Source organism: Corvus moneduloides, chromosome 14 (assembly GCF_009650955.1).
Source record: "Corvus moneduloides isolate bCorMon1 chromosome 14, bCorMon1.pri, whole genome shotgun sequence".
In the NCBI taxonomy this organism is placed as follows: Eukaryota; Metazoa; Chordata; class Aves; order Passeriformes; family Corvidae; genus Corvus; species Corvus moneduloides.
The window spans coordinates 1,527,538-1,671,716 of NC_045489.1; the positions used below are offsets into that span (position 1 = coordinate 1,527,538).

General features: G+C 39.5%; 1 long non-coding RNA gene across 2 annotated transcripts; it reads right to left on the minus strand.

The window, feature by feature from the left end:
* Positions 1–8,672: 8,672 nt before the first annotated feature.
* Positions 8,673–89,214, minus strand: LOC116451189. 2 transcript variants are annotated; one of them, XR_004243118.1, is made up of 4 exons: positions 89,034–89,214; positions 26,973–27,052; positions 9,768–11,287; positions 8,673–8,792 (listed from the first exon to the last, which is right to left on the minus strand). It is a non-coding gene; the product is annotated as an uncharacterized LOC116451189 (long non-coding RNA). The 2 variants fall into 2 exon arrangements; XR_004243119.1 differs by lacking the exon at positions 89,034–89,214 and adding an exon at positions 33,372–36,019.
* Between the last annotated feature and the right edge of the window lie 54,965 nt (positions 89,215–144,179).

Below are 144,179 nucleotides of genomic sequence, written 5' to 3' on the forward strand. Positions count from 1 at the left end.
AAAAAAATTAATAAAATCATGTCTAAGTCTTCTAAATTCAATAGTTTGCAGTTTTAGACAGTCTTGAAGTCCTCCACAACTTGCTTAACCATGGCAAGTTATCGATGCAGGGTTAATTATAGGCAATAATATGAACTATATTTAAAATACTGGGTTATTTAACTGTACACTAATATTTAACATATAAAATAGATGTTGAAACATATTATGGCCAATAACTGTATCAAACTCAATAGAACCCAATGCCAAATTTGATTGGCATCAGTTAACAATCCCCTGCTTTCCAGACAGAAAATATCAACAAATGCAAATGCTTTATTTTATTTTCACCCCATAAACAGTCATTTTATAGCATCTATTAAGCATTAAAAGTAAACACAATCACAACTCTGGAATTTCCAGAAACATGTGGAACACATTTAGGCAGCTCCCGAGCAGAAAAAGTGCCATATTACTAAACAGTTTGCATTTTTATGTATTCCTTCGAGAATTTTCTGTACAGGCTTCTGTTATCAGAGTGGCAATTCCCATCTTTGTTTTGTCTCTAACAACCTGCCAGGATAATTAAACTCACAACTCAGCATGTCTCAGTGCCTGCGGAATCTTCTGGACAGACATCAGAAGACTGGCATGGAAGCAACTCATGTCTCTTTAACGAAGAGGAGAAAATCTCCAGCACCAGATGTCCAGTTAATCCAGCCTCAAAGGCAAGAACAAACGCCAGCCGCAAAAAGAACCAAACCAAAGCAGAAAAGAGCACGTCCCCCTACCCCAAAAAAGGAGAAGGTCTGCTGGGCAGATCCATCTATTCTATTTGACCTCACCCAGCACCAAGTGCAAATCCTCAACAAAAATGCAGAAGAAAGAAAGTCTTTGCAGCCTTCATTTCAAGCCCCTTGGTCCTCACAGAAGTGACCCCCAGCTCATGATGAAGGCGCCCACACAGCAACACAGCTGTTGCAGATCTCCACTGCTATTTCACCACATTCCCAGTGTCCCTCCCAGTGCACCACCTGTACAAATCACAGAAGTTTAGCCTGGGAATCACTTTAGACACTGGAATCTCCCAGCAGCAGTGTCAGGTAATCACCAAGCTCTACTGCTTGAGAAATCTCCCATTCTCTCATCTGGTCTATGCTCTAGTCTACTCCTAGGCACAAGGAAACTCTTAAACTATGAGTTCCTCCCTTGCAAGGCCCATTTTGTCAAATATTCTCATAAAATAAAAATTTGGCTGAAGAAATGGAGTTTTATATAGATTATCAGCACAAGAGCAGGGAAACATTTGGGAGCTGTTTGGCCAGCATGTGTGTCTGCCTGTTCGACAGCCCCTTGAAGACACTCAGCAAGGAGGGTATCTATTTTCACCACTTCTATCAGACTCATTTAAGGACGTGTTTTGACTCAGCTCTTTCACACTTAGGTCATTCTCCAGGAATAAACTGACTGGATTTTCAAGTTTTTCTTGAAGAGATTTGCTCAAACTGTTTTGTTCTGTAGAATTACCCACAGTAATCAGCTAAGAGTCTGCCCAGCTGACCCCTTGAGCTTTTCCTTGGCTCTTCAGAGTGCCCATTTTAGGTAGCTCCCACTCAGACTATTGGCTTTTGCAAATTAAACACATGGAACTCAACATTTACTTGATATTTTATAGAAATACTGTTTCTTAATCCACAACTAGGTATACTTCTAGCACTAACCAGTGGCACAACAATGAGGAACCAGGCAGATTTGTCATTCACTGAGTAAAAACAAGGACAATGCAACTCCCCCCACCTGAAGGGGAAATGTGCAGCTCAATTGTTGGGAGCGTGCTCTTCATCCAGTGCAAAAAGATGCTCAAGATACTTATGCTGAGGAGGTCCATTATAAGGGGAACAAACTTTAAAGTCAGAAAACTCAACCTTGTAGTAGAATCGGAACTAGATATTATGGAATTTAACAGAACACTAAGGAGCCTTTTTTGTGTATTTGGGTCTTCTATCCTTTTTTTTTTTTTTTTACTTTTTTTTTTTTTTTTTAACAGAAAAAAAGAGAAATTAAAGCCACTAAGAAGTTTGAGCAGCTGGATGTTGATCAAAACTGTCATCCATGGTGCTGAGAAAGTCTGGAAGATTATCCTTTCCCATATTACTGCTCAAAACTTAAAAATACTTAACAAACATGCTCAGTAAAACTCACAGAAGAACAGGTACTGCTGGAAATAAAAGGTCTATTTGGGATAATCTCCTACTCTGTGACATTGTCCAGGACAAAAAGCAGCCATAAATAAAGTTAATATAAGCTCCATTTGCATCTTCTCCATCCAAACAGCCCACTACAAACTACAGGATGTGACCGTGTGTCTATACAGAGCTGTTACATTTCACAGATTCTTTCCCAAAAGAGGCTTATGAGTTTGAACAGAACAGCAGAAACCATCTGTGGGGCCCAGACTGTTGTTTCCATGTGGCACTTTCTGTGCTGTGCACAGCATCCAGGCTGATGCAGGAATTAGAATACCTAGAACCAAGGTTGGTAATAAGTATCCTTAATTAGCTCCTAATGATTTTTTCTGTAATGGACAGGAGGAAGTTCCAATGACATCGTGAATGCTTTCCTCAAGAGGGAAAGAAAGGACTGCAGATTTTACACCTGGAAAATGGGATATAGCTCTTTTCTCTCAGCTGGTGTCATGTGCCAAGAGATACTTAGTAAAAAGTTTTAAAAGCCAACAGATTCCTTATTTCTGTATTTCCAGCAAGGCATCATTATTTCTACTGTTCTCCAGGGTAAAACTCACTTAAGCTTCACCCATTTAATATAACAGCCAGAAGAATAACCAGAAATCATTTAGAACTTTGTCTGTGACTTGCTCAACAGTGTTAAATAACAGCAAAAGTTTGAGTGCTTTGGTGGCAAATTGCCATCTGCCCTGAGCGTGTCCCAAAGGCTCTGGGAAGTAATAGCTGATTTTTCAGTGCTCTGAACTTCTCTTAAAAGTCTTTCATCCCTTATTTCACAAACAGTAGTAAGAGTCAGAAAAAGTGTATTGTAAACAGCTGTACAGTCAGATCCCCTGCTTGGGTCACACATTCCCAGCATCTCCTCAATAATATCAGGACAGAAAGGAAATAAAATAGCCTGGAACAAATCCTCACTCTCAAAACACTGAAAATTTAAGAACAGTGGAAGAGCAATTCTGATTTCAAGAACTACGTACTAGCTGCACGTAAAATAAAAGGTAAACTAAAGTTCTCTCACAGTGAGACACACCCACTAAAGCTGCATGGGTCAGCATTTGCAATTGTATTTTTTAAATATTTTAGGCAAAAGTAATAACAAATATTTTCTTTCTTTCAATCTTGAAGAAGTCTTTTTGAAGATCAAAGGATATGAAGTTAATTAATTTTGATAATAAGCTCTGTTTGGTATTTTGCCAATTTAAACAGCATATTTTCCAAAAGAAAAAAAAATATAGATTTTATATAGGCAAGTATAAGAAAAGCAACAAAAAATGGTGTTTTGGTTATGAAAAAGAGGGAAGGTATCAAAGGTTTGGAGTTTTTTGAGGGGCATTTCTTTCTAAGTATGACCTTAATTTCAGGGAAATAGTTGGTCTTGAACATGAAGATTCCCCTCATCTTTTAAAGCAGCCATAAGACATTTTCTGAACGCTTGTCAGAAATTCCTGCTGGTTGCCCATTTGTAATCCTGCAAGTTTCCACTGCACCCTTACACAGGGATTATTTTGAAGCTCTCTAATTAGAATAAAGAAGGCCTTGATTCAGTAGAGTGCTTAAGCCACCAAGTGATCATATTGTTAAGATTTAACCTTTCCCACGAGACCCATCTTCTGGCAACAAAATAGAAACTGTAACAACATTTGTTATGTTATATTCATTACTCAAACATATTGTACAACAGTTTATTTGATAAAACAGCAGTGGGGATAAAAAAAATCTTCAGTATCAGCCCCTTCATTAGTGCCCAGCTCTGTGCACTGCAACATCAAGGGACTAATGCCTTTCATTTGGATACAAAATCAAACAAAGGAACAACTTTCATACCAAAATATCACCCACGGGCTGAGGATGGTGGGCAGTCCACAATGTATAACTGCTACACACCAGGGTGCAAACCAGCACTCCAGGGGAAAAAAATAGAGTGAGGGCTTGCTGAACCCAGTCTCAAGCAAAGAATCACACTGCCTTACAAACATTTTTGCATTTCTGAATTATATAAACCAAGTGCATCCACCAAACCTATCCATGAGTGCATTCTCTTACTGTCACCTAACAGTTTAAGAATTTTCAGATGCACAGATTATTAATAGCAACCTTCATCTACAAAATATCATGTAACAAACTGCTTACTGAGTGAAGTCCACTGGTGATAAAAATAATGGGGAAATATGCCCTGGTTTGCATTCTAATATTGATTCATTCAGAAGAGCTCTGAAAATGCCACACATTGAAAAAAAAGAAGATAAAATAACTATAAATTCCAGTGAAAGATTAGTTCTGCTATCTGGTGCCAGAGCCTCTTGGCTTTGTCAGGATGTGTCATGTTTGCATTTGCTGCTCAGTGTTTCAGTCATCTTCTCCCATCAAACACTGCACAGTAACAGCATCCAAAGGGTTATTCTATGATGGAATCCACAGGAAGTATCCCAACCCGACTTTTTTGATGAAACCCATCTATTGACATTAAAAGCTCAGTACTAGATTAAACCAAAAGCACCAACCACATTCCAGGCCGATTGTTAACTTGTTCTCAGCTGGAGTCTCCATCCAGAGCTATTTGTCTGATAGAACTGGATGCCTTTCAAATGCATTCTTGCATCTTTTGAAACATGTGATGTTTGCCTGCACGCTTGTTCAGCGAGTGTAATGACCATGGAGCTGCCTCTTGTACACATTAAAGCCTGACTTTGCTTTCCAACACAATTTGTAACTTTTGTCTCTATTGAAAGTTTTTAGGAGAGGAACATTCCACTACATAAGATCAGCTATTATTAATTTTGTTCTTTTGCATTTAGTTATTTTAATTTTTATTATCTTCAAAAAACCAGATGATACAACTTCACACACATTCCCATTCGGAAATGTCCATTTTATTTTCTCCAGCAACGCTGCCTTCAGTTAACAAGTAAAGTGTAAATGAGATGAGCTCACAAACAATTGAGAAAAGTTACTGCTGTGCTCAAGATATTAAGAACTTTATAAAAGGCAATAAAGGTCCTGCCAAAGCAAAAATATGCAACTCTGATAAATTCCTTTGCAGTAAGTGAGAAACTGTCTCATACATACATATATATAGATATAATATATATATATAAATATGAACGAAGATCTTGCCTGAAGCTACTTATTTCCATTGTTAATTACAAAACTTACTGTGGAAAGCAAGGAATGACAATCTGACTCACAAAAATGCTTAGTAATTGTTAAGAATTAAGAAAAGAACTCATTTAATTTTAAGATGTATCTCTCAATTAGTGTTATTTTTGTGCATTATGTTTAGCGTGCAGAATTTTCTCCACAAGGAATCAGATCATATACATCAGTTATCATTTTGCTTTGCTACATATCTGTGACAGAGTTACACTATGAAGGAAAAAATAGACCCTTTCGGCTCCAGGGGAAAAGGAGAGCAATCAGTTAAAAAAAAAAAAATCAAGGACGACAACATTTATTCAAAGAAGTCAGTCTTCCTACTCCATTTTGACCTCATGCACAGGTATTTTGGTTTTGCTTTCAAAAGTCCCTAATTTCAATGCACCTCAAAACAAAATTAAAGTCAGGTACTTGCACTGTGTTTTTATTGTGGTCATTAATGGATGGATCAAGCCTCAGCAAAGCTTGAGGCTCCTGCAAGCAGATAATATGATCTGGTGTAAGAACAGAGTAATTATAAATTGTGGGATTTTAGCTACGTGCTCTTCAGCCACTTCTATGAATTTACACTGAAGATTTTCAGCTTTTATTAACAAGTAAAATTCCACAGCCATCTCACCACTCTTCAATGCCAGAGTAACATTTATATTCCCTTTTTGAAATCATAGCAGGTGAGCAACATAAAATAAAGTCAAAGTGAAGGCCAGTGAAAAATATTAACTGCCTGTGATTCAGGAAGCTAACTCACATTTGTAAGTAGATTAATCGAAAATAGCTCAAACATTATCATCCTCAGCTGCCTACACTGCCCCTCTCCAAGATTACTGCCAACCCATCAGCAACAACAAGGAATGTAAACTAGAGCAACTCAGTTGTTAATCTAACACATAATGATGAACTGAAGCTGGCATTAACATCCATAAGCTATACCCCAAATCCATTTTTTTTCAAAACAGTTCTTTAGAGAAGTTTTCAATAAGGAAACAAACATTGTGCAAACCCTCAAATGCCAAAGGACCACGCAAGCTGCAGGACAAAGCACCTGCAAACCCCCACAAACTCATCCAGGTACTCCCAGGACATAGCCCCTGTACCCCTCTCATCCCAGCTCCGAGGGCAAGGCTGAGAGGGGCAGAAGGGCAGGGTAAGGATGGGCTCCCAGAGGTGACCACACCGCAGAACCCCTCACACCGAGGGTGGCCACACAGCTGGAACCCCTCACACCGTACCTGCTCTGCAGAGGGAAGAGAGGGCAGCAGCTCCAGCAAGAGCCCAGATCCTCTGGCAAACCCGGCGGGATGAGGCAGAGCCAAGGCAGGAAGTGGAGATGGGTTTGGGAAATGGGCATAGAGTGCCATGGTTGGGTTGGGTTGGGTTGGGTTGGGTTGGGTTGGGCTGGGTTGGGTTGGGTTGGGTTGGGTTGGGTTGGGCTGGGCTGGGCTGGGCTGGGCTGGGAGGGCAATGCCCCAGCTGGGGCAGGTCAGGGCAATCAACACCTACCACCACATTCAAACCCCCACTGGGAGTCTTTATTTCCCAAAGGTAGGAGCACAGAAACACAAACCAATCTCCATTCCATTGCAGAGGGAAGCAGCAGCTAATGAATAGTGACTAAGCGGTCTCCTCGTGCCACACCATCACATAACTGGAAATCTGCTCCAGCTGAAGTTTTTCATTTGTTTCTATCTGCAGCCCACCCTGGGAAGGCTGAGATTACAGATCAAAATGCACAATCTTTTTCCAGAGCAGATAAAAGAAAAATAATATTCTGTGGTCATGTCACAACATTGAAAGCCAGGTAAAGATGAGCATTACTAAGAAATTACAAAATGAGTCAGAAAACAGAAGCTGGAAAAGGGAGAGATATTAGCCCTGGCTTTAAATTAATTGTCTCTTCCACCACCTACTAATAATATCCAGGTTGTACAGAATCAATTTACTGTCCTCCAAGGACCAATCTCAACCAAATTTCTTAATAATAAAATAAAGGGAAGAAGAAGAGGGAAACAAATAAAACCAAAATGAGGCTACTTAAAAACAAGCAGTATGATTTTTTTTCTTGACTAATTCAAAATTGGAGCTCCCTGTCTTAAAAATTAAGTTAAACCAAGAAATAAGGACAGTTCAAAAAAATAGTTAGACATTTCAAAGAATGAGACCATCTCCATAATTACATAATGTTTTTCCTTTATCTCAAAAAGGAGTGAAGATTGTATTACAAGGTATAGGTCAACAACTAATGAACAAGATGAAGGATAAATGTTTTTAGAGAGACTCAGGCAGCCATTTGCAAGGGGAGAAAAAAGGAAATGGCAAGCCTCTTAACCTTTGCTGTTTTAGCTCACAATTAATCTGGTAGGAGATAAGAGGCCCATAATCCTTTTATGGGTTTTATCAGAAATAATAAGCCAACAAATTTACAAAATGCATATGCAAACCAGTGCATCCTAAGCTTATTAAAGAGGAAGCAATCCCACAAAAGAAGGTCATAACTGAAACATCCTGTAACAGATGCTTAGAGAAAGGAGACGAGAAACAGGGCAAGCAGAGAACCACCCTTTCCTTGTTCATCCCTCCCAGGTACAATCCATAATTTTGGAATCCCTGTGCTACAGGTTGCTTTAGAAAATTATTTCCAGCTGCTCCCAGTGGACCAATCTTCCATAAGGGCTGCGTATAATCCTTTTTTGAACCCATTTATAATTTGGCCTCTGCAATGCCAAAGTGCAAAGTCTTCCATCATTTATTTACATGTTGTATGAAAAAAAATACTTGTGTTTTCTTAAACTTCCACATGACAAATTTATTGAGGTAGAGATTAGCTCTTAAAACAGAAGATAGTTTAAATGGCAAAAGTGCTAGGGACAAGAATACTTAGGAATAATCAATAGCACCTGTGCCAAAACAATAATTGAATTGCAGTAGTTTGCCTAAAGACAGAAAAATGACACAACATTATAGCAGTCATCAGGAAAATGAAAAGCTGTTGCAAAGGGGAATGGAATTATCTGTTCCTCATGGCCACAGTGAATAAGCAATAGGTTTAAAAGGCATAAGGAAGCTCAAAGCTGGACATTAGAGGAAAAATATCCTAATAGCACCACCATCCTAATAGCAAGGCTAATCCAAAGGACTGCTGTGATAGTTTCCCTAGTAGCAAACTGGACGAGAACCTTTCAGAAATGACACAGATCTGTTCAGCTTGTTGTAGCAAGGAGAGCTGCACTAAATGACCTCTTCATGTCCCTTCCAGTGCAGCACTACACAATCAGAAAGAAAGGAAGTCGATACACATCTGGTTCCGTGGTTTATTTCACTCGCTCTCAGAGTCGTGTTCAGTTGCTGACTTTATTTATATCACCAGTGAATACCCAATTTTTGGTGCTGTTCACAAATACCCAGCACTGTGAGTACCTGAAACACAACAGAGCAGCAGACAGTGAGGGTGCACAGAATTCATCACGGTGTTACACCGTCCTACAACCACAGCCAGGCTGCTTTTGCACTGGCAGTTCCCAGACACTGCAGCAGCACCTGCTGGAATCCAGTTTTCTGTACTCTCTAACTTCCTAACACACATTTGAGAGCAGTAATCTGGCTTTCTGACAGGTAGGACACTTTTCCCTTCTGGACAATATCACACCGGTCATGATAAAAACTGTAGTTCTCAGGGGAAAAAAAGTCATCTAAAACTAAAGATCCTGTGGCCATCTAAATCTAAATTCCACGTTTTCCTGCAAGGAATGGAAATTGCTGAAACCATGTCTGTTTAACACAACATGCAGTAAGAATGGAGCTTTGGGGCTTAGCCCTTCTAGTTACATATAGTGAAGAGAATCAGATAATTCTGTATAAAACAGGGTTCAGTTTAAATGGATTAATATAGGTAAAGCTGTTTGCTTGCAATAAAAGAGTATTTTTAATCCAAATACCTTGTTTTGCTTTTCATTCCTGACCATATTTCACATCAAGGTATCTCAGAGGCCAAAATTATTTACAGAGTTAGTTAACAGTAAATATCTTACCTCGTTGGTATAAATCAGGGATATAATGAAACATCAGCTGCTACTTAAAGTGCTTGGCAGGAGAGTTCATCTCATATTTATGTGCAAGCATAAACTTTGTGTATAATTGCAGTAACAATTCTATTGAATTTATCACTGCAAAGCCACAGATAGAAGTGTGCAGCAAATCTCATAATTCTCGTAGTAAATGTTTTATATGTTTTCCAAATTGTTAGTATTTTTCCAAATCTTCCACGCTTGGAAAATACATTCAAAAAAATTATTATAAGAATCTTGAAAGAATTGAAACACAAGTCAAAGAATTTACAATAATCTTATCCACAAACCTTTCAATATACTATATTCTGAGAACTGCTTTTCTTACCTTGCCACTGAGAAAGAGCAAACAGATGCTCAAAGGGCTGGAGCACCTCTCCTGTGAAGACAGGCTGAGAATGGAGGTTGTTCATCCTGGGGAAGAGAAAGCCCCAGGGAGAGCTCAGAGCCCCTTCCAGTGCCTAAAGGAGCTCCAGGAGAGCTGGGGAGGGACTTGTGCAAGAGCCTGGGGTGACAGGACACAGGGAATGGCTTCAGACTGAAAAGGGGCAGGGTTAGACAAGACTTTAGGAAGAAAATCTTCACTGCGAAGGTTGTGAGAAGCCCTGGGAGAGGCGGCCCAGAGCAGCTGGGGCTGTCTCACCCCTGGCAGTGCTCCAGGCCAAGGTGGATGGGGAGCACTGAGCAACCTGATCCTATGGAATGGGAGAAATCATCCTTCTCTACACACAGAAACCCAAACGCTGAACTTGAGCAAGGGCTCTGCAAAAGTAGGAGCTCTGAGGCACTGAATATCCCTTCACTTTTCCAATGTCCTTATTGTCTCCTTGTCTACCAGCTACGTGTTTATTCATTATACATTGCTTCATTTGTTATTTTCCTTTATTCCATTTCCTATTTCAGTCTCCTCATTAATTTTTATGCACTTTTATTTTCATTTGTATACTTTTCATCACTTCAATATCCTAATATTTCAGCAGTCCAATTAGCTACTTCCATATCTTAATCACACTGAGACTCCTTATTCAGCTATAAATATAATTTTATTACTGCTGTTTTAATGACTAAGTGTTATAATAACTATTCTATATAAAACAATTTCTCTTAAAACTTTCCCCATTTCCTTCACTTGTCTATAATTCATTTCATCTCTCATCATACTTTCCATTTTGTTCAGTAAATCCTATATCATCCCCAAATATTTCCTGCATCGAAAGCTAATTACCTGGGGAGATGGTAAACTTTCACTGTTTCACCATAAACATAAGGAGCAAATATTTTCTCCACATTTATCAGACTGTCCTAAACTTGTAAACAAACCCAAACCTGAAGACAGAGACCATTTCCACTTTAAGAGGCACAATTAATGTCTCTCAATTAACATGAAAGCACAGCCCAGATGGGCATTATGAATATAATACACAGCTCTGTTCTGAATATCAATATCATAAATAAAGAATGGATCCTAGGAATATATGAAACCATTACTTCTGAACTGAAAATCCAGCATTATTCTCATCTTTAATTTCAGAGGGAGCATATACTTGCAGTGAAATAGTTAATATTTATTATATTTATTAATTTAGTAACATTCAGTCTTCTACAATCCCCATTATTTAGGCAGATCATTAACTTCTGAGATGCTGATGCTTCTAACTATCAAATAAATGGCAATGAAAGTCTCCAAGTCAAAACTGATTGATCCAATTCCTTGCAAACCATAAAAATTTCTTCCATTCTAATTATCCCCATTCTGTGAGCTGGAAGATTTGTCTGTGGCACGAAGGTGCAGGAGCGAGCAAAGTCCTCTGCAGGAAACACGCACAGAAATGCTCATTCCATGTTATCCTGGGTATGGAAACAAAAAAGAAAGAGTATTTTAGGTCATTCTTATGCAACCCATTCAGCTTCAACAATCAGCCATATTCAGTGGTAATTCCTCTTCAGCTGCTATACTTTTTAACTTTAATTTGCTTTGATGAGGGAAGGATTAAAAGCCTTAAAGGAAGTACAAAGTTATGCAATTTTAACAGTCTGCATCTAAGTAGCCACATCTATTTATGAAGCCCCATCACACCGAACTCCTTCCCAGGGGGCAGCAGGACCTGCCTGCAATATTTTTTTTAAACCTGCTTCATTCCTTCCCCAGTCCACTGCTCCTGTGTGCTGAGGTGGCTGTGGTTGTTCAGTGCCACACTTTCAGCAGTTTACTCCCTGCAACCCAAGCCCAAGCTCTTGTGAGTGCTACAGCCTTCTGCACTGCTGCAACCTCCTGCAAAGTCGTCTCTGCTTATCAAACAAATCTTCCTGTGCAGATGCTTTCAGCTCCTCTTGATATTTTGTCATCTTTCATCAATATTTCATCAATAGAGGTCTGTGTTCCTAGGGGATAGTATCTTTATGATTTTAATTACCCAAATTGGAGACCTAAATCTGGTATTATATAATATATTGAATTATTTCAAGACAAGCCAGGTGGACATTAGACTTACTGATGCATTTTAGACTCAGAAGCATAAAATCTTGATAAACCAGATCTAATTGCATTAATATCACCCTCAATTTCTATCAGCTGAACATGTGATTGTGTTTTACAAAACCAAAACTCGGTTGCCATCCCCAAAGGATACCAGAAAAATGGTCTTGTCAAGTGTATGCTTCCTAAAATCAAATTCCGTAAATCCTACACAGATTTAAGATATAAATTGATAATGTAATTGATAATGTAATTGTCTATATCTGATAGCTTGTATAATAGATCACCTGCAGATCTAGCAGCCATGGAACAGTTACCTTTCAGAGGTAAATAAAGTAACTTTATCCACTGCTGAGACAGTATGATTTAATTTCACAGAAATACACAAGCTCATGCTTGTTTACACTATGTTAATTGACATATCTAATCACTACTGATGTCTACTTTTTAAATGCTTTTCTACTTTCTACTGAAGTGTACCACTGAATATCTTAATTTAAAAATTCTTGGCATACAGATTTTGGTCCTATTACAAAAAAATTTAGCACTGATACCAAGAGATGTTGCTCAAATCTGTTTCAATAATAATTTTTAAAATGGCTATTGTTAAAAAATGAGAGATGTGTTATTTTACAGATGTTTTTCTTCACTTCGGTGGTCTTCTCATCCATCAGAAAGGTGTCTCCCCCTCCAGCCTTGTTAGGAAACTTTAGTGTCTTAACCTAACTTATTATCAATACAATTACACTTGTCTTGATTTGATACCTTCCATTACTCTTGCACATTTGCATGGATCCGTTTTTTTAACAATACACAATCCATTTCCTTCTTACTATCATCACTCTTCCTGTATTCTCTACAGACTTTTCTCCTGTTTCAAATTCAAGTAGCTGGCAAGATGCTGTCAAAACCTGGATATTTCAGTATTGCCTCAAAACCTTTTGAGACATAAAAATATCATTTTTTCATGCTGTTTGGGACTGTGAAGTATTACAAGTCAAAATTTAAAATTTCTCGAGTGAAATGCTTGTTCTGTTCATCAGAGTTTCTCTGTTTCAGGACAGTCTTTTCAATCTCAGGGTACAAAAGGCAGAGCAGAGGTCAGCTGAGGAGGAGAGAAACCTCTAACAGGAGATCATCAAAACCATTCAGTAGGAGAATAAACAAACGTTTTAGGTCACCCACTTCCTCACCACCCAAGAATCACCCAAACCTGTGCTCCACTGAGCACATTTCCTTTCCACAGAGTGGAACCCAGACCTTCCACATGGCACTCCCAAGGCACAGCACTGACACTGGGAATTGCTCGTCCAGCCAGTCTGGGATGCCATCAGTGGACTGATCCCAGTGTGTCCATCTCAGTGTCCCTGAGCTGGGGGCTGCAGAAATTCCCTTGCTGCAGCTCCACCACAGCCCAGACACGCTGGGCTCCTCATAAAGGGCTGTGCAATGACTCTTTCTGTGCACCGCACCCAATTCTGTCAAGTTTCTGATGTTCTGAAGCTCACCAGGAAGAGTAGATTTTGCACTGGTTGGACATCACAAGAAACATTCTACATGCTAGGATAAAAGATTATGTCCAGAAAAATCTGAGTGATTGAAAGGCCTAGGTTGAAAAAATCCCCAAAAGAACAACTTCAGAAGAGCTAACTAAAATTTTGGAATTTTTAAAGTCTTTTCCTGGAAACTCTGCAAGTACTTATCCTTCAGATACAAAGAAATTTCAACAGACATTCTAACTGCACTCATCAAAACTTACTACTGCTTCCTGCTCTTCCCACAAGGAATGAGTGCCAGTGCATGCATTTTGTTTCTATTTCGTGATTATAACTGTGCAATAATTGGTTATACTTCCCATCATACAAAGATAGAAGAATTGTAATTACTTCATAGATGGAGTCAAAAGACACACTGCTCCACTGCTTACAGAGTACCTTGGTCTCTCTGTACACATTCCTCAGAGGATAATAAGGCTTAGGAGTTGAAAGCATGTTTGTATTCTTGGGTCAACAGAAGTACCATATGAAACTGAAAGAATGGAAATATATTAATCCTGATTTAGGGATGAAACCCTGACGGTGCTGAGATATTTACTGAGAAAGGCAATGAGGTGTTGGCAGGAATGAAAATAGATACAAGTTTGCTTCTCAACTTTCTCTGTTTCGAAAGACAGAGAACTTTACCTGTCCCCTAAATCTGCTACTCTACCAGACCCAAAGTACCTCATGCATTTAGAATAACAAAAGCAATGATAAAGACCAATCCCCTCACATTCTCTGTGGTTCTTGCCATGGATTCTCAAAGCAATATCCATTACTTTAGGATGTCACGTTTCATGGGGCACGTTCCAGGGCACGGAATTCTCTGCCATCAGACTCTGCTCTGTGGAGCCCTGGCGGAGCTTTGGGTTTGGTGCCAGGCTGCAGGAACGATGCCTCTTTGCAGGAAACAGTTGTCACCAACAATGACAACAGAAAATACCCACAACACCCTTGCTCTAGTAGTATCTTATTTCTGACTGCAAGGAGTCATTTCCTCCATGAGATTGTCTGGCAGTGTTTACAAGATAACAGACAATAACTGTTCCGTGCTGCTCAGGTGGAAAGAAAGGGGTTATAGAAATTTCAAGGCCAAGTCTAGGTAAATATGATCCTTGTATTTCCACTACAGACATCTAGTCACTTCCAGCTGTTGAAATTATTGCTAAATATATTTACAGTCTTTGTACAATAAAAAGCTTTATTACTTTTACTACAGGCAGAAGAAAAAAGCTTTAAATCTTTAGTTCTGAAGCAATATCTCCTGTCTTAAAAGCAATGAAGCCTTTCAAGGGGAAAAACCAGCACACTTTAAAAAAGGTGGTTTATGATGTTGTATCTTTGTTGCAATTTTGGTTCATATATTTTTATTAAGTGTAACCTTTATATGTAAATGAAATGATTATCCAACACGAAGTATGTTTTCATAAAGTAAGGATAGGTTTTATGTCCTCAAAGATAAAGCAGCATAAACCAGTCAGGCAGCCCAGCATGTACTTGATGGCTGTGAAATGAACTATTTGATTTCCTATTACGGCCTTAACACTCTGCACTGTACCACAGCTACCAAACCCACGCCATTAGACAGCCAGCCTTTCATCAGGGAGCCCAGGAATATAAATCAACCTCTGTATTTCTAATAGGCAAAAAACCTCATTTTAAAAGGCTTGGAAAGAAACCCTACATTGTGAAAGGTAGGGAGAGGGAAATGAAAATCATATTCTAAAAACCCAGGGAGAGATGAATGTCCTCAGCACAAACAAAAGGGTTCAGACCCACTGTGCTCAGTTTATATGTTTGAGGTTTTATTCTCTCCATTTTCAATTGCAGCAGGCCACCTCTAGGAATAGAAAGGAAACTTTACAGCTTCTCTCCCACATGACTGGACTGGGAGGCAGCACACAGGGCTCTGCTCCTTGGCTGGCAGACAGATCTGAGGACATTTCACATTTTATCATCACTCAGGACAGGGGTTTCTGCAGTGGCAACCTGTCACTGACCCAAAGAAGGGCTTTACAGGATCAAGGGAAATAGAGGGAGTCAAATTTCACATTTCAATTTTGTGTATGGCTCATATGCTATGAAAAAGACAACTAGAGCCATCAGTTCAATCAACAGCATAAAATTATTTTGAGTGAGAGAGTAGGGTGATTTTTAGGATTCGTTTTTCTAATACCATGACAAAAAGCATGGCAAGCTTGGCATAAGCCTTCCTCACTTCAGTTTGGATGCAGGATAAAGGCTGCCAAGGAATGCTGGATGTCCAGTCTCCTCTGGACAAGAACCTGACCACTGCTGGATTTACTGAGAGAAAATTATAAAATTACAAATCTAAAAATCATGCATGTCTTCACTGTTCTCTAAAACTCCTCTTTGGTTCCGAGGATAAAGTCTAATTCACTATGGGATCACCTGGCAAGCCCATGGATGCATCTCCTTCTAACAGGAGTGAAAGTGGCTAAAAGCCAAAGAATTCAGGGCACTCCAATCCCAGATGGCAAACTGAACCCATCACTGAACATCTTTTTGGGTAAGCAGCTGTCATAAAAGTCTTTATTAATAAATTGATGAATAAAATTGTTCTGCTCCTAAGCAAGGTAGCTTATTCCTGAACCAACAACTCCACAAAAGAGTTTATACAGAAATCCTGCTACTTGTTATATAAATCTGATCTTCACAGATTTGTTGTTACCTCTTTATTTTCTTGTTAAGCAGGTGTACAGTGCTGAGCACAATGACTCCTCATTAGATCCTGTAAATGCTACAAGAACAAAAAATAAAACTGCCACATGGTTTAAAAACAACTGACTGGGTCAGACCCTGTATTTTTTCTGATTTTACATTTTTGTGGTCTTGGGCACTCCTTTAATTTACCATCACAAGAGAATCTGTCAATAGAAAGAGTTATGAAAATAAGATAGGATTGGAGAAAAATAACATAGATTTTTTTACTTTGGGTGATTAAATTCTCACTGACATTAACATATGACAACCTGTTAGAATTATTTCTAAGTCTTTACAGTTTTATAAATAGCTTTATCTCTTCATTCCACACGAGGAAAAAGAGAAATATTATTTATTGTACCTTTCTACCACCACAGCATAGAATAGTTCAAAGACTTATTTTAAATTTTGTGGAAGTCCCTTGATATTAAAGGGCTGCAGATACAAGATGATGAAACCTCCTTTCTATCTGCTGGCCCCCCGCTGTACATGTGTTCCAGAGCGTTTTGTAAAAGAGCTCGCTCTAATCCACACAAAGGAGCACTTCCCTTTCATTGTCATGCAGTTGGAAAGCTGAAGCAAGCCATCATAATTTCATTAAATAGTGCTGAATTCCTTAGAAATGCTGAGGATGGCTTGTAATATGGAATGTTTGCTTTATGAATGGGCTGAATATTTATACTATTTGGTTTACACCATGGGTTTTTTTTCTCTTAAAGAATGAAATATTTGGTTTTGTTCTCTTAGTGGAGCACAAGGCAAATTATATTAATTAGTCTATTTACATGATTTCCTAACTTGGAGCGGTGAAAGTTGCCTTTAGCTAGCAAATAATTGAAATTACAATTGCTGGAGATATCACAAGTTTGTTTTTTTTAATTATATCAAGCCCCATCAAGCTCTGATAGGACATTAATAGCTACTTCCCTTCGCTGCTGTTGTTTTTTCTCCCCACTAAGCCATTCCAGCATACTCAACACCATAAAACAGAAATATATGACAAGAAACAGTAATCTTCCAATTTTATTCCCCAGACTTCAGGTTTACTAGTACATCCCTTTGGGAACATAATGACAGAGCTTTTCTTTCATAAAGACGCTGGAAATAGATTGTAGTCTAGAAGTTATCATAAGATTTTGGGTAAGCAACCAGTTTTGTTAGAAACAAAAGAGAAGCATGAAAAATACAGAAAAGCCAACACAGCACAAATATATTTCAGTACTGCGGGAAATTCTTGGGTATGGATATTGTTTTCTTCTTTGCTTTTGGGACTCCAAGGGGAGGAAGAAGCTCATTAATTCAACATTTCATTTCTAAAATAGAGGGAAAACACAGTCAAACACAACAGTTTCTATGATAAGAGAATTGTAGACCGTCTCTTATCAGGCAGATGCAATCTAAGTTTATATCAGGCTTGATTTTAATTAAGTAATAGGCATTGCATATTTTTAATAAAGCTGTGAATGACATTTCTTCCTCCCAGTCTAACGGGAAGTTACTCCAGGAACTTTAGACAAAAGGCTTGGGAGCACACTGCAGAGCTTTTGAGGGAGAACATGGAACTGGGTCCAAATGGCCATATGAAGAAAAGGGAATGCAGACATTCCTCTTCCAACAAAAACTCTCATGATAAAGATTCTCCCATGTCTACCTGCTTTCAGCATTTAGCCATTTATACAGCAGATAGCAAATGCATACAAAATTTAAGTGAAAATAGATCTCTTACCCCACCGGACAGAAAAGCAGGACAGGAAGGCAGAGGCACCGTCCTTTCACCACAGAATGCCATAGGCTAAACACTCGAATGATTTAACATTCACACATGTGGGCAGCTTTTAGGATTTTTTTGCCTGTTTCTCATTTTGTATTTTTTTCAGGCAATTCCAGCTCCTGAAATGACACTAATATGTAAGAATTTCAGTTTGGTTGGAGGTGTGATATGCTGAATTTTTTAGATTAAGTTTCTAGCCAACTCTAATATCTGGGACAAAAATAGTGAAACGTAAGAGTTAAACAGTAATGACCAAATACAAACAAGTGAAGTTATTTCTGTCTTTAGAACACCATAGTCATGATTCCTTTAAAGAATTGCAAATAGAAATGTCCCTTCCTAAAGTGTTATCTGCTAATGATGTTAATGCAGCTGCATCATCCCCAGTTCATAACCTTCAATGTTCACCATCTCCAATTTTATATTCCCACCATCTATATGCCTCATCACAACTTTATTTTCTCACTTCAAACTTCACACAAGGCCCTACCTTGACCCTGTGGTTTGCTCTGATCATAGATGAGGAGAGAGCACAGAAAAAACAACTGTGATGTTTTCGTTTTAAAAAGAGAGGCAGAGTTGTGGATTATTTTTTCATCAAAATATGTCTAGAAGCTTCAGAAAACAACATTCAGTGGGTGTCTATGAACAATCGTCTAAACTCACTAGATCATGATGAATGCAGAGAAATACACTTGTGCAGCTACTACTGAATGTTCAAAAGTTTTCTATTTCTCAGATGCTTGGCAGATGTTTAAAACTTCACATCGGGCTGAACTATTTCAGAAAATCCATGAAACATGAGAAAATCTGAGCAAAATTCCAATAAACATTTTAAAGACTTCTGTTTGGTGAACTGAAAATTCAGTTAACCTCTCAGGAGTTACTGTGCCAAATTTGGAGATTAAATTCAATTATAGAGTGAAATGGGCATTTTTATTTCTGTTTTGAGTGCAAGTTGCACCCCATTGTTGAAAATTAAGTTGCTTCCAAAGCCTCCGTTACAGTTTCAAGGAGAGAAATAATGGCTGAACTTTTCTGTACTTGTTGCCTATTAATTATGTGAGTGGCTCAGAAGGAGCTGACAGAACAGGGACTCAGATATGAGGCAGGTCACCAATGAAGATAAGACACAAACCCAGACATGTGAATGCACAGGAGCAAAACTCATTTTAGCCTTTCAAGCCTACAGTAAATCCATACCTGTCCATTCAGATACAATAAATCCCTTCCAAAGAGCAGAACTTTCATTTTCAACAATAGACTATACAAATTTGAATGTTCTAAATAGACACTGTTCATGACTTCTTTGCTGCAGTAATATCAATGTTCTTTTTTTATCTCTGTCCTTTGCCTTGTCTGTTCTGTGTCTCTGTCACTAACACCGGGCTAAGGAAAAGCTCTGCAGAGCAGCAGAGGAACTAAAAAGCAGTCTTGGAAGACAACTGACAACATAATCTTAAACTAGAAAACCACTGCTGAGTATGAGTGTAAATGCACATTTCAAGTTCCAGAAGGTCATTCAGTGGAGAGACTTTTAACTCCAGGCAGTTTGCTGTAGACACCAGACATTTCTTATCACTTTGAGTTAATCAGCAATTTCTCTGTTTTTAAGGATTACAGACACTGATTAGCACAAACCTCTGGTTTTTCTCCAGCAGTCTGCCTCCAGAGCCATGAAAGCACATTAGTGTGGAATACGCACAGCTTTTTACCGGCTAGGCTCGTAGTTCAACGCCTTAGAAAGCCTCGAGCAGCCCACAGAGGTAGCACGGGCAATCCAGCTGTGAAGCTGCAAAGCTGATACCACCAGCAGAAGCAAAGAGGGAGAAATATAGCCTTCGGTTTGGCTAATTCCTGCAATTAGAAGCTTTCAAACAGAAACACACAGATGTTCACAGAAGGATTGCAAAGCCAAAGAGGGTGGGCCCCGTCGCAGGCCCTTCCTTTATTGGGAGAAGGGGAAAGGGCCGGACTGGGGGTGGACCCGGGGTGACCGGCCAATCAGACACTGCTAAAGAGTTTGGGTAACATTTGGCTTTGCCCACGCTTGGAACAAAGGAGCTCAGAGCACATGGCTGGGACAAGTCCTGGCTTGTCTTGGGGAGGGGGAAGGGAAGATCAGAGCAGGCAGCAGCACATTAGCACAGGAGTATTTCTGTGAAACAGCATCGTCCCACAAGTGCAACCTCAGCAAGGCAGGAGCCCAAGGCATGTGCCCAGTTTTTCACAAGCATGGAAGCATTTAATGCAGGATATTCCAAAGGATGAGCAAAGGAAAATGAGGCCTGAGTTCCTTGTTTCCAGCTCAAAAGAGGATTATACACTCTGCTTATGTCTTAATCAGAGATACTTTTAAAAGATATTTTATATTATTGTATTATTTTGTATTCTTTCTGCTGGGAAATAAAAACTGAAAGTGATACACTTTTTCACTCATCTGCATGTTCCATCCTCATTAAGTGAACTCGGCTGTATTCTGTGCATTACTCTTGCGTAAATTAGAGTGTGAGGAGCTATGACCTTTGTTTCTCTTATCATTGGGAAGAAAATCAATGTGCCTTTTTGCCTTCATGCACACGTGCATACATGCAAAGGAGTTAAGCACTGGATATTCTGATGCAGTCATTCCACTGTGAGCTGAAAGACTTGAATCAAGAGACCATTAATTTTGATAAATAAAATTAAGTAAAGGAATAAAGAAAAACCGCATTCAGTAAGAATACACCGATTGTAGGATCCTAGTGATCGAAACTCACAAAAGTCAGCAAAACTCTCAGCATTCTTCTGAGTGTGACATTTCAGCTTGAAAATTTTACCCTGAACAAGCTGACTTAACAGCATGAAAAATTTAGAGAAATGTAGCAGTAAATGTTTTGGACTCATTTCAGTAAAAACACCATCAACAAAGTAGAGGCAGAACAGAGTCCCAGGTAAGGGAATAACCAAGAACTGTGTTTGTATGACACTGGCAAGAATGGGAAAGTGTTTCAGTAGGGCCAGCTGTAAAAAAGCCCAGTTTAGTAGCCAGGATATTGGCCAGGCTTTGGGAGGAAAAAATGCCTGAAACCTTCCCAATTTTACTAAAGAGTCTATAGCAACTTGAAGGCACCATGTTTCTCTGTGCCCCAAACCACACCTGGAAAACAAACACAGCACTTCCCTACCACAGGAGGTTGTTGGGAAGGGAACACGTATTGAATAAATGGTTCCAGCTTTAGGGAGACAGAAGAATAAGGAATGGACATGCCAAAAGAGGGAAAAAAACCCCCCAATTCTGACTAGAAGTCTTAAGTATTACAATTTATAGCATGAGTAGGCAATAAAACAGAGAGGGAAGGAATATATTAAATAGGGAGAGAAAGTTTATTTTGACTGGCATGTTCCTCTGCTGTAAGAAATAAATCTGGTTTTGTGAGAACTAATCCTGCTATACTGTATTTTTTGCCTCTGCTGCCAGTCTGCTGTTCCTTCACTGATATAATTAAAGAGGTGTCATAGGACCTACTTGCTTTCATACTGGGAATAAGGAATAACTGCTGATACAAGCTAACAGCTGGAAGCATGTAAAATAAACATAAGCTAAGCTACTGAAATCGCAGATCCTTTTAAAGAAAAATATCTGTCTGCCAATCACAATTTAAACTCACATGCCATACAGCCCTAAAATAACACTTAGGAGGAATAATCAGGACTATATGTTATTTTGGGAAGGTAATGGATTAGAAAGATGCATTGTTTTAAATCCGTCATCAGCTGAAGGAGTGGCAAATCTTTAATAATGCCAAGATTGGTTTTGTAAGTGAATAAACCAGCAAAAAGCTGGCTGGGTGCACTAGTAATCTTCAAAGCTTGATTGCTTTTTCTGATAGCTTTAGAAAATTAGTGGATGAAAGCATGTGTAATATATCTGGTCTGAGTAAAACACTTGATGTAGTGTCTTACAAAATCTCTACTTGCAAAATTAATTCAAATTGGCTTGGACATGGAGTACTGTCACTTGGATTTAAAAATGGCTGGCTGAGTGCAAATAAAGGGTAATGAAAAATGGCAATGTATCAAGTTGGTGGGAGGTGTCTGGTGGGGCTCTGCAGGGATCACTGTTTGGTCCTGTTTATTTAACATCTTCATTAACAATCTGGAAGAGGGAGTGAAACAGCATGTTAATTAAACTGACACATAATAATAAATCAGGAATTGCTCCTAATGCCAGCACTAATACTTCACAAAAACACAGCGTACTACCAAGGTTTCTGGAAAGGTTAAACGTGGCAATACAAAGACTTCGCTAAGCTGTTCTAATTGCATTCTACCTTTTAAAGAGAATAGTTTAAAATACACAGTAAGTGGGAGTCAGAAGCCTGCTAGCAATCCAGTAATTTAGAGCGTGATTGCAGTGTATACAAACTCAAGTAACTGGAAACTTCCATGGAAAGACACAGTTTCTTTTTTCCCCTGATGCTTGCAGTGCATTACATTCAATGTTAAAGATTAAGTCAGTTCAGTTCACTCATCCGATGGAAAACCAGTATTTGGGGGGAGGGTTGTTAAATCAGTTTTCAGTTTTTTCTACATTTCATGTTTTACATGACTGCTAAATAGAATGTAATAGAGGAAAGAGAGGGACAGGAGGAACTGGTGACAGGATTGCATCTTCTTGTATCAGTTAAATTGGGTGAGATAAAGCATAAACCAGCCCTTTAGGTATAGATTTACAGTTTCATAAGACAAAATTCAGCATTTTAAAGTAGTGTTTCCACAATGGCAAGACACAAGTCTACTGTTAAAACATACTGGATTTACTTTAATTATAAATACTGCTAAAAACCCCTTCAGATAAGTAAACATAAAGTTGTTCACTGAACAGTGATGAAAATTGATCAAAGACTACATAAGTCACAGGAAAGTGTTTTGAAAATAGGTTGGGATGTTAGTGCTCAGTCAGAGACACTTATTTCTGTTTTATAAACATGCATAATATAAAACGAGATCTTAAATAAGAGTGTTATTATCTCCCTGCTTTGAATGATTTATAGCAGCTTTTCTGGGCTGGCCCTTGGGCTGCTGCACTGCATTGAATCATAAATGTAGACTCATTTTTAAAGGACAGTTTGATGCTACTTCCTGAAAGGTAAGAAAAAGGAAGAGAACTTTTAAATCTCCTTTACCATACTGAGTTTAAATTGTTCTGGGAACTTGTGAAGTCCCCAGAAAACACAAGAGCAGTTTAGAGCTATGAGAGTCTCACAGCCATAAAGAGACTTCCTGCATTAGCAGGAAAGGATTGTAAAACAATAAAGGGAAGGAGAGGAAAGCTCTGCAGTCCCCACACTAAGTGCTTTGTCTCCTCAGCCTGTTGTTGCAGCAGAGCCCTGCAGTCAGGCAGGGACAGATGGAAGCCAACTTCACCTGTGTGGTAGAGCTCTGCTCCACAAGGGAGCTCTGGGAACTCCTCTTCTTCACTGACTTGAACCCGTCAGGCTTTTCCTTTAAACCAAGCACAAAGCTTTGAAGGCAACCAGAGCTGCTGCAGTGTTTTGATGCCATACTCATTAGGTGACTTTTGTCCATGAGCTAGACACTGACCCTTATTCATTCAGACGGGTAAAACCTGAACCAGCTGAAGTCAATAGCTACACCAGCATAAATGAGAACACAGAAACCCAAGTTAATTTGTCAATATATAATAAAATATAACAGACATACAAAGGCATTTAATGTGCTTTAGCTGCAGTATATGGAAATTCTCTTGGCAGCTGTTATACACCCCTACAACTCTCTTGCAAAAGTATAGTGAAAAGCCACAAAAACATTGAGGGTTGTTTAGGTGTCAGCTATTGTATTACACTTTTCTCAACTAATTTATTCTCCGTGGTCTTGACCTGATTGCCCCTATGCATTAATGGCACTAGTCTTTAGTTTTATTTTTAATCCTCTCTTTTAAACATCTCTTTTCTCTTGTTGTTTGGTTGGGTTTTGGTTGGGTGGGTTTTTTTTATTATTTCCTTACTTTTTTAACTCCAGTAATTTGTGAAGCAGCTGCATTGGTCATGAACTACTTGCATTTTATTACACCTACAATGATTTTTGAACAGAAAGAGTCTGCTCATGGGAACACTAATCCTTTCATTATAGAAATAATTAAGCTCTTTTATTTGCAAGATGAAAATCTTTAGGGAACATATGAAAACTAGCAAAGAGCAATTTTTTTCCTTTTTTTAAGAGAGAAAAATGATGATATAAACAGACCTGCTAGTGTCTGTTAAACTGTGGCATATGGAAAGGCACACAAACTCTTAGAGAAATCTTTCTTCCACTTGGCTCAGGAAAAAAAGGATAACCTATAGAACTTTCAGTATAAAACCACAATGGCACATTCTCATGAGATGTTTTCCAAGCCTTTTCAATAGTAATATGCTTCTGTTCTTTTATGGTAAATGTTAACCTAAATGTTGTTATTCTTACTTTTCTATAATTATCTTTAGACTGTTCTTGTTTGCAAAACATACTCTTCTTCAGTAAACAAAGCTACTTAGATTAGATTTTTACTTGCTTCCTGTAGGGTTTTTTGCAGTGGTGCATTTTACATGTGGCAACTTCTGTTCCTAAGCCTCCCATATGATTTGGTGCTGTGCACTGCACTAGATTCACACTTACAGGATCTAGCACATCACCACTCGAATATTTTTGCAAACTTGCTGACATAAAAGTGTTGTCCAGTCAGCAGATTTTGCCTCAGAAGAGAGAGGAATATGGGCCTATTCCTTTGCTGGTTGTGTCTGATGAGGATGCCGTAGGGGAGAGGGAACGGCCGAGGTCAGTGGGTTGTGAGGAGGAGTATTTAGAGAACAAAACCCAGAAAACCAAAAGAAACCAGACTCCACTTTTAGCTCCTGCTCCCCAGACCAGTTGCTTTCTGCACGTCTGGTGTGAGGCAGGTGGTGGTGTGCTGGTTTGATGTCACACCTGATGGAGTCCTGCTTTCCTGGGGATGGCTCAGCACCTGCCTGCCCATGGGAAGAGCTGAATTAATTCCTTGGCTCTTGCTTCACCTATTAAACTGCTTTATCTCACCCCACGAGTCTTCTCACATTTACCCCTCTGGTTCTCTCCCCCATCCCACTCTGGGGGAGTGAGTTGGTGCCTGTGTGGGGCTGAGCTGCTGCTGGGGTTGAACCACAACTGCAGGAAGGGAAGTGGAGGAAGAGCTGATCATTTACCATGGGATTATCTAAAAGGAGGCAAAAATTGAAACAAGTCCAGATAAGACGGACAGAGGAGAAGAGAAGATGTTGTGATTAACAACACCATGCCAAAGGGCTTTGGAAACATCCCTTGCTAAAGGTTTCTAGATAAATTCAGTTGTTTGGGGGTCTAGGTTAGCTTTTACGGTGGAGGATGGTTGTACTGGATCCTATATTCAGAAAAAACTGGAAATAAAACTTCACTAAGTTACAAGGTTTTCTGTTTCTCATCTATTGATGTCAATAAAACGAGATTTTATTGCAAATTTGAGAAAGTGGCAATAAAATGTCAGCTAAAATATGATGTTGATAGACATAAAAACAATGCACAATGAGGGAAAAAAAAAATCTTAATTTGCATCTACAGTGTTGGGCTCTGACCAAGCTGCATAGAAATATGTTGCTGGAATTATGATAGACAATTCTGCAAACACATCAGCTCAGAGGCAAACACAAAGCAATTGAATTTTTAGAAAATGGAGAGAGAACAAAATTGAAAACATCATTGTTTTAGGACAGGAATCCATTCTATGCTTTTGAATCCTTTGTGCATTACAGGTTATTCATATAGAAAAAGTAAAACAGTAAAACAGTACAAGATATAGTAGCATAGAAAAGTAAAAATGTGGGGAAGTATTTCCTTACAGCTAAACTGAAGAAGTTCTTTTTCCAGTGGGCACAAAAGCCTCCAGGTTTTTATCAAGGCCTGTAAGTCATGAGTGGCATGGAGTCAGTGAACAAGAGTTACATTTCAGCATTGCTGGAACACAAGAACCAGAGTGCATCAAAAAACCCCAACAACCGATGGCTTCGAAATAAGCAAAAAGAGGTAATTCTTCATTTGGCACATAGCTCTCAATAAAACACAAAGTTTAACAATGAAACTTGTTGCTTCCAGACTCAGGGAGTATTAAGACAATGGGAGTTACAGCACTGATTAGAGGAACAAGTCAAAAAAATCTACCAGCACTGTGGAACAGAGCCCTTCCTTTGGTGAGGATGGTTAGAGGATGGTAGAGTATCACCACATTACTGATAAATACATTTCTCCACATGCTTCCTACTGGCCTCCACTTGGCAGCTCAACAGACCCTTGTTCTCAGCTAGACCCTGGGTTAGAGAGCCCTAACTGCTGCTGTTTCTGTTTTTACAGAGGATGGAGAGAAAATTTGCATCCTTTTTTGGGGGATTTTTTCTAAAAGATAGAACGTGGTGTAATAAAATTCTTGTAATGAAATATTAATCTGTGTGTACTTCACTGGGAAAGTATTTTAAACTGTTAAACACTTAAAATTCAGACAGAAAAAAAATGCTTCATTAAACAAGAGCAACAACACTGGACACTTTATTGACAGTATTTTCTGACAGCATAGCTGCTACATCTTCTTGTCATGGTGAAAAACTAGAGAAGAGCAAAGGTTAATTAAAGTAATACAAGCTTTTTAAAAAGCTCCTCCTAATTTTGGGCTTACCTTTTCTCTGAATGAGATCAGTGGCAGAGTTCCAGATGGGAGGTTGCTGATCATGGCAGTGAACACTCAATTCTGCAATTGTTCTCTCAAGAGTTTGTTTGTGTTCTCATGTTCAGAACATTCAACATCTCATTTAACACATGCTTATTAAATATAATTATTTTCTGTCTATTTAAGTCAGACTTGTATTCAAATGTTGATTTGGTTGCTGGAAATCAAGTAAAACTCCAGCATCCAGCTGAGTTGTCAACTGGGAGTAAATAGGATAAGATGCCACGAATACTGACCTAACAGCTTTTAATACCTACCCAGAAAAGATTCCCCAGTTCTGCTGTGTATAAGCTGCTGCATTCTGCTTTTGCACTTCCATTTACTATCCATTTGCAGGCTGGAAAAAGAAAAAAAAAAAAAGTGAAAGAGCATTTCTGAAACCACATTTTGAGAATATCATTTAGACCGGTATTCAAACAGCTTTGTTACCTCATGGGTCAAATGAATCCTTTGATAACCTGGTGCAGAGAATCCAGTCAGCCTTAGGGGTACAGGAATCTTGATCCCTCACTCAGTGCACGGCCAACAAGGATAAATTGCTTTTAGGAAAAACCAAGGGCCTGGCAGACACCTGTGGGGCACCACGTGCGAGAGAGCAGGGCCAGAAGGGCTCAGGCTGTGCAGTCTCAGCTCCTTTCTCAGGCAGGTGTGGGTTCATCTACACAACAGCAGCGCTCCTCTGGCTTTGGAGGATTCCCTCTCCTCACAAATGTTTTTGCATTTTGGGGATTCTTGATGAGTACCATCACATGGATGATGAGTGCCCTGATGAGCACAGGGATGATCTACAGAGAACCTGCAGCTTTATCTACAATGGATCTCTGACTTACAGAACACAACGATTTCTGATACTTGTCAGGCTGGGGAAAGGAGTTTTCTTCAGTAAACGATCAGCAGTCAGACAAGATCAGCGCTTTTGCTGTGGAGCGACTTGCAGCAAGGTTTTCTGTGCCTTAACTCACTTCCAAGACACAGAGATGATCGTATCAGACCTAAAATGTACATGAGACTTTCAAAGGGATCGCCAAAGAAGTGATGGCAACTACTGTTGATTCCCATCAAGAGCTAAACCCTGTCCTGACTGATATAAAGAGTACTTCCACAACCTGACACAACTGAAGAAGCAGCAATAAAAATCCTAGAATTCTTTCCTTTCCTTCAATATTCAATGATAGCCCGGCAGTTGTTGAGAAGAATACACTGAGGAAATGACTGAATTCTGATACAGAACATCATTATCTTACCAGCCAGAATATTTAAACAACTCATGGCAAACTAATGCAATTTCTATATTCAGTACTGTGATATGTTGATCTGTGAGAGCAGCTGCCAGGGATACCTGCAAGGGCCTGGAGCAAACGTGCCCAAATGTGGAGTTTCCAAAGTACCATAGGAAGAAACTGCAATGTTTAATTTAATTAAAATATATTCAAATAAACAGTAAATTGGAAAAAAACTGGAAAAAGATGGTCTAGTGTAATCCCAAGACTCATTAGCTTTAGGCAAAATTCAGTATCAAGCGGTACCCAACAGGCAAGGGGTAAACTTAAATTGCTTGGAATTGCCTTTTTATTAGAGCAACTCGCTTCCCTTGGATACTCAGCCAAAAGACAGGGAAAGAACATCTCTTCTGAATCCTCATGGACAGTACATACTTTAAAACCCCATAGTTCTGCATTCTCCTGAAAAGAAAATATTTGTCTTGTTTTTTTTCGTTTTTTTTGGTGGGGTGCAGATTCCCAAAGAAAAGGTGAATTCGTCCTTCCCTTCCCCACTTCTGAAGGATGGAGAGGTTCAGCTGTTCCGTTGCTAGTGTCAGTACATGTTGTTCATCAGAAGTAATTGCAAAAATCTCTACATAACCAAAACCAAAAAAGAAAAGTGTAAGCCTTAATAGAGTGTCCCTCTGAATATTTATCTTTCCATCCTTTCAGTCTCTGAAACTGCACTTGAGACACAGCAAACAGGTTTCCTGGATTCCTGCTGCCCAAGCTGGGAAGATTCTCCATGGAATTCAACATGATATAAAACCAGTTAGTGAGAGTGGCATTTTGGTACTCATTAACACAGACTACAAATGACTGCCAGGTACGAAAGAGGAGAGCAATTGATAAAGCTCAATTTATCCAGTGGCTATACAGGAGATACGGTAAATGTGTAAGAATTGGATTTGGGCTCCCGACTTTCTGGAGGCTCTGTAACAGATGGAATGCTCTGACCCTGTTATCTGCCTGAATTTAATAGACTAAGATCAGTATGATGCAGTTGGCTGTGCTGCAAAAGGATACCAGGGAGCTTTTTAAAAAACATCCCCAGGTATGCCACAGGTATATCACCAGGTCTGAGTTGCCATATGTACTCACTAGTGAATATTTTACCATAATTTTTTCTGCATTTCAGGGAATACTGCATGCTGTGCCTCTTGCCAGTGCTGTAATGTTCCTCTTTCCCTTAATTTCCAACATGTGTGGCATGAACACGTGTCTCCCATCCTTGCCACCCATGACATTCTCATCATACAGCCAACAAGAAGTTCCCTATATCTTTTCTTTACGTATTCCTGAAACGACAATCTCTCAATGAGAGCATCCTAATCTCCAATGAGATGTTACTGAGTCCATTCTTAATACCTGACCCAAGTCAGTTTGGATCATCTGATATCAAGGATGCTACTGGATTTGAGAAGAATTTTATGCCAAGAATATAGCAGAAAACAATAGAATAAAATCACTGCAATTGAGTCCAAATGTTGAGATAAAATGAGATGTATTAGGAGAAATGAAAGTATTAGGAGAGTCTGCACTATTGTGACTTTCTATATGAGAGTCATTACATGTGCACATGAATTTCTCCTGATTCTTAAACAAAACCTGAGCTCTAAAGACGTTATAGGTATCTGTAGTTCTTAATCACATGCTGGTGTTTTCCTCATGAGCAGCATGAAGAGTAATCCCAACTATTGTCCAACAGCCTCTATCCTACTCCAGGAAGTTTTTATTCCATCCCTTGCTCAGAAATGTCAGATTAGCATGCATATCCTAACATTTGGACGAGCAGCAGAATTTATCTTTTAACTTTGTGCCCTGAAAACTCCCAAGATAATATTTTTAAATTATTGCAAGTCTGAGCAGCTATTTCAGGAAACACAGAGAAGACAGTATTTCCACACCACTTTGTGAGAGAAAGGTATTAAAGCCCTTTTAATCTTGCCATAAAAAGGTCTAAAGTAATATCAGTGTCACAATTTTAAGGATTATAAATTGCTATCATGGGTTTGCCTGAAAATTCTGGAATTGCTTCTTTTAGCTAAATAACTGTGATGGAATTACAATAGAAGTTCAGCCCAGCTATTGAGTCTTTAAATGGCTGAGAACTATTCTGAAAAAAAAGCGTCTGCAGCTGCCTTGCCTGCTCAATAATCTGTGAATTTATTATTTTGGACTAAGAAATATTGCAGACTACTTGGACAAATTAATCATTTGATAATTAAAGGAAAGACAAATATGCTCTCTAACATACATAAAAGTGATTTAAGAAGAAAAATAGCAAATGAAAGCACAGATTTTATTTTTCCATCTTAAAATCAGAAATTAAAATATTTTTCTGGAAAAATTCTGCATTTTTGATGGATAATAATGTTTTTTCAACATAATTATGGCAAATGCTCTTAAATAGCAGTTAAAAAATAAAAATCAGATTGAAAATGTGATTTCAGTTTTGTTTAAGGAGAATTGATCAGCTGTTCAATTCCTGAGAGTGAAAAAACCATTGGTTTGTGATTCCAATCTCCTTTGCTTTTTGCTTCTCGGAACGACAGACTTTAGGAATATCCTTTAAATGTATTGAGCTGCCTTTTTATCAAAGTATGTAGAAAGTCACTATATTTGTTCTCTGATATAATTCAAAATAGGAGGCTAAATTTTCAAAAATGATAGGTTTGAGTCTTATTTTCTTTTTCCCCTCAAGCTTATTTTAATCAGTTTTAATCTATTTGATTGATAGAACGACTTACGGTTTTAAGAAGGAATTCAGCCTCTTAGTGTTTTTTAATAAGAAAATTTATCATCTGTAGAAACAGAAAGTATTTTAATTCTTATCAAGAAAATGAACTGGAGTGGAAAAAAGAGCCAGGTAACTAAAGGCCTGAGGGTCAATAAAATTAGTGTTTTTGAAACACCCACAAAATCAGAAAAGGTTACTGCTGTGCTTATGGATTCAATTAAAATGACATATTTAAACAAATAGCAAGATGTAATGTAGGAATAACAGCATTCCAGAGAACCAGAGGATACAAAGACCAGGAATAACTCTTATTTATTCTGAAAATCTTTGGCAGTGAGAAAAGGCCACTATTCTGCTTTAACCTGTGGACTTGAAGATTGCTTCATTTTGTGTGAAGGGATAAAGTTAGGGAGCTGAGGATGCAGAAATGTAACCTTCACAAAATTTTATTTTGATAAACACCTCAGTTTATCTTTCTATGGCAGACTGATAAGAAAAATTAACATAGTTCAGCAGAGTGCAGGTCAATGAATGTGTTCGCGCAATGAAAAAATGAAACAGAGTTTGCTCACAAAGTCTCTGCTTTCCCGAGGCAAGTGGGAAGAAGAATAAAAATAATAATAAATTCTCTAGTCTGAGAATTTCATTAGAAAAAAAGTTACATTTCTCTGAAAAGTACATAGGTAAAGAAAAAGCATAAAAACTTCTATATTAATAGCAAATGAACAGGAGGGCATCATGGCCAGAGGAATATGCAACAGTAACTTGGATTTAAGATGAAGAGTTTCCAGAAGGAAGTTAATAATTGTATTAATATTGGAACAGTAAATTCAATTTCGGGGATTCTGAAGTAGCAATGAATTTATGTTACATTGAATATTAATAAAAGCAAGAGACGAGAAAGAGGACAAATATAACTACAAAAGACAATACTGAGGACATTTTGGCTCCATAGTTGAAATTGGCAGAGGTTAGGTCACAGAGAAAGAGTCCATCCAGTGACAACATATCTAGAGAAATATGGGAATTCAGGTGATTTTCCAGACAAAACCCCTGCATTAGTCCCAGCAGAGAGAGAGCGAGTTTCATTTTAGTTCCCAACATGCAGCAGTAAAATGTTCAATAGCAAGGCAAGTCTGCTGTGTCATGTTTATAAAACACACCAGCTTCTGTCATGCAGCCAAACCCAACCGGGCTCCACATTCTCTGAAGAAATTAAATCTCTGAATTCCATAGCATAAGTTTAGTTTCTTTCCTGGTTTTTCTGTCCTCTCACACACAAAGGAGGAAGATCAAATACTACATTTATTTCAATCAGGACTGGAGTATCTTTAGAGATACACGTATAATTTACAGGAATTTAAATAGTTCTGAGGGAGGACGTGCCATGTTGCCTAATTAAAAATAGTGGCCAAGTTCTGCTGGACGGTGAAATTCCGCAGGAATTCCTTTGTACTTCAGGAATCTTACCTAGATTTTCTTGTCTAGAGGATGAGATTTTGACCAGACCTTGCAAAGCAGTTGTAAAAAACCCTAGTATGTATCTCTTCAAGTTTTGTACCACTGAGAAACCCAAACAAACAAAAATCCACAAACATTCCCTCTCCAAAAGAGAAAGAAAGAAACAAAACAACAAAAGCAACTACAACCAAACCAAAACAAACCCTCTGGAGTATTTAGTACTTGCAACTGTGTTTATGTTGGGGAATTTCTGAAGATGATACAGACAGAAGATTAAAAAAATGCAATTAATGACATGAAGGTGCACTAACATTTCAGCTGACATTTTCATACATGATTTATACTTTGCCTACTACTCAGATGATGAAACAGTCAAACTATCTTAGCCTGAAGCACAAAAAAAGTGAAAATGCTGTATGTCCTGTGGCTTAGAGCTTTCCCTGGGGTGACTTTGAAAGTGTTTTCTATACTTGAAGCAAAAAGTAAAAAGTGGAAAAAAAGTAGCTTATATAAAGACAGGTTTAAAAGAAAACAAACCAGCAGCATTTTAATTTTTGTAAATGTTGGGTAAACTTATTGAAGGAACTGCATTTGAAATAAAGGCCCCTGAACTCAGAATCAAGGTGAGCAGCAGCTTTATCTCTAAACTCGAACAAAAGTCTGTTATGGTAGGATTGTTTAAATGCCATGGTTTTGATCTTGTTTGACTACTTTTCAGACTTTAGGGTATTGATTTGAAAATAGAAGAAAAGCTAGCTTATATTTGGTAGGGAAATGTATTGATCAAAGTCTGAGACCAACAAACTTCAGCCTGACCTGCTGAAATTACCAAAAAGAGAAAGGACTTGAAAAAGAAAAAAGGATGCAGAGAGAAAGGTGGAATAAAGTTTTCTGAGAATAAAGTTTTCTAAACTTCCACAGTGCAAAGCAGCAGCCAGGTGAGGTCAGTTCCTGGGGATAGAGGATACAAAGAGCTCTGATCCTCCCAAGGGAGCACTTGGGCTCTGTTGGCTGGGTCAGAGCACCCAACGTCAGGAGGGGACAAAGGCACTGCCCCCCTCAGAGAGCCTGCAGTGAAGACCCCTGCGAGTTCCAGGTAGGAAGAACAACTCTTTTGACATGGGGGTGCTTCTACCAACACTCACCCAACCCAAACGCAAATTTGTTAAATCAGGGGAGTGGGAAATATCCACCTTTATTGCTGCAAGGAAGTCTGTGAAGAGCTCTTCTGCACATCCAATGGCTATCAAAGTTCCATGGAAATCTGAGTGAACCAGAAACTTTTCCCAATTAAGATCAAAGCTGAAACCAGCAGAAATAATGGAGGGGGAAAAAGAAAAGAAGAAAAAAACTGAGAAACAAACCCTGGAGCAATGAACAACATACCAATAGAACTGCTGAAAGCATCAAGTAAAAATCAGTCTGGTTTTTGCACAAAATCACCAAGAGTCTGAGTCCATTCAGAAAAGCATTAATAGAATGCAATTTTTGGTGTAAAGATGTTACAGTCTTTTGCTATAAAAGGCTTCTATGACATCTAAAAATGCAGAGGGAGGAATTCTGCAATTCTGTCAAAAATATGCATTGAAGTTTGTGTCTTATGAGCAAACAAGGAAGAGGTCTTTATTACCAGATGAGTTTTTTAGATTCATTTTTATGTGGTGTAACTTTAACTAAAACAAGGGGTTTCTTAATGAATTTAAAGATTGACTATGCAGCAGCGAGATTGTTTTAGACTTTTATCAAATGCAGATTTAGCTGCTTCCTCATCTCTTTGGGGATTTGGAAATTTTAAACCAGTCTGAAATTTCTTTAGAAGTCTTTAAGTGTATTTTGGTAACATTATTAATAGAGTGTCTTTAATTACTGGGTGCTTTCAGTGTAATTATGGAAATATTCCTGGTACACAGTATTAATTTCTTCCAGTACTTGGAGGTTTGTGCACTGCTGTGTCACACATTCTGATGCTGTCCACAAACACAACCGGAAGGGGACTACAGACCTGGTTTAGAGGGAGAAAGAAGCTCAGTGATGAGTTTAACTGCAGTGCTTTCTCCATCTCAAACAAAAATATCCTGTCCAGGAAATTGCTGTGTTTATTTGGGCAGTGGTCTCCATTAAACTTTCCCAGCCTTCCCAGGATCTGTTGTTGGAAGATGTGACAAAGCTTCATCTATGTTTAATGATAAGCAGAATTTAGCAATAGCAGAATACTGTCTAAGCTCCTGTAGTACTTGGGAAATGCATTTTTATCAATTATGTATTTGATACAAATATAAATATGTGAGTTTAGTGTAACCTTTCCCTCGAACTCTTATCTAAAGCTTTATTATTTCCTATCCCCAGAGGCAAAATAACTTACCTGTGACACTTGGCACATTTCTGGAAAAGCCACCATCAAATCACCTAAAGCAGTTGTTTATTTACATCCTGGGTTTCAGCCCTGGAAGAATTGTCAAGCCTGTGATTGTTTATTCTGTTTTAGGAAGAGAAGATTGAGTGGAGATGCACACGAGTCTTAATGAATAACTCAAATAAAACTTCTGTTGTAACAATCAGGGGAGTTTTTACCCTTTCCATGCACAAAAGAGAAAAAAGTGTGGGTTAGGTGTGGGTTTGTTTGTTTGTTTTTGTTTGAGATTTTTTTCATTTTGGCTTAGAAAGAAAATAGAGGGAAGTATGCACATTCCTATCAAAGGAAGCCATATGTAAGTCTCTATTACGACCATCACAAAGGGACTCTTGACCCTAAGTTCTAGAGAAATTAGGAAAGAGAATTTAAAAAAAAGCACAGATACTTACTCGTTATTTCTCTGCCTTTCTATAAATAGGTATGTCACCAATGAAGATTTTCAAATTCACAGTAGGCAACTGGGTAGAAGATAATGATCACTGGAATATCAGCTGCTCACTTGGATTGTGGAGATTCTGTTATTTCAAATCAGCTGAGGAATTTTGCACATGCACTCATAATAATTTACATCTGAGCAAACATGCGAGACATTACCTCCCAAGTCCTGGACTCAATGCAAGGCAACGACAAAAGGATTTCATGCAGTGTTTTAAGGGAGGAGCTGACTTCTCTGATAGTTGTGTAACTACAGCATCACTCTCAGATTATCTAAGGTCTGAGCAAATACGACAAAAGAAGTTCTGCAATCATTTCTCTCCAGCACTATTTACCCAATTTTAAGGCTCAGTTTTCATCATTTGGCTGAGCAGCTTTAATGGAACAGTCACATCCTTGGAAATGACTGCATTATCCTCTCTCCATAAGTCACCACCTATCAAACAAGCTACATTAATAAATTATATAGATCCTGAATAACAATTTCAAATGAAAATCCAGTGATTTGAGCCATCTCCATGGTGACTTAAACAAAGCATTTTACTGTGCAACCATGGGCAAGGTGCTCCATGACAGTTCTGTGGATAGTCATTCATTAGTGACTGCTTGCCTTTGCTGATGTGCCTGCTGGGATGAAAACCTGTTGGGATAGTAACACAGGGCTGGCGATTTTTTTTTTTTTTAAATATAAAGGCTGCAAACACTCCAAAATTCATAGCTACAGAAATCATACCAAAAGGAATGCCTGGGAGATGGGCCTGATTGTCCCATTTCCCCTGTGTATTGACATATTGTGAAATTTTGAACTCTGATTTGTAAAGCTGGGGTTCTTTTGGGTTTCTTTTTCATATGTAGAGGTAAAGCAGAACAGACTCCCCTGTGGCCTGAAGACAATCTGATATTTTACAAAACCACATTTAGCCCAATCCCCCAATCAATTGTTATGATCTATAAAAACAAGAATACCTCCTTACCTTTGGAAGAGTTTAATTAGGAGGAAATGTTACATTTTAAAAAGATAATATATAATTTAAAACTTCAACAAAGGTGGACAAAGAAGAAGGAGAGAGCAGGCTTTGTAGATCCTTAAAGGCATTTAATACTCTATTCATCTAAAATTAAGAATCAGACTGTGTAGTAATAAGAGTTAGAAAAGCTCAAATGATATCACTGACTAGTTTTGTTCTCATTCTCTCAATGAAAAATTGTTCCACTGGCTGTCTACAGCTTCTTGTTCTCTGAATTATATTTTTAATTAAGACCTGCACTGTCATGCCTAAGAAATTCGTTTGTCAAGGACTCTTTTCTTGCCATTTCTAAGCACGCTGACAAAAATTATTAATACATAAAAGGTTTATAAATTTTGTGATTTGGGAAAGTATTTAGACAAAAAAAAACATGAACAGAGTGTTGTTTTCCCTTTAACAAACATTCCAAAAGTTCAGATTCTAGACTTTGAAAAGATTCTGCAGAATTCTCTCTTTTGGGCTGCCAACAGGTGACAGAGGCGTATTCACAGTGAGGACAAAAACCAGGCATTATGTTGATTTCTCAGCTTGCCTGTGTAACAGACCTTGTATATGATTGTGGGAATGTCTCAGCAACAATTCTCTTGGTTTTTGAGGTAATTTGCTAGTGGAATAAATATGCAAGCAGAATTCCTTCACACTGTTTTGAACAAAGACCCTGAAGGTGTTTGTTCTTGGTGCGGATTGACTGAATGTAACCCAGAAAAGATAAATGAAACAGAGAAATTAGGGTTAAGCCTGGTGTTTAAAGTGACATACAGGCTGTGCAGCCTGGAAAGGAGCAAGTCTCCTTATCTCACTTGTGATCTAAGAATGATAACAGATCATCTGGAAAAGAGCCTGTATCTGTGTTTATTGCAACACAGCCAGTCTGAAACCATGCAAGTTAAGTTCCTCCTGGTTCCTTATGGATGCAAAGTTGAAGGCAAACTTACCCAAAAAATTTTGATTTTATAATTGTGAAAAAGATTGGATGTTTTATTGCCAATTCTGATTTTTTGGGCATTTGTAGTTTTGTTTCTCTGCCTCCACGCTTCTATTTATTTCCTTTTATTCACACCCTGCCTTCCACATTCCTTTTTTTTCTGAAGTTTGCTGGGTTTTGCCCCAGCCCTTCCTTCACAGGGATCATAAGAGTTTAAGTGGAGGGCAGAGCTGTACCAGTCCTTAGTGCCTCCATTGGCAGCAACGTTCCCAGAGGGAACAGAAAAGAGCAAAAATGTTTCTTTGGGCTGAGCCAATCATTGCCAGAAGTATCTTGGCCTAAAGATCCACCACAATTTACCCACATTCTAATTCTAACTATTAATAATGAATGGCATTAATTATTCCAGCAAGGTCATTCTCACAGAAGCCTTTCCCAGCTCACACCAAACCTGGCACTGGGATGCCCAGGCAGCACCATTGGCACCAACTGCTGCAACATCCCCTGGATTTGGAAAGCTGCTCCCTGCTCATGCACCAAGAAAAGACTTTCAACCCCCACAAAACAAGACAATGAAGTAAACAACCCAAACCAATCACCACCACTCTCCAGGGATCTGATCAAGAGCAAAGCAAAGCTTTAAACTCTAAATATTTTCTTTCTGAAGGGTTACTTTCGGAATTTGGGTTCTCAAAAGAGCCAGAATCACTGCTATTCCAGAAGCCTCAAATACAAATATTTAGTGAGGCAGAGGGGAAACACTGTGAGATCTATATAAACAATGATAATAGTAATAATAGAAATTCTATATCTATCTATTTATCTCTGTATGAATAATGCTAGGGGGAGAAGGCAGGGAACTGAAGGGGAAAAATGGAGGAGGAGAGAGCACCTGCACAGGTGAATAAATAATGGGCCGTGCAAAATCAGATATATCAAACAGCATAAATTTCCTTTTCCCCTCCTCATTCAGTATTTTATTTACTCTTTTATTTTAATTTTATTTGCTAGTCTGCACCTTCAGCAGCATACAGCACATCCAAAACAGAGGAATGCTGCTTTGGCCAATACTGGACACCACAAGGACGATTAAACTGCCAGGTCCAAAACCACACCAGCTTCATTTGAGCCACAATTTACTCTACCTGACATTCTTATGTTGATCTACTGTTGATGCAATCCATAAATGCAATCCTCAATTTCATTTTCTGGGGCTCTGTCTGTTCAGCTCAGTTCATAAACAGCTCTCATGTTCAAATCACACTATTTATGTAAGTTTTGGGGCTGAGAAGGGAGACACTTTCATTTTTCAGGAAATGCCATTACAGTTTTCTGGGCTATAAATAAAAGGTGAAAGATAATAACCTGAGTTGCAAATTCCTTCTTGATATATCCCTCAAGACAGTTTGTTTTACTTTGTCACCAAGTTAAATGAGTTCAAAACCTTCACCTAGTAGTTCAAAAACCAGAATTATAGAAATGGATTTAGAATTCCAATTCAGTAACTAAATATATGCAGACAGAAACCTAAAAGAGTTTAGCTAAAATCTTTTTTTTTCTCCACAGTTTTTCTTCTTTCTAACCTTCCTACAGTGTTAGTTATTCAGCAGTTAATATTGATCTGAAAAATTCCCCAAAGCTGCAACAAATATTAATTGATTACTTAAAAGCAGATTCAGGTACTGGGAAGGAAGGTGTTATAGAAGACAAAAGTACATGAGAAATCCAACTTTTTTATGGTTCCATCAAAGCATTCAGGAAATCCAGAAGTCTGAGACTTTCTTTAATTAACTTCAGTGAACTCTGCAGAATTACAGAAGTGGAGATTTTCATCCCCTGTTACTTATTTGATACTTTGTTCATTTTGTCCCCAAGATTTCCATTTCATTTACAGAATGAGCTGAAAGACACACAGTAAATGATGTAGGGTGTTGTGGGGAAAAAGCAGCACATGGGTATAGCTCTGGGAAACCAGAGTCTGTGAGACTTCTTTAAGCAACCTTCCTCACAGGAAATCAGTAGCTCTGTGGTGATGGGTTTTTCCCCCAGGGCCTGGACTTGGTTTCTGTGAAAATTCAGAGCATTGATTTAAACACATAAAATTCAAGTTTTCTGAAATTAGCAAAAGCTTTTGTTCTCAATGTCTTTGGTTTTGACTTTCTTATCTGTGAAGTGGAAATAGGAGACTTCTGTCTCCAAGGAGCAGTATGAGAAGGTATAAATCAAAGGAATGCTGAGAAACACCTCTGCATTGTATTGATGAGAGCTACGTCACAGACAATGGAGTGATGAACAGTTCCTTCCCCACACCAAAGCCCTCTGGGATCCAGTAAGCCAGGCAGACAAACAGCAATTAACAGTGAGAATTAAATGAAATATTGAACCTCTGCTCATTGGGTGAATTACATTATCTTGGTGTCCAAGACAAAGCACAGGTTTTGTGTTAAAGATTGCCTCTGTGTGTGTAATTGCACAGAATCCACTCACACAAGGAAGCCCAAACAAGATTGTACTGGAAACATTAATTTTGCTGTGTGATAGCTTTTAAGTATATGCCTTTTCCACCTTTAATTGTATATTGCCTTTATTTTTTTCTTTTTTTTTTCTTTTTTTTTTTTTTATTTTTTTATTCCCCCAGGCATATTTAATCCAAAATTACAATTGCCTTCAATAATCATGCATAATTTTTTGTCTGGAATTAAGCAGTACCCAGTTGCTGTTCAACAACTGAGATCATCTCACATTTGTTTCATCCGTATTCTCCCTCAGAATAAAATCAGCAGTAAACAATTCCAGCTTAATTACCCAAAATGTGTTTGCACTGCAAATAGTTTCCTCTGCACTCCCATTTTTGCTCTGCTGACGCCGGCCCTGAGCAGGGAGCAGCAGAAACCACTGATCAGTGTGGGGATGGTTCCAAACAGGAGACAGTGTGCAGTGGGAGATGCTGCCCTCACCAACAATTTCTGCTGCCCCAGAACAGGCAGCCTGGGATAAAGGTGGGAATCTCCTTGGAAGGATGCACTCCGGGATCCTGCTGCCAGAGCAGGAGTCTCTGCTCTGAGCAGGGATGTTCTCGAGAGCATCTCACACACGATTCTGAGCAGACAACTTGAGCCCACCATGGTTAACACCACTTAAATCCTCACCATGCCTCAGGTGTCCAGAGTTTATCTGGGAAACTCAGCTCACCTGTCACCTCGCTCGTACAGAGTGCAATTTATTTTCCACAAAATTAAAGGGAGAGAAACTTTCCCATTATGTTTGGAGTCCCTTAATGCCAGAGCTACCTGAGTCTGCTCCAGCTGTTCTGAGCCACTGAGCAGCTTTTATCAGCAGTACCTGGTGTGGCTTCCTGTGGCTCTGCTTCGCTGTGCGTGACTCTGCACAAACCCGGTGCACATCAGTCACAGTGCCCGTAGCCCCCAGCCTGCCTGCATCCTGTGCTAAGGAGGGGATTTACAGGGATAACACAGGAAAGACACTGAGCCAGCTGAGCACTTGGGGATTTTTCAGTGTTAGAGAGCTTGGGGTAGTTTTGTGTGCCTGTTTGTCTGCCTCAACATTTCAGCTCAAGTGTTTACTCTTAGATTAAATAAAATATAATTTTATTTTCTCTGACAAGAAAGATTTTAATCATAACATTATATAATATTAAGAAAGCATGGGAGGAATCTTTTTTAATTAATGCCCTAAAGTGCAGTTCATTCTTCTTCAGCACATCTCAGGGAAGGCTTGTCATTTTAGCATGGAACTTGTGAGGAACAAAACCTTGCTTGTGTTAGCCCAGCTAATCCATGCAGCACCTGATAACATTTTTTCCTCTAGCCTATACAAGTTATAAACTACCCACATTAAGTGAAGCTGTATTTCCCACTGAAATAATAAACAGAAAGAGTTGGCTTGATTCAGAGGTTTTCATACAAACCCAATGAGAGCAAAGCTCCTGGCACTGCTAGTGTTAAACTGCAGCCCAGGATGGAGGCTGGGATGGCACAGAAGATGTGTGGAAGTGGACAGCTCCATACCCAGGCCACTGGAAAAGTGTCATCCAGGAGTTGATGAGGAACAGCTGCTCTAAATGTGGGACAATTTCAGTGTAGCAGCAAAGTCAGATATTGGTCCTGCTTAGTCAGCATGGCAATTAAAATATTCACCAATAAAACAACAGGAGTATAAATAAAACAGATTATAAAGCTGGAAGGCAATTTCACATTAAGGAAAAAATCCAAGTAGAGTCCTTTGGAGGGGTGATATTTAAGTTACAGGAAACAGATGTATTCCTAAAGGGGTTTGGTTTTGTTTTTTAATTATAAAACTATAATGGCATATTTCAGAAACTTCAAGTAATTATTGAGATTTCACATCTTTAACACTTGCTGGATTTTTATTATTTGAAATTATGTGCAAATTTTGATCCACAGTAATTCTTATACCAACTCACCAACTAATCTGTTCTTGACCAAAGCCAGCTGTTCTCATTTTGAATTATTCTGGACACAACTCTCTCTGCTCCACAATAGAATTCAGTGTTTTCTGATCTGATGTATTTTGTTCTTCAGTTGACATTAGGGCTTGGGGTATGGCCATAGCCAAGGAGTATAATAATGAGAGACACCAGAGCTTAGCTACAAACCTGAGAAACCTGAAGACAGTTCTGTAATCCCACAAAATGCTTTATTTTCCCTTGACTGCCCTCATATGCTACGACAAGAGATACTGAGTCAAGAAATCCTGCTCCCTCCCTCTGGAACAGCAACTACTTACCATGAATAAATCTGTTGCCAAAGTCTCCTCTCACCAATTATGACTTGCCATGCTTTTATTGACATCTCCTCCTCATCCTGAAAGTGCCATAGAGTGAGACAAAGCCCTCACAGCTTTGGAAAAGATAGCAGGGGCCAAATTAGATACACACAGTGCCAGAGGTAAGGGTTGAATCCATCCATGGCTAATTTGTGGACTTTCTGTGAAAGGGAGGGGCCAGGGCCTGAGAGCTGCAGGTGAGCTCTTGGACACAGGGAAGGGTAAAGGTGGGACTAGCAGTGGCTACAGTAGTGATCCTCAGTTGTAATGTGGAAGGAGGAAAGAAGATTAAGTTCTTCAGAACCAAACTGATGGATCTTAGATCTGTAAAACGAAGACATTAATATATAAAATTTGAAGATGGTTTGCTGTCACGAATTGAAGTAGTGTGGCTTGATGGTGTAAATTAGTTAAAATCCGTGTCCTGAAAACGTCAGATTATATACACTATACACCCAGCAAATCTTGTCACTGCCTGCTTTTCCTCCATCTGATGCAAAGCCTTAAAAATATGGATATGCTGAAATCCACAGACATATCTTAAAACCTACACAGAACTTCCTACCAAGCAAGGGTCGTAAAGTCTGGAGGGAAAAACCTTGGCAGGTTTTCTTAATCTGTTTTGATGTTTCTGTATCAACCAAATTAATTCACAAAGAAGGAGCTAACACAGGACATGTAAGCAACCTGCACTCTAAACATCTCCCCCAGAAAGAGACACCTCAAAACTGCTTTGGAAGTAGCAGTTTTAAGACACTTTATTTGGTTGTTTTTTCCAAATTGTGTAAGAACGCGGGGCAATAAACAATCTCTAGTGAATACTATTTGGAGATACATTAAATATAAGGAATGAGCTGCTTAAGAATTATTTTTTGTCTCCCAGCTGAGTTGAAATGTAGTGATTGTTTCTTACTTCTGCTTTCTTGTGAAGAGCAGCAAAGGAAAGACAAGCAATTAATACTCTGAGCAGCAGAAATAACAAAAGCCGGCCTTTTGTGAGTGTATGCATCACTCCTGATTTATTCTGGCCCCTCACATCTACAACCCATCCCTTTATAATTCCTCAATCTCCAGCTGCCTCATTCCCTCTCTCTTCTTTTTGCTAGACTCCCAGCCCATTCCACGTGTATGAACAATTTCTTTTTAGCCTGCTGAGTGGCATCTGCTCTGGTTTAGTTTGCAGCTTCACACACATTGACTGTTTAGCTGGCTGCTGCTTCGTGATTCAGGAGAGGCATCACCTCCAAATTAATGGCAAGGAAAATAAACAGCTTTGGAGTCAGCTCATGGCTGAGCCTGTCGTTCAGACCTCCACAGGACCCCATGCCTCAGATCTATATCTTGTCAAATGTGGCTGGAATTGGCCAACAAACATCAAAGTCAATGGATTAAAAGGATGAGGAACAAATAATAGTGATCAGGAAGCCAAGGAAAAGGTTGTATAATATGTAGAAAAAGCAAGAAAAAATACTGGCTCTTTTTTAGACAGCACACACACAGTCAGTGTCTGATTCACAAGTAACATAAATCCACTCAGACACAGTTTAAAAGAGAATGAAAAGAAAAAACACTTCTTGGTATTTGTTTTCCTGTATTCATTTTTTTTCATAGTTCTCCACCCTTCCAAATTGCTAAATGGAAAGCAAACCCCCTCCCCCTTCCATCTCAAGGTTTCTTTCAGACAGGTATTTGAATTTAACCTCAATTCCTTCCTGTGTGATACTCACTTGAGTCACACAAGTAGGACTCAAGTACATGCTGAAAGGTACATTTCTAAGTAAAATGTGTCATTCTCTACGTTAGGATGACATTTTCAGTGGTTCCCTGGGTTGATACTTTGGTCAGAGAGTAGAAACCTTGAAGCCCAGTAAAATAAAATATCAGCCCTGAAATAAAAGTAATGAGGTATTTGAAATCTGCAGAGCATTTTCCATTGACTTCTGGGTAGCTCAATGTTTACAAATTCGCATTGAGATGTGTTTTTACAGAGAATTATAGAGATAATACATTTTTCTTCATGCTTATATTCTTGATAAGGGTTTTTAACTGAAGTTACAATCAAATGCAATAGACTGTCTACCTTATAGACACCATTTATTTTACACATTTTCAGAACTAGGAATTCTTTCTGAATACCAGATGCAAAATCAGTAAAAATGCCTCTTTAATGATTGCCAGTTGAGATGTGTTCAAAGTGGTTTCCATCTCTCATCTGCAGCCTGGCTGCTCGTTCTGTTTGATACTAGCACTGTATTACTAAAATTTCCAGCAGTTTGCTATTTAGTGAAATTCTGGCAGCATTTTATTGCTCCTGAACTCTATCAGAATTAACACCCACTTGTGCTATTAAACTTCCAAGATAGAAACATTATCTTGCCCTAAAGTCAGTGAGAATTAAATAATACACAAACAAACAACCTGTCATTTGAATACTGGAATAACATTTGAATATTTTCTTGCTGGTAAGCAGAGCTAAAAGGACTGTGTTTGGCTTAAAAGCATTTTGGTACATTCAGGGGACACTGGGGATGACAAGGACTAATTTTCCTGCTAGTGCTGTCTCACTGACTGAGGGCAAGACAGAAAGGTGGAAATTTTCCCAGAGCAGCTGTGGCTGCCCCTGGATCCCTGGCAGTGCCCAAGGCCAGGCTGGATGGGGCTGGAACACTCTGGGATAGTGGGAGGTGTCCCTGCCATGGCAGGGAGGTTGGAACGAGATGGTTTTAAGGTCCCTTCCAGCCCAAAACATTCCAGGAGTCCATGAAATTTACTCTTTCCCAAATACAAGACACACAGGCTTTCCCCTTCTACCCAAGGACAGAGGGGCAGGCTCCAGCCCTGTGAGGCAAATCCCTCTCAGCCCACCCGGACATTCCCACCAGGGACCATCAGTGCCCAGCTGAAGGGTGGGGCCAGCCAGGGGCAGGAATCTCCCAGCCTCGGATTTCTCTCTCCTGCTTTGGTTTCCCACGCCCACCTCAGCTGCCCAGAGATATCACAACAGAAGCAATCACATATGTGTTCCTCAAAAATTGGTTTTGAAAGAGGCTCATTGCAGATAAACCAAATCGGTACCAAGGCCTCCTGTCCCTTACATCTGTTATCTGCTACGGCAGGAAAGACTCCTCTAAAGATTAACAAACCTTTCAAACAATAACGTTCCAAAATACTTATATGAGCAGCTCTATCACACGTTTTACAAATGGGAAGACTGTAAGACATCATTTGACAAGATTGTATAAATGTATGCAATTGCTGTAGAACATTTACCCTAAAGTGCCTCTTCTAAGGATGTGCAGCAAGTGAGCACTAAGAATAAAAAGAAGCAGAAAATCCGTCAGTCCAAAATAACCACATCAAAGTAAAATTTTATATTAGTCCCCCCCAGATGGCAATTTCTGGAAAAAAAATACTTTGGAAGCATCAAACTGAAATAACATTTTGGCCCAAAAAGTTACTGGAAGGAAAAGGGGGGAAAAAAAAGTGGTTTAGAACTACTCAAGCATCCAAATTATCTGGGGTTTATACCTATGAGAAAACCTAAAAACGTTCTCTTCATTTCCTTCATTTGGTAGTGTCCTCCCAAACAGGTAGTAATGGACATTTTAAAATTGTATAACCTGAATTCCAAAACCTGTGGTGGGAAGGCATGTACAGAATATTACCATGGAATTCAACTGGGACCTGTGCTCTGTGAACAAACATTCAGCAAATCATTTCCAAATTATTTCCATCTCCCGTGGAAGGCTATTTCCTAAACCATCATTCCTCATTTCACTACATTTAAGTGACAATGCCACAGTTGTCCTTTTCTGAAACAAAAATTACTCCCTTCAAAGGAAGGGAAGAGGAAAAGCAGCAAAGGATTTCCTGTACTTGAAATGTTTAATGCATGTGCTACAAACCATTCCCTGTATATCAACACTCCAGCATTAATAGTGGAAACTGTTTCTTAATCTGACCTTGAAAATACTCCATTTCTTCAAAGTTAATAATCAACTGAGGATATTTCTGGAGTTTCTGTAACTTGTGAAAGTTTTTATACTCACCACTTTAGGTAAAATTTTAAAAAATAAAGACACAGTAACAGAAAAAAACACCTGAAAGCACCTCTCAGTGCTTTGCTAATAACTGCTCTACAGTAAATTAACTGACTTTTTTTCCTATGTATTTAACAGCTTCTAATTCAATCTGTATCAGTTTTCTCTGTTCTCTAAAGGCAGATTGCTGGGTGGTGTAAAAGAGAGTTAATTAGCTACAAATACCAAACAGCACCCAAATAAAAAGGATCGTTATTAACGTACAGTGAACAGCTGGGCCATTTGAGAAATTGGTTTTGTTTCTAACAGTGCTCCTAGCCAACCATTTCCTAGACTGGAGAAGGCTTTTCTTTTCACACAAGTGTCTCTGTGAAGACTAAACCTGTTCTACACATGGAAGGCCAAAGAGGAAATGAGCTGTATTTTTGTAAGGATGGATAAATTTTGTATTGGATTGAATTAATAATATTTTATTCACTAACAACAATATTAGTAACACAGATGAAAGAATTAATGTAGGAAGTCATCACTAGATTGTGACGGGGCTAAAAATGTTGCTGGATGATTTTGTATTTATTATTATCACAAAAAAAAATGACTTATTTACCTCATTAGCTGAATTTAGAGCTATTGAAAAATCAATGCCTGCAGAGAGTTAAACTCTCATACTTCCTGTTGGGGTGTTGTAATCTTGAATTAGAAGAGATTATATGAAAAAGCAAAGCTTGAGAAGGAAGTTTTCCAAGAATACCACACACCAGTCTACCCTTCATTTTCAGAAGTGATTGACCATGTAGAAATCTGATGCTAAACTAAAATTATTAAAATACAAACTGTCCCATCCATAAAAAGTGGAAGCTTAAAACAACATAAAAGAAGTTATCAGAGTTTTAATTTCCTATGCTCACTGATATCCCTCATGGATGTTTTATGAATGAGATCCCGGTTACACCACAGAAATTGCACTCCAAATCCAGATGTTGTAGGAGAAATCACATTAAAAGTTATTTCAAAATACACTGAACTCATCGCTCCAATTAACTGCCAGATGTTCTGAGTCATCACCACTATCAAAACTCATTAAAGATTAATTTCATTCCTATTTGATAAACTGATTGAAGACTGGGTTCTCGTGGCTTTAGACATAAAACTGCCTGGAACTGAATGGGAAATTGCAGATTGTCTCACCAAACAGGGAGCAGATTTTCAATTCTTCCAGCTACAGCTACTGGCCTGAGCTGTGAAGCCGAGCTGCAGGAACCTCTCTGTTGTGGAGCCAAATTTCTCTGACACCCAGTCATAATGTTTGCTGTCTTCAGTGCCAAATCGACTTCGTGCATTTGGCAGAGCGAGCTCTGAATAATGGGTTGTTAACTTAATTCTAAGCTACAATTTCAGCACAGAATGTAATGATTTACCTGGATCACTCAGTGACTAGGAGCAGTTTGGTCATAGTCACAGTGCAACCACCACACACACATAATCCCTCGTATGCAAAGCAAAGCTTCCCAAATTTATAGGAAAGAAGATCCTGCAAGGCTGTGTGGGGCTTTGTTGCCAGGTGGGGTTAATCCATAACAAAAATTAAAGCAAAATAAAAAGTCCTCATATTCACTTGGACCTCAGCTGTCACAACACTTCCTAAATTTGGGACTCATTCATATGCAACTTTTCTATTTCTTTTGTAAGATACTGAGCATTTTCAAGGTACAGGAATTCTTTTCACACACAGAAAGTTCTTGTTGCTGGATTTTTCTTATCAAAATTTGGTATTAAAAAGTATCCTTAATTTATATAAATACAAAGGTGAAAATCAGAACATCTTATGCCTTGTGTCCCTCTGGTATTTGCAATAAGCATGAATGTGAATATGAGGAGAGAATTTCAGGGTCATGGAGATCCCACCTACAAGTGAAATGCATGAAGTATAAAGGAATTTTCATAAGGAGAATTTTGACAGAGTTTCTATTGACAGAGGAAAGATTCCATCATTCCATTGGTATTCCCAGGGTTCCACAGCTCTCCCATGTGCCACGGAAGGAATTTACCCCTGAGAAAAGATACGGTAAAGGTTAATGCCACCCATATGTGGGATTTTACTGTAATGCCCTTACAAAAACACACTGTGGAGGTCAAACCGAGCGGCCAGGACCTGCAGAAACAATACCTTGGTTTTGTCCTTCTAGCTATTTTCTTTCCGGCAAAAAAAGTACCGGGGGGGGGGGGGGAGAGGAAAGAGGAAAAAAATAAAAGCAGTTTTAAGGGAGCACATGAAACTTTCAAACCCTCAAACTGTGCCACTGTGAAGGACGACACACTGCAGCAACCCAGGGGAGACAGTGTTGTCAAAATGCTTTTTTTTTGTACCCTCAAGATTGTCATAATGAAGGTGCAGTTTTTGATATTTTTTGTCCTGTGTTCTTCCCATTATTATATTTTATCTGGATGAAATATTACCATTGTAGGATGTGGCATTTATTTTCCCTTATCAACATAAACACTTTTCTAGACACTCCAACCTGTACAAAATGCCTATGGAGATGACTGTGATTACAGTTACTACTGAAATCATTTTGGGTACAATAGAAAAAGGCAGTTTTCATTCTAGAAGTGAGCTATAAAATTATCTCTTTCTTAGGTTGGTATTTAATTTTTGAAACCTAGCAGAGAAAAAAAAAGAGCTTGCTAATAAATGACCTTTCCCTCTCAAATGATCTGCAAAACCTGAACAGATTCAGCCCAAGGCGTGAGGTTCACCTTTTAATTCATATGTTTAATTACTCATTATATTATTACTCAGCTTTCAGAGCTGTAGACTTGAAATAGAATTCTAAGAAGGTTTAATCAAGCTCTTTCATTGCAGCTCTAGTGAAAGGTGCTGGAGTTTGGATACGGGAATGAGAGTAGAATTTCAGTCCCTGGCCCAAGCTGCTCTGGGTGTGCTGACAGGGAAATCAGGACATCAGGAGTCACTGGAACAACCCACAAACACGTTTGCTTTAATTTCTTGACCCCCAGCTGCACTTTATTCTTTGGTGTTTTGATAGCACAGTATATTCACCAGAAACTAAGGCAAGGAAAGTTTTGCCTGGGGCAAAAAGAATTTGAAAGCTCAGAGTACAAAAGGAAAATCAAAATTTTTCTGCCTTCCTACTCATAATTATTAAAATACAGAGGTGGGTAACAATTGGAAGAAGAAAATGTGTCTGCTGATGAGGCGCAGCACCAAAATCCATCCTGTTTCTTACATGTCACAGATAGCATCAGCTTTTAGTCAATTTTTCGGTCCAAACCACTTTCCTGATATATTAAAAGTAATTCTTCATCTACTGGCATTTCAGAAGAAGCATAAACCAACATACTTTAAAGCTACACAAATACCAAGCACTTAGAATGGTTATATTTAGTTAATTGTGAAAGAAAAATAGCACACCCCCCATCTATTTCCCTTACGTCTATTCCCTTTACATCCTTACATCTATTTACATCTTTACATCTCTTCCCTTTTTGAAATAGGACTTTGTTGCTCAAAATTCACCATTGTGCTGTCTGAAACGTGTTCTCTCTGAGCAGAGTGGGGCCAGAGAAAAACTTCTGCAGGAAGAACAAAGTCCTCAAAGAGAAACAAACACAAAGGACATGAACATCTGAAAATTGATGCTCCTTCCTCCACAGCCTTTCCAGCATGAAAAGAAGCACAGTTTTATGGCATTTCTCACTATCCTGTCTTCTTCCCAGTCTCTTTGTCTTTATTTTTTCCTCACTAATTCAGTGATGAATTTGAATCCCTTAGCTCCTCATATGTTTTATGTTGCACCAGCCCCTTGCAAACTCTGCCCAATTGTGTTTTTTTCTGTGTCATTATAAAAATGTCTATACAATTATCAATAACGTAGCAGTAAATGGGATGTCAGGTATATAATAAATAAAGAGGCATTTAGATAATAAAGCAAGCACAAAAATATATTTATTTGCTTAAAAAATGCCACTTTGAAGTGCAAGCTCCATCTTTCTATGAAAGTTATATATTACCTCTAAATGCATAAGTGTTCATACATTACAGTAGTAAGTGCATTAAGGGATAAAAAAAGAAAATACATTTGATGTTGCCATTATCTGTTCTTCAGTTTGTACAGAGAGAGAATTTGGAGAATAATTTTTAAAAGTCTACTCCATTTGCATTATGGTTCATTATTAGCAACTCAGAATATTACATAGTCCTTTAATTGACACGGAACAATGTTTTATTTACTATTTCTTTATCATAATCATGTCCTATTTGCCTGGTTTTCTAACTCTAAATTAAGTAATATATCAAAAATTATTTCAATTAATCCCAAATTTTAAATCTCCAGGCAGCATTTATTACAAGATTAATGTGATTAATTTCAATTTCCCTATTGCTAAAAATCATCATTTCCACAAGAAACAAAGATCTTGTGTTTCTCCTCATGGACTTTTCAGTGCAGGTTCAGGTTGTGCCTGGAGACCTCTGGTGATTCCTTCTCATCCAAATTCTCCTCTGGCTTCAAATTAAATGTGACAAAGAGGGGTGTCTGGGAAAATGCCATGTATATTAAATTCAAGTTCAGTGAATAGGAGGATGAAAGGAGCAATGGGAAAACCAGAAGGGTTGAAATACAGACAGTAGGAAAACCCCAAGACTGAAGTATGGAAGAATGATAGAATTATTAGACGACACAAATTTTTCACATTTCTATAAATCTCTGTATGCATTTTGCAAATCTGACATTTACAAAGTGATAAAAAACTGGAGGCAGTCTAAACTAAATTACATAAAGAAATGTCAGCCCTTTAAAAAGGAAACCACCAAAGAATCCAGCTAGACCTACTTTAAGTGTATGTTTGTAAAGGAACTGAGGAAGGGTTAGATTGGCAATGCAGGAATAGGTGGCAAAAATGAATAATTTTCTCTTACTGGAATGATAAAATGCTGACCATTTTTAATATCACTCTAAGAAACAAAATGGGTATTAAAATTTATAGCAACATGATGGAAATTTCCCTGTTCATGGCAATTTGAGTTCATTTCTTTTGAGGTTGTCACAAGACCGAGAGAAATTCAGATGGATCTCAAAAGCCATTTCAGAGAAAATTTTCAGGTTCTCTTTCATATATAAACTACATTTGAAATACAATATAATCCAGTAGAAATGCATCTCTAATGATAAAACAAATAAGAGGAAAATACAGGTTATCACAAGAAGAGATGCTTTGATACACCCCTTCAAAAAACCAACAGTTCTTTTGGGGGCATTACAAGACTTCCTCAAGCTTTTGTTCTTTCAAGGATTTCCTTCTGGATTTTTTTTTTTTTAATATTTGTGTTATTTTTACTAAAATATTTCTTTTGGGTATCTTAATAAAAACCTTAAAACCGATGCTTGAGTAGTGTTTTTTTCCATGAAGAACATCCTGAAATTCTTAAAAATAATTTCACACCTTGAAAAAGTGAGGGTATACATGTCAATTTTTTCATCAAATAATGCTTTTAAGAAAAATTGGAATTGCACAGACAGAAGTAAGAGCATGCTCAAGTGAAATGAAAAAACAATAAATTAAAATCTTCTTACAAGTCATTCTCTTCATGTTTTATTTCTCATTCAGTAAATCAGCAATCCATGGATTTTCACCTGTAAAATACTGCTGCAGGAAATTGTTCAATATGAATTATAAAGAGAACAGTTTAGTTAATTAAAAGTTTGAGTAAGTAACAAGTTACTTAGACAACTAAATCCCAATTTGAAGATAATTCATCCACTTTGCCTGTCTCATGAAAAATTAATGCGAAAAGTCTCATACAGACTTTAAATCACTTCTGCAGATATGGTTTGGTTGGGTTTAAATGTGCTTTACCAAAACTCATTTGCTTTTTAAAACTAAATAATTCTGTATCCAAATGCTTTTTGATGTCACCATATTCTGATCTGCTCCAATTCTGCTGTCAGACTGTTGGCAAGGGACAGCAGCCTAATGACAGCATCTAATTAATGCTGGTGTACCCAGAATCCTGTTAAACAGCACCAGTACAGCCTGCATTTCTTGAATTATCTGTTTCATAACAATTCCCTGTTTCATATGCAGCAGCAGTTTCCCTCTGAGGTCTGGTGGAGTTGGATCCTGGCAGAGCAGGTGCCAGCCAGGACAAGAGTCCTGAGAGCATGGCACAGACCCATTGCAATGCCCGAAAGTATCCAGAAATGAGGTAAATATGACCCAGGGTGCTGCTGTGGAATTAAAATAGTTCCACCCCTTCTCTGGGTGGAGCTGTTGGGGTTGTCACCATCCACGCTGGCTTCACTCTGGACAGAATCTGTTGGGCAAATTCTGTTAACTCCGGGATTCCCACTGATCTTGCCAGGAGTCAATCCCAGCGTGACAGAAATGCCGCAGGATTCCCTTGGCCTCTCGTTATTCCTCTCCCCTGGAGCTGTCCCAGGCTCAGGCTCAACAGCTTTTTTAAGTTCCCCACTGCTCTCCCTCTCTGTTTTTATCCTAAGTGAGATGTTTCTTTCAATTCATTTCTCTGCACTACTCAACACTCTCAAAGTTTTATAAAAAGAAGCATTATTGGCTTACTTCCCTCGATTTAACTGAAAACTGAAAAACAGAGCTTGGAGCCAGAATTTTCTTTCTGGAAGGCATCCACTGCTTGGAATGACATGCTGTGCAAACCTTCTCCAGTTGTTCTTCACAGTTCCTGAAAGGTTCTCGGTTCTGTTTCTCACTCAAAGTGTATTTTCGTCTGCTATTCTTCTGAGCTTTCAGCTGGATTGGGGAATTAGTCCTGAATAAAAGCTTTCCCAAACAGGAAGGTTCAGACTTTCCATGTGGCAGGAACAGGGGCAAGGAGAACAAATATTATTTGAAAACTCTAAGTGCTCATAATTGTATATGAATATTTGTAAACCAGATACGGAGCCAGGGAAATTTTCGTCTATACAGAACTGATTGAAACAAATTGGTTTTCTAAAATTAACTTTTAAAGAATTTCCATTATGACCTTACAAAGTGTAGGGCTTTTCTGAAACATTCACTGGAAGGGTACTAGAAATTCAAATGACATTATTACAAAGGCGCAAGGCAAAAAGAGAAGCTAGAAAAATAGGACAGAACGATGAAAAGGACATCAAATTAAGCCAGAGGAAATAGCAAAATGCTATGGAATCTATAAAAATACACAATGTATGTGTTTAATTCTGCCAGTAGGAGGAGGATTTTTTCTCTCCTTTTTTGTGACATTCAGGGAAATTTAGCATTTTGTTATGTGAAAAAATAAACCTTAAACTGTTGAGTTGTTCCATATCTGGGCAATGGCACCATAAAAAGAAACTATCTCTATGGTGTCCCAGTTTAACTCAGTTGTAGCAACCTGAGCTCTACCAGGTTTCATAAGGACAGCATTAAATGAGGAAAAACAGCACAAATGACTCTGCAAACACAGATTTTACAGCGCTCCACATGACCCTGGCTGTGGTGGGACTCAAACTGAGCCAGCCTCAGAGAGGCACTCAAAGGTGAGGTACAAAGGAGCAAAATCCAGAAATTTTCCAAGGAAATCCTACGGTTCCTATTATTTTTCTCCTTAAAACTCTAAAACGAGTATAAAGAAACTATTTCTGCACAGGAAATCTTTCAAAGCAGGAACGACTTCACATTTTGCAGGTCAGCCTTAAAAACATGAGGAGTTCGTGAAGAGAACAGGAAAAGCAACCACAGCAGATCTGCATTAACATCAAAAACCCAAGGTAAAATGAAAAGCCCCTCACCCATAACTCCTCACGCCACCCTTTATGAAGTCCTCTATGCCAAGGCCACAAATACAGATTCCATCCCTTGATTGTCTCATGACCACTTAAAAGCTGATTTATCACTGTTTGTGACAAAGCAATCATCCACTCTAGCTGGCTCTTTGCTTAAAACCTGTTTGGTTTTCTTTGACCTGCGCTTAAATTAATGTGAATGTGCCAGGAATCATCAAAGCAAGTTTCTGTGAATACTGGCATAAACTGAGATGAACTCCCCTTGTTTCAGGAGCATCCTGGATATAATGAAAGCTTTTGTGCTACAATTGCAGTACACAAGAATGTAAATAATATCTTAGCTACGCTAACCAATTCACCTTCATTTTTAACAGGTGAAAGGCATTGGCATAAAACCTGCATTTCTGCCCCAGTTTTGTGTTTTAAAATATTCCGAAACCAGAGAGCAGAGTAGAAAGTCCCCTCTCGTCCCACAGTGCCTGTAGATTACAGCTGAGAAGAACAAAATTCCAAACCGTGCCTTATTTTTCACTCTGTGCACTGATACCAATAGAAACCAAACATGCTGATCAAGATACACAATTGCTAACAAGGCACTTCTTCTTTGCCAAATTAGACTCCAGACATAAAAGTTAAAAACTAGAGAGTCAGAAATAACTGAATATCCAAATATACTGCTAAAGTGATATGATTAATATTCCTTGTACAAAGTTATTTATTTAAATGTATTTATTTAAAATATTTAACCAGGAAATTACCATCGAGATTAAAAGAATTACACTTAGCCTACAGCAACAATATGCTAACACTGCCAGCACTTAGAGGCTAATAATTTACATTGGGGACATATCTAAGCACAGCAGATATTAGCAAGGATGTCATATTAGGGATGTTAGGAGGAGAATTTACCCACATGTGATGAAAGTGAGGCAAAGAGGACAATTCATATGCAGGAGCAAAGGCAACAAAGGGAAATTCTCCAAACAGACAGCGAAATACACGAGGATGCAATGCCCATGGCAGGGCTTGAACTGGAGGAGGTTTAAGGTCCCTTCCAGCCCAAACCATTCTGGGCTTCTGGGATTCCATGAATGCAAACCCTCCTGGCGAGTGCCAAATGGCTCTCATGGGGAGGATGACACAGGATGCAGGATTGTAACTGGCTTAATTAAATTCTATCTTGAAAAAAGGAGCATTTCTTCAATGAAGTCTCTTTCCTTATGGCATGTCCTTATGCCAGCCTCCAGGCTGATCTCAGAGTGCAGAGGAAAACAGCGAGCCTTTGGAAAGGCAATGGGAAAGCTGGCAGGAGCTGCTGGTCCCCCCTGGACTGATGTCCAGCCTGGGGTCTGACTCGGTGCTCAGGGACAAAGGCAGGAGTTTCTGGCTCTTTTGTGCAGCCCGGAGAAAGACTTCGCACTCACACTGGCTAAAAGGTGAGTACATCACACCTGCCAAGTTCCTGAGTCACACAGCTTTTGTTGTAGTGCTTTGCTTACTTACCAGTTTTGAGGAGATGAGAAAAAATTTAGTGTAGGTATTTTCTTTCTCTTATTCAAGAGAAAGAAAATAAATAGCCTTTTGCTAAGGCCCCAAAATATTTCTTCTCAGACACATATTGCCTGCATTTGCCCATCCCTGGCCTTGCAGAGACATCCTGAATCACCCAGGAATTCCCTCCTAAGCTTTTCCATACACTGCTCAAGAACACTGTCCCTGTTTACCCTGGGAATGACATCCTTCCCTCTCCTGTCACTAGGAACAGGTATCTGGAGTACAGACTGTGCTATTAGACAAAAGATGTTTTAAATAAAAACATGGAGAGGTTCTCATCCAACCCCTCTATTCACCTCAGTTTTTAAACTAACATCCTGTTGAACTATAACATTCTGCAATTTCATGTACAGAGTAGACTTTGTCCTCTGGAAGATTAAATGTGTGTTCTGTCATTGAATGCTGGTCTGCATCATCTGGAACATCCTTCAGTGACAATTCCTGCATATTAATAGCAAAACAGTTTCCCATGCAGGGAAGTAAATATTTAAGTTTAAACTTTTTTTTTTCCCCCCCAGAAATTTACAAAAACTCGGCTCTGGCTCAGGAAATGCCTCAAGAACTGATGGCTGGTACTTGGAAAGTGCTTACAGGGACCCCCACTGGCTGTGTTCCTGTCATTGTCCCCATGTTTTTGCTGCTGTCCCTGTAGTACTGTACTCTACATGATAAAGAAAACATTAGAGCCATAATAAATGCTGAAGTCTTTGATAAGAAGTAGTGCAGACTCAATGATATCTTCATACAATTCATATTTTGAAACGATGTTTTTTCAAATTGGAAATTTTAGACAATGAGAAGAGGGGGCAAGTTGTACGAGGCAGAAGAGAAAAAGGAATCCATTTAACTTGTGTTACCAAATGCGAGAATGATTTATAGATAGCAGGTAATGAAGGACTCTGGGGTCCTGTGAGCAAGAGAGCACTGATAACGCAAAACTTAAAAAATACAATTCCTCTAGAATATTCCCTATAAATACTTTCCTTTTCATAGAGGCAATAAATGCTTCTGTGCCAATTATGTTTTGATGCCAGTCTCTACCGTTTGCACTTGACTTTTCAGCTTCCATCCAAGTTTACAGTTCTCTGAATGCAAATGGGATTTTTCAGAACAGGAAGACGGAAACCTGGGCTCTCTTTCTCTATTGTTTCCTTTAAAAAATAATTTCAAAAGAAGGTAATAAATTTTACTTATCTCACTCTTGAGAAGATCTCTACTTCAATAAAGTTAAACTGTGGAAGTGCCATTTGGCACAGTTTGTCATAACCTAAGTAGTGCCCTGACTCATTTCATCCCTCCCACCCCAGGGCATGATGAGCACGCAACACAGCAGACAAATCCCAATTTAAACAGAGATAAATTATTAAAAAGCACTTCTATAGGAGACCATTTTCTGAGAGTGGTTCCAAATGATATAAATCACTTCTTTTAAGAGCCCTTTTCCCCCTGACAGTTCTGTTTCCTCTCCCTGTGTTCATGTGGTCATAACACAATACTGTGTTCAGAGAGCTTAAAAAAATCCCATTTTTCAGCTCCTACAAGAGGTACAACTAATTATGAGAAGAATTGATTTGGCATCCACATTTAACACATCTCTAAGCATAAAAATTATCTTATCTGGGGATACTTGGCATTTATTAATAAATGCAATACAATTTATATTACATCATTCTGGACATGTTTCAGTCTACCTTTAAGAAAAATTTACCTATTTCAATCTTGCAAATTCTGCTTTATCTCCCAATGTCACCCAGAAGAATTGAGAGAGTAGTAAGAAATGGAGTAGGGAGCTCATAAGAACAAATTGGATTTCTAATTTAAAACTGGAATCAAACCCATTATTCAGTGCTATATTATTTTATTCTTTTGGAGAAGGGCAAAACCTTTCAGCTTCTAAGTTATATATAGTTTTCTACTTCCCCTCCCTACTGACAAATAGATTAGTCGAGGCAATTTCTCTCCATTAAAGGTTTTGCACTTGACACTGTAATGCAGCCACTGTTCGAGTTGCCCTTCAGGGGAGCCCTTTTCAATGCAAGGTAACAGAAGGATTTGCATTTGTCACTTCGGTGGAACACAGCCCTTATTGCTCCCTCCCCTTGTCCCATCTGATCCTGCTCAATCAAGGAAACAAAACATCGCTGGGGATTTTTCCTTTAGAAAGCTAATTTACAAATTTATACCAAAAAAAAAAAAAAAAGACAGGAGCTTTTGAGATAAAAATAAAAACCAAGAAAAAAAAATTTATTTTGAGGTCAGATTACGGAAGTGTCAAATTCTATGAGCTGTAATGACAGATTAAGAGGCATGAAGCATGTACAACTGAGCAGGAAAGAGGGACAGGAGACTTCCCAACACAAGGCAAGAAATTTTTTTTTTTTCTTAAGAGCTTCCCAAGTTCAGATTGGAACTGTAAAAGCCAAACCCATAATATATTATGTAATACACAGTGAGCCTGGAAAGAATTGCCCTTAGAATGACTTATTTAAAAAAGAAAATATTTTAGAATAAAACCACAAAGAAGACAGAATTAATGTAATTAACATAGAGAGAGATCCTAAAAATGTATCTGTTCTTCATGTAAGTATTGACACCAAAACTGATACTTTCCCTCAAGGCATTCTGGATGACCTATCTGTGCCAGCCCGGGCTGCTGACCCACTTGTTTGCCTCTAAAAACAGATTCCTATTAAGACTTCACCAGGAAAACATGACAACCTCTGAAGATTCACTGCCAAAACCTTATGCCTTCAAAATTGTTTTCTCTCAATTCTGACTCAAAGTAGACATTTCTTTTTTGTTTGCTATCAGCCACAGAAGCCAAATTTTGGCTAGTGGCAGCTGGAGCAAATAACGGATTAGCCATGAGGAAAAATGTGGTGTTTAAGATGCACTTTGCAAGGTTTCTTTAAAATCAAACAAACAAAAATAAAAGATATGATTCTCTACTAAACCACACATCACAAAGCAGAAATATAATGATGTTATCTGTAATTAATTCCATTAGTGGTTAGATAAATGGCAATGAGCATTAAGCCACGGAGATCTTTTGTTAATAGAGACTTCTGTAGGGAGAATCCTCCTAGGCCAATGAAATACCTGCAGTGATGGCGCAGTAAATCTACAGACAGAAAATTTTGCCTGTTCCACAATGGGCAGTTTATCCATCAGACTGCTAATCTACAATTTGAGATACTTTGGGTACTGCACAGTTTTCCTTCCCTGCTCAGCAACAAAGTAAGGTTCAGACATGGAACATTCATGGGTAACTAATTCCCAATTGTTTCAGGGCAAATTTGGCATTCATGATCTTCATCATTTTATGACTCACATTCATTGTGAAGTAGGGATAACATCTTTTCTCACCTCCTATGTATGCCATAATTATACAGAATATGTCTGAATTAATGCAATTATTACTGTAACCCCCTATTCTTTAAAACAGAGATCAGAGAAGCACTTGGCAGTTTCCATGTAAGTCACAGTACAACTATGGCAAATACGATCTCTTGATTGCAATTCATTTACTTTGCCCCAAAAAGAACTGAATAAACCTTTTCTAGTTTGTAGGAGCTTGGGTGGGTGGGACGGTCGGGACGGACGGAGACGAGAGATCTCTGCAGTCAGATCTTGGAACATGCGGTTTATTGCAAAGGGCGTGGGTACAAGGGCACCACTTAGAGCTGCCAGCCGCAGCTCGGAGCAGGCCCAAGAGAGCAAGAGTGCAAAAGGAAGAGCAAGTAGGTAAGAGTGGAGTAAGAGTGAGCGAAGAGGAGGTAAGTAAGAGAGTAAGCGGGTAAGGGAGTAAGTAGAGTGGATGGAGAAGTCCTGGTTACAATACAATAAATCATCTTCTGTACTGAATATTCTAATTGTCACTAACCAATCTAATACAAGATACAAATCCTATAGCATTTACATACAGCCTATAAGAGTTCTTATATTACCATAGAGTGTTACATCTTAACTTCTAAAAACTACTCTTTGGACCCCTTCTGCTGAGCTAGTAGGGTCTGCTCTGACCCTTGGACCTGCCTGCAAGCAGAGGGTATTGTTCAATCAAAAGGGGATTACCTTCAGTCGGCCATACCATTGTTTTCCAGTTGTTCAGTAACTAAGACTTGGTATTTCAAAAGGTGGCTTTCATTTCGATGTCGCCTGTAGTTTTCATATTCCCAAAATCTTTAGTCAGGCAATCATATTTATAAGGCTTTCCTGTTTCATCTTCCCCAACACTAGTTTGTCCACAGAGAGAGATATCCAAAGCTTCTCTAGATTATTTCAAAGGGCAGGCCCAGTCAAGACCTGAATAATGCTTTTGTGTCTCACTGAAATGCTAACCCCAAATTCTCCCTGTCCACAAAGCTGGTTCCTATTTTCTTCTCTTCCAGACAAATCTCATTCCACTTGACATGGAGGTATATATTCAATAACAATGTCAAGTTTGAATTCTACCTTTGCATTAAATTTAATTTTGTGCGATATTTATTAAATCTCTGGATAAATTCCCCACACGCTACAATAACCAGGATTATGCCCTTTGTCTCTCATCCAAAACAGATTACAGTATTGATTTAGATGAGGTAATAAGGGGAACAAGTTTTGCACACCCTAAAATGACTTGTGTGGGAGTGCAATAATTACAGGAGGTATCACACCTATGCCACACTGCTCTGTTGTTTACCAGTGCTACTGTGAGATAAGTAATAACAGGTATAAAAGGAATTGTAGGAGAAAAAAATGCACATCTATTACAGTAATTTCATGTGCATGTTGGAAAGAAAACACACTGCTTAAAACACCTGAAGTTTTCTGGTATGTGCAAGGAACTGGGACGTGAACAAGAAACTTTCCCCCCAAAAAATTTCATATTCAATTATTTTCTAATCATATTAGTAGCTCTTCTTTGTACCTATTCCAGCTTGAAGTGATTTCTTTTAAAAGCCCATGATCAGAGTGGTGAATAAAAGTTCAGCTGAGTTCATCACAATGTACATGTAGATAATGAGTTTATAGTGGCAGTATTGTTCTAATGCCAAACACATCGTGGTATTTAGTCCCGAGCTGGAAAATATCAGCTTTTTTGACAATGAAGGCACAGGAAGGCCAACTGGCAGATAAAGGGCACAAACACTACAATTATTCACTCTGTTGCATCACCAATTTTCAGTGCAATGCCTAAAAATCGCAGTCCTGAGCAGAGGGTGAGATGTGCACAGCCCTTTACAGGGCAGAAACAGCACCTCAGGATTAAAAACTCCCCAGTACTGTCAGGACCCCCAGCTGGATCAGCCCTAGGAGATGAAGAGGCTCAGATCCTGCCCCTGGGCATGTGGTACAAATGCACAATTCTGCTCAGAAGCCTCTTTAAAGACAGAGAGGAGCTTTGGAGAAATGAGCTAACAGGACACAGATTCAGGGAAGGGAAATGCTGGTAGAAGCAGTGCAGTTATGGGGGTTAGAGAGAGTTTTAAAGACTCAAAGGCCTAATTTTGAGCTCTGCCTTACTGAAAAAGGTCTAAACCTTTACTTCCCACCTCCCAGGAGAGGCCACTCTCTTCCTCTCTCTGACACAGAGCAAATAGAAGATACATTTAGACAAAAAAATAGCGGCAGGGGAATTTAAGCTCTGTACCCTATGAACTCTGTATTTAATTCTTTGCTACCAAGACGTGGATCTCTGAAATCCCCAGGTACATTCTAAACCCTGTGTTTTCATCCTCCTCTGCTGGGAATCTCAGCTACAAAATGGGTACAACTCAGTGGAAGTCTTGAGTCAGGAAGACTCAATTCTTACCTATTAATTGACAGCATCACAACTAAGTAAGAAATTTAAGGGATGTCCAACTGCTTTGAGACAACGTAGTTCTACTTAGTCAATGCAACTTTAAATGCTAAACATTAGTAGGAGTAAATTTTTTTAATAACATAATGTACAATGAAAGTTACAGACACCTTGGTCTTCTGAAATAAGATTTGCAACCTCAAGAAGAAGAGCAGAACAGGAGCGTTCCAGTAAGCTATTAGTGATTAGATCTTTAATTAAAAGGCACTTCTAGCAGGAAACAATCCATTGCCACAAAAGCAGTGGCATGTGTAGCCACTGAAAATAGTCCAGTCAAAGGTCAGCTAGGTCCTCAGTGCTAAGAGGCACCCATATTTTAATGGGATAACTGCATTCTTTCAGAATGGAGCATTCACTCAGCCTTGGTCCCGAACCTCTCCCAGTTTAAATTATCCCAATGTGAAAATCAAATTTTTATATCAATAGCAATAAGCCACAAGTCTTGATAATGATGACAGTCAAACAGACATCAAGCCATAAATACTGAAAACAGCAGAGCATTTTAGGAACAACAGAGAAAACAAATAAGCCCAAAAGCCCAGATTTTTCCTGTAACTGACTGAGAATCTCCAGGCAATCACCAGCAGCACAATGCACGGGATGGGGGATGTGGCTTCAAACCTTTGAGCTGAAGGTTCAAAGATAACGTTTTATTTGTTCAAACACACTGCAGGGGCTGCTTCTTTCCCCCCATTTTCTCATTAACTATTTCCGATCTGCTCTGATTTTCATGCAGTGGGATGAAGTCCTTGTGCAGAGTTCAGGCAGGAGATGGCAGGGGCATGGCAATGGGAATAGAGGGGCCTTTGGAGGTGCTGCCCCTCAAACCACGGTGCCCGTGGAGAACTGCACGAGGTGCCACAGGGCTGACTCCAGCCAGGTGTCCCACAGGCTGCACCCATTCCTTGCAGGTTCCACAGCCTGACCACAAAAGGCCAAAATCCTTGGGACCTTATTTTAAGCAAATTGAGCAAAATGAAATATTACCACCAAAAACTAACAGATAACTCAACGAGTCAATTGCAAAAGAAACACTTCCAAGGAAATTTCATTCATAAAGATTTCTGAGAAACAAAACATGATCATTTCCAAGTGATAAACTTCACTGTTGTCATATTCTTTTGCTAATTGCTTTTGCTTTCTTGTAAATTGTTTTGATTTTTCACTTTCAATTAGTAGTCTCAGCAAGGTGTGAACTCAGAAAACCTTGCTATTCTGTTTTTCTGCTCCAACAAGAACATTTCTACATTTTTGTTTTGAGAACGCTATTTGGATAAATTACTGGATTGTTTACCTGGAAGGCTGATGGAAGTGATATTTTTTCCCCCACACTGACACTGTGAAGTGGTGTAAGTCTATTGAAATGGAAAGAGTTAGGCCTATTTCTACCAACTGAGAATCTATTCATGTAAAACAAGGCAAAATTTTCCCTCTGGGCTCTATCTTTATTGATAATTCAAAGTAGTATCTAAAATCTATACTATAACAGAAACATTCCCCAGGAATTTTTCATTGAAAAAATCTGTTCCTTCTGCTCAGAGTCCTCTCCTTATGCCTATCCCAGTTAAAGTCAACAAACCATGCTCAGCATGATCAATCTCCAAAAAGAAATGTAGCATGTCTCGGCATTAATGGTATGGATCAATAGAAGAAGCACATTATAAATCCAAGAAGAAAATAGAAATAAAGCTTAAATAGCATTAAAATCCATAATGCCTTTCTTTTACAAGCCATTTTTCAGGAACAGTGTGTCTTATAACCCACATGTGAAATTCTACATGTGAAATTTTACAACACCATGTGCACAACTTCAGGAAATGAAAGAAAAAAAATATAAAATTAAATTTAAACATCAACTAGAATTTTAATTATTTTAACTAGAATTTTAATTAATTATCACTGTTTAATCTATGAAGCTTTACTGCTCCGTATTTGTAAGCAAGCTAAATGGATTTGGAGAGGCAGAAATATTAACAACCACTGAATTCTCCTACTGAAAATCATGGCAACTGCGAGAGCAAATTCTCAACCTTTATTTTCAATGAACTGTCTTTAATACTATCAGTTAATTTAAACTTTGATCAAAAAATCCAACCCCTGTGCTGACAAAACCAATTTTTAGATGTAGCAGTGACGATGGGAGACAGCAGCTCATGGTTTTAAGAGGAGTTAAACCACGATCTAACACAAGCCTTGCAGCAATCCAGTGGCCACCCTGTTCTGCTCCCCTTCCAGTTCTACAACATCAAATCCTTTCAGCCCCCAAATGAACAGGTATTCCTTCCACCTTTCTGTATAAATGCAGTACAGTGCTCTGTACTGAATGATCTCTCCCCAAACCCCATTTTTTGATACACTAAATTTGTATTCTTATGCCCGCTGTCGCACGGGGTTGGTCTCAAACATTGAGTAGTGATTTCTCAAACACATTCAAAAGTGACACCTCAAACAAGTAAAAAATCCACTTTTCCTATCCAGACATTTCATCATGTCAACAAGAGAAAGATGCTTCCACCAAAATAATCTGCAATTCACATCCAGAACACACAGGACCAAAAGAGTGCTTATATGAGCTTTTGCTGAGGCCAAGGCAAGAGAGCGCGAGTTCCTCCAGTCAAACTGCACTTCTTGATTTATCTAAAAACCTCTGGCCTGGAAGTTGAGGACAAGATTGAACAATTTTGCTTCTGATAACATTCTTCCTGTGACCTGTGGCTTCAGCTAAGTAATTGTAGTGGCCTTGACAAATATGAGTTAAGCAGTGTTGCCATGCCAACCCACGTCCTTCTCTTTTCAAATATTTTACTGCTACCACACTGAGCTTGGAACACACTTCCCACCACTCAGACTCCAATAGGCTTCTTTGGACCTCAAAATTATGTCAAATGCTACAGATTTCACTTAATAGGACCAAGTATAAGCATTAATCATCAATATATTCCCACTTCTCATACAAATTATTTTGTATAGCATGAAGTAGCAAAAGTGATGAACACTGCTGGTATTCAGCAACATAACAAATTTATGTTTACTGATATTCCAACTGGAGAAAGGTCATTAATTTCTCTGGTCAAAACATATCAATACTACATAAGTGATACACAAGGCGTTTGTATTCAGATGATCTTTTCCCAGATGAAAAACGAAAAAGATGTGTAGGTTTTGAATTCTGGATTAAATTTTGCCAGTGTAGCCTTGCAGCCAGTTTTAGGAATAAGAGAGAGGAAAACAGCAAGAGTCCAATGCATGTAACCCAAACCACATGCAGCAAATTTGGATGTAAAGTGGAATTCCACACCAAAGAAGAAATATCAACATATACAGCATTTTAATAAACATATTAAAAATGAACCGATGCAGAATTTACCATAACAAGGAAGAAAGTATCAATATCCTAATTGTCCCAGCAAAGGTCACAGGGCACTATTGATTTTCTGTACCCTGTGCTCATGCCACAAGTGAAGCTGTTGACCTCAGGACCTGGAGGTAAAGTGGGAGGTACTGGAATATTTGTGTTTATTTTAACTGTATAAAATTTGCACAATTAGCATCATCATAACACGATTAATGATACTTTTAAAGTGTCAAGACTTCAATTCAGCTAATAATAAAGTTTCAGCTTCAAGCATGAATTGTGTTTCCTTTTTTCCCATTACAGGATTCAGCCTGTGAAATTGATGGAGGTTTCCTGCAACATATTCCATGACTTGGATGCAACCAATAGGTAGCACCAGCCAAGGTTACTGATCATTAAAAACCCTCTTAGATAAGCAGAAACTTCAAGCACATATTTTGCACAATATGTATAAATGTATACTGTGGGCCTAATCCTCGTTTCTAGTCCTTTCCTGTTTTTTATTTATTTATTCATAAAATACCAGCACTGTAGAATTGCAGCAGCATACCCAGCATGAGCTGTTGTTTTGGGAAAACGTTACTTCCTGCAGCTGCATTTGCAGTGCTTTTACCAGCACCACCAATCATAAAAGCATACAGGAGAACTTTGCAAACAGTTTTTTCAGTCTAAAAATAGATCATTCTAGATTAGTATTCACCTATGCTTGTAAATAAGTCAGTTTGATTTTCAGGCAGGCTTTAAGGGAAATGCGATTAACGTAATATGAAAATAATTCAATTATTCACAAGAAGATACAATTATCATACAATCAGTGTTCAGGAATCCAAATAAACCAGCATCTTCATATTTATATTTAAACAAAGAAGTCCAGCTGCCAATGATAGAAGATTCAAATACAATTAATTTATTATAGAACAAAAGACGTTGTTCTGACAATTTGAAAATCAGGTACAAGGAAAGCAGCAGAACTGATAATGACTCTAATGCATGCTTTGATTGCTGGAGATAGAAACTGCACTAAAGAAGCCAAACAGAACTAAATGACAGCTTGTTCTGCACACTGTGGACCCACGGGAAGCCTGCTCTCATCCAGACTCGTGTCTGGTGAGATTGTTTGATCTCTAATGGGTTCTAAATAAAGCCTTTCTGCACGGGAGCAGCACAGAGTGCAGGGCTGGAGCACTGTCAGCTCACAGCAGCCCTGTCCTGTGGACAGCCTCTGGTTGAAACTCCAGGTTTCTGTGACCTGCAGGAATAATGGGATCTCCTCCACCCAACTGCTGTTCACTAAACCTGTAGGAATCTGATATACTTAAGGCTCTCAGCCTCTTGTGATATTCTTCTCTGAACTAAAATGTGAGGCGTGGTTGCAGAAACACACACAGGCACCAAAAAAACCCCCGAAACCCATCAACCAACCAACCAAAAAATTATCAGTCAAACCTATTTTCCTTGGAATAACTGGGTTAAAATATGTAAAAATGTACAGGGTTTGGATGTATTAATTAGATTTGGTAACTGAATAAGACAAAAATATTTGGTAACATTTTCATTCATTTGAGAGAGAAACAACTGAACAAAGACCGTAGAGCCTCTAAAGGAAATCTCTGTGAATGCAAATAGACAAATCATAGAATTACTAAGGTTGGAAAAGACCTCCAGGATTGTGGAGTCCAACCTTTGACCCATCCTCACGTTGCAAACCAGACCAGAGCCCTGCATGCCACATCCAGTGGTTTCCAGAGCACTTCCAGGGGAGGTGACTCCATCATCCCTCTGGGCAGCCTTTTCCAGTGCTTGGCAACCCTTTCAGTGAAAAAATTAATGAGCTAGAATGTACCCAAGGCAGTGTGCAACCAGGGCTAGGAAAGAGCCCTGCTTGGTTCCTAAAGAAGTTTAACGGCAGGTGAGTTTCCCAAAATGGATCTGAACGAGCTGGACAATATAGATTTTATACCTTAGGGAAAATGGTGATTTTTTGTAAATGTAAATAATTGTATTAATCATGTTCCTCACTTGTTGGGAAATGTGTGTGCATTTCATTGAAATTGAGTCCATTCAGAACCACCAGGCTGGGCACAGCTCATCAGAGCAATTCACAGGGACCATCATCTTTCTCCCTTAGTCCTCCAGAGAAAGCCACGGATGTGCTGTGATGTGAGTGGGACATCCCCAGATTTTCACCTCTAGGAACTCTCATCAGACCATTCCCTGTGCCCTGCATGAAAGGCTTCAGGTGGCTCCAAACCAGGAATGCCTCCTGTGTCTGGGAGCTTTGGGACCTGCATTACCGGGAGCATTTTGTACAGTCAGGTACACACAAAAAACTCTCTTATCATTCTGAGCAATATTAGAAAAAATAATGTTTGAAAGGGAAGGAACTGGGAAGGGAGAGGGAATCTGAAGGTTTCATGTGACAGTTTCATCATGATAAAATGAGATAAAATGGCACTGACACAGTAATCCTGAAACCAAACCCATCTAAAGAATAATCACAGCTGAATCTCCAATGGTCTGTTTCAAAGCAGTGCTAATATTCTTTGGGAATGAATACCCTGGACAAATATTTCCAGAGTGAATGTCAGGATGGTTAACCACATATTCTTAGCAATAATCTTGTGTTTATTAATATAGAAAATACTCAAATATATTCCCATATATTACAGCTGATATGACTGCAGTGAGATATGCTCCCAGGTATCTCCCAGTGTTATTCTATTTCAACAAAAGGCTATATCAGAATATGTTCTATAAAAATGGAGTTCTCAGAGGAAGAAGCACATTAAATTAAGTTCGGTTTAGGACAAAGTTATTTTACATATTTTCTTAAAAGCCCTGGAAGGGTTTGAAAAGCTTAGTTCATGCCTGATGTATTTTCATGATGAGTTTGAGTCAATGTGTTCATGTTTCCATAAAGTAAAATACCAGCTAATTTCAATGAGAGAGTTTATTGCAACTTGTGCTTTGCTAGATAATACCAAATACGTGACTACAGGATAAAATCCTTCACAACTTCACGTGACTAGGGTAAGTAAAGGAAAAGGTAAACTTCATGGTTCGATAAACGATTGGATGTCTTTTCTGATGTAAACAAAAAATAATTTAATGAAAGATGAAAAATGATGAATACACTTTTGAAACAAAACCAAAAGACTGCTTTTTGTCGAGATAGCAAAAATGTCAAAACTCTTCAGAACAGAGTGTTTTGCAATAAGATGCAAGGGAACAATCCAGCCAGAGTTTGAGCTCCTTTCCTCTGGGGAGCCTGGAAACTCACAGCTCCCACTCCCACACTGCCTTGGAGTTACCAATGGGAGCAAGCTCCTATTCCAAGTGACTGCTAAAGCTTTCCAGTCCAAATCAAACCTGAAGTTCATACTGGAAATTCATTGGCATAAAATATTCATTCCAACCCAAGTGGGTAATTATCCTCAGACCAAAACTATTGCTTACCAGGGTAGTTGCCTTCTTTGCTCTGTTCCAGCTCTGAATTCTTGCAATTTATTTTCAGTTGTGCAGTTTAGTTTGAGACCTTTTCAATACATGATACAGCAAAGGTGAGGATTTATTTTAAAGGAATCAGTGTACATTTCAAATGCAGAATGAATCCATTATTGTGTACTTTTTTTCCAGTTTCCTCATCTACCTTTAGCTCCTGATGCTCCTCGAGTGTTCTTGCCCTCACAAAAGCAAATAGTTACATGGCACAGTTTTTCTGGCTTTGGTTTTTTCCTGATGCTGAGATGTAAGAGAGAACATGTGCTCTGAGCAGAGAGGTTTCAGAACCAGCTGCAATAGGGAAATCTGCATGGATTTCCCTGATATATTTCCTAAACACATACTAGATCTCAATTCCTGCTTTCATTTTACGAAGCTTTGTGGAATGAGGTGACACAATTGATTTCAATTTGCTATTTTGAGCAGTAATTGAATTTCAGCACTGAGCAACTAAAATTTCCATAAAAAATATATTTAGAAATTATTACTTGACATGGCTAATTTCCTCATAGGCTCTGCCATTTTCAGTGTACTAGGAAAAACAACAAACACCACACACAAACCCCATCAAATCCAGTCAGAAGTGTTTAGCCAGTCTCAGTAACATGCCACGAGCACAGGAGGAGATGCAGAGTTGCATCTTGGCACCTGCGTCTGAAGACTCACCCTACAAAATCAGCTGTCCAGAGACTTCCCAGCTGACCAGACCTCAGGGCAGATGGAAGAAGATGATGGTGAACATCTGCCTCTATCCAGGCTGTTTCACCTAATCCTTGTACAGGGCTTTGGAAGTCATACCTACAATTTCAGAACTGAAAATTCACTTTTAAAAAAAATATCAATTTGTTCTACAAGCCTATCCATAGACACTGAATATTTATGATTTACTGAAAGCCAGATAAAGACATCAGAAGAGTGACAGTTTGGGGCCTGGAGGTTTTACAGTCATCCAAGTGTATAATGTACATTATTACATGATGAAGTATGGCCAGTACCATCTCTATGTCACTGAACTAACTGGATTAACAGCCCAACAATTAGAAACCGTGTTTTTTAGAGGTAATTCTCAGCACCTGTGAAAACTGCATGTCTACCAGTCAAAACAATTACAAAATGAAACATTGTGAGTGCGGTACTGCCACAAAATTATCAGACTGTTTCAGAGGAATAGAAGATCAAGTTAACCCAACTAAGAAAAAAGAAGTTAAGCTAGATGAGTCCACCATGGGCTTTTCTCTGAATTTTGAGTTAGACTTTCTCTTAGCCTTCAGCAGTACCAGTCACCAACACAGAGTTAAAAACTCGTGCATATATTTGCAAGACCAGGGACTACAGAAGCCATCTAGCAGTCAGACAGGCCAAGTTTTCCCCTTTTTATTTTAAATTTGAAATGCTAATGTTAATTTTTGTATTTTAATATTTTCTGTATCATTTCAATGAAAGCTTAAAATATTTGTTGTTCCAATAATAAAATAGAAATTATGGTAACTACTGTAGTTTGTCATACTGTTATTTTTAAAATAGTTAGCATTCTTCACCTTTAAGGGTCTGATATTTCCAATGGCAATTTTCATGACATCTCTGTATTTCTTTGGGACTGATGTTTGCTCTGAATATTATTAAAATACTTATTAATCAATCTGAAATGCTGAACTAATTCCAGTTAGTGCAAGACAGATGAAAAAAGGCATTTTGCAGGCAACTGGGAGACAACTCGGGGCATGCAGCTTTTTTCAGCCAGCTGAGTCTGACACCAGGGTATTTCACTGGATTCTCCTGAGAGAAAAAGACCCAGCTGTGCTTCTCCTACAGCACATTCTGCCAGATGATCCAAAGGCCTGGCAATTCCAGAGAGACTGGAGCCTTGCCTTGACTATGAAGGGTTAGAGTTATGCCATGTCTGTTCCAGCACAAGGTGTATCTTGTTATTGCCACTGATTCATTATTTATAATTAGGAAGCACTTGCACTGCAGTTTGAAAAGCAATTAGAGAGTCAGAAAATTCCCATGATTTTGTTTGGTTCTCTCTTCTTTCCTCTGTTATAAGTGGTAATTAGAAATGAGAAGGAGGCAAGGAGTTCTACTGGCTTCACCATCACTTACTGCTGAACACAAGAAACAGACTCCATTCTTCCTTCATCTCCCTAAAAGCTTTTCTTTTTAAAACCACCAGACACAAAGAGCAGAGTATTTGTTAATTGGGACAATATCCATCCAAATTTGCAGTCTTCACTTGCTGTCCTAAAAATAGGTGAGCTTGAGGCCATTCTTTCCAAAGGGTAAACTGATTTCATACTCATTTTTCACAGATAAACCAGAGGGGCAACAAATGCTTAAATAAAGTCAAATAAGGAAAGAATCCTGTCAAAGGAGGATTTTAAATGAAAAGAAATTAGGTAAATTCAAACATTCTGTCAGGACCGAAATGAAAAAACAGCTTTTGAGCACCTGTTCGAAAAGAAAACCCAGGACTAAATTGATAAATGTGATATTGGCAGGGCTTTTCTGTCCCCTCACTCCACAGGGGGATTCCACAGCCTGTGAGGGTGAGCAGGCTCTGCCTGCACTGATCTGAGCTCACATTTACTGTTTCTGAAGACACTGCCCTAGGTGGGCTATTGATGCATGCTTTTCTTATTATCTTATATGGAGTTATTCCACCCTGCATGAATCTTTAAGGCCTGGAGAAGAGACTGATAGCTCTGTGCCCCATTTTCCTAGGTGAGTTACCAAGTTAGTGGCTTATTCCCTCTCTGGCTTGGAGATTATATAAATATTTCATACAAATATATTTGCTGGCTCCAGCTATAAAAATTCAGAAAAATCCATTTGAAATTACTCACAACTTCTTTAACTGGGTAGTAGAATATACACCTAAAAATCCACTCTCCAGCAGGTTCAGAGAGGGGATTTGGACAAGGATTTGGATAGATAATGACTCTCCATCCTCCTGAGAACTGGGCTTGGGTCTCTAACATCTTGGTGAGAGCTATTACTGCTGATCTCCCTGGGAAAGAGAAAGGATACCTCTTTTTCTGATAATGCTGTGTCTAAGACAAAAAGGAGCTTTCAGAAAGCTGCTTTCCTGAACAGTTTCAGGAATTGTTCAGTGGTTTTGGCCCAGATAGTTTTGAGGCAATGGAAGGTTAGACTCAAATTTGAAATGTTTCTTCTCAGTTTTAGAAAAAAAGATTCTTGAGTTAGTTTGTCATTCTGAAGAATCACAGGTTAGCAAAAGATACAGAACTGGGCAACTTTCCCTAATTTCCTTGTATTCTATTTGCAGCTGCATTCAGGCACCTGATCCATTCCCTTGCTGTCCTTACACCTCAACCCTGACATCAAAGAACATGTGTAAGAAAATAACTGCTGGAAAAATAACCTAGTGATGCCCATTAAAAAACAAGACAACTAAAACCAGATGGTTAAGCACCAAATTTTCAGCAGAGTCCAAGTTTCTAAGACATGTTCCAGAGGAATAACAAAAATAAACAGCTGAATGTAAAACTCAGAAACATACGTTCACATTAATAAGAAAGTGGCACCACTGGGGTGTGTGTGTGTTTATATAAACACACGAGAGTGGGTGCACTCCTCACATCCCAGGTTTGTGTGTTGGTTCTCTGAATGGACTTGCAGGCTATTCTGATGTTATGAAGTCAAACATTCCCTTACCTGCCCTGGCTTTAGGAGCCATATGTTCTCATTTCCAGTCCACTGAGAATCTCCCAGTTCCATATGCACCATGTAAATGTGAATTTACATTCGTAGGGTAAGCACACACTTGTAAAATTTAAAGTAACCTGTCAGAAGCCTTGAATTTCATTATTTAGAACAGAACTGCAGGAGTTATAGCCATGAACAAAAGGCCTGGTCTTAGTCTTGGGCTGTGGTCACAGGTAGATGTGTGGGAGCTGCAGAACCTCCACCATGTACGTGGCCAGAATTATGGGGTGTTTCACAGGAACCAGAGACCTGGACAGCTGCATCTCCAGGCCATCCCATGGGAACTGAGAAGGGGGTTTGATTGTACCAAAGAGGTCTTTTGCTAAGATCATGATGTTTTCTCTCTCAATTCCCTTCAGCTCCACGTGAAACCAAGACCTAACATATGCTGTGTGCAGCCTGTGCTCGCCTGCATACCCGTGCACATTGTCACTTTGTGTTATCCCAGGAGCCCCCTGAGCACATGGGGAGCAGAGTTTCATTGGGTTGGAAATTCATGCTTCAGCAAACACACTGTCAATTTGATGACCATCTGTAACTTACAGAATTCTTGTTTTATGCTGTGGCAATGAATAAAGCAGGGTTTAGATCTCAGAGCAGACCCAGTAAAGTTCTGGAAGCTCTGCATTTCATGGGGTTCGTAAAGCCCAAGGATTAAGCGTTGTATGAGATCTCTTACTTCAGGTGAGCACATCCCAACACAGTTCCCACACCAGAGACATTGACATTTGCAGGTGAGTATTGCAGACCAGCACAAAGAGTAAGAGAAAGCAAACTTGTAGGAGTACCAGGACGAAGCATTAATTGCCTTCGTATTACTCTGGAGAAAACCAAATTTTCAGTGGTGGTCAGTTAACAGAGAGAGACACATTCTACCCGAGTTCTTTCCTCTGAGTGCAAATAAAATGTGCATATATACACGAGCAATAGTTACAACAAACAATTATGTCATAAGGAATCTTGGCTTTAAAAGCAAAACTTTAAAAGAGTGATAAGGGATGAGTGTAAAGAGTATTTTTCAGCTGAAAAAGCATTTGCAGCATTGTTTATAGATTTTCTATCCAGCATCCAGGACATACACACCCCTGAGCAGCCACCACTGCTGATGGTTTACTGCAAACACAGAAAACTTAGGCAAGCATGACCACCTTATCAGGGGCAATTTAGGAACTGAATTGTCGGCCTTTGTTTCCTTTATTAGCAACAGCAGCCATCCTCATTGTCTTGTTGAAATGGAATTTACAAGGAGACACAAACCTGTGGTTCACCTGATCCCTTCCTAACCCCGTTAAGAGTTTTCTTCCTTCCTGTTCGCTCTAATCCCCGATGAGGAGATGGTGCAATATTAGTGAATTGCATTCATTATTCACCTGTCACCCTAATAAATGATTCTTCAAGAGGGGAACCCGCATAATACATCTTTACTACTGTGAATCAGGGAAACCCAGAGCAAAGCCGAATCTCTTTAGCTGCATTTGCATAACCTGGGAAAATATCTTCTCCTAAATCATTTCTGTTACCTTTCTTATTTGCTCTCTTCTAGCAGGATTTGAACACTGGCATTTGAGAGGGATGCTAATGAATTCCCCGAGGATTATAATAAAGCTACAGTAAATAGAGTTACCTTTCAGTCACCTCTCTTATGCTTACATCTGTGTGCAGAAAGGACCTGAATGGAAATCATTTCCCTCCTCCTCCACAGGTTACTGTGTTGATTTTGGAAGGTTTGTACTGATCTCACTACAATGGTAAAACAACACAAAACAAACCTAGAGAAATTCCAGAAACGTTAGGGGAAAATCCCATGTTGGAATCTAACAACGGTTTGTCTTTTACCATTTAGAATCATAGAATAGTTTGGGTTGGGAGGAACCTCAAAGATCCTCTCATTCCGCCTACCCGGCCATGGGCGGGGACACCTTCCACTATCCCAAGTTGCTCCAAGCCCTGTCCATCCTGGCCTTGGGCACTGCCAGGGATCCAGGGGCAGCCCCAGCTGCTCTGGGCACCCTGTGCCAGGGCCTGCCCACCCTCACAGGGAAGAAATTCTTCTTGATATCCCATCTAAACCTGTCAGTTTGAAGCCATTCCCCTTCATCCTATCACTCCATGTCCTTATCCCAAGTCCCTCTCCAGCTCTCTTGGAGCCCCTTTAGGTGCTGGAAGGTGCCAGGTCTCCCTGGAACCTTCCCCACCTCCAGGTGAACACCCCCAGCAGTCCCAGCCTGGCTCCAGAGCAGGACCTTGTTGAACTCCCTGAGGTTTCCACAGCCCCCCCTCTCCAGGCAGCCCAGGCTGCAGTGCCCATGAGAACAAACCTTGATGGACTGTTGAAAGCTCCTCAATAGGACAAAACATTCTACTCCAAAAGTTACACTTAAAAAATATATTCCCCTTTGAAATCTGCTCCTGTTCCTTGAGAGAAGCTTCTTTATTGGTTTCAGGTTTCATAGCATTGGTTATGTGAGAGAAAGACACCACTCTTGCAGTCAGAGTGCTCCTATTCATCTTCATGTGCTAAGGACAGGCACAGAAAATCCACCATTCAGAGGAGTGAGGGGAAAAGGGAATGGCACTCATGCTGTAACCTGCTTAGCTCAGATGGAAATAGAGCTCTGGATCTGGATCAGTGCCATGTTCCCCAGATTTATAGAATTTATAGATATCAAAATTATATAATTGCTTTTAGCTGCTTTGCAGCAAACTGCTTAGAAACGTGGAAATTTTGACTGTTATTTGTTGCACCAGGGCAATCTTATAACCCTTATCACTCTCTAGATAGGATCTTGTGAAAATTTGCCGTATCTGCTGCTATTTGTACAGCATTTTAAAAGTTTTTATTCAAACAGACCTATTTTATAGAAGCAGGCTTAAAACTTTCTTAATCAGGTTTTCTAGCCTTATTTTTCATTAATTTTTTCAAACTTTAAAGTGCTTAGGGTCAGTACCACTTATTCAGTCGGGAAGTTGGACTGCCCAACCACCATTACCAGAAAATATTTCATCCACAAACAAGTCTTTTGTAAGATCCTTAACTGGGCTTAAACAGTTTTCTTTGCTATTGTGGAGACCTGCACTGTGGTATTGAGTTCTGCCTGAAAGATCTGGAAATTAATTTTAAATTATTTTCACGCTCTCTGGATTTAAAAACATCAACATTACTGGCATTAGGCTCAAGTACAGTTAGTAGCCTAATAAATACGACTTTTGCTGATATTGGTAGATGGCAGAGGGCTCTGCAGCCTGCTCAGTCCTAAGCACTGCGATGCCACGTACAATAAAGTCCTGACAAATACTCAATGCCACACATTCAAAGGGAAAAACTTGGATTCAGATGTAAACTTAAGTTTGTAAACGTTCATATTTCCCACAGAACTCTTCTATCCACTTAAAGGACATTTATTCACTGTTTCTGCAGGGTGTATAGGAAGTCCAGTTCCCTTTATTTAAGTGGAAACCTCCATTAAAACTCAAAAGGCTGTCACTTGCTGAAGGTATAAATCAGGTTCAGCAGTTGCTGAAATTAAGCAAATACTTGACTTTGAAGCTATCCTCACTTTTGTCAGGGTAATTACACATCCCATAAGGCCAGGTGCACAATATTAACGTGTTTGTGAGCATTTGCATAAGGAAATTTGGCAGTGGCATAAAGTCTAGACAGATTTTTAAGTGCTAACGAGAAGCCTGAATTCCCTGGATTTTATTGCAAGGCTGGCTTAGTGCTACTGAGCTACATTTCTGAATGGACAACTCCACAAGCAGTGGAAAATGGTGTTTTCTCTTGCTTATCCCTTACAGTTGCCTCTGATTTCTCTATAGTCCTGCATTTCTTCAATTTATCTTTATAAATTATATTTACAAAAATATAAATTTATATAAAATAAATTTATAAAAAATAAATTCATAAAAATTTATCTTTATAAATCTTCAATTTATTTCTATTTTTTTACCAGAAATTGCCACGAGTATGCCAAAAGAAAACCAAAATATCAGCAGGTTAATAGAACCAACATTCTATTTATATATATATACACACACACATCTCAATCAGTTTGTGTACATTCCAGAAAACCCGGTAAACTATTATAAGCAACAGCAGAAATCTTAATTGAGTTCTACACTAATAATGAACATTAATATTCCTCTTGAACTAATCAAAGAATTAACGGTGATGTGCAAATTATGTCTGCATAGCATTTATATTGTTGAACAGGCATTAGTTGTAAACTGTTGGGAGGATGCTGAGAAAAAGGGAGCAGCCTGACTTCAGTGTGCTGTAGCTGCAAGACCACAGTCTACAGCAATTAATAAAAAAAATCCTGTACAGCTCTGGTTTTGATAGCTAATATCAATGCTATTATTTCTATTGACACTGACAGTGAGAAATCCCCAAGCAACTGAAAAAAAATGATTTTCAAACAATTTCTCCTCCCCAACTCTTGTTTATATAATGCAAGAGAACAACTGAAAGGGAAGAAGATAAAGCAGATGCATCTTTCTACATCACATTTTGGAGCTAAACTTATAGGATTGTACAACACAAACAGCTTCCAGCAGCAGCCCATCAGTGTGATAAATGCTGCCATTCTATCACACACAGCTTTGACACTGAGAAAAATAAGTTCTGAGCTCCCTTCACTGGAAAGGTGAGACACTTGTAAGAGCAGAGAGTAAAATCGAAGTTACTGAGCAGCACATTCCTGTACAAGAATTAGCATTTCTTACTGGCGTTGGCAGCACTGCTGAGATTGTAAATTATTCACCATCTACAGTCAACATGCCAAATTTCAGTGGAAACCTCGGTGCTTTGTAAGTAAATTTTTATCTCAGCCAATCGTGTTTGACATGCGATTGACTGAGATGTTTCACAAAGGTATCTCTCCAGCTTCATTGGTAACGCTCTACTTGTGCTTTCTTAAGGAAAAATTAGCTACTTGCATTTGAAATTCATGTCATAAATTCCTCAGTATTCAGATTTGCCATCTCTCTTATAACCTTGTTCTATCTTTAAAATCTTTGGCTTCGATGAACCTAGGAGAAACTGCAAGGAACTACAAATAAGGACCATCCATTTATTAAGTTTAATAAAAGTTATCTTGATCCACAAGGCTCAGACATTTAATTAAAGTAAATGGAAAAGATGCAGTAGAAAATCAGAGTAAAATTTAATATTAAATCAGCCAAAGGAAATTCAAGAGAAAACAGAGGGGACTGATAAAATGCCTGATGGATGGTGAAGGATACGATAGTTGAAGGAGAGGGGATGTCATGCAATATTGTCCCAGCCCAAACAAAAGCAGAGCACACAGCTGCTGGATAACTCGTTTACATGCACAAGTGCTGACTGCAGTGGCCACAAAGCTTGAGAAGAAAACTCCCAAGGTAAATTATTTAAGGTCTAGAGCTGCAGTTCACACTTTCCCTGCTCTGACTGGTTTTTGCACACATCCTCCCACCAGTTTAAGCCACCAGCTCAGGAGGGAGTGCCAGTGGTGGGGTAGCAACACGAAGTTACTGCAGACTCCAGTTCTCCCCCAGGAGTTTGAATAACCAGCTGGGGGAATGAGTTGTGCAGGATTTTTTACCCCTTCACAGCAATATGGACACGAGTGGCTCCACCAGCACTCGAGCAGTCTTGCTCTGCCCCCTCCAAGCCTGTCTGTTATTTCACTGAGTACTTGCAAGAGACATTCTCATTGTTGTGATTGGCTTGTCAAGCCTTCAAATTCCTAATTTCTCCATTTTGATGACTAGATCATTGCTATAATACTAAGAACAGTGCAGGAAGTGAGTGAAGGACTGACAATCTTTCATTTTTTGAGACACAAAATAAGCCTTTCCTGTCTACAAGTCAATCCTGTTTTATTCTTAGCTTCTCTGGAGCACAATTTCTCAGATAAGAACTAAACTCTTTAGTCAAAGACTAATAAATACTGTAGCAACATTGTTTGAACCCTTCCTTCTTGGGTTGTGGTAGCAGATTGCAATTTGTCTGGTAGCATCAAAGTTCTAAAAGTTTTTGTTTAAAAAGCTGTCGTTGAGTAAAAAAAAAAATCGAAATCTATAATTTAAGTTACATAGAATCCCTGATATTCTCCTGAGGCAATTCATAATCTAAACATAAGCAAAAGCTACCGTGTAACATTTTTCAGTCAGCATCAGGCATGATTAAGAAGGTATTTCTTAAAACAGTGAAATAGAAAATTACATTTTACATTGCAGTTTGATTAATGTTAAAGAAGCAATATTTTATATTCCTTGCACAAAACAGGCTGAAACACAAATATTAATACTATCTAAGGCTTCAGTGTGGCTAAATAATTCATAAAAGTTAATTGAATTTTGTTGGTTGGAAAGGGGATAAGATTGATTCAGCAATGAGGCAGATGAGATAATCCCCTTCAGCCTCTGATATTAGGACTGCCCTTTTCAGTGACCTCCTCCAATTTGTTCCCTAATTACACATTGATCAGTCAGCAAACAGTTTCTAGGGACTCCCTAAGAGCTGCTGACCCCCGAATCCCCGTGCGTGTATCACAGTGGGGGCGGAAAAGTCAGTACCAATTGAAATGGTTAATTTACACATGTCTGCTGCAAAGGTACTTATTCTGAGGTAAATATTTTCCTGACCCCTCCAACCACCAAGAGCTGTTTAAATTTTCCTTATGTTTTGTATACTCTAGTTATTTTGCATTGTCCACTTGCATGTTAATCTATAATTCACTTTATCTTGCAATACAGCGTTCCAGAAAACACAAAGATAAATGCATGCAAATTCGAAGAAATCTGAAGAACAACCAAATCAAATAATGCTCAGTGAGCTGAGAGAAAACAAAACTCTCCCCAGTCTAAAAATCTAAGAAGACAGAATGTTTGTTTCAGTGATGTGAAGAATTTACCCCAGTGTCAGTGTCAGTACCTCCCACCATTCAGACTGTGATGGACAGAGAGGTAAAAAAGCAACTCAACAGAACTTCCATGCACAGTTTCGATTAAATAAAAACTCTGATTTACAGGAAGAAACTGTAGCAGCAAGAGTTGTTGAGGAAAACCAGAAAATTACAGCCTGGAAACCATGATTATTTAAACTATCTCATCTACAGATTAAGGAAATTTATTTTGGTCCTACCTAAATCCCCGATTCAAATCCTAAATTGTAGTCACTCATTCACTTGGTGAAATACTGTAGCCTGGAGAACACTCTAAACCCAGAATATTAAAAAGGTCAAAATAATATTAAATTCGAGGCTTTGCAAAATTAAAGAACAGTCTTTGAAAGCACTGACTGGGCTGAGCTCACAGAGAAAACCAGAGGAATTACAGCTACGTGGTGCTTTGCACTGAGAAGGATTGTGCTCAAGGGGAGTGCTGATACTACACACTTGTAACAAAATTTAGTAAAAAGAGAAGTGGCTAAATATTAATTCATATCAGTAAAGATTACAAAAGCAACACGAAAGAGAGACTACTGTGAGAAACATCAATCCTCCTTCTGCACAAATTATCAGGAGGAAAAATAGGAGAGCATTAAACGACATGTGCTGTGATTCCCCCAGTTCATTCAGAGTCACTCAGGCTGGGTAATAGGATTCCTATACCATCACTCAGGGAAAATTCCGAGTCCATCTATCTGCACAGAAGTGTGTTATTTGGGGTTATTTAATAAGCACTTCTCTAACAGACAGGCACACAAACACAAGCATGCAGCCATTAGCTTGGCACAAGCTACTTAAGCTGGTTTTGATACTCCCCTTGCAGCTCTCTGAGCCAACAGCACCATACCAGGTTAGTTTTAGGAGTGCCAGTTATACATATTTTCAGAAAAGCAGTAGAAGCTTCTTTATCCAAAATTTCTGAAATGTGAAAATGTTGATCCTAACATGTTTATTTTATTGTCTGTTTAAAAGGCAGAAGAGCAAATTTACTGGTATGAAGAGGAAACTTGATATAGTGATAAGTACTCTGTTAATTCACATGGGACGCCTTTCTATTTCAGCAACTATGGCCAGAACCAAGCAATTAATATATCTGATTATAGGTTCTTACCATGGAAGAGTTAAATCTTATAAGATCTATGTCTCACTCATCCTCTGCTTTTAAATCACGGTGGAGCAACTACACAAAACAAAGACTTCAGGCTGTTTCCAAGGTGATAAATCAAGAAGCAATATTACATGTGGCAATAAGTTCACATTGCAGTTACTTAAGCTTTAAAATCTTCTTTGCTAGAGGATCTGCAAACCCTTTCTCTCTCATGCCTTCCTCCCTTCTTTTTTTTTTCCAAATGAGGGATTATGCAGGGTAAGGAAAAGCAGGTGGATATTTGTACTGGCAAGAGTAGAAGAGGCACCTAAATGCAAAGACAAACTTTCAGGAAAAATACCTTTTGCCCTGCAATGCTAAAACCTTCAAAAATTGCAGCAGGTTCCTGCCTTGAGGAGGAACACAGATGGTTTTGTGCTCTTCCCATCAGGCAGATTTCCAGAAGGTTCTATCAAATTTCAGTGATGGCCTAGCTTTCCTCACAAGGCAGTACCTAGCACTCTCAGACTGTTTCTATTGGCATCTTTGCAAAGGTTACTGTTAGAATGACCAACTGATGTACACTGCTAGTTATTGTTAGATGTGTGAATATATCCCACGTCCTAACACAAGCTATGGCTGCACTCCAGTTCTCATTTGGAGCTACCTGCAGCTCCCATGACAGAATATTTGAACTTTGCACTCCTGGGGAACACAGGGGTTCCATCCATCATTTTACAGAAGCACTCAGTGGGGGGACACTGAAACACAGCCGGCCCCAAAGCCCCAGAAGTGATGGATCCCTTGGGAGTGACCATTCCTGTGTCCCACAGAAATCCCTGTGCCCTGGGACAGCTCCTTCCCCCAGCACTCCCAGCCAGCCTGGGCTGCTGCAGGGACACCCATCCTGCCTGAGTCTCACCTGGAGTGGGGAGCACTGGCTCTCTACTCGAGTTACCCGAGGTTGTAGGCACTGCTGTCACTCCTGTGTGCAGGTGAGACCTCAGCTTGCATTATCTCAAGGCTGCCCCTGCTTATCTATTCCCAGGGATGACTCTTTCCACAACAGATTGCTCCTCTGCTGTCAGCTGGCTGAGTTGGAAAAGTCTTCCCATTGAACAGGAAAAAAAGATTCCATATTTTTTCTCATTATATTCCATCACAGCTTAATGATAGGAAGCTTTTACAATTCATAAAATAGTGCCATGTTCATCTAATGTAGGTAAAAGAAAGAGAACAGCATCTGAAAAATAAAAATGTTCTTGAGTCTCATTCCAGGATCATAAATTATGTTTTTAAAATACGGTCTTCAAGCTTCATTTTTTTCTATGTTTTCACTTCATAAAATAATAAATGACTGATTTTTGGTCATGACAGACCAATGTGGCAAGCAGATAGAATGAAAAGTTGATACTGTAAACCACTTTTTTTTTTTTTTTTTTTTTACTCAAAAGCCTCAAGTACTTTTTATAGTGCTTTATTTTTTTTTTTCTTTTCTGGCTGCTTATGTCCTGAGCAATTGCTTTTATGAGCACAAAGTGCTGTTTTTAGTGGAAGTCTGGAGGGGTCTGCACAAGAACATTAGGCAGGGTTGTGACCCAAGAGACTGAAGCTTTGATCCAGTAATGAGATCATCAGATATACTCCCAGCAGTGCTGCAGATGGGCTCTACAATAAAACAGAACTAACTACAGCATCAAGAAATGCAGATCTAGAACAACCACACACACAAAGTTACTGGGGAACATAAGGGTGAAGAAATAAAGGCTGGAAAATGACTTTCACTCTGAGGACTAAATGATTATTACAATTTCAACTTCAAAAATACAAATTGCATAACTCATTTGCATTACAAATGTTATCTTGATATCTATGCAGTACAAAACACAGATTAAAAGGAAAAATTGAGCTTTCCAAATCCTGGAAGATTAGATGGGGTCCAATCACCTATGAACTACCTCATTGAACTATATCATGAAGGAAATACAGGTATAGTTTTTAAGAGAGAATTTATTAGTTTCACTCTTAGTTATGAAAGTCATCAGGCAGCAGATAAATTCTGCTACACTTTTTGTTTCCACAGTAGGAGGATTTCCAGGCCTCTAAATTGTTTTAAGGATAGAGAAAGGACTGTCAATACAGTGACTTTTTACACTGTGACAATGGGAACTGCATTTATCTATAGAATAATGCATTAGTGACAGCTCCTATGCACAGCAGCCAGTTGGTGATCAGTTATTGGAACCCTGATTATCCCAAGCTGCATCTTGTTGCAGAGAGACTCCTCATCTGTGTCACCTCATCAATTATCACTTAATAAGAAGTGTTACTCCTCTTTCAGTGTTCAGCATGGACAGAGACAAATTCTGACATTAGCATAATGAAGTCTAATATCTCAATAAAGGGCATGAGTCAATGACTGCCGTGAGCCACGTCCTATATTCAGCCAGTCCTTTAGAATTCCTAGGGGAGACATAGTCAAAGTATTAAAGGGTTCAGATGGTGTTTAAAAGGTGTTTAAATTAAAATATGCAAGTGAAACAGAGTAATTTAGGTTGCTTTAAAGTCAGGATCTGAATATTGCTGTTTGCCAATTGCTAGTCAGCAGTTCTGCTTCTGATTTTATCTGAAAACTATAAAGAAAGAAGATTTCAACGCTCAATTACTCAGAACTGTTCCCCCTGCACTGTGTGCCAGGCAAGCCTTGTCAGAGAGTCTTGTGTTTTACTTGTGTAAAGCATTATCTGCTTTATCCTTAGCCCAGATTTTTGAAGCAACTTTAATTAGTGTAGTTTAAGGAAGATTCATCTGTTCTAAAATTTATACCTGAGCTGCTTGCATCACAGGCTGTCCATAATTATTGAGGCTTTTTTAAAGAGCTGTAACTTATGTTTCACATTGTCTGAATTCAAAAGAATAAATGTGTAATGGTTATGTTAGAGACACTAATATTTATGAACACAGAAGTGGGTATTGGTTTGATGCATGTAATAAAATGTAGTAATGCATGAAATACAGGCAGTTAATGCAGATTGCTTCTTTTTATGGATGAAAAAAATAAGGAAGTCACATACAGACATACATTTAGCAACACTCCAGGAAAGTTAAATGTGACATGTCTCTGCTGCTCTGCACAATGAAGGATTACTCACCAAGCACAGGGAGAGGGGAAAGAATGCAATGTGGCCTGACCACAAAACTATCCCTAACAGCAGTTTGGACACACTCAGGTGTCCAGGACCTAGAGTGAAACAGCGCCAGCCAGCAGCCCCAGCTGACCTGATCACCAGCCCTTGAAATCCAGACCACTTAACACAGACATCTTTTCAGTTAGCAAACGCTTCTTTTCCTAATTTTCCACCCATGCTGCAACTCTTGTCTTGAGAATACAGACAGGAGCTATGGCAAGAGAACTTCTGAAGGGGACAAGAGCTCACACCAGTCATCAGCTCCCTGGGGTTTGGAACATCCCGCAGTGAACCAGCCACTACCTGCTTAATTCAGGAACAAGCAAAGCTTTCAAGTCATCTTTACCCCAAACCTAACATCAACAACACCCAGGTGACTGGTTTTTAAACCAAAATTAAATGGCTCATAATCCTGCTAGCACCCACATTCCTTCTAGATCTCTGAATACAGCAGTAAATTAACACGGAAACCTTTATTACAAATGGTTACAGCCAACACCTCAAGGGAAGACAATGAGAAAATAATGGTGTATGATCATAAGTTCTGTTTTACTCAGTAGATATGTGATCAGACCACTCTTGCCTGGCATATCCAGGACCTAGATTTAATTCTTCCTGTAAAAGCATTTCAATTTGGCCCTTCTTCCTCCCAGGAAAAGTCTCAGATCACCCCTTTTTAGTCTACACTTTGCTGTTCCCAGTCTATAAAGTGGAGGAGGAGGTAAAATATAGCAGAAATCTTTTCTCCAGCGTGACTGTTTTAGCTATGGAGCCATCACATAATTTATTCATTTTGTCTTTTTAAGCATTTTGCACAAAAACTGAACATCTCAGCTGAAGGCGCTGAAACATTTGCTTCACTACACATATGTACAGGAAACTTCCTTTTCCAAAATTTACTCCTAATTCAGCAGAATTGGCTGGAGACTATAAACACAAAGGTAGAGAGAAATACTCACAAAAGTGCTCACCAGCACCTATAATTGCACTTTGATTCCAGCTTTAATGTTCAAGTCATGTATGTGTCTGCCTTCAGCGGTCAGAGTGTAAAGCTTTTATCAAGATAACCAACTCGTGAGTTTTGCACTGTGACATCTGAGAAAAACATTATGTCTCATACTTCCTGGAAGAAAAATGATTTCCATTAAGTCAGGTGTACAATAGTCATAAAAGCACAGTCTAATACTGTTAAAGAAATACTCTGACATCCCGCTGATAAGATCATTCTACCCTTGCAGAATGTCAACAGCTAATCATATTCTTTATCTGCACAGATATTATACTGAGAAATTGACTTTGCCATCTGGCTCTCCAGAATTTTTATCAGGTCTTTTTAATTAGGTTCAAATCATTGATTTCCATTGTTCCCTGGCTTCTGTCTCTTTCAGACTGAATCCATTTGCAGTGCACTGCAGCGTTCTCAAGTGGAACCTAAAATGAATAGGATTTTCCCACAGGTTTTCACACTTTACATCTGCTAGCAAAAGTCCTGTCATGCTTGCTTAGTGGTGCATATAATTCAATTTTTGTTTTATTAAGATATGAGGATGACCAATCTATTAACAAAAAAAAAAAAAAGTAAATCAAACAACCTTAAAAACTCCATATGAAAAATGAGCCCAAGGCTTATAAATTAGAAACATCTGCAACGAGTCCGGGAGGCTGGGTTGCTGTAATTGTGATGAACGTACTTAAATCAAAGTTGTAAAGACTTTCATAGGCCAGGACATATTTCTATGTTAGATTGCTTTTTCTGGTCTGCTGCAATGCTGAAGGCATTCATGTGGCATTTCAAGTTCAGAAAAAACTTATAAGATACAAATATTGCTGCATACCTCCCATACAGACACTGTAAATTTCAGTTCTCAGTGCAGAAGCTCCTGCAAGATTATTGATTTTAAACCTTACACAAAACAGTAATTAAACTCTAAAGTAACTTTGGTAATGTTAATCTATGAGGAAGACACTCTTCTGGGTAAGAAAAGTCTTTAGGAATTTGCCTTCATAAGGAAAATTGAAGTCCCTAAATAATTGAAGACTAATTTGATTTTCAAAGTATGAAAAATCCAGATCTGAGCTTCCCTCAGAATTTAATGGATGGAGGGGTTTGGACAGAGACCATGACCTATTTTTGGTTAAAAGAAGAACCAAACAAAGCAAAACCAACAGAAGAAGGAACAAGCAAACACACCCACGACAACTTGGTGTTACAATTTAAAAGCTGAACAGCGAGGTTTACATTTTCTGGTCATTTAAATAATTAATTATATAAAAATGTTTACGCATTTTAAAAATAAAACACAGCAAATCCTTTGGGAAGGAAACCAAACCACTGATTCGGGGTCCACACAACAAGGCTGTCAAAGATTTAAGTTAAAATGACAAGATGCAGCAAAACTCCTCCAAATGTCACTCACAGGGCACTGAGCTCACATTTAAGGTGCAAGTTTATCCCAGACTTCCTGGGCTTTCTCACTGATGACCAAAGAAACTTTGGGTAGGAAGCTGACAAGCTGTGTTGGCTTGGGACTAAAGCTGGAACTTTCCTGCAGGGCAGGTTCCTGCAGGGCACTGGTTTAGTTTCTAGTTGAGACGGGAAGGATTTGTCACTGGAACAATATGATTTCCTTTTTTCCCTTCTAGAAGAGAGCGCAAAATATGATGGTGCTGCTTGTGCAGGGATACCAGGATGTGTCTTTCTCTTGATGCAAACAGAACTTTCACTCTGGGCACATAAGTCAGCCCAGGTACTGGACAGCACTTGGAAATTCACCCTGCAGAATATTTATCTACAGAGTGTCTGGAATCAAACAGAACCTGCCTCTCGCTGAAGAAATTACAGCCCTTGGAAAAATTTTTCTCTAAGGCTGCACTAACCCCATATCCACTTAATAATGTATCAATAGCAGAGTTTACTTCAAAACATACCAGAGGACCTGCAGTGCAGCAAACCCAAGGCATGAGGATAAAAATGTGGTGATATTTGCAATTAAAGCCAGCCAGCACACAGGGCTGTCCATGGGGTGGGAAGGGGAAGGAGAAGGTGCAGGACAACTTTCCTAAGTTTTAAGTGTAAGGAGCTCTTCCACTTATTGGAGTTGTCCATCTGGACACTTTCAATGAGACATTTGCTTGGGGACCAGAGCAAGAAAAGTGGAAAGAAAAACCAGGGGTATGTTCGGTTTGCTGGTTTTCCCAAAATTGAAATTAAGCTGCCTCACCTTTAATTCTCCTGCTCTTATGTTTTAAAAAAATCCCAGACACCACTCTCAGTCTTCACAGCCTCACCTGTCCTCCAGCATCTCTAAGATCTTTGTGAATGGCTGTGAGATTGATTCAGCCTGTTGGGTTAATTTAATACGGCCCAACTATCTTGAAAATGTATAACCCAGCTCTTCTATCTTCTCCTATTAGAGCCTATTTTGCCCTTTTGGCATTAAAATTAACTGCTTCATTCGAGAAATCACAGTTGGCCTTTTTAGTTCAGGAAAAACATATCAAACACTTGTACATCTGAGATTTCTCACTCAATAACTTCTCATTTTTCAATGTGATTTTAAAAAAAATGTTTTCCTTAGTGGTAGCAGACAGAAGTAATGTCTGAATATTTTACAGAACTGCATCCCTTTTTGTACACTCACCTTCCTATTTCTGTACCTATGTCTTCACCCTTGGTAACCTTGACTCTTCCGTACTTCAGTTTTAGGATGATTTAACAACTCCTGATTTATCCAAATTGGCCTCCTGCTACCCTTTCTGTGCCTCTTTCTTCTCCTTCCTCCATTAAAAGAATTAAAACCAATAAAAGCTATTGTTTCTTCACAGTGTCTTTAACCTTATTTCACCCCATCTGGGTTCACACGAAGCACAGCTCAACACTCACTGAATTTTATTGAAATCAATTGTTTTTTTCATTATCTTCCTTTCTTTCCTAAAGAGCACACACTGTTGTTTTGTGATGCAGTTTCCAATTTTGTGCCCCACCAGCACATTCTCAACGAGTTCCTCCCAGGTGATTTCTCTCGTGTCCCAATTTCCCTTCCCTTTTTTTTACTTCTCCAATCCCGTATGTAATTTTAATTTATGCCTTTATCTGGTGTTTTGGTTTGGATTTTTTTTAAAAAAAGCCTTAACCTGTGAAAATCAACATAGTCTATATTTTAATTATATACACTGAAAAGATTAAACTGAGCTAACAAACCTGCAGTTTAATGAGCGTTCACAAAATGTCCCTAAAACCCAGGGTTCCATATCTGGGGTCTGTATCAGGTTGAAGAAATCAAAGGGATTTTACTATTTTTTCCATACTTCTACAGACACTTAATCCCTGTTGATGTTCTTATAGTAAGGGAATATCCCCTCACTTTGCATTTTTGGTTCATTTGGTTTTGGTTTTTTTTTTTTGCAAGACATACTCCTGTAAAATTCAAATTCCATTTAGGATTTATACTATGTGAATTATTCCTTCAAGTCTCTGTACACCAACTACATCATAAGTTTGACACTGTGCTGAGACCTCCAGTTCCTCTCTCTCATTGTATATATTTTTCAATTGCTTTCTTATGTTTTTCATAGGGATCCAGACACACAAGATATTTGATAGAGAAATATTATTCTTCTACTTGTTCCTCTTATGACATTATTATGAATAAAGTTCTCTAATTTATAATCCCTCTTCACTTGGTTCTTTTCACAGTTACAAGTGTTATTTCTTGCTCTAGAGGTTACTCAGCCACTCAGAAATACTTCAGTGATTTTTTTTTTTTAAATTGGCCAGAGATGTTTTTGATGATTCATTGTTAAATGACTTTGACTCTGCTTCATCCTGTGATAATACATTCGAATATATGGCATTTTCTGCCCTGTGAGGAGTTCCCTGGCTGGTTTTGGCCCTCAGAGAGATCTGTGCTGAGGATGTGAGAGCAGTGCAGGCAGAGCAGCTCCTACATCACTGAGATGCAGCCCGAGTCCCACGTCAGCCTCCATAGGAGATGGAGATTGATTAGCTCAGGTGTTCAAATGCTGTGACAGGTTCATGCTTTTACTGCAGAGGATGAAGAGTCCTACAGGAGGACTGCAGAATATTCTTGACACATTTTAGCTGCCTCTTATAGACTGATAAAAGCATAGCCACTGCCACACAGTTCACCTCTTCAGCTTCTTAAACAATTTTCCCCCTTTCAGTGAATCTGCCTATATTAGAGTCAAACAGGTAAGCTCAGCCAAACAAAGCCCTCAAGTATTTTACCCAGTTGAGAGCAATAACCAAATGCTCTCCTACAATCACTTTTCTTCAAGGTGGGAGAATGAAGAGCCAGGCTTTCATCTGCTACAAAGCTTTCTCTGCTGTGAGGAAATCAATAACAGGGGTGATGACTTGTCAATTATCCCTTCAATGCATTTTCAGTTTCCCTGCTTTTACCACGGTTTACCTTCTTCCCAATTCACTTTTCTTCATGGCTATGCCACTACCCAGATACTCACAAGAATGAGAAACCTTTCCCCATGACACTTGAAATAACCAAAACAATTTCATTTTACTCTGTAGAGTTCGTGAACTATTAGCTGTAATTTAAGAACTGTGCCATTAAAGAACTATATACTGTATCTAAAAGGATAAAACTATTACCTCTCCCATGATTCTTTTCTCTGCCCTGTGATGAAAGCTATGCTGATGATAAAGAAACAAGCTAAGAAGGGAACTTACAGGGTCACTTCTTCTGCAGCATCCCCAGCGAGGAGCCGTGTCCCAGGCCAGGCTGCCCTCGGGACAGCCCAGAGCAGCAGCACCCACAGCTGGGCACAGGCACAGCTGCACCCTGACCTTGGCACCTCCCAGGAACAGCTGGGCATGGCTTAACTGGGAACCACAGCTCCTTGTGCCAGACCCCACACAAACACCACAGCTCTGCCCCAGAGCCTGAGCTGGTCATTCCATGACCATATATTGGAAACTGATCAAGAGCAGCATAATTTTAAAAAATCCGTTATGTGTAGAAGATAAATAATGCTTTATTCATTTCTGGGTTTTTCTGAATATATTCAGTGCCTTCAGGTGATTTTTTTGAAACTTCTTCTTTTTTGACTTTTCTTTTTAACCAAGAGTTCTCATCAACAAAAAGCCCAAAACCTCAATAACACCCATTAGCTGCCTCTGAGCTCCACACACACCCACTTGCTGATTCAGCCTGCTTGATCCACATTGCCAAAAAAGTAAAAATAATAATACTTACACTAGTCAATGATGTGCCTGCCTGGCAAAGCCGTGTCCTGTGTGGCCACTTTTGGCAGCAGGAACTGAGCTGGAGCACAGTGTGCTCTTCCAGAAGGCCAGCACTCTCACACCATTCCCCAGCCTGGCAGGGCTGTGTCGGAGCTGTGGCAAGTGGAGGCATCCATACGCTGTTAACCTTTTCAGACCACTGCAGAACAGATGGTCCCAGATTAGCTGGTGAAGAGCTGTTAATGTAACTATCCATCAATGCCTTTAATTACAGTTTGCTTGTTTTCAAAACAGCCCATATTGATTTTCTTTTTTTTAAAGCAGAACATAAAATAAACTGCTCTGTAAACACCGAATAGACTTACAAACACAAATAGACCCAGCCAGTGTTGTTCTTTCTCACCCTGTGAAAGCTCCATGTGAGCATGTCTGTATAAAATTATCAAAAATATACTGTAAATATGAGTGATCTTAAGGTGTGTCAAAGGTTCCTTTGGACCTTCTCCACTGAGAACAACATTTTAATCACCTGTTCCCAGAGTCCATAAATTATGCAGTGTGTAAAGAATTCTATTACAAAAAATCTTCCTGCCTAGAAAATGTAATTTAAATAAAATGCATCATTTTCTGCTTTGGGAAAGAATAGACATATTTCCATAAAAACCTTATGGATGAAAAATTACCTCTGCCTTTATGGGGTTAGGATATCACTTTGGTAAACTCTCTGAGGATATTACAGTGAAAGCCATTTCATTTTTATTTTAATTACAGTGAATTACTTGTTAAATGAAAAAAGTCTTCCACAGATAACACATTCACATACCAACCACACTTTCTTCCTTCAGGAACTCGTTGATAGCCAATCCAGCTTAATGAAGTCCAGGGCATTTTATGAGCATGTTGCCTGTGCAGCCAATTCCCTCAGTCACACGTGCACTTTCTAGAGATGAAGTGACATTTCCTCTCACTGCTCCCAGGTAACACCAGGTGGAAGCCGAATCACAAAGCCCTGGTTTTAATTTTTTACTATTTTAATGCCACAAATCCAGATTCTCAAGATATTGCACGGGTTTTTCTAACAAAGGCACTCTGGAATAAGCTGCAAATTAAAGCATTAAAAAGTTTCTGAAAATGCACACATCCTTGGGAAGATTTATATGCATGAATAAACTAACTGAACCTGTAGCTGTAAAGCATTTTTTTTTTATCTGCAAGGAAAGGTTATGTTTGATGTAATAATTTTCTTTAATGTATGATAGTTTAATTCTTACAAATAAGGATTTCTATATTTAGAGAAGAAAACTCTACAAGAACTCTGAAAACTGTCTGTGTTTTAAGAGAAAGATTTACTTTTGCAAGGTGAACAATGACAAAAAAGAAGTAATTTTGGGATCTCTGCCATTTTATTTCACTGATTACCTGGAATGCCAGCAAATACCGAGGTTTTACTTCCATGAAGGTAAACACTGGTACATGAAAGTATGAAAAGTGCACCATGGCAAACTCTGGCAACTCTGCTGTGCATCAGCTGCATTTATCTGCTTAAGACCACATGACACTGACCTCAAAACCATAGGCTAAAATTAACAGTGAAGTAAAAACTACTTTTCGTGTCTTTCTTCACATCTTGGTCATTCCCCCAAAGCCTTTGTTCCAAAAAGGAACTATTTTGTTTGGCTTTTTAAATCGAGAATTCAAATAGTGTTTTTTTACTGTTTATCCTTAATAAAGGCAACAAAACTGCAAGGAAGGTGGAAGGGGAGTAAGGAAAGAGAATGGAAAAAACTAGTCCATGGTCTTCCTCCTGAATTATTTGCAGTGTCAAAATGGCAGGCAAACCTGTAGGTATTTTGCCTCAGGGTCTACCCTTGGCAAGGCTCAGTGAAAGCAGAAGGGGAGAAAAGTAATGCAAGGGATGGTAAAACAGAAAAGGCAAAAAAACCACCTCCAGATGCTCTGTCTGTAGGCACACAGTTCTGTGTTTGTACACATACATATGTCCAAATGTGTGTTCACACGCATCCTAATCATGTGCCACACAGTTGCATTTTAGCAACTTGCTAAAATGTGTCAATCCATGCTAAGTGTGGCTTAGCAGTATAAATAACATTTCAAAATAGTAAATGTTTAATAGGCATTTTGAACTCACTGCAAATATACATGGCCAGGACCTGACCTGGCAGACTGAATTAATAATGGATCAGCCCGTCCCAAGGTCTCTTTCTGTCATGGCCCCTGAACCTTTTCTTCAATGACTGCTCAAACTCAGTTGTAATTCATTCTGTCGCCTGTAAATTGCTCGACATTTTTGAGGCATTAAAGCTCTTCTTTGATTAGTGATTAGGGTGTATCTTTATCTATTTTAGAGTAGTATTTTAAATGAGAGTTCTCTGACAGGCCATGGTGTCGTTCACAGAAAGGTCATCAGTTCCCTCCTGACCCCAGACAGCAAAGGCTGAAAGTCAGAGCTGCCCAGTGGCACATTTTATCCTCTGTATGCAGTGAATTGATGGGTTTGGTCCAGAGCTTCAGTGAATAAATATCCTCATCCCAAACTGTCATCAGAACTGGTGTTATAATGTCATTCTCAGCAGAAGGTCAAGGGGTGAGCTGGCAGAGAGACTAAATTGTGTCTGCAAACCTAGAAGGAAAGATAAAAACAGACTGACTGGGTGGCCTACAAAAAACCCACCCCATTCCTACAGCTGATTCAGGGTTGTTGCTCCAAGATTCTTGACAATCTAAACTCACTTTCCAGAAGAACACACCACTGGCAGGATTTCTAAGACAGTGAACCGTTGATAAAATGCGATATTTATTAGCAGCTATGAAACTTACAGATCCAAGTAGTAAATAATATTTAGGCTGTTGCAATCTCCTCAATCAGCCTGTACTTATAAAATCAACTAATTGAAATTAGCAAATGAAACAGCTGATCTGGTCTTACCTTTCTCCAACCTCCTGTCAGCAGAAGTTTAACCTTTGCTCTGCAATGTCCAAATAATTGCACACATTCCAGTGACACCATTTCCATGGATTCTTTTTTTCAAAATTTTTCTTTACACTTTGTTTAGATGTTTTTCTTCAGAATTATCCAAATTTGAGCTTATAAGATTTGTTAGTAACCATATGTGGTCACTTTTTGAACACCTGGGTTTTCTTCTGCTCCACTTTCTGCTTTTTGAATGCCATGGGGAAGAAATTATCGATATCAGATCCTTTTCTAAGTTTTTCTGGTTTCCAAAGGAGCTATTTAGAGTTTGCATGATGCATTTTCAGACCAGGACTGTACCATAGTAGCACTAATATAGAGTAAATCATGTTTAAGAGAACATTTTATTCTAGCATTTGCTCCTTGTGCACAGCTCACCCTCAAGGGGCAATTCCTTGCACATACCTGATTTTGGATGGATTTTTTTCCTGGACAAAGGTTCAAAGAATTACAGTCCTGTATAGTGTTCCTACCCACTTATAAAAATAATTGAATGTCCTTCTTGTTTTGGTTGAGAACCAAACCCTAGTGCTGTGGAAGTCAGAGGATTACAGGGCAGTGAGGTTTGTGCCCCCGAGAATGATATTCTGATGATATTTTACATTCTGTCAACTTAGGGCCCTTCTTCTAGAAGTTAATTCTGCACAAATGAGAGCTCCTCAGTGGACAGCTTGTTTGACATCAGTAGAAACTAAAGAGAATTTAACAGTGGCTGAATACAGTTTAAGACAAGCTCTGCCCCTGGTGATATTTCTGCTCAGGGCACAACGAGCTGTGCCTTGCTCACCCCCGTCTGGGATGGATGGGGGCTTCAGAAAGTTGTGGTTGTCTGTAATTCCTCTGAAACTGGGATAATCCAACAGTGTCCCATGCTGGGAAACACCCCTCAATCGTGGTGCCGTGCTTGCTCTCCTAAATGCAGTAAAGGATCCACATAACACACTGCTCCAGACTGCAGGAATTCTGTTTAAAAAGGCAGGTAGGCAGGAAAAGACACAAACTCCTCCTCCTGCCACATGGCAAAAAGCAAAATAAACCACAAATATAAGTATTTTTCGGGGGAAGGCACTGATCTTAAAGAGAGAAGGGGTTTCCAATATGAGTGAGCTCCAGAAGATGAGTGAACTGAACCAGTTCATAAATATCTTGGCAACCATACGCACTAATATTCAATAGAATTAATTAAATAATTGCAAAGCTCTTCTGCTCAAGTCACTACAGGCTATAAAAGAGAGCTGTTCAGGTTGTTTACTGACTCGGACAGAAATACAAAGATAAGCAGACATATTAAAATGTATAACCAAGCTCTCTTTTGTAAAGACTGAGTTTATTTTAACAGTGTCAATAAATGTCTGCTTCTATGGGTTCAGCAGTAATGAATATTCACCAGGAGGTACATTTTAGAAACAAGAACCAGAGAAAACCTCTATAAACACAAATGGGAAGATTAGATGTGGAGTGAAAATTAAACCTCTCAGGAATTTCCCTTTAATTTCTATAATTTATTAATTTGGGAAAAGCACTACTTTCAGTTTTGTCATAGGACAGAAATCCAGTTTTATAGAAGACTTGAAAGGTAACCAATTTACTTATTAAAAATATAGGAAACATGAATGACAGCATTACTGCGTTATTAAAACTTAATTTTAAAATATAATTTATAGGATGAAAACTGCTCTTTCTTAATCATGCTCACTGCCATGGAGCAGCTTTAGTAAAGTATATTATTAGATAATTTTACTTTCCAGTTAAGAAATTAATTCTGAGTATTAAAAATTGCTTGATATATTATACATATATCTCACTTTATAGATGGATATATATATATATATTTTTTTTTTTTAATATAAATATCTTTTTTTCCTTTAGAGCCTGGCCACCGACTTTATACAGGAGGACCACAGAAGAGAGGGCAGCATGGGTAAGACATGTCAGCCCAGTGGTAGGAAAGGAGCAAGGGAGAAGGGAAATACCCAGATTAAGCCATCTTTTCATAGGATCCTAAAATCACGTTGTTTGTTGAGACTGATCCTTGCCAGGAAGAGACCGGCTGGAATCTAAATCCAGAGTCCTACAGCTCAATTAAGGTGGGGATGAATGAACCAGACCTCTTCATTGCAATCATTTCCTCTTAGCAGGGACGTTGTTCCTTCAGTCTCAGTGAAAATCCAGTTTTAACAGCGGTGCTTAATTTATTGCCAAATTAAGCAGGCAGGATTTTCAAATAAGAAAAGGACAAAAAGCATGTAATTCAAATGCAGCAGTGCTGTTCTCTTATTAAGATTGGTCTCTCTACACTTTCAAATAAAAGCCAGGACATAGTCAGAGCTGACAGCTAGCATTATCTGACCTCTATATATGTTTATGAATATGTGACAGATTTATTTTAAAGAGATAGGCTAAGATGTTTCAGATAAGTCACTCTGAATCAACTCCACACTGTGATTAAATATTACTGATAAGTGTCAACTACCACAGTAAGCCCACTAAGAAAAGGCAAAAAATAAATTTCTCCCTCTAAAGTGGAATGGTCTGGGCTTTTTTAAAAGTCTCCTGTACAAGAGCAGAGGACAAATAGTTGACGAATAGAGATGTCACAGGACTCTTACAATATAATTCTACTATCACCTTAATTGTCATGGAAAATGCAGTGAGATGAACACTGATATGAGCATTACTAAAATTCTGATCACTAATATTCTCAGGAACAGTGTTAATTTTACATGCTAATTGAGTAGATAAAGAGAATTAATATCCCTGAGGGAGAAAAAGAGGTTGTCTGAGGTATGATATGCCCCTCAGTCTGCAGTCAGATGTGATTGTGGATGTGCTGTGTTTCCATAAGCTGCCAGACACACTCACTCGCTTTCTGCTTGGGGTAGAGCTCATTTTTTTCCTTTTTAATTTTAGATGGTTTATATGTGGAGTGAAGCCCAGTGTGATGGGTTGCTCTTATGAGTGTAATGCTTTATTAATATAAATAGCACTTTCATTAGGGTATTATGGCAAGGGGATACAATTAGAGGTGGGATAATTAACGTGGAACATGCAAATCTTTACTTTCAGGGAATGCTTAATATAGGACACTGTGCAATGTTGCCTGACTACAGTAATACCTCGGTGCTCTCTTTTAATCCTCATCACTGAAAAAGGAATTTATTCCTGCAGGTAATTCAAATCAAACTGCAAATACTGCAGTGAAAAAGCCCCCACCACAAACACACAGGGGAAAAATACAACAACAAAACAAGCCAACTGGCGATTTATATCCTTACTTAAGCAGAAAAGAAAAACAAAGCCAGCTACTAATTTTCTCTTTAATAAATGAAGTCTACTGATAAACTTATTGATAGACAGATATTCTGGCAACAGATTGTCAAAAACATGTCACCAGGCCACGCACGTAACCCCCACTCACTGACAAGCTGTCTGCAAAGTTAATCTAAGAACCTGTAAAATATCCCAGGTTTGGAGTACAAATATTTTAGTGATGAAGTAAATTCAGAACAAATTAAGTGTTATTATTTGCATTTTTAAGTGCATACGATTGTTAAATATGCAAAGACCGAAATTTAATGCAATATTAAGAGATATTTGTTATCTCTAATAACAGAAAACATGTATTCACAGCTCCCCAAGCAAACAATGCACAGTTACAAATCCAACAGCAAGTGCTGCTTCACGTGCTGCCTTTGGAGCAGAAATGGACGTCTGCTCTTCCGTGCCAAACGTTGCAGTGCTCGGTGTGAGTTTAATGGTTGAATTTCATTTTGGGGGGAAGATTTTGCACTGGTTGCTTATCACCAGACTTAAGATTTACCCAAATCTTTTCTGAGAACTTGCTCCATCACCAGGTTCCACATTGTGCAGGCACCACATGGGATAAAGAAGTTCGTAATTATTTCAAGAGTCAGATTCTGTTTCTTCTGCTCCTCCTAAATTCTTCCTCTGTTCCAGCAGTCCTTAGGAAGAAGGGGAAGGCCCTTGTTAAGCAAACCATGTCCTGCTGCACCAGTAATTGCTTTTTGGTTGTAGCAGCTGCTCAGTTGTGTTAACACCTCCTTAATGACCCTGGGAGATATTCAAACCTGAACGGACTCAATCCTGAGCAACCTGCTCTGTCTAACCCTGTTTGAGCAGGGATATGGGCTGGGTGTTCTCAAGAGGTTCCTGAGAATGTTGTTTTCTTTTCAGGTGTTTTACTTTCTTTATGTTTATTGCTAGAAAGCCTGAGATGTAAAATGAAAGTTGCACTTAAGTCAAGAAAGATCTTTCTCCACCCTCTTGTTTCCAGATGATCGAGCACTAAACCAAGGGGAACAGAGGGTGTGTGGTCACTGTGGAAAAGAACCAGCTAGAAACTTCCCTTTATCTCGAGATGGTGTTTCTCTGGTTGACAAGCTACTCTTGATCCCTGTTGGTATTTCCTGTATGATGTTGCTGCCTGATCCAAGAGGACACTGCTGCCTCAGAACTGGCTCAGAGCTCCAGTAGAGACTCAGCTGCATTAAGAAAGAAACCTGGCAGAAAGAGCAGGAGGAAGGTGTTCTGCTTGGAAGAGAAAACATTTGCGAGATGTGCACTGGTAGGAGATGGGTATCAGACAGAAGGGGGTCGGCAGATAGCATAGACACAAGAAAAAATAAAATATGTATTACATATTGACTCCAGAATTCACTTATTACATTGAGAAATACACAGGATGTTCTCCCACTTCTAAAATTTCCAGAGTTAATATAAATGGACAAACATATAATAGAACAGGACATAAAATGTCCTAAGCAATGCATCTGCTCTATACTGAAGTGAAATATGTCGATGCAGAGGCTTACATATCCCTTAGGCCAAAGACTCTTTCAAATGCAATTTTTGTTAGCTAAAGCAACATTTGCCTACAGCACCTGTCAAGCATCCATTGGGAACTGAGTCATGTGATTTCTCAGTACACATCATCTTGGGCTGCTGTCAGGATCTGGTGGTGCCCTGATGTTGAGTGCTGCAGCAGGAGTGTACTCCAATTTTGTTCAGGAAAAAGATACTTTGCTCAGAAGATCTTGGTCACGATGAAAGGAAAGGCAAAGCCAAATCCTAACACAGGAGGAGGAGACAGACCTTCCACACAGGCTCAGGAGTTCCAGATGTTCATGGCACCACCAGGACTCAACAACGTTTCTTCTCCTGCACTCTGTGTCAGGATCAGCCGATTCCTCAGAGTAAGGTCAGAGTCTCTGTCTTGGGTGGTTTAATTTTCCCTCTCCAGCCACAATCAGGCAGTGTTTTCCTGTTAGATGGAGTACAAGAGGCCCAAGCTGCCAGCTGCAGTGGAGATGGCCCCTTCTGGCTGGAGAAATCCTGCTTTCCATGCCTGCCTTCCCTGCACCACCCGGAGTCACATTTGGCACAGCAAGGGCACCAGGTGAGCTTCAGTGCTCCAGAGGGCTTTGAGGACCTCCCTGGGATGGCTCTTCCAGCTGCAAATGATGCCCCTCACCTTATGCAAAGTGCCTGTATGGAGCTATAGTGGCTTGGCAGCTCTGCCCCAGTGAGGTGGGCCAAGCAATTAACAGGCACAACATCAGATGAAAATGGACACGGCTGCAGGCAGCCAGGACTCCCTGCATTCTCATAAAGCCTTTTAAAAAATTCAATCAGAGCTAGATTTCTAAGTCAAAAGCAGGAAACTGTTTATGTCTCTCTTAAATTTACACACCTATTGGTGAGACACAATAATAATCATCTGCCTGTTTTTATTATAGATAGATATGGAAAAGACAGGAATTTAACAGATTTATGATGTCAGAAAAGAGATCTCATAAATATATATTGGTTTGTAGTGTTCCATGTTGAAACCAGCTACAAGAATGCAGCAGTACTTCATTAACACGCTGGTAAGAACTAAAATGAGATATGAGTTAGGAGTCCTTGGACTGCCCCCCTACCATGTACTTGTACAACTATAAAGCACTTCCCAAAACTGCTTCTTTCCTGTCCAGTGGAGTTCTGGAACTGGAGCAGTCAGGTACTGAGGAACATGCCCACCTGGATTACCTAAAGGGATCCTTTGTGCATTTTGCCTGATACTTCTCCTGTTTAGTTTTCAGATTCCAAATAAAGAAAAAATTATTTTCAAAACATGCAAATTGAACATTCATTAGAATGGAATCTATGTAAAGACACCTTCCAGCATAATTTGAAAAAATCAAGACAAAAATTAAATAAAGAGACCTTCAGATTGAAACAATTAAATCAGCGAGGCTGGCCCAAAGTGCAGTTGTATATCCCAGTCTAAGCAAGACATGCAGTGTGCTATTTCTGCTCTGACACATCAATGTAAGCATAATTTCACTGAAACTGGTTTAAAAGCCTCGATTTCCAAAGGAAATGTTTACGCATTTTCATAAATGTTTGCTTTGCATGAGAAGACTTCTTGTTATAAACAAACAAACAAAAAGTAGTACAAACTGAGTAAGATTAGCTCTAAGAACCAAGACTAGCCTCAGATATGAATTTTTTTCATTCAAAGACTCTATTATTCCTTCTGTTACAAAAAAAAAAAGGCAATTAGAAAAGTGGATATGACAACAGAAACTAAAAATAGCAAATAACTGTTTGAACAAAAGCCTCTTGATTTGCCAGAAGAACTTGTTTTTGAAAAGCAATTCTAAAGTATTTCCTATGTGCTTCCTTCAGTCATGTTACATGGTAAATGAAAAAAATTTAAGACAAATTTGACACTTCTGTCAAAATTAGCACATTGTTCCTCTGTCATACCGTTTGTGGTTGGCACAGGTGGGAGTTAGGATTGACTGTAGGAAGAGGAGCCGTGCTCAGCTGTAGATTTAGAGGATGCATTTCAAAAACCACTAGTGAGTCCAACATCTACTACAAAACTTTATTCACTCTTCAGCACAGCGGTTCTGTTTCTGAAGTTAAGGCCAAACTCACCAGGCATTTTAAAATTATCTGGTAAATACCAAATGTTACCTACATACCTGTATGGGGCAACTACACAATATAGACTGTCCTTTAAAAATTCCTTTTTGGGTGTTTTCTCCCCAGATACTGGGAATATCTGATTTCTTTTTGTCCTGACAAACCTGTCTTGTCCCATAAAGCCATTTGTTCCCAGTGCAGCAGCACAGAAACACCTCAGGCTGGCGCCTCTGAGGAGGGGCCCCCAACGAAGGAACAGTTTTCATACAGATAATTCTGATTTTGTGAAGGGCTGTTTGAGGCAAGCTATGTGGAGAGTGAATACAACCAGCACAAAACAGCTGGAATCACAGACCATTTTGAGTTGGAAGGGAGCCACAAGCACCATCAAAGTCCAACTCCTGGCCCTGCACAGAACAACCTAAAAGTCACATTGTGTGCCTGAGGATGCTGTCCAAACACTTCCTGAACCCTTGGGGCAGTGATCCCTTCCCTGAGGAGCCTGTTCCAGTGTCTGACCACCGTCTGGATGAAGAATTTTTCCTAATGTCCAACCTAAACCTCCCCTGAGTCACCTTCATGATGTTCCCTCAGGTCCTGTCACTGGTCATGAAGGAGAAGAGACCAGAGCCTGCCCCTCCTCTTCCTCACACAAGCAGGTTGTAACTGCTCAGAGGGAAAAAGAGAGTCATTTTATTGTAATTGAATATTTAATTATGTATAAAATCTTATCAAATATAATGATATGAAAAAAACCCTGTATTTGCATTAATTGGTTGACCATTGCCACCAAGGAGAATCTGGGCTGTAGCCTCCCCCTTGGTGGTGGTCACTCCAGGCCAGGCTGGGCACTCAGTGCACACATTTTTGTCAGAACAGTTGTGCTGCATTTATGTTGGAAGATATTTGTATTCTAACAGCAACTTGAGATCACCGGGGCAGGACCTTGGTGACCCTGAATGCTTAAAGACTTGTTAGAGAAAAAAACCCCGCATTTCAAACTTATGACAGTATTTACCTTTCAAAGAAGACAGGAAAACAACAACATCTATATGCTGACCTGTGCTGGTGTGGAGAGGATACCCTGCTTCCTTTGCAGCTGCTGGTTGGGTTGGAGTGCTCTGCCAAGCATTTTTCCTTTCCAGGACAAGATGACACAAACAGAAACTTGTGCTCAGTCCTCACTTAAAAGTTCTTCAAGGCTGTAACACCTGGGGAGGAGGAAGGGAAGGTGATTGTGCCAAAGTGCTGCTAGTAAGCACACACTGATGGAAAGGCAAACCTGAACTTTTTGGATCAGTAAAATGAGCAGGAAGTAACCAAAGTCTGAACAGCAGGAGCGAGGAGAATGAGAACCTCCCACTCCAGACACAAAATACTGCAGCTTACAGCTTCATCTTGTGAGACCCTACATCACTTACAAAGTGGAGTCTATAAATTTATATTATTATCCAGGACATGTTAATAGAGAAAGCACCCAGGCTTACAGCTCCCAAAATAAAAAGCAAAAAGGCAAACGAAAATCCAGAAAATCAAAACCTTCTCTCCAGGACCATTGTCACCCTGCAAGACCTTGGAGTTTTGGACAGTTCTTCTGTGGTATTAAAGCCTCAGTGCCCCTCTGACCAGCCTGCAGTTCCAACAGCTCCCCAGCTCACAGACCAGGTTTCCTCATCTGTTCCCTCACTAGGCAGTTTCCATTGTTCTAATTTAGAAGACAACCTGAGACCATCAGTTTCCTTTAGTTTAACCAGTCTATTTAGCATAGCCAGTGCTTTGCTGAGCAAAAATCATATCCTGTTACCTCTTGCCAGATCACTCTTGTATCTGCTCTCGCAGAGTGTGTGATCTATGGCACAGCCCCAGCCAGCAAGTGGCAGATTAAATACAGACCGAGCAAGAGTGCTACATGAAATTGATAAAATAAGTCTGGATTTATAAATTATACATACATTTCCCAAATTGTCATATCTCCCAATCTTCTCTCTGCTGTTTGCCAGATTTTCTCCCACCAGTCACTGTCACATCACAGCTTCTCCTTTCTTTTTTATGTCCTGATTAACAGGACATCTATATTCTCCCTTGAGCTCTCTTCCTCCCAGCAAGATTATTTTCCATATCCCTACAGAGGGGCCAAGAAAGCATTTGTGAGCCTGAGATGCTTCTTTTTCAAGATATACTGTGTGATCTAATAAAAGATAATACTTTTTCTTATAAATGTAGCTCCATGAGCACAATTCAAATGCTTCAATATAGGTTCAGAAAAAAATCTATATGAAAACAATTTAATCTTTGATTACTTTAAAAAAAAAATCCAATTTAAACATTTTTCCCTATATGTTAGGGGATTCTATTAATCATTTGAGGGGAATAGTTTGACTCTTCAAATATTGATAAAGACTATAGATTTTGCAACAGGGAAAAAACAACCAAACATGGAATGATCAGACTCTCCTGGTAGTATGGATTCTTTAGTGATGTTCAGGACACTTTTGAAAACCTCTGTGTTCACATACACCATTTGCACCTCCTGCTCTATCTTAGAACTTACCCATCAGAGTCATGAATCTAGAACAAATACAAAACCAAAGAGTACTCACGGTGTTTTGGGGTTTGGGTGGGTTTTTTTCACCAAGCTTTACAACTCTAACTTCCTTTCTTGGCTCTCAGTACTCGGAAAGTGCTCAGAGGCTGTGTCAGGTGTTGCAGTGTGGCTCAGCAGAGAGCCCACGGCTGCAGAGCTCTGGAATGCAGGTGGGTTTATTTGCCAAAACACAAACAACAGAGAAGCACACAATTTTATCAAGAAGCAAGTACCACTGAAGCACCACATTTTCCCAAGAGAACAATGTATGAAGCTAGAAAATGGTTCATTAATGCTGAATTTCCCTCAGTGCTTGAGAAGAACCAAGCCATGTGTAGCTGCTGCAAGTCCTCTTCATACTTTGTGCCCAGTTTCACAGTTTTATTAAAAATCCAGGGCAGGTGCCCACAGGTCTTTTTGGTTTTTCTCTGCAGTGACTTCTCCCGTACATTTCCATCTTGAATAGATGCCACTTTGTTTTCCAAAATGTCTATTTTTGTGATGTGGATATTGCACACGTGAGAGACCCACACCAGCCATATAAGCATCACTTTACATGATGGGTTGATAGGAAAAAACCCTCTTGAAAGCAGAACTGCCTTGCAGTTTTACTCTTTAATTGCACACTCTGTGTTGCTTTTGATTTTTCTTTTTTATAATGGGCTTTGGTTCTACAAGTCAAGCTTTTATCCCTAAACTGAGGAGAAGTGTTCACAATACATAAAACAAAGTGTAGAAAATATCAAAATAATCTGATTGGTTTAGGGAAGTCTCACTGGCAGAGTTTGGAGAGTTCAGTGGTTCAAGAAAAAAGGCTTATTCTGCTTGTCTTAAAGTAAAATGAATTTACAGGTAAAAAGCAGTGTCTGTGTATAGATTACACAAGTACACATCAGGCTAACCCTGGAGCTCAACTTGCTTCTTCTAGCACAAGACAACACACAGCACAAAGAGAAAGCAAACTTCTTGACTATTGCAAGGTACCTTTCTCAGATGTCTTCCCTCCCACTGCTCCAGAGTTGCCAGAAGAAGAACGTGTCTCATTCTCAAACACCAAGTTTGTGTGACGGACACTGAGCTCGTCCCTGTCTGCCCCTGTCAGCAGGGCAGTAAATGTGTTCAATCCTCTGCTGCAGTGCTTCCATTGTAGAACTTATTGTGCATCAGAGATGCAACAGTCCCACCTCTGGATATCCCACTTTATTCAAAATGTTCCTTTCTACTGGCTGGTCTAAAAGCACAGTAGTTCTGTAGCGAGGGGTGGTAAAAGTCATTCCATGTTTCACTTGTAATGGGAATATTTTGTTGAAGTTAATAATAAGTATGCATTGATTACAATTTCACATGTCCATGCTGAAATTAAATTTGTACTGCATGGTTTGACCTTGAAAAGTGTTTGGGTTTGGTATCTAGAAGACAAAAAACCTCAGTGGCAAAAAAAGCCCATAATTTTTGAAAAGAAAAGGATGGCAGTACAAAGAACATTTTAAGATATGCTGTGCTTTTGTAAGAAAATGCATACATGATGTTAGCAAATAGCACATTTATCACCTGACTGCCTAGGAAAACTACTGTTACTTGAACTCCTTAGACTTTGTGCATTTTAAAGAGAAAGGCTGTAATTCTGTAAGAGTTTGGAGAATGTATTTAACCATTAAAGATCGTTTTTTGCTGCCTGTGAAAGATAAGTTTTGAGCTTGTTTAAGACTTTAGACACTCAATGATTTTGTCATTAGGTTTTGCTCTTCTGAAAGCTGTTCACCTCAGCACGGCTTTTAGATTTATGAATCTTAGCAAAGTAGACCTTACCATTTCCATGGTTCATCTGTTTCCCTGCATTACTCTCATGCTAAATCAATCTTCAGATTCATAAAACAAGTCTCTAAATATTAATGCAGGCCAAAGCAGTCTCATCTCGGGTAACTATCACAGCAGAAGAAAACTGGGGAAGCAGCAGCTTTTTGAAAGCCCTTCCCAGCAAAATTCAACTCCCGAGCAAGACAAGAGAAGACAATTCCAGTGAGAAAGAACGTAAAACAATACAGGAAAAGGATGGAGTTTCATAAGGTGATTGGAGAAACACAGGAAAGGGGAAGGCTGAAAGTGAGGAAAAGTGCAATGTGCTGAGAAGTTATGAAAGGGAAGAACAGAACCAAGGAAGGAAGACAGAAAAGAAAAGAAAGCACCCAGCAGTGACAGAAAAGAGAGTGCATACCAAAGTGGTGGAAAGGAGAGCAAACACCAATGAGGTTGTATTCCCTTTTCTTCAGTTTCTGGAAAAACATCAATGAAAAAGCACACAATTAAATGAATGAATGAGTATATAAATTGGGTGAGATATCAGTAGAGGTCGGGGCACAAAAATTCAGATTGACCAAGAGCAAGAGGATGCCTAAGGCTGGTTCCTAATCCTGTCACACTGACACAGCAGCCCTGGATTTCTCCTTGAAAAAAAACCTGCCAATCTCTCAGCTTCAATCTTTGACATGTATCATCCCATAAAATGATGATGACTGGCATCAGGTTTCTCTGGTTTCTTACACACTGACATATTGATTCCTTGGGGGTTTTTGGTTTCTTTAATTTTCAAATTTCTGTTTAATTAATCTTTCTTCAGGTTGTCGAGTCTCACAGGTGATTTTTGTAAGCAAATTCTCTCACCTGGGTAGATTTCTTCTGCTTTCATGGCTTTGTTGCATTTTCTCAAAGAACAGAAGGAAAGATTAAAGGGGCATTGAGCTCAGGCAGCAAAACTGGACACTTGTCTTCGCAGTGATTTTTTTTTTTTAATTGGCAATCAAGAGGAATTAAAACAAGAGTGGAAAAGAAGAACTTCTGCCAAGAGAGAGAGAGCAAGAGCCTGTATTTCTGCTTCCAGTTTCTGACATGATATGTTCAAATACCTTTCAGTTCCAGTATGTCAGCTCATGTTTCACCAAATGATGTGGCATAATGCAACCTGACACACCAATTGTTTTTTGACAGAAATGTAAAGAAAAAGAGTGTCTCCGCTCTGCTGGTAAAGAAATAATTTTAAGTAGAGAAACAGCCATATTTCTCCTAAACATTAATGCATCAAAGTGTAAGGGCCTTGAGAGCTCTGCTCTTCTTCCAGGGCTCGGGGACAGCTGTAGGGCAGCTCTGGGCTGTGTCCGAGCCCAGCCAGCTCAGCTGGGTGCCCCGAGCCGGGGCTGAGCCCCGCTGCTGCTGCGCAGTTGCCGCTGTCCCGTTGGGCTGCAGCCTGGATGCTCCCAGCTGTGCCACAGCTGGAGCTGTGCCTGACTGCGGTCCCAGCGATCCCCGGCTGCTCCAGGACACGGCTCCGGCTTCCCAGCTCTCCTCGGAGCTGCCCCAGCTCTGCAGGCTCGGCTGGCCGTGGGCAGCGTCCCTGCCCCTGCTCCTGAGCTCGGCCACACCGCTGGTCGGAGCTGCCAGCACCCCCAGGAGCAGCAGGATGGGGTCCCCCTGCCTGATCCCAGCCAGCCCCTCTCCCTCAGCCCCAACACGGAATAAAAAGTGTTCACTGCCCCAGGAAGAGCCTTGCTGCATCCCTACAGCCCTGCTGGAACCTCCCAGCCCTGGTGGATTTTAATTGTAAACCTTTTAATGTCAAAGCACGTTTGTAGGGCCCTGGGTGAGTGGATGACCTTTAATTTTAGACATGTATTATGTGTTCAGAGTGATTAAAGGAGGAATCAAGATCAGCTTTTAACAGCTGGAAATTTCATGCAATCAGTTTGAGTATTATAATTTTGGAGCTTTTCAGCAGCAACGTTTCCCGAGATCTAGAGCTTTTTGTTTTGTTTTTCCCTTTTATTAACTATTCTCTCTTCAGCAGGTCTACACGACACTAGAAGGCTGCATCTGCCTTCCTGGGGGCACAAACTGTGGCTAAAGAAAGGAGCATTGGGGTAATGCAAAAACTGGAAGTTGTCATCACCTGCAATCCAATCTACGACCAGGTGAAAGACACCCAAGAGAAGTCGACAAGGTCTAATAAAGGAACCCAGAGCCTTCTACTGCTGGTCACACAAAAAATCACTAAGGAAAACCAACTTTTTTGACTATTCCAATGAACGTTTTTGGGCACACAGCTCCCTGGTAGCTTGAAGTAAGGGTGTTTCCAGCCCTTTTTCTGCGACACAGGTTAGTTTGGCTGCTGGGTTGGTGGGAGATATAGGAAAGGAGCTGCAAGCAGTAGGTTTTTTTTTGTTCTCTTCCCTGATAAGGAGTGAGAGAATGGGAGCAGAGTGGCAATAACCCTCTGTGTAGTTACTGAGCCCATTCTGTCCTCTGTGCTCAGGTACAGAACTCCTAAGGAATTTTGATAAAGAAAAATAGGTTTTGTCTTAACTGACTCTTGAAATTCTTTCAACTGGGAAATTGCAGCAGTGCTATTAAAAACCAGTTTTATTGACATGACACGTTTCCTGGGATGGGCCATTAATCATTTTGTGTTCTTGTACCAATAGTACACTTAACATTTGAAATTCAAGCAAAATCTTAATGATACAACTATCAGGAGGAAAAATGGAGCACTGAATCTACCTAAAGTGGTGCTTCTGCTGTGACTGAGCAGCACATTCAGACCAATACCTATCAGCTGGATTCCTGCTGTTAGTGTGGAGTTTTATTCCTTAAAGTATTGTTCGTCAAAAGGGAGGAGGTGAGCAATGCCATTCTTGTCCCCTACCTGCTCAGAAGAACTGCTGGATATGGAATCCTGCCGTGTCCTCGTCTCTGGGGTTTTCTTTCAAAAGGTATGCATAAACATATCCTTGATGATCATACTGGGCATCTGTTTCAGCCCCAAGCAACACTGATTATTATGGTTCTACACCAAAATAACTTAATGAGGTTGAGGCTACAGGTTTTGCTCCTGTTTTCCAAATAATAACCTGCCCTCATTTACAAGTCACTAAAAAAGGATTAATTTTGACTTTACAATGTGTGGTGATTTCAAACCTCTAGAAAAGCAATCTATTAATGTGTGACTACCTTAATTAGCATCCATGACTTTTATTGGTCCTGGCTGCTCCCCTAAAAGCATTTTTTTGGCAAAATAAACAAATTAATATTATTTTAAAGAGCAGAAGGGGAGGAAAGCAATACTGTTCATATAAAACGGAGGTTCAGAGACAAGGGAGTCACTGGTACAGAGCAGAGATGAGCACAGCTGCAGACCCCAACCAGCAGTGAGCAGAGCGAAGCCTAAGGATGAGGAAATGGCTAATGAATATTAATGGCCTTAAATTAAAGGAAAGTAGATTTAGGTTTGATATTAGGGAGAAATTCTCCCCTGTGAGGGTGGGCAGGCCCTGGCACAGGGTGCCCAGAGCAGCTGGGGCTGCCCCTGGATCCCTGGCAGTGCCCAAGGCCAGGCTGGACATTGGGGCTTGGAGCAGCCTGGGACAGTGGGAGGTGTCCCTGCCCATGGCAGGGGGTGGAACCAGAGGAACTTTTAGGTCTTCTCCAACCCAAACCATTCAGGGATTCTAAAAGGCTCCCTGCAGGTGCAAAATCTGTGCCAGCTCGAGTCCTGTCCCTGCTGTGACACCCCAGGTAATTGTGTTAAGGCTTGCCATTGTCACAGAGCAGCTGGTTCTGTTCTGATTATGTTACTGCAGCTCCATATTGTCTGCAAGGCACTGGATTTGAAACAGCCCTGCTGAGTTTTGGTCCTCAGTGTCCCTTGTTTCAGGGTAAATTCCATACCTACTCTATCCCTCTGCTTTGCTTTCCTCCACATCCTGCTGAAGGCAAGCCAGACAGGGGATCCATGGTCACTAGAATTTCCCTTCAGATTTCAAAGACTTTAGCATGAAAACAGTTTTGTGGCAAGTGTAAAATGGGTGGGTGTCTAGGGAGCAGCTGGTGAACACAGACACCTCAGCCAGTGGTGAATCCCACACCAGCACACTGCCCTAACTCAGTCCAGGATGAGTAAAGAACGTAACACACACAGCAACAGAGCCACAGAAACCTGCAAGGGGCAAGAGGAAGGTGGGAGGAATCAGAGCTGAGGCGTGTTAGGGAAAAAAAGATCAGAAAACACAAACTGCACTGAAGCTCTTTTCGTACCAAATTAAACATGACTATCAATCTGCTGTGTTTTTGCAGGCTGGGTTTACAAACACATTACTTCACCAAACTTCCTACAGCTTTAATAAAAAAAAAAACCAACTCGAATGAGTAATAGTCAGTTTTGTTGTCTGATAATAGATTGATGGCCTTAAGCTTTCTCAAAGGAAATTCAATTTGAATAAGGATTAAACTCGAATTGTGAGTGAAGTATCCATCTACAAATACTTATTTCTCACATTCATTCTAAATTCTGGTTGTACTTTGTCTTCCAAAACATTGTGTTTTGAAGCTAGACACAGCTAAATCACACAATATCCATATTAATAAAGATGTTTAATGCAAGAACATTGTTTTTCTCACAATAATTCATGTCTCAAAAAGGTCTTTTGTAGCACCATAGGTAAAAAAGATGTATCTGTGAGAAGCAGATTGAAGCAAAAATAAACACTGTTCTTTTATTTTGATATTTTGGTTGAGGTTTTTAAGTTCAAGTAATTAACTCACGGTTTTCTTGTATCCTTCTGCTGCTTCTTCTGTCTCTGTGTCAAAATAATTTCATTAAAACACTCACACATTATCATTCTAATGAATTTCTGACAAGTTCATATACTCCTTGCAGAGGTGTAATTACAGGTGAGGTTTGGGTTTGATTCAATGCCTGATCCATTTACTGTTTAGAGAGCAGGAAAAACACCAGGTGTAAGAGAAACTGAACTCACATTTTCAAACTTCTGACCATCTTTTCAGTCAATATTTAAGATTCATATCATTCAGCTGGGCTCAAATACCTTTACCACAGATTTAACAAGAGAGAATCACTGCAGCTGTGGAGCGCACACTTGGCCATGAACAGGAGATGCTACAGATCCTTCTGAGCAGCCACTACAAGTCAAAACAAGCTCGGGATGTTCTAAAAGAGCACTCACTGGAGCAATCTGAGGCAAGGAAGGAGATTATCTAATTAATTTATGAGTTTTCAGCTCCTCGTATGTTAGCTTCCTCATATGTAGCTTCTTCAAAGAAGTCCTAAAATGCAGCAATACAGGGAACAATCAGAGAAAAAAATCTGCTTTTTGTGTAAGGCAGTAAGGAGAGGAAGGCAGAAAAAAAAGTGGGTTTACTTCTCCTGTGCATGAAAAGGAATGGGGGTAGAGTTGCTTTAGACACTCATTCAAAAACATTCTCCATAAATGAACTAATTTTGAAATCACCTATAATTGAACACACAGATAATTTTAGCTTTGTACATCAAGTATAGTATTGCAGAAACTGCAGAAAGAGGAAATGGCATGTGATATGTTTGTTGAATTTAGAAACAGCAAACTAAGAGGAAAAGTATATTTTTCTCCAAAAAAAGACTCTGACAGTTAGTGGAAACAGTCAAGTCCTAAGCAGGGTAATGAGCAGCAATGCTGCTCTAAACATTACTCTCAACATAAGAAATAAATATAAAGCAATGAAAAATAGACTCTGGATGAAGCATTCTTCCCTGAGCACACTCCATTCAAGGTGATGACTAATTAGGAAAATCTCCAAAACTGAGTTTTGCTTTCTTTAAGTGCTACAGTGGAGATAATATAAATATAACTCAGCCTTGTAAACTGATTCTGCTCCTGAAAATAAACTTTTAAGCATATGGTCACACGGTCAGGAAAGCCAATGTATAGGAAGAACAATTCTTGAACAGCATGAGAACAGTCTGGAATTACATGCTAGGGCTCACACGAGGGGGTTTCCACAGCCACAATTTCATCAAATAAATTTTAGAGTTTGACAATTAATCACACAGAAATACAAGGAGGATTTCCAGGAAATGTTTACATTGTTCCACTCGGCTTCTGAACAGTGGGATTCACTTCTGATGGAGGGAGTAGGGATTTTCTTTTTGAATGCAGTGGATTTCTTCATTAAGTAAAATGAGATGGAAATAAAAGAGCTCAAATTGCATCAGGAAACACTGCTTACCACAGTGGAGCTCTGCATCCAAATGCTCCACTGATTCTGGCCTGCAACATATGGACAATATCAGCAAAGCTCCAACCCATCATTCCTGCACTGATTTTTGATAACAGAGCCCATTGATCCACCTCCTGATAGTGATTTCCATGAATGGATTTGGTCCTACATCCCTAAGTTCCTTTTTATTTTTCTGGTGCTCTAATTTATCAACCAGGCTCCTGATAGACCTCCTGTTAACAAAAATGGAACAACAGCACCCCCTCCAAGATAAAGGGATTCTTTCTTCAGAGTTCTTTGAAAAGAAATGTATTGAGTGTATATGATATCTACAGAAGCCTTTCTCCCACTAAAAGGTAACCTGAGCAAGACTGGATATCCTGATAATATTTTGGATAAGTAGATGGCTCCTGATCCAATCACTTGTGATACAAATGATCTGTAACTGGGGTATCATAAAATTAGAAATGTAAAAGAATGATTTGTGCTCAAAGGTATTCTCAAAAAAGGAAGATAAAGTGAAGGTGAGGTCATTGAGAAATTTCCCCTGCAGGAACAAATGTAAATGTTCTGTGTGCTCTAGAAACCCTGAAATACAACAGGAGAACATTATTGTTTAGAAAATCCTTGCCAGAATTACAGAAAGGATATCAGCACTTGAACACTGGTAGGCTTCTTTACTCATAAATCATTACAATAAATTACGAGTGTCCAGTAGCATTCAGTAAAATGTGTAAATGTCAAAACAATTTGTCACAAAATCCTCATCACCATCATCAGCTATTTTTTAAAGGAAACAATAAGAAAAAAATCCAGAATTTGCCAAATGAAGCACTTTAAACATCCTTGTTTGGTTTTCATATTTCAGTGAAGATCAGGTTTACGATGAAGCTGAGTCACTTATATATTTGGAATTTCTTAATTCACTCTTATTTTACAATTCCTTTATCCAGTTTGTTCTACAGAACTGATATTTGGCAGTGAATTTTCACCTGTTTTTTCTTCCAAACAGAGCACGAACAAAGCTGGTGTGACTCGGCGAGTTTTGACTATCTCTGCACAAATCCAGATTTGTTGTGGGAAGAATGCAGAGAGTACTTCAATGCCACCCCTGCTTGTTTAACTGTATTTCCTGGAAAACTGTACAGAAAAGGAAAAACAGAGGAGTAAATCCTTGGATAAGTCTCTTTGCTCATCCTCCCTTTCTGCTCCTTTGGTTTTGCTCTGCAGCCTGCAGTTGCCTGAATGTTTGGTGCTTCCACTGGGAAATGGAGAGCTCCAATCTGTATTTATACAGGATCCATACCCTGTGTGTCATTTTTGTCTCTTGAGCTGTTTTCATCTCCCTCTCCAGCTGAGGCACGGCCGGTGCAACAATCACCACCCTGCAGTGCCTGCAGGTCACTGCTGCCACCAATCTCCCAGGGGAGCTGCTCCTGTGGGCAATTCCAAACCTGCCCCAGTCCCTATCACTCTGATTAGCAAAATTCTTCTATGCCTGCTCTGTTTGCTAACTTGGATCATTTACCTGAGCAGCACCCAGGTAAGGAAATCCAGGAGATTACAGAAAGGGTTGCCTTCCACAGGGAATATTGGCATGGAGAGGAGGGGCTGGGGGCCAGCAGCAGCCTCCAGCTGGTAGGACTCCAGACAGAAGCATAGATCTGCATCAAGTGAGCCTGGATGCACAGGGAAATGTATATTCTGCTTTATCTTTGCACCAGAACACATCTGACTTCTATCAGCTGCAGGAGAATGGACACCCCCTGACCCAGCATTAAGTTAAATTCTTACAAACAGATGATACTTGATTTAGCATAACCTCTTCGGAGACAAAGCTACTCTTTCAGAAACGTTCATAAATCTGATCTGGCAGGGAACATTTCTATGAGTTCAGCAGAATGTCTTGTCTGGACTCAGCATTTCTGGGCTGTGCTCACTGAGAGCTCAGTTAATATCCCGTGGAAGTGCAATCTGAGTCCTTCAGACAGGGAAGGCTACACCCACTGCTAAATTACAGAGATTTAGAAATTAACTCTTCTGTCTGTGTAGACATACAGAAGGGCAAAGAAAGTAAGTGAACCTTTTCTCAAGCTTTGAAGAGGCATAAAAATGGTGCAGAGATTTCAAATAATTTTTTTAAAAAAAGGTAGAGAGTAGCTGTATTGACATTACATCCAACTTAGGTGACAGTGCTGGACAGAAGCTTTTTAAATACTTTTAACCATTATTAGGTATAAACAGATCCTTTCCTCAACATCAGTTACATGCTATTTTTAATCTCTATGTTGAATATTATCTGATTTTCCTCTTATACCTACTACATTTATTAGCATAGCAATTTATATTTAGTAACATAAATTATGTTTTGTGCTAAGATTGTGAAAAATGCAGAAGTGTTTACTGCAGCTGCTGTGCCTTGCATGTCCTCACAGTATTCTGATTTACTGGGTAATCTTTTTCAGAAGATCTCTTAGCATAAGAGTAAGCAATTTTGCACCATACCTATGTCATGTTTTGTTGAGTCCACATCAAGATGCCAGTGCCCTGCAGCACCTGGAAATGTGCACTGATCTTCTGCAACACTTGTTCCAGCTCTTCAAGACTAAAATTGATTTTTCTCAAAGTGGCATGTGAAGGTACAAAGTGTACCTAGTGATCCATAGCTCAAATGAGTGTAACAATACCAGTCCCAGTCGTTGAGGAAGCAGTAACTTTTTAAGTCTTTGCAAGCAACAATGCAAGAAAGAACAGACTGTAGTGAAGAATTTATCTTGTAAAATGCCAGGCAGTCAAGTTGTTTTACTGCTGCTGGAGGCTATTGTCAGTGTTGCTAAGTAAATGGTAGAAATAGTTTTCTTTAATTGGAAAGAGCTGGGATACCATGGTGATGTGCTTTTTATAGCACCCCGACACAAACAGATAAACCAAGGTTTCTAAACTCAGATTTTATCATGGCATGATTTGCCCAATTGTGTGGTTGACTGTGAAAGGCTCAAATCCTCCCTCTGAACACTGAAACAGCCTCTCCTTGTTCTCCCAGCACACAGTCCTGTCGGTGAGGCTGAGGTGTCCTGGAGGGAGGGCAAGCACAGGTTAGAGGGTGCCTTTGCACACAGAGTCCAGTGGAGCCTGGCACTTGCTGTTCCCTTCTCAGGGATTCCCTGGAAACTCTGCACTCGCCCCAGGCAGCACTCAGGAGATGTCCTGGAGAGGACAGTGACCAAGGCAGTGCCACCAGTGCCATCCCCCTGCTGCTCTGCCAGGCCATGGTGCTTCCCCAGCACGTGAGCCAAGGAATGGCCTCAGATGGGATTTCACCTGCAGAGTCCCTGCAGACCTGTCAGCTAAGAAAAAAATCAAGGAGCTGAAAGATAGAACATGATTTAACACAGCTGTGACTTATTCTGGACTTTCACAGTTTCACTGGAAAGTGTATGAACAGCACAGTTTTTACTGCTAATATGTCCTGAAATAAACACCTGAATATTAAAACAATTAATGTTTCTACCTGCACTGGGTTCCTGCAGAGTGCAGGGCTTTAAAAAATCTATTTACTTCTCATTAAATGTGTGCAACTAAAGGAGAAGTCTCACAAGTCCAAGGAGAGTTAACACCTCAGTGAATAAAAGAATTAAGACATTGCAACATCTGAAATAACAGATCTTTGCAGTTACAAGTGAAAAGTGACCTTTGTGGTTTTAGTTCCTATTTTTTTCTCATTGAACATGATATTTCTGTCTTTTTTCTCCTACTTGCAAATAGGGATTGTAAAAAGTTGGGGTTTGACTCTCTAGAATAGTTCTTAGAAGGCCATTCAAGGAGAACAGGTGCAGATGCTCGGCATTTTTCAAATTCAAATATAAACAAGGAAGCATATCTGAGGTCTGTCAGGTCCTGGATAAAATTCCAGCACTGAGGGAAGGACGTGGGGGTCCTGTGGTCAGGGAGTTGGACAAGAGTCAGTGGTCAGTTGCTCTTGAACCAAGTTAGAGGAATAACCATTCCCCTCTCACAGCACTGCACAGACCAATATCCAAATGGGATTTGTTCCCTTTGCTTCCCTCTGACGACAGTGGTAGATGCTCACCCAGGATCTGTGCTCAGTAACAGAGGCAATTGCTTCTCACCCATCTCGTGTGCTCAGAACTGAGGTTATAAAATACTGAGAGTTAAATGGAAAATTTGTATGAAATCTGAGACAATCAATGTCAGTCTTACAGACACGAAAATGCATAAACTGAGCGCAACTCTGAAGGCTCAGGCTGTGTCAACACCAAGTTTGTGCAGTTCTGGCAAAATTGTATGGAAATGAGTGTTAGTAAATTACAAAGATGATCTCAGATTTTATTTCTTTAAAATTTTAATAGCAGGTGTAGCTTTTAAAGAACAGACTATGCTAATTATATCCCTTGCTTGCAGTCACATACCTTTTTAAATAACGCAGCTCCTGATAATCACAGTTTCAGTGTAGCTGTTGGGGGGAATAGCTCCAGTTGAGGAGATCATTCCCAGAGTCCTTCAGGCTGTAATGCCAGGCAGTTTTCTGATTCTGTTCACAGAAAGTAAAAATGAGGATTAGACTCCAGTAATTTGCCCATGCCCTGGCTGTGATTAGCACAGTGTGCAATATGGAACAGTGTTCCCAGGGGTTCGTGGGCATGGGGGGAATCCTGTCACATTCCCAGGTCTCTGGGAAAAGGACCTGCCATGGCAATACCCAGCTGCTCCTGCACCCCAAATGCAGAGATATTAATAGACTGCTTAACTTTTACTAAGAAGAGAGCAGGTAACATAGTCTTACTTTTAAATTATGGTTCATTAGGCCTATTTCTTAACGTGATTAATGACATATCAGTGCTCAAAGCACGGGACATTCATCAGCAGAACTGTGTGCCCTTAGCACAGGCGTTGAGGGAATTCCAGAACGTTACAACACAAAGTTCTACTATTTCTATGAAGGTCTGAAATGACAAATCACCAAAGAACAGAAACCATTACAGTCTTGAAATAGGAATTAATTTGTGTATTTAGTGAGACATATTTTCCTCTGAAGGTGCAAGGATTTCATAAACCTGTGTGTGTAGGGCATGTGACCATAGAGGTAAATATGAACACAGGAAAAGCCAGATAATGAGAAATAGTTCAAATTTAAACATTTTCCAGTGCAGAATGTGAGACAGCAGGAAAATAACCTTTCTTGAAGATAGAAACTAGCTTTGGTCAAGGTTTTCTCAATGGAAGAAACATGTTCTGAATCTTGAATTAACAACTGAGAGAGACAGAGAGAGCACTGACAGTTCTGTAGAATGTTGACCAAGGGCATATTCTATATATAATACAGAAATAATACAACTTACTCCTAAGCATCTCTGTAATTAGAGCATGAAAGATCAGTTCTCAAAATCAGTGACTAATTACAAAAAATACCTCATGAAATAAGTGCCCACAGGGAATACTGCTGATAAAACTGAGATGCAGACCAGGTAAGCCAAAGACTCCGAGGACAAAATTCTCCAAATTCTTAGAGAAATTGAAAATAGCCTCAAAAGTAAGCAGAGGTAGGGAGTCTTGGTCCCTAAAATGTAAAGATGGCTGGGAAATTAGATAATCAATTAGAAATAATGGAAGCAGATATTACTACTTTTTGTAACATCTGTGCATCTCTGCACATTTTTGATCAAATACCGTGCTTTCAGATCTGTTTCTTGTTTTACCACGAGTCATGAGTGACTTTTTCTTTTCTGCTTAGTTTTGTTCATTTTTTATTTTATCTTCCTTTTCTTCCCCAACCTTGATTGTCTGTCTTGGTCTGTTATTTCATCTCCTCTTTCATGTATACTGTAAATGCTCTGGAGTAAATACTTGTTTCTTTGTTATAGGTCTGCAGAGAGCCCTGAATAACCCAGCCATGATCTAAAAATGAGGGGATTTAAGTGATAGTATGCAAATAAATGAATAAAAAGGTGTTTATTGCACTTGAATCTTAATAGAAACAGATTATTAATGGATATTAAACACTGATTTTATTAATTTAGGAAAAAAACAAGGGAAAATCTTGTAGGCAAACAAGTCTTAAAAAATCTATTTTTACACAATCTGTTGTAGTTATCTTCAGAAAAACTTCCTGGTTCTGCCTTCAAAAGCAGAGCTATTCTGAAAGAATGAAAAATTAGAAAAAAAAAAAAGTTAATAATCTGTTCTGTCTGTCAAAAGGAGGCCTGTGAATTACTCAGTGCCTCAGTGCCCTGACCCTTGTGGAAGATTGAAAATTGACTCTCTGGAACTGAAATCAAAGAGGTGTTGCAAAATCTGTCATAAAAACTCCATTTTTAATGGATCCAATTGATTCAGAACTGGCCATTATTAAATGGACATTCATATCAGAATGCAGTGCTTTTGTAGAACGTTCTGGGGCTGGTGAGGAGCTGCTGATGGGGATCACAACTCCAGTCTGATCATTTCAGCAGGTGGTGACCCCAGCTGCTGTTGCAGTTCAGGTTTGTGAAGTGCCAGAGCCTGGCTGGGCACCAGGACAGGGAGACAGCCCTGTCCCCCCTCACCCTGCTGGGGCTGGGCTCTGCAGCAGAGAAGAGTCTGGATCTCCAGACACAGCCACTCCAACTCGTCCAGCAGAGAGCACAACTGCTAATAAATCTGCCATTCCATTCAACAGGTCACAGTCTGCTCTCAGAACGCTGCTGAAACCAAAGCTTTGGCCAATGTCACATCACTGCCCACGTGGCTTGTCTGCCATTTAAGAACATTTTGACTTCCTGCATTCCTAACACAGTTCATTCAACCCCAGGGAAAAAAAAAAAAAAATGGAATTTGTAAAAGATGAAATAAGAAAAATGAAGAGTCTGAAGTGCAAGTGCAGCTTCACCGTTGTCTCTGTGAGGCAGAGACTCTGGTTCTCTGAGCCCCTTGGACAATGAAAATCATTGCAGGGCTTCCTCCAAACCCCGTCAGTGTCCCAGCCCAGCCCAGTGGGAGGCTGTCTGGGAAATGGGATGTTTGCTGGATGACCTTGATTGCAGTTTGAGGAGGATGTTTGAGAATGGCTGATACTCTGCCAAAATAGTGCTGGGAGAGCTCTCAAATGTGACATGCTGTTTTTCATATCCCCGCAGTTACTTTTGTGTGTTTCTAAATCTGACCTCTAAATTTATCCCCTGAAGAATTTCTGAAATGATGGTATTCCAGAATAATAATTGTTAAAAGTTTTCATGGTTTGTTTTGTCTCCTCAAAATCTGTACTTACAAAAGTGAAATTTCATCCTTTATCTCACCTCTACCTTTGAGATTTTTTCTGCTCTTTAGAAATCAACAATCTGCTAATAATAGATACTTCACACAAGATGTGTTAAGTGGTGTTTTATAAATGATGTTCTATAGCAATGGATTACTCACAACACTTCAGCCATCTAAATCAGAACACATTTTAACAAAGTGGAAGATCAGCTTTTTGGAGTTATTATAAACTCTACATTTAAATTTTTGTCTATTTAACTTTATATTTCCATTTTCAGTTACTAGAAGCTTCATTATCTGTAAAATTGGAATAAATCTGTACGTGGTTTAGACAGAGAAATTTTTGTTGACTTTAAGTCTATCATGCAGTTTGCATCTCTTCAAGCAACCACGCTAATGCAGAGAAAAATGAAAGGATAATTACCCGAAATTTTTAGGTTTCTGCCTATGATAAGTCACTTTTATTCATCATTTGGAAGAAAAAATCTTAAACCAGAAGTTGGTTTATTTTTTTCCTCTCCTGGTTAACTGTCCTGACCTGTTTTTAGCACTTCTATTTGTGCTGGTCACCTCTGACCAACACATTTTAGGAGTATTCAAGGACAAATGTGTTTGTCCTCTTCATGTGATTGATCCTTTGATTACAGACTGTCTGATCAAGCCTTTCCCTGACACAACATGAGCAGAACTCTGGTGACAGCATTGGTACTGCCTGCTCAACATCTGTGCCATGAAAAGATACTGCCTGGGAAATGAATTAGGCATGAATCAGTTTTTATATCCCCATATAAAACAAATATGAAATAAATCAAATTATTGTTTAATATGCTTAATTATCTTTTAATGTGTTGCCAGTCACATAGCATATGTCCTGTAAAAGCACTTGGTTTGGTCCTGTGAACATGTCATGTATATCTTAATGAAGAGAGATGGCACAACAAGTTCTTGCCAGAGTAGGAATCCACTGGAAAAAAAATGAGTTATAATAGAGATTCCTGCTCTAAAAACTGTGTTAGCAGAGACGTAATTCATTTTGAAAAGGGTGCATTAATTAGAAATTCCTTTCTCTGAAAACAGTGAATAATCCATTTCACTGATTAATATTTATCAGAGAATCCTTGAGGTTGGAACCTCCTGAGCTCAGCTGCTCCAACCCTTGCTAAGAGCAGGCTCGACACAAGCAGGTTGCCAAGCGCCTTGGGCCACTCTCATTTTTATTTTCTCCAAGAATTCCCCTTTCTCAGCCTGTCCCAGAAAGTTTTTTTCCTATATTTAACTTAGATTTCCTGTACATGATTTATGCCCACTGCTGCTCATCCTGTCACTTGGGCACCACTGACATCTGATTGTGGGTTTTAAAAGGAACTTAATTCTAATAATTGTTTATCTAAAACAAAATCTGAAAAAAAAAATATTTACAGTTCTGAAAAAATACAAAAAGTGTTGCTTAATCCAAAGTGCCTCCTTACCATCCCTGCTCTAGGTAGAACACTGCACTTTCAGAATGTGATAAAGCACTTTTCAGGAAAAATTTAGCAGTAAAAAGGACTTTGAAAACTAAAAGAAATTACAAGAATTCTTTGTAAGTAATTTAATAGTATTTGCTTGGATCTAGACGAAAATGGGACATCATCCAAATGATTTTGTGGGCTAATATCACTGAGAGGAGCAATTTTCTGTTCAAGAGTACACACTGAGTCATTAAAGTCTGGATTAAGAGTATCACTGACTGATACACTTTGCCTACATGAACTGCAGCACAAATTTCTATATCCACACACGGAATGCCACGTACTCAGCTGGGCAACATTTAATTTACTGAGCTCTCCGTTTTTAACTAGTCTGAAAGAAGGAACCTGTTAAATGTCTACAATATGTTCACCTTTCACAGTGCATAATAAAGTCAAACACTCTCTTACAGCTCCTTCACTGCAAACATCCTGGCAAAGAAACGAAACCCTTAATGGAGTGAACTCTTCTGCAGGTGGTGCTTGAAAGCTTGATTTTCCCATCTCAGGGAAGCAGCATTTTCCCATTGCACATCCTGCCAGGCCATCAAGTGCTCCAGAGACCACCTTTGGTGCAGCTTCTTCAAGCATCAGGGTGAACTTTTTGCTGTGGGTTCTACTGTAAAATTAGATTCATGCATTGCACTCCTGGGCTCTTGTATTCAGATGATAATTTTCACTTGCTTCTTGCTATTCTCAAGGAAATAACCAGCTCCATATGACTCATCATTTGTGGGAGTTCCATGCCAAGCCTGCTTGCACACAAAAGAAAATTACATAATTATACTAAATTTTGCAAATCAAAAACTTCTTTGTAATTGCCTTAAGATTATTTCATATTTCATTCTCAGAAGATGCTTCCCTGTGTAGCCATTTAGAAGGAACATTTATTACAAAAGTTAATTACAGTTTCTTAAAGAATCAAATGGGCTTTTTTTGATCTTTTGGGGTTTTTTGGTTCCAAAGAATATCTCTGTTACACACATGTCTGAATTTTGGGTTTATGTTTCAGTTTTGCCCATATTTTTGACCATCTGATTAAGGAAATGTCATTTAGCTTTCCTGTACATGTATCTCATCAGTAAAACATATTTTATTGAAATGGCATATATATATTGGGCAAAAAAATGCCAAACACAGCATCAGTGCTGTTCTTAACAGTCTCTGAACTAATTTTAACTTCAGGAAAATACTTTAAAATTAAAGAGGAAGGGAAAAAATACAGAAACATTTAAAATAACACGCTATTTCAACACACAGGTGAAAACAGACAGGACTTTCAAAACATCACTTACTTGGAGGAAAGAAGGACCAGGAAGAAAATTGATTAAAAAATAAAAGTTTTCCCACTTCCTGATGTATATTTTTGTGGGGTTTCTTGGAGTCCAACACCACCAACCCAGCAGTCAGCAGCTGTTTCTGATGCGTTGTTTCCTAACTTAGCTACAGTCTTTCACTTGAATCTCTAGAGAAAGTTATTGTCTAGGAAAGCTGAACTCATAAGGGGGAGAAAAAGACTGGAAAAATTCCTTCTAATTACTGCTATATCCATTTGGGGAAGCATCAAAAATGTCTCCTTGTTTCTTCCAATAGAGTAGAACCAAAGAAAAGTCTCAGTCTGAGCCCAGCTCTGCCTGGTTCCTGAGAATGCCTCTCACCAAATGGGATTTCTGGACTCCAGGCAAGTGGGGAGAGGTAATAAAGCACTTATCATAATTTAATGATAACCAGTCACAGAGCTCTGTTTAGCCAATTCTAATGCTTCAGAAAATTGGATTTGGATGAAGTCTCTGCACCTGAATTTCCTCTCCCTTTGTATTTCCTGCAAAGGGCTGTTCCATAAAATAGGGACCGAGAGCTTCCCCACAGCCTGCAGTTCAAGGTGTTTTACTGCCTTCGTGACCACCAGAGCCCTGCTTGTGTTCCCCACCTGCTGGCAGCAAGGGGCAGAAAAGGCGTGTTCTGACAGTGCCTGCTGTTTTCTCCCACCTTTGGCACTTTCCTCTGCCTTTCTCTGAATGCTCTGCACAGCAGCTCTCCCTGGTCCTCACCTTCCCCTCTACCTCCATACGTGGAAGCAGAGAACAGAGAATTCTCAGCCCAGTACTCTTTTCTCTCTGCTTTGGGGACAACTTTGAGACATATTTCATAGGCACTTGGCAGATTCATAGCTCCTGCCTGCAACCTGGCTGAATTCCAGCTTCATAATTGCATTCCACCTACCCCAAATTCTCCCTTTAGCTCAAGTGGGATCGTGTGCCATTTTCTGAGCTCTGATACTTTGCTTACAAACTCCCACTGAAACTAAAGAGAAAGGCAGGCAGGATTTGGTTCACTGGTCTAAAACCATTACACACAATGACAGGATTGTTCAGGAAAGCCAGTGAAACCACCTGCAGAGACCTGGGCTGGAATGCTGAACCAAAAGCTGCTGCAGTCCCATTACCAGACTGGTCTGTGACAGCCCTTAAGCTCCTGTTCTGCTTGATTCAAAGTGGCATGGAATGAGAATATTTTGATATGGAATCTGGGACTCATAAGCAAATGCCCAATATAAACTTTAGAATAACATTCCTCCTTTCTGAAAACTATTAAGTGGCTCCATTTTTATTTCAGTGGGGGAATTAAAGGTTTCCAAAACTTTGTTTTCCAGGAAAAAGAAATGTCAGTCAGTAGTGGAATTTGCTTTTCAGGCCCTAAAGTAAATCTTAGTCTTGGATTAGAGGGGTGACTTGAATCTTCCAGAAGGTCTAGGTTTTTTCTCTTTATTAACACCTTCCAGTCATGTGAACTTTCATTTGTACTTGAATTATATTACTAAACATTTCCAATTCTCTAATTCATGGTTAACAAACTGACCATGAAACCTAAAGGAAGATAAGCCAGTCAGAAGGACTGACACTTGCAAGATAAAAGCAGTTTAACATGAGTTAATATGAACTATTAAGTAGTAAATTTCTTGAGACTTCCAAAATCTTTTGGCATTTAAAATTTAAAGCCAGAACAGAGAAGAATAATTAATAAGAGGAATAAAAATGGCATCTTGATGCATATGGGAAGAATGGGTATAACCATGCATATAAAAAACTGGTCGTGAAGAAAGATCATCAAAACATGAATAAAATGAGAAAAATTATGTGAGATAGAGTTAAGAGAGACAGACAAAAGGAAGTTAAAAAGCAGGACAGCGGAAGAGGAGGTAAATTGGAATGCCTAGCATTCCAATTATTTTCCTTTAGCTTATGGCAGCATCATGAAATCAGCATCTTCTTTTCTCTAGTATATCCATCCTAGTAAAGTTCATGGTGTTCAGATTTGCTGCTAAGTTGACAGAGGGATTTTGTCAGTAATTTGTTTTGGTTGCTCGCTGCTTGCCAGCCTGTTGTGATGTGTATTCACACAGAACATATTTGTTTGCCTACTGAGTGGGAGGAACAGAAAGAGGACGAAAAAATGGTGTGGACACGATGACCTCCCCTGGGAATGTTCCTGAGTGCTGCGGGGTTGCTGTGACGGGGTGTGACTCTGTGCTCCTTCAGAAACTGTGTGGGAGCCCTGATGGCCACACACAGCACACCCCAAACGTCACCTCCTGCCCCTGGTATCAGTGGTGCCCTCCCAGGAAAGCTCTTTGGAACATGTGAGTGCTGAGTGCAGAGCTGATGGGTAATAACACCAAAGAGGAGCCAGAAAAGCCTGCCTCAATTCTTGCTTTTTTCTCCCTACCAACTCTTACGCCTTAGGGAAAGTCACTTAACTCCACTAAAAACCCACTGCACCTCCAAGGGAAAAAGTCCAAAGCAAGATAAACAGGCCTTCCCAAACAGGTTCAGTCTCACAAGGGTTTTGTCTGCTGCTCTGAAGATGCAAAAGCTAATAAAAGCTGGATATCTGGGGTGTGAAGTGTTTGAACAACTGAACAAAATGCTTATTACAGGCATCTCTGTGTGTGTGTGTAAAGAGCTCTCGTTCTACAGCAAGAGCACAAGGGTGCCAAATTCTGATCTTAGCAGATATCAGCACGAGGACAATTACAGTGTTCATCAGTGTTCACTGATGGATACCATGGAAAATTGCACCCACACTCAGCAGTTAGTAAAGGCATTAGATTAGAAGTTGGTGACACCAAGGGTTTTCCACCCACTAGACTTTCTCCTGTAGTGTTCTGCAGTCCCTCCAACAGCTGTTCTGTGTGGCAGGACAGGCAATAACCCCTATTTTTCCTGGACACCACTGAGTCTCCTAAAGCAGCCTGACTCCCTTGCTTTTCAGTCATTAATAACATTTGCCTCTGCCGTACCTGATCACCTCAGATAATTTTGTCCTGTGCTAATGGTTTACCTTTTCCTTTTGAGTTACTGCAGATGTTTGCTGATTAGATGCAAACTGCAGCTGCCTTTTAAACAAGCTACAAATTTGTTCTAAACTGCACTGGACATCAGAAGAGAATTTCACTAGCAGCAGGTTTGCCAGATGATGAAGAGACAGAATGCTACGAAAAACTAATTTACTTTTTGTAGGAGGTAGAAGGGCTGTGTTCCTCTGGGCCTTATTCCTGTGCATGCCACTTTGCAAATGAAACACACCACAGAGTGCTGCATGAGGAAAAGCACCATGAATACTAAGCCAGCCCTGAGTTGCACAGGAATATGAAATGCATTGGTTCTAGTTAAAATCGATTTTTGCCTTGGAAGTAAGTATTGGATTCACTTTCTCCCCCCAAAACACTTTGGGCAGATGGAAAATATCACTGTAACTGCTGTATATTGAAGTGGTAAATAAACAACCAAGCAACCCAGAAATTGTGTTGGGAGTGTCAGTGAAACTCATTCTCGTTGTTTCTCTGAAAAAGAGGTAAAGCCTCTGGAATGAACTCAGAGAGTTCTTCTGTGTTGATCCAAAAAATAGCAATTCCTCTTCCCCTCTCTCCCCCAGTACTAACAAGGTATAACTTGGAGAAAAGTATTTTCCAGAAGTTTAGAGTCCCTAGAACTATGGGATTATCAAAAGAAAGAGGAAGAAGAAATGGAACATGAACCACTCCATTTATGTTCTGAGCAGAATTTTTAAAAATTTTTCACTTTTCCTTAAAAAAAAAAAAGTTAAAAAGGGTTGCATGAAATTATAGAAACAAAGTTTTGTATACTGCAGTAACAAACAGAGCAGCTGCTGGATTCTTCATGCTTCTCTTTAAGATAAAATAAATTACAGGTCTAAATTTTGTTAGTAATTACTGACTTTAAGTAAAGATACTGATGAGTGTTGATGATTATTGTGCAGGCACAGGGGGACTCAGTGGATGCTCAGAGGTGGGAAAAGCTACAGAAAGAGCTGCTGAATCTTGGAATTGTTAAGGGTGGAAAAGCCCTCTAAGATCTTGGAGCCCAACTCTTAACTCAGCACGACCACTGAACCCTGTCCCTGAGCACCACAGCTGCACATTCCTGAACATTTCCAGGAATGGAGACCCCACCAGTGCCCTGGGCAGCTGTTCCAATGCCTGGCCATCCCTTTCAGTGCAGAAATCTTTCCTAAGATCCAATCTATCCAATCTGCATTGAGACTTTTTGCCCAGGCTGCTTTAGGTGAGTAAAATGCCACCAGAGCTCATCAATAGAGCTCCTCGGGGGTCTGAGAGGTTCCTGTGAGACCACAGAGGGGTTTGTGCAGGCAGAAGGGAGCAGAGGTGTGTTCTGGTACTGCCAGTTTAGACTACACACTGTCATTGAAAACATTTGGTGAAAATTTCCTGCAGAGCTCCTCAGGTGTGAGTTGCGAAATATGAGTAAAGAACTAAAAAAAATCGTAAGGCATTGGAAGTGAGGGGAAAAAAAACTTACAGGATGCGAACTGAAGGAGAGTTGTGGATGCAATTCTGACACAAAACTTGGAAAGAACATTCTCCAGCCCAAGAAATCTCCTGCTACTGCAAGGAATTAAATACTGTAAGAGTCTTCACTCAGCAGGATCTGCTGCTTCTCCACCTCCCAGCTCTTTTCCTCTTTCTCTGTGGGTGCTGCAGGACTGCACCGTCTGGTTTAAAGCATGGTAAAAGTCATTATCTTTCTGTTGTAATTCCTATTTTCTTTTGTATTCTTTGTGAGGCTTCTGCAAATCCTTCCACCACTTCTCTGCAGCACTGTAAAAATCACTGATACTTGCCTTTAAAGATTAACTAATATTTCCTTGAATTTGCATGCAAATACTTCTGAACTGTTCAGTGTTGTACATCTGCACTACTACAGGCATTTTTGCATTATGTCACACCCCACTTTCACCATAATCTTGATTTACCTTATTATCTAATCAAGCTGCAGTTAATAACTGTAACAAACCCCTCATGTCCCTGCTTTCAGTGCACTCCTGATCCTTTATGTGAAATGCCACATTTTGCATATCTGCACCAAACTCTCCCATAGTTGAATTCTGAACCTCAGAGCTTTGTACTGTATAAAATGTCATTCTTCAGGCTTGAATACATTCTGATAAAATACAGGGATTTCTCTTCCCAAGTCCCCAAAATACATAATTTTCCCCAAAAAACCTCCTAAGATTTCCTGTAAATTATTCCCTTTGTGATCACACATACTTATTCAACATACAGAAAAACACTTGTTGAAACTAAAATTAGCTGTCTGCTGTTCTCTCCCTGGATCTCAGACCTGTGCACACAAACCACACTTTTTAAAATGAAACTGATTTTTCTCTATGCTGGTGTGAGGTATACCAGGAGAATAATGCATCCAAGAAAGCTGGGTGAAACTGCTTTTAAAAGATTTGCTTTCTCAAGGCTGGATTTTCAGTCGGTGGATTTATATTTTTTTCAAAGTTACTGGCACAGAAATGATCGGTTTGCTTTGCCTAGTTGAGCATGGTGAACATTGTCTCTTGGATAATTCTCCTGGGAAAAGACACAGGGATAATGAGACTTATTCATGTACATAAAGTATATGCAGTTAATATGGAGCCACAATTACAAGAAATTAAATTCTAAGTGCTCCTGTAATAAAAGCACATCTATGAAAGCCTCAGAAAAGGCAGAAAGAGACCCCATAAAGGATAAGACAGTCATCTAATAATGGGAATAAAGGAGAGCTATTGGGGTGTGGGAATTGGGATGATCATAAACTAATGCTGGCATGGTTCTGCCTCAGTCTGTTCCTGCATCCAGATATTGTGTCTGTCCCTGCAGCACTGAGTGCCTTCAAACATCTTCTGGGACACTTGCAGAGCCTACTGAATTCCCATGTAAAATAAATTCATAAACTACAGCTGAGAGCCTAAAGAACAGTTTTTAAAGCAAATGAAAATCTGTAAGAATCATTGCTGTTCAGTCCTTTCTCAGTCTATGAATTTACTTAGTCACCAGTTTTTCACTTATTCCTGTACACAAACATGTTAAAATAATCTTCCTCTGTAGAATAAAGTCGAAGATTTGCCCTCCATGTTCCACTTTTGAGTTTGAGAATGCCTAAGCCTGGGACAGGATACCAGATGTTTTACATTTGGGGATATCAGTGTGCTTGCCCCACTTGCATTTAGGATGTCATAAATATAAAGCAGAGAATGCTGATTTCAACCCTTTATGTGCAAGACTAAATATGAAGTGAATGCATTATGAGAGAGGAGATGCATTTTGTGCGCTAATCTGGACCTAATGAGTCTTTACCTGTTTAATTAATCTCAGTCTTATATCCCATAATGATATCAACACAGACCCTATAGAGGGTCTCCAAATACAACCCCCTGCTCTCAGTTATTAAACAAAGACTGTGGTGCATAGGGAGAGGCAGAAATGTTCTTAAAAACTTTACACTAGAAAGAGCAGCACATGAGATTAAATATCAGATTGATCATTGTGCTCTCAGAAACAGCCTGGAGAAGCCAGATAACTGAAAAACTTCATTTTTCACTCATCTTTTTCCAATCTGTTTTTACTTTGTTGCTTTTTAATGTTTCTTACCATTATGGCAAGTCTGGGGTCACTGCACCATTTTCATAACAGAAAATGTTAAAATGAATGTTTTACCTTGAAAGTTCACTGTGTCACCACTGGGACTTCTGTTTCACTACTAAAGGAAGTACTTTAAGGTAGTAATAAGAGCCAAACAATACAAATGTTTTCTTAATTTAGAACACATGAAAAAATATTTAGAGAATGTTTTAACAGAGGTTTCCACTTCTGCCTTCCCCTGGCTGAACTAAAATCTTGATGTGATTATCATAATCATAATTTGACACTCCCATCATTTTTTAATTACAGAAGAATAAAGATGGGGGGAAAGCCCACACATTTTTCATGTGTCCATGTGTGTTTATTTCTCAATATGTAATAATCGACCTCCTTGCAAGGTTGTGTATTGAGCACAGCTGTTTGAACTTGACTTCAATCAAGCTATAATTGGGGCAAAACATCCTTTTCCAAGTCACTTACTGTGTCCTACAAGTGATAAATTATAGAAGGATGGGAAAGCAGAACAAAGACAGGAAGGCTTCAGAAGAAACTGCCAGACACCAGTTCCTACACATTTCCATCAGAGCAGCTCATGTAGCACTGATCTGGAATTCAGAGCTAAATCTCAGATTTAAAAGAGGTCACATACCACATGACAGATTTCTTGTAGAACAATCTTGATAATTTATTCATCAAGATGGTATCAGCTAGGCTATGACAGTGGGGAAGGGAAGCAGAAACAGACAGGGCTGGATGAGGAAAGATGTGGTAGAATCATAATATCCTGCACAGTTGTCAGAACAGGAGGAGAACACTACTAATAGGAGACAAAATTAGAAATGAGAATTAAAAGTAGGTAAAATAATATAGGAAAGGAACCTAATACATAATGTCAGGTCTGTACAGTAATTATAATGTCAAAAACCAGGAGTGGAAGCAAAAAGCACCACGGCTGGGAAAATAATACAAAAGGTAAAGCATAAAGTGAACTATAAAACTGTGATTGAAGGGTACACAGCAATAAGTACAAAATTAAGGAGAGAGCATAACATACATTTAGGAAAAAACACTTGAGAAAATCTTCAGTAATTCAGAGGCAGGAAAAGGAAAAATGTCATGTCATTTACATAAAAGTGTTGAATTAAATGTAAAATGAGAGGAATATGCAGTAAAAATATATTTGCAGGAGCTAAACAAAGATGAAGAATGAAGATGAATAATGAGTTCTGTATAAATAAGTGATAAATTAATAGAGTTTTATTACAAAACAAGAAACTGAACAACAACTCAGAAATAAACAGAAATAAACTACAGTGTATTGTTAGCAGAGAGAAAATTCTTAGGGTCACAAAGAATTAAAGAGCTACTGAAAATTAAATGTGGCAACATTGTCTGAGGAATCAACAAATTAATTAGAGACTGACAGAAATGATGCCACTGCAGCTGTGTTGTACTTCATCTCCCCAATGAATAAATTGAGTAAAATAAATTAGGAAAATAAAGTCTTGTGGCTCTCAAGAACAGCAACTCCCTTGCTTACCTTCAGTTAGTCATGACAATGAGTTCAGCTCCCAGCTGGGCTTAAGATGAGCATGGGGAGCCAGGATTGCACAGCTTAATTCCTGGAGAAATTCCATCAAAAGTAGTCAAAGGTGACTGTTACCTGCTCAAGTTCTGTACAAGATTAATCTGTTAAATATCTGTTAAATACAGGTTGAAAACGCCTGAATGGTGTTTGGTTTTCAGGTGAAAAAATTTTAAAAAAGGATATAAGTTTGAGAAAAATCTTGCAGGATTTTCTCTTTTACTTTTTTTTTTTTTTCTCAGAAATTGGCCACTTACAACAAAGACCCAATCACTTCTGAGTCCCAGGATGGAAATTGATTCTGTTTCTGTCAGGGTAGATTTCAACAGCCATCGAGAGAAGATAGAAAGTAATTCAGCTCTAGTTCTTCATGCCTCTCTTACACGTCTGTTCCTGGGCTGTGTGTTTGAACTCCTCACACTTGACTGGATGGTCTGGCAAGCAACAAATGAGGACCTTCAGTTTTGGCATAAAGGTTGGAAACAGTTGTGCTGTTACACACCCACACCAAGCACTGCAAAAACTCTCCTCCATTGTGGGAATTAGAAAGGTGCTTAATTGAGTTAGCAGGCAAAAACAAAGGCTGAGGGAAGGAGGAAAGGTCAGAGGAGTTCTGTCAGTCTCAGCGGTGTCCCATGCTGTCAGCTGAAGTGGCAGCACATGCCTTTCCTCCTGGAAGGGAATATAAAATCCTTCAGTTCTACTTACAAGAAATGTGGGTGTTAAAATTACATAGGAAAAGAGAATAGGCTCAAATGAAAACTTTTTGACAGAAGACCAATTAGCAAAGCTTTCCGTAGCATGTGCAAGTAAACTCTTCATTAGCAAAAATGTGGTCTCATGTAGTTCTTTGTTCCTAAAAATAGCCTGCCCCTTCACACCACATCCAAAGGTAAAAATCTGTCAGGTATCCCTAGAGATGCACAGCAAGGAAACAAGCTCGGGACTCCTCAGCAGAGGGTACCAGCTTGGGAACCCTGTTTTATACAGAGATGTTTTAAGTCTTTGGCAGGATTTTAAGAACCTCTGCAGAAAGGAATTCCTTCCTGTGTTTTCCCTGGCACAGCTGTCCATGCCTGCGTTTGGCACAACCTTTTATCCTTTCCACAGCCCCAAAGGCCCGGGGTGAGGAGGGCTGTACTGCAGGTCACACGGGGTAGAGGGAGAGCACGAGACATCACAACTACCAGAACTTCTCATTTGATCAGGCTGCAGGGGGAAAATTACCTTCAGGAGGAGGCAGAGGCTAAAGCAGTGTGCCTCCAGACTGCTTGCTTGTATTTTGCAGTGGTATTAGAAGAAAACATGAAAGGAACAAAGATGCTTCTTAGCTGCAGGGATTAGGCTGGTGTAATTGCTCAACAGACATTCCCCAGAGACTGCTGGAGTCAGTGATCTAAATCACTCAGCACATTCGATATTCTTGGGGAATTCCAGTCCAGGTGCTTCCACACCTTTTGTTATTTGAAGTTTTGTTCTGATAATGGGAAGACACTGTAAAGCTGGAGATGAGAGATCAAATCCAAACCTCTATAAGAAATCAAAACATTTAAGCTCTCCCCTTTCTAGAAGACATACCCAAGTATTCTCAAATTAAATTAACACACAGCAAGACATAATCCAGCTCTCTGGACAATGATGTGAGGGACAAGATGGGCAGCTCTGTTTAGACAGCAGGATTTGAAACACATGAGTTTGATTAGTAGTGCACAAACTGTTGATATGAGTTTGGGGATCCCGACAGCTGTGATAGTTCACTCTGCTGCCTGCTAACACCCAAACTGTTCCTGTGCTGGGGAGGCAATCAGGGATTCAGGCAGCAGGTGCCAGGGATTGTGTGGGCAGGCAAAGGAGAAATGTCGGGGCTTGGACTGCTATTGAAAGTTGCCAGTCCATGTTCTGCCTCTCACGCTGCATCGAGGCCAGCTTTGCTGCAGAAGCAATCGGGTGCAAAAGTCGTGGCAGAGCAAACACCAGGAGTATAAACAGGGAGAGAACCAGGCTGCTGGGTGGCTGCATTTCCATTCGAGTAAAGCTTTGGGGTTGCTGCACTGGAATTTCTAGTGGAGTGGAATAGCCTGTTTGAATTTGGTTGGTCAGCTGGCTGGACAATCCCCTGGGCCACCTGGCAGGGGAGGACTGTCCTGCCTTCCCAGTCTCCCAGAGTTTTCTGTCTTGGTGCAAAGAAAACCAAAGCATATCAGGGCAATGAGCTCCTTGATCTCTCCTGCAAATATCAGCAATCATGTATTCTCAACAAAACCAAAATACCTCGCTGTTCCTGTGAAATCTGCATTTTCAGTTAAAAAATTCCTCCCCTGAAAACAACTCCAGAAATCCAAATCCGATTCTGTGAAAACTGCTTTTTCTATTAGAAAATTGCTTCCCCAGGAGCAAGTTCAGTGGAAGTCTCTTTGTTCCAGCTCCATTTCCCAAGCTGGGACACAGTGGGAAGATGTGGCTGAGGAGCACTGCACACACATATTCACCCAGACATTTTATCTGCATAAAGGACCTAAAATACATCTGGATTGGTTTTTTTCTGAAATTGAAAAATATTTCATTTGCACTGAAACCAATCATCCTAAATAGCAGTGCAAATCAGTCATCCTGAATAACAGAGCAAAATAAGCTTATTTACTATTACATTAAGCAACAATTTTGCTCCTTGTTGAGTAGGACTCCAGTTTTCATTTTTCCCTGACAGGTTGAAATTATTTTCTGGGTTGATAGACAGGAACTCACAAGAAGCCCTGTAATTTAATTCATCTTTTTGGTTGTCCATTAAGCATCCAAAATAGTGATGTTTCTCTAAGCTGGCAATAAGTCACAAGTCCAGCTGTAACAGGTCTCCTTCATTCTCCTAAAACAATATGAGCACTAGGAAGCAAATAAGTTTACACATTGCCTTCAAAATCAAAAGGATTGAAGATTCCTCAAAAGAATCCAAGATTCCCCAGACTTCTCAACATTCAGGCCACCTGAAATCTTTTCCTAGGTTTTCAGAATCATCAAACTGCAAGCAAAGGAAGTGACTTTCTCTGTGCCTTTTAGCCATTTTTATCTGAAGTTTTATAATACCTTCTCTGCTTCTTTATTGTAACTATGAATAGATCCATGCAAAAGATCACTTGGAGTGTGCTCATACAGAAAGACATTTTATTGAATTAACGAGATTATGGCTCTTTGGTGTGGAATACTTGTAGTAATTAGACTTAATACAAGAATTCTCCCAGCTGATCAGAGGTGTGAGCAGCATCTTTTAATTAAGACCTATGTAACACCACACTGCCAGTACTTTTTAGCTGCAGTCTCAGATATCCACAGACATCCAGGAGATCACTTTGGCTCCTTAGCAGCCTGTGTTGTGAACACCTTATTGCGAGAAGAGACAGAAATAACTTGCATTTCTTATCAAGAAAAATATAATTCCAAGCATTTTTTGGTTATGGTGACCCCATCACCCAATTTAGCAGACAAAGAGAATTGATCCAGAGATAACACTTTTGGTATTGCCACCAAAGAGTCTCTTCATCAGTAAGTCCAGAGGACAGCTGGCACTTAATTGCTGACAAATCCTTGCTGATTTTTAACTGGAATCTGTATGAAGCCTTATCAATTGTGGCTATTGATGAGCTGCTGTTTGATTGAGCAGCTTTTTATCGTGAAGGGTTGAACATGCAGAGAGAGCACCATGAGCTGTGCAGCAGTGAGCTGTCACTTGGTAGTGACACCAACTGTTATTTAGTGTAGCCATGAATGTCACTGCAGGACTGGTGCCTCTCCCTTTACAGACCAAAATTTAAGTTTGGGGAAGAAATTTGGGGTTGGCCAATTAGGTGAAAAGAGGAACATGATTATGGGTGCCTAAAATGCATTGATTACTTTATGTGCCAGCAGTCACTTCTACACTAATTTCTGAGACTCCATGGACTAGCTTGAGCAGCGTGAAACCAAATATTTAAACTCTTCCACTAATATTTATAGACAAAATGTCATATTTTTTCATAATACTGATTCAGTTTCACCTATTTTTACATGTAGCATAAGTACCCCCAAAGCATGAAATTCCCAGATCTGTGTTCAGCTGTGTGGGTATCAAAATAGAAAGTCTTTTCTTAGATCTCCAGTTGCTACTGACAGTGAGTCCTTTCAACTACAGGCAAGGATACAGACAGGAGCTCCAAAATAAGCTTTGAGTTTCCTCCTTACCAAGACCTGTGATTTTTAAAGCACAGGTGAGAGTTCTGCTCAGTACGTTGTAATTTTGGCTTGTGAGATACAGAGATGCAAGCTGTGTTATGATGCATCTAATTAACAAAGAAACCATCTCTAAAGACCACGACAGTTGCCCAGAAAAGGCAAATCACCCTCATTAATGCCAGAATGGGTGGATTAGAATTCCCCCAAATTCTATTTATTTTAATAAAGAAACAAGTATTTGGAATTAAAAAATCAAAATAAAAATAAAATAAAAAAATAAAATAAAATAAAAAAACCAAAAACCAAACCAACCAAACAACCAACTTAAAAAAAAAACCCCACACAACCAAAAAAGGCAAATCCAATAAATCTGTTTCCTTGGCTTCCTTTCAAACACAATAATAGCTATTTTTCACAAAGGTATGGTGTTTACTAAGAAATCTGCTCCTAGGGTAAGCCATTATTACTTCAGCAGTCTCCAGGCTCCAAAAGGAATGAAAATAGTTTCAAAAATGCAAGGCATCCCTGGAATGGAGAAATGGATGATGAATTTGTGCTACTCACAGCACCTTGGTGGCTGTTTGTTTCCATCAGCCACTGAAGAGGCTGAGCTCAGCAGCCACTTGGAAGCAGGGCCAGGCTGAGGCAAGAGAGGCAAACCTGGCAGTGGGGAACATCTATTATTCATCTGCAGTAATTTCTGGCCTGGCAAGAGCTGATGAATCCAATCTTGAGAGTATTTTACAGAGAGTTAAGGAATCTACAAAGGAAAGCCAGTAAAAATATTCATTCCTGTTCTAGAAATAAGCCAAAGTCCCCACTGGAAATCCACCTTCCCTGATAACCTGAGCTCAACAGGCAGTGGTCAGCACCACCCCAAACGCTGGAAATGGGAATGCTGAAGTCATGGCAAGGGTCAGACTGTGCAGGAGAAGCAGCAGAAGAAATGAAAGGCAGAGGCTCCGATTCACTGCAGGATGTGGAGCGTCCGGAAAGCTCTTCCTCAGTCCCAAAAAATGGGAGAGGACAGCACAGGTAAGGTCTGACACAAGCACCAGGTCACCTGGAGCACAGCAAGGCCATGTGTATTGGGGCACACTGAGAACAACAACACACGAGCTGCTGTTATCATCTGCAAGGGCCTCAATTTGAACTGAATTGATCTCCTGGAATCACAGCTTGGACAATTCCTTCCTTTCAGCTGAGCAGCATCTCCAGCACAGAAACCTGCACCTCGTCCCATCAGCAGCACAGGAAATGCTGATGCATCTGCTGCTGGGTTTGTGCCTGCATTCTAAAAACTTGGCTCCAAAAGGAGGATTTTCCTAACAAATGGAATTCATGTGCTGGTTAATGCACTTGGGAACAGACAGAATTTCTACTTCATCCAGCGAAGCAGAAAGAAGCAAACCAATCTCAATTTTCTCTTTCTTTTCTGCGCCATAAGGCTAAAAATAGCACAAATACTGCTCATAATAAAAATCTACATTTATTGATTTTGAGAGTGATGTGATGGTAACTAAATTTAAAAGTTTTGTTCATAAACACTGACATGTCAAGTAAAGGAACAAATCTTTTTAAAGAAGAAATTAATCACTCTCATAATTGTAAAGTCTAATAAAATAAAAACTCATTTCACTATTACTCCAACTCCTTATTATGAGCTACAATTTATACTATATTACAAATCCTCCTAAAGGTAATAAATTTGACACTGAAAAAATTAATACAAAATCTAATTACATTTAATTTTATTGAATTAGAATGGATTTTTTTTTTCTGTAACCTCACTTAATTCAAAATATTTGCAAAACACCAAAATTATTAACAAGGCCTAAAAAACCCCACATATAAAGTTATAGACTTGGGCAAATGGGTACCTTCCTCTCCACCACAGGAGAGATGAGAATGGAAATCTCGTGTTCTGGGCAAAATTCTGCCACAGGCAGCCACTTTCTCTGCTCTGCTGACCCCAGTCTGTGTTCTTGGGATCCACAGTTTTAAAGGCAGACAAGAAACAGGGCACAGGGAGGGCCAAGTATTTCTACAAGTCACTATTTCTCTGAAAATGTATGGGAATCTCACTGCTATTTCTCTGCAAATGAAAAAGAATCTCACTGCTTGTCTCATCACATTTACCCGAAAAGAGTTCCCAATTCACAGGAGTGAAACCTTTTCCTTTTCAGGAAAGAAGCTTTGTTCTGGCATAAGCCTGGGTCAGGAGTTCCACCCATTGCTGGTATCCCTGATCCTAATTGATGTGGAATGGGACAATCACGCTCTGTACTGCCCAGCTAAGGAGTTAAATCTTCCATCTGAGGGAGAAAATCTGCTTTAAACCAGCTCCTCTTGTGTGTTTTTCACAGGGTGTAATTTAAGCGAGCTGAAAACCCCAGGTACTCAAACTCGACGCTTTCAGCGGGAGGAACTTTTTAAATGCTGTTTTTTCTCTCATTCTCAATGCTGTTTTTTCTCTCTTTCTCCAACAAGGCTGGCTTTGTAAGCTCTCTGATGACTATTCTCAAAACAGATTCCTCCGAAGAGATGCGATGCTTCCCTCCTGAAGAGCTTTGCTGATCACACCTTTAAACTCCGTCCGCTCGAGAGGAGAGACTGTGCCAGGGGAAGGAACTTTCCTCGTGTCAGGATCTTCCTGCACAGGTACCACCAGTGGGATGAAATGGCACAAATTATTCCTTCCTGTTGTTGACCACCAGGCAGCTTTTCCAGGTGCCAATTCCTCGTCCCTCTGGAGGGCTGGGGGTTTTGTTGGCTTGGAATGACAAACTGGGTGATGCATCTTGGACGCCTCCAGAGCGTTCTGAGCACAGCCCTCCTTTCCTTGCCTTTCTTCCCCTCTCTGTGTGCTGCAGAACTGGCTTTAAAACCTCCCCACAACCCGAGAATTCAAAGAAAAGAAAATTTCATTTTGAGAAAGAACAGCCACCATTTTATACACGACACATAAAAACAAGTTCTACATGGAAAATATTGAGCAGAATTTTTATATTAACACCTTGGGCTTTCTTAAAGATTGATTCACTTCAGTGACTCAGTATATCAGGGTTTTCTCTTCATTTTTTTTCTCTGCTGTGAAATAAGCTTGGTTTATGTAGCAAAAACATTATGATTTCACATTTAGCAGCATAAAAATTGCCTTCTGTTCAAATTCATGCTTCTCAGGAAAAAGCATGAATACCTTCCACTGAGCAGTATTTTATTATCAGAACAGAAAAATGTGTTCTGTGAGCAAACTGAGCTCTGCCATCACAAGCTGGGACGAGTTTGTATTGACAAGATGTCAGAACCTAAAGAAATTTTAGGTTTGTATTTGACATTTACTAAATCAAATTATGGCAATCAGCTGAGATCATATCTAAATGATTTTACAGTTTTGTTCAGTGATTACTAGAATTTTGCAACTTGGATTTATATGTAAGCAACCTCCAGGAAACCAAAGTCTTAAAGTATTTGCACAAAAAGTAGTCAATACCATTGCGCAAAGTAGTGTTTGTTGTGCATACAAAATTAAATTGTGAATGTGTTAATGAGGTTATATCACATATTGATTGAGTTTAATGGCAAAATGGAAAAATTCCAGTTAATATTTACTTCGGGTTAGAATGGAATTCAATGTCAGCTTTGCATTTTAAAAAAAAAGGGATGGAAATCTGAGAGAAATCCCAAAATCTTAATAATGTTGAGCTATTAAAAGGTTTCCATATTAATATTCAAGAGAAAATTCAATAATATTCAAATAGATCACAAAACAGAAAAAAAAAGATCAAAAAAGCACACAGAAAGCTGGATGAACCAAAAACCAAATATTTAAACATTATCAACATTCAAATAAAAATATAAATATCTACAACATTTGCTTTAGCTTGATTTAGTTAGTTAACAAAATGAGTATTCCTGTTTTCAGGGAGTTGCTTTTTTTGTAAAGAACTTGGCTTTTTAGACAAAGTTTTCAACAGTTCTATGCATAAGATTGACAGTTGTGTCTATATTATTTGTGATTACAACTGTGATACATGGATATAAAATTGTGAGTTCTGTCATATTGGAGTCAAATATGGAATCTTACTTAACCTATAAAATTAAAAAATAATTCCACCCTGGGGTTCCCCTCTTTGGATAGCATTTCTATAGTTACTACTTAATATTATTTCAGTTTTAAGAATGGCCTCCAAACATTCTGCTTCACTGTTATGAATGAAAAAAAACCCTAAACCATATCAGTGGATGAATGCTCAGAAGAAAGTTTGCTCTTTGCAACCTCTAAGACAAAAGGTAGAATTCAAATGGTGCATTCCAGCAACACAAACCCATTTCAGACTTTGAGAACCTTACCAGAAAACATGGGTCATATCTTCATGCCCATTAAAAATAACATCCTATTTCCACAGATTTCAGAAGAAGCAGAATAGTTTATTACAAGGGAAGCTAAATATAAAGCTTGTGCTAAAGTCCATTCATTAAAATTGCATTCTGGAAGTGAAGCCTTCAAAAGCTGGAGCTGTGCTTGGGAAGCAGCAATGACTGAGGAGTACAAACCTCTCAGAAATGTCCCTGCCCTGGTGTCTGGAGGTACCAGAGTGAGCATTCCCAAGACATTTGCTCCTCTGCGTCACGGCACGATGATGAGCAGTTCCTTCAACACCTTCCTACAGGGATATTTGAGCATCCAGACATTTAAAAACAGATGGGAAGGGGGAGAGGCAAAAGTCATAGTGTGACCAAAATAGCAATTTTTCTTAGGAGTTTCAAGAGTTCGGAACAATCCCTCTCCAGGTCTGACCTAATGGGCTTGAAATGACACCCAGCACTAGGCTGGGAAATAAACACATTTTGGGCTGCATGTTTGGGCTGGGATGCTCTGAGGAGAAAAATCACTGCCTGAATGAGTTTGCATTTGAGGTTTTATTTCTTTTCAGTGTAACCTTTACATATTACAAACCCTTCTGTAGGTGGCAAGCAGCTCACTTAAGATGTTTCTTCTACTTGATAGAAAAAGCCTTAGACCAAATACCAGCAAAGTGAATTCTTTGATTTATTGGTAATAATGTTCTGGCAGTATAGAAGGCATGTAAATAATGCTCTGCTTTTCCCCACTCATAATCTTCCACAGTATTTCAGTGTTGTTTAACAGCAAACAAATAAAAGGAACATTTAATATTGTCTTGGGGTGACCTATGACAAATATGAAAACAGCTACTGAACTGATAACCATGATTCTGTAATTGAAGAGTATTTTAACTGTTCTTTTTATTTGCCCCTTTTCTCATCTGCACCACAATGGCATTGTGACCATCTTCAGTAGCGTGGGAGTGGGAAAATGCAGCAGAAGTGCACGGAAATTAAAGTAATTAGCAGGCACATGCTATCTCTGCCATTCCTATAGAAACCATATCCATTTATGCTGCGTGCTGGCATTTATTTAGTGCTGAATATGCAATTGCAAAAGTGGCCACTGCTAAAGTTCAACCTTTGGAGCATCCGAACTCGCTGAAGCTGAGTGCACAAGAAAGGCATTGGAAAGAATGAGGCAAGGACAGCATCCAGCCTTATATCCCAGGAAGTGAGAGCAGGACAGTGGGGAAGCTGCTCCTTGATCAAAGCCTCCTCTGCTGGGGACAGGCAGCAGCCCCTGCCCGGCTGGGTGAGCTCAGGGCAGGGCACAAACAGCCCCGCAGCGGCCGCTGCTCTCCAGCACAGCCAGAGGCTGCAAGAGGCTCTCTGGTGTCAGCCTCACCACAGCCAGAGTGGTTCTCAGGCAGAGCTGCAGCTCTTCCCAATGGCTCTGCAAACTTTCCCTCTCCATCTCTTTCCAGCTCTCCTGAGAGCGCTGCACAGAGCCATGCCCTCCTTCCCTGCCCTCACTGATCAGTACCAGGAGGCAGAAATGAGCCTGGGCTGCACAGGAAATCCAACAGCAGGACCCAGCCCACCAAAATACACACTCTGACTGGCACTGTTTTCACTTGGAATACAACACAGGCATCACACTAACCAGATCTTTATGTCTAGCTCGGATTTTACTGATTGCCAGAGTGGTAAATGCAATAGTTTGACAAATCCCCCCAAACTGTGTCAAGAGTCCTCTCAGCAATGCCTGAGCATTGTTTCAATGTCACTTGGGCAGCCTTTGCAAAAAAAGGACCATGACAAGGGAGTGTCTCACTCCTTCCTCCCAGCTGTAATGACATTCTATTAAAAAAAATTACATCAGCATCCATCTTTAAAGCATCAGTCCCCAGCTTGATCTTTGATTTGATTAGTCTGAAATCCCAAAGGTTTAAACTGAATCCTGTACTTTTGCAAAAACAAAGCGATGCCTGATTGCTGTATCAAACACAGACGTTGCTGACTTGCACAAAGATCCTGAAATCACATTTTGTTTTCCTTGTTCAAAAATTAGTGTGGTCTTTAAATAGCTGCTTTGTTGAGTCCACAGGTAGCTGCACTTTATTGTGAGACAAATAATTCCTATATATATAGCATCCCTATGTTTCCTTCCTTTCAATGGCTTAGTGGAACTCAGGTAAACAAACAAAAAATCCTACTTCAAACTGCAATGTATAGGGCAGGCTCTGCTTCTGTAGAGTTGCCAGAAAGAATTCTGTAAAGACCACATCAAGTCCACGAGTGGCATGAAGGTGGTAACTGGGGTCAGAAGTCTTTCCATCTACTGCTGACCCTTGGTTAAAGCCAACAGTGTTTGGCTGTGTTTAAACCCTGGCACCTGGAGAAGAACCTGCAATTTTGGGGGCTTCAGGTGGGAGTTCAGCTTTCCAATGTGTTCCCACATGAGCAGTGAAAATGTAGTAATGAATTGAAATAAGACTTTTACCTCATTCACATCTGCATTACAAAAATAACAACAGCTCCCAGACTGTGAACAACAAGCATTTGAAGCAATGGGGTCAGGAATCTAATCACCCTGAGTTAGAGATCACCTTCTCTATTTTTCTCAGCACATTGCCACACACATGCTGCCAAATAGTATTTATTTCATTCTTACACAAGTACAAAAGAGGCTCCTATCAAATCCCTGCAGTTCAAGTTTCAGCTTCTACAGTATTGACTTGGTTTCTTGCATTACTTATTTACAATTTTTGCTTGATTTGATTCTTATATTTGTGCCTTGTCAGAATACTGTAAAATTCTCTTCAGTTTATGATACAGGCAAAAAAAAACTTTGATTCCTCTGATGTTCAATCCCAGCTTAATTTGTAAGTGATAAGTTGGAAGGTTTAATCTCAGTGCCCACATGCCACATCTCAGAACCAGATCACACTTTGGCATGAATGGCAGGCTCAGCTTAGGAAAGCCCTGGATTGACAGACTGCAATGGGTCTGGGAGATGCTCCTAGGAGAAGCTTATTCATCTTTTATCACTGGTGGAAATATTCATGCTTCGGTTATCTCATATGGAAAAACAGCATTTTCAAATCAAAGGATTCTTATGGACAACTGTGAAATCAGATTTTTCTTGGAGCCACTGCTCTGTGTGTAAGAATCGTTTTTACCTGAGCCAGTGCTCTAAAGAACGGGGACTGTGTCCATCCAGCATTTCTGGGTCCCAGAGGTATGAAAACAGAATATGGAGAAGTGGGTGCAGACTTCCATGTAATTATTGGCATAATAAAATAGACACAGCATTAGTTATCTAATACATCCTCACCATCAGCACCCTTCACTGCAGACAAACTCGTCAGTGGCCTTTGTTTTCTATGTTAGGAGGCCAAAAGAACAGAAGTTCTTTAATTCCAGCTCTTCAGACAGAAGGGTTCAAGGCAGGACAGCTGGAAAGGGAGATGTTACAAGATCTGGTCTGATGGACCAAGATGAACTAGAAAGTGCCAATATGAAACACCTTTAAGGTTAAGAGAAATATACTTTAACAGAATTTTTTTCTCTGTCTTTTCTGCAAAGAATGAAGTGCTGTAATAGAAAAGTTATGAAAATTCAAAGGAGAGCCCACACACCATGGCTCACACGATTCCTGGCCAGTGTTACCTGGTGGCTGCTGGGTTCCCAGGCCAGGCAGTGCCCCTGCACTCTGTGCAGCACTGCCACAGCCAACCACGGAAATGAGAGGTCTCCACACTGCACTGTGTGTGACTGCCACCATTTAAACCACAGCAGCCTCGATTTGCTCTGATATGCACTGGGATTGAAATTGGGGCTGAGATTTGTACAGTATTTACCATTCCAATTCTAACCTTTGCTCCAGTCCTGCGACACGTTCAGCATTTCACTCTGCTTTGCAGAGACTGAATTTCATTCTCTTCTTTTTTTCTTAAACCCTTCCCTTCTACTTCCTGCTGAATGAAATCTGATGCTGCCTTCTTGTTCCCTTAAGCCTGGTAAGGAACTGTGTCCAGCCACTGCAGAGCTTTCAGGGATTCTGTTCCAGCAGCTCCCAGCTCGGTACAAAAGCACTCACAGATGTAATTTTTCACCGCTTCTCACGTGAGCTCAGCTCTGTGGAAGGAGATGGAGAAAAGTTATTCCCATGGAACGTGAAGCAGCGACTGGCTGGAAGGAGCTGCCTCTGTGGATAATGATCATCCCTGATATTTCTCCATCATTCCTGAAGAGCACAGCTATCAATCCATGCCTAATCTAGACAATGTATTTCTAACATAAAGTCCCCATATAGCAGGGAATGACAACTGCAAAAGCTGATTTATCCAAGCTGCTCTGCTGCTCCTATTCCATGGCAGAGCAGATAATATGCTGACAGACAGACAGCTTAAGGCTGAGCTCTCACTTGATCTCATTATGTGCCAACTGATGCAAGTTAGGAACTAAAGTGGTAAATTGTCATGTAGCAAACAAAACTTTTGTAGCAGCTCACAGAAATCGTTTCCAGATAAAGCCAATAAACTTTCATTCTTTTGTATTCTTGAAAAGTAGCCTAGACGTTGACCTGTGACACTATAGCTTCTCATGGAATAATTCCAATAAAAGCTGCTCTATCAGAGAAATATTTGGAAAAACAGCACTTTGCTAGTTCTGATGTATGTTTAAATTGAAAGCAATTAGTGACTGATTAGAGCCAATTGCATCTAGGTCAAAATGTTAAATACAGATGTAGCCATTTACCTGAGAAGTGGTCGGAGTGATGTTTATTCCTGTTTGTTGTGCTAAAAACAAACAGGGTCTGACTTCATTCCCTTCCAGAGAAACAAAGCAGAACTGGGTTTTCCTGCAGTAACACCACAGCCTGTCAAAGTCTGGGGGCTGATTCCACAGGAGCAGGGCTGTCTGACTTCATCCAGGAGACAGTCAGGTCTATCTGAAATGTGTAATCTGACAGAAGCAGAAAAGTAGAAGAGCTCTCTATTTGAATAATATTGGGGGTTGCCTATATTTTTAAGCTTTCTCAACATGATACCGTTTCCAACAAAAATGTTTGGGTTTAGATGAGCCTGTTCTGCAGGCCTGAATTAACAAGAGTAAATAAAAAAATAAGGAATCTCAGAAAACCAATAAAATATTTACCATTTTATTTTTCCTTGTCCATTTCATTGACTTTGAAAGTCAATCCTTTTTTCTGGCTTCATTTTGACACTTCATTAGCTGGTGGGTCACCACCTTTTGCTCCACTGAGTAGTGGTTATTTTTCATGCCAGCACAGATAGAGGATTCAGACCTGATTTGTCTTGCAGGTAATAAATGGCAATTATCTGCACCTTTTTTTCTGATGTGAATCACTGTCTCTGTATTGGGGAACTAAATCTTTGTAACTTTGATGAAAGTGGATTAGAGGATAACCAGTCCTTCTCTGGTAACTTGCTGGGGCAAACGCTCAGAGGTCATGCATTCAATTTGGTGTAATTACTGTCAGTTTAATGATGAAGAGGAAAGAAGACAGTGTATACTTAATCAAGCAGATAAGCATATGAAGCTTTTGCATTAAAGATTTAATGGAACAATAGACAGAGAACTGGAAAATGGACAGTGAGCTAAGCATGGCCCTGCAGTGGCTGCTCTCCTTTACTCAGAGCGCTCAGGACAAACAGTAAACCCTTTCTTCTTTTTCCTCCATCCTTTTTCTAGAGATGCTATAACAAAAATCAGGGAAATAGGAGACCAAGCTCAACTTCAAAAAATGTGGCTAAACTTCACATTTTTCCCATAGATGACAAATCTGAAAGGTGCCAGAGTGGATGCACAAGAGTTTGAAATTCCTGGAATCACAGAATGGGTGGGATTGGCAGGAACCGTAAAGGTCCCCTAGTGCAAACCCCCTTTTGTGGACACAGCCTCCTTCCACTATACCAGGCTGCTTAAATCCCATCCAGCCTGGCCTTGAACACTTCCAGATTATTTATAGAAGAGATACAGCACTGCCACAATGGCATAAGCTTTGTTTTCTCTGACTATAACATCACCAGCAAATAAATCAGAAACAAATCTGTCATAGTCCATATACTTAAAATTCAAACTTTTATTTTATTTATCTTCAAAACACTGGTGCTCACTGGGATGGCTGCAGTGTGTAAAATCCTACATTTCCTCATCCTTGCAAGGAACTCGCACTCAAGGCTGCCTCTTTCTGGGCTGAGAGGCTCAGCACAGGCATCATATCCAAACCCATTCTGCTGTGTGTCCCTTGGATGCAGCACTTCCCAGTGGGCTTTTCCTGGCCATGCTTTACATGCATTATCATGCTCTGCAGGAAACTCAGCAAGCACAGCAGCTTGCCAGAGTAAAAGCAGTTAGTTGGGGCCTCTTGTAATACAGCAGTTCAACAGTTGAAAGGATTGCCTGTACATTTTGCAGCAAGGAAAAAAAAAAAGTGTTGAATAAATATATTCCATGGAGTGGGAAACACGAGCATGAGCCTGGAGTACTCTGAGGAATGCTAACACAGAGCCAGGATAATGCTACCTCCTGCTTCTGGGAAGATTATTTCCCCAGCCTGAGAAAACGATTGGGCCATGAGGTTATATGAAAGGAGATAGCAGGAAGCAGAAATACATCTTTGTTTAGATGGGTATTAAGAGAAAGCAGTGATGATTAATGAGACATATGACACAGCAATTCAACTCCAAGGTCCTGGTCTAAAATATATAACCTCAAACCAGGATTAGGCTCCTAAAGTCACATGGAATTTAAGTTTTAATATACACCCTCCTCTTCATAATGTTCTATTGACTAATGTGGAAGTCCCTTCCTTGCACTACTGCAAATTCCATTTCCTAATTCCTCTCATGGCACAGGAGGGAATTTTCTCACCTCAGAGCTGTTGATCTCACAGCACCAGGTTGCAGCACACCCAGACAGCCTCTGTACCCAGCTCTGAGGTCACAGATGAGGCTACAGCACCACAAATTGCATCCAGGTCTCTTGAATCTCAGGCTGTGTCTGCTTGCTGGCTTATTTATCTATCAGAAATCAGCCCTGGCAGAGAGTGATGAGTCAGGATCTGACTGGATCCTCAAGGGTTTTATATTTTCTAGTTTGTACAGATCAGACCACTAAAGAGGTGATGGCAATTCTCAGCTATATTTGAATACAAGAAGTGGAAATGCAAAGTTCTGTCACTCACTTCTCAAGCTTATGAAATTCCAGGAGGATACAGTTCTAATTACCTCTTGCATCCAACTTGCCAAGATAAGTAACAATTTCTACTCTTCTATGAAATGCAGATGCAAGGACCATGTCAAAGAGCTCAGCAGCCCAGTGCTCCCCAGATGTTTGCCATGGATCACTTCCTGTGTTCCACCAGTCCCGTTTACCAGGAGGTTCTGAACCACAGCTGAGCTCTGCCACCAGGGAAGGGCAGCCCTGAAAGATCCTTGTTACTTATTACCACTATTTACTCATGGTTTATTAATGGTCCACAGGCTCTACTCAGGATGTAGCTTGGCTAAACTTTATAGAAACACGTGGTGAACATCTCCTGCTGAACATGCTAGGAGAGAAACTGATGACAGAAATGTTATATATGGAATAATAATGAAAACTGGTTGACATCTGAGTTCCAGTTTCTCTGGAATTATCCCTACTTCTAGAGATTTGTCCACAAACCCACATTTTAGGTTTTACTTCTGCTGACATTTAGGGTAAAATGAAGTTAAAAAAC